The 144,179-nt window shown below is 42.9% G+C and overlaps 1 protein-coding gene across 1 annotated transcript; it reads right to left on the reverse strand.

Annotated features, from left to right (window-relative positions):
• Nucleotides 1-48,920: 48,920 nt before the first annotated feature.
• On the reverse strand, nucleotides 48,921-117,848 carry LOC147420371 (flowering locus K homology domain-like). Its single transcript, XM_086504963.1, has 7 exons — nucleotides 117,372-117,848; nucleotides 71,592-71,699; nucleotides 71,286-71,516; nucleotides 59,720-59,778; nucleotides 59,358-59,643; nucleotides 59,203-59,265; nucleotides 48,921-49,513 (listed from the first exon to the last, which is right to left on the reverse strand). Exons 1-7 carry the CDS (start codon nucleotides 117,726-117,728, stop codon nucleotides 49,466-49,468), a joined length of 1,152 nt encoding a protein of 383 aa, XP_086361089.1. The 5' UTR covers nucleotides 117,729-117,848; the 3' UTR covers nucleotides 48,921-49,465.
• Between the last annotated feature and the right edge of the window lie 26,331 nt (nucleotides 117,849-144,179).

Below are 144,179 nucleotides of genomic sequence, written 5' to 3' on the forward strand. Positions count from 1 at the left end.
GATATTCCCTTTCTGGTGGATTAATGACGGATTAATTTTCTTTAATTACATCCTAATCTATGAATAAATTGAATCCAACTTAGTTACTCCAATATTGTGTGGTAATAGAATGAAATTGACCAAATCCACATCATTACCGGCTTGACAATTAATTAATATGCTAACTAGCGGGAGATTTCTTCTTACTAATCATGCATTAATCTATGATTAGGAGAGATTAATGGCTTGCATAATTAACTATTGGATGATGATTATGTAATAGAATAATGATATGGAGAATTAGAGAGCAGCTATTAAGAAATATAGCTATGATTAAGCATAACACATGAGGAAGTAAGAGAATGATGAAGAGATTTGTAGAAAAGCATAAATTAAATCGATATTACCGTGATTAGGGGCTGAAATCTACTCGAAATTCTGATCCAATGGAGTTCTCAAGACGAGAATCGGGCAGCAATTCCCTCCTTTGCTTCTTCTCCAAAAACTATGTGTGCCAGCAGCACCTCCCCAAGGTGTGTGTGTGTGTGTGTGTGTGTGTGTGTGTACTGAGTGGGTGTGTGAGCATGTGTGTGTGTGTGTGTGTGTGTTTGTGTGTGTGTGTGTGTGTTTGTGTGTGTGTGTGTGTGTAAGCATACTCTTAAATAGGCCTTAAATTGCTATACTAAGCTCTAACTAAGAAGGTGTATCTGTCCGAGTACGTGCCATATTTAGCAGCCCCCGGGGTACGAAAATGCATTTTTTCAAATTCGGGGTACGCGTGCAGTTTTTCGAGACGGTTAAAAGTAGACGGGTCGGGTGACCAAAGACTTACTATTTTTGGAATTTTTCCACAAAATTTATTTTAATTCCCTTTCGGAAGCTTTATAACATTCTAAACATCATGGCATCGATAGATTTTGAAAAACTGCTAAAAATAGTAACTTTTTCATTATGATTGTTTCATGGTACAATGGTGTACTTTTAGCTCAGGGTCCGAGACCTTACAAAAAGTCCAAAAAATGAAGAGCACTTTATAATATCAACACCCTATGATCCTAACACTTTTGACAAGGCACTTGAGATCCCTATATAAATAGTTTCAATAAAAAACATGGATCTTTTAGGACAAATAACATTCTTTTTTACATTCTTAAAGTGCCTTTATTTAGAAATATCACCTTATGGCCTTTGGTTCATAGGGATCTGTTTGATCTCTGGCCACACTTTAACAAATTGTGGCCATATGAAGCAAGACTATTAGCATTGTATGATCCTACATATGGCCTTACTAGTTTCTCCACAAAAAACTCTATGACCCTAATACTAAAGGTTGGTTTCTCGTCTTCTACAAGACTTTTATTAATTTTAGTCATAGAAAGCGACATAATTTGCACCTATGGCATTAGCATTCTATGACCACAAGACCATAAGTTGACATATGTTATTCTAAAAAGAACTCACCATGTGTGGCTTGGAATTAGAACCCTTTAGCCATAATAACATGGGAGACTAGCTCTAGGCTACGTAACAAAAAACACAAGCCTCTTAACTGCAAATTACAAAGAAAATCCCAACTCTCTTAGGCTACACTTAGGCTCCATGTATTGATAGCTATAAAGGAAGACCTTAGCCTTTCAAGAAAAAAGAAAAATATTTGAGAATCTTACAATGAGTGGCATAAGACAAAAACATACTCTAATTAAAACTCACCACAAAAGGTATCCTATGACCTCAAAGACACTAAGTCTTATACGAGTGAAAGCATGTTAACGTGTTGTGCTTTTTATGCTAGTTAACATATGCAACACATCTTGTAAGCATAACACATGGATAGGATAGTCATGTTTTTTCAAGTGTGTGCGCCACCATCATGAACTACTCGGACTTCAAGAAAATGAATCGTAATATTTTTTAAATCTCAAACAGTTAATCTCAGTCATTACGTTGAGGTAGTGGTGTAGACATGATGCATGGAGGGAAGCACGGTGCAGGGGCCACAGGTCAGAGAGAGGGAGGAAAGAAATTGCGAGCTGCAAGCAGGTCTGCAATCAGAGGCCGGTAGTTAGCCCAAGTGGAGGATAGCTCACCACTGGAGCCAACCACCTCCGACAGCTCTCTTGATAGTACTCCATCGAGAATGAAGTCGAGGGGCAAAGGTTCTGTTGCTTCTCCTCCGCCCTGCAAAAGATTGAAGGCTTCTAATTCCCAAGGATCCCCAATGTCAAAGTACATGCATGCAAGGAAGGGGAAGCAGGACTCACGTACTCTCTCTCTCTCTCTCTCTCTCTCCAATGAGGGGGCCACATTTGGAAGTTGTAAACACAAGCAAATCATGACACATTTCTCCAGCAGTCCCCAACTACGAATCTGTTTTTGAATCCTCTCACCCATGAGAAACTTGTGTTGCTATGCATATGTTGCATTCAACTTATATGCTTGTTTTTGCAGTAGCCCCTGGCCGCAATCTTGTCGTGGATTCTCTCAAACTAATCAAGTGCTTGTGCATTGCCTTAGGCATTCAAGGTGCATGCTTAGATGATTGCATCTAAGGAGAGCCCGCGCAATTGCCTCTGTAGAAATTACTTGACAACCCTATTCTAGTGGGGTTTTGTAAGGCTTTAATCTTTTAATCTTGTGTGTGTGCAGGCCTATGGAAAGCTCCCAAGCTGAACATCCCACTGAGGAAATTTTTTGTGTAACAATAGAAGAGTTTAATGTTGTCCATGGCCTCTCCATGGACGGTGTCGACCCCAAATTGGTGAAGTGGGAGCAGATTACAGATATGAAGTGGTTCAATGTATTCAAAGAGGCAAAGGATCACAGCAAATATCATTTCAAATGTAGTAGCATTCTTAGCGACATGTACGACCAAGTACTTCAACTGCACTACAGGGTGTACCAGAAGGTCCCCACCAACATGGAAATTAATTTGGCTTTTGTGAAGGGTTTTGTAAAACAATTCAATCCAGTGGCAATTGTGAGTGGCTCAATCATGCACCTCAATTGGGCTGAGTTTGTTGTCCTGCATTTGTAGGACCTTTGAGAAAAAGGATACTACGATGCCTATGTTGAAATTTGGAGGGTGCATAATACCCACCCCTCAAGTCAAAAAATAGAGGACGCTCCACGAAAACAAAGGACAATTGTGCTAGCCAAGTAGCTTCGAATGTTGTTTTTGCTACCAGGGCAACACCCCTCTTTATTAACAGCTCTCACAAAGTGACAGCAAGCCTATCATATTTTGGGCCCTTTGATTTGTAGCACATCGTGAGTGCAAGTGACCATCTCAGAAATCGACTACAGGATGCTAAACAACAGCTCAAGAATGCAGGTCAAGAGCTTGAAGCTGCGAGGTTTTGAAAGTAAGCCATGATATGGTCAGCCCTGTAGTACTTGCTATGAGACATAAGATTCATGACACTGAGAATGAATTGCAGTGTTTAGGCCTCACTAGCAATGTGGATGCAAGGAGAGAAATAGAGCTGAAGGTAAAGATCAAGACACTAAAAGAGACACTAGATGGTTTGGGGTTTCATCACAGTGAGGACACCCCCACTGTTGTTGATATTGACATAACCTGTCTTCGTGTAAGTGCCGATGGTTTTTGTGATTGAACCTTTTGTTTTGAATATGTGCACAACTATCATATGTACTTACCATGCTTTTGTTTTGATTGGTTTGTAGATTAACGTGGAGGTGCAGGAAGCAAAAGTGCACGCCTGTGATCGTCAATTACAGCTGCTCATGCAAATAAGTAGGATGATACAAGGCTCCTTCATCCCCACTGCCATATGCAAGATAGCTATGGACACTTTTACAGAGTGTAGGAGGGGTACGCGATGGGACAACAAGCAACGAGTGTATTGGCTATGGTCTGTTGGCTATGGTCTGCCACCACGAGAAGTACACAAAATTAGTGCAATGGTCAAAATGGCATGTGAGCATACCTATCACCTGATCTACTTTGTTGCTACATGCTCCCTGGGGACCAAATGTAGAGATTACACCTGCCAATAGAGGATACCAGTTGAATGGTGTGGCAAGGTCACAGAGCAGAGACCTCCAATCACACAGAGTTCTGGTAAGATAATGCTAAGGAGCAGTTATCCAGCCTTAATTCCTACAGTAGCTCTGTGTTTGCTAGTTAGCATAGAAGGTATGCTAGTTAGCATACTATGAGATGGTAGCATACTATGAGATGGCTAGCATATTGTGTATGGTAGTTGGAAAACCTAGTTATGCTAGTTAGCATACTATGAGATATAGCTAGCATACATTGTCATGGTGGTAAGCATATTGTGTATGCTAGTTAGCACAGCTAATTATCCTAGCTAGCATATGTGAATACTAGTTGGCATTTTTTGTATGCTAGTTAGCATATTGTGTATGCTAATAAGCATACCTTCTATGCTAGTTAACAAACTATGCATGCTAACTAGCATAGAGAGTTTTCCAATTAGAAACAAAGTATGTTAATCAACATATTAAATATGCTAATTAGTGCACAGTGTGCTAACTAACAAATAGGGTATGCTAATTAGCATATGTAATATGCTTATTAGCATGCTTTTTAATCTAGTTACAACATTGTGTATGCCATCATACACAGTGTTCTAATTACCTGTATGTTAGTTAGCACACTGTGTATGATGGCTAGCATGCAACTATGCTAATTAGAAAAAAGGTATGCTAATTAGCATGCATAAGCATACCTTTTTTTCTAGTTATCATACTTGTATGCTAGCCATCATACACAATGTTCTAATTAGCATAAAAAGTATGCTAATTAGCATACCATGTTTGCTTGTTAGCACACTCTAATTAGAAAAAAGGTATGCTAATTAGCATGCGTAAGCATACCTTTTTTTCTAGTTATCATACTTGCATGCTAGCCATTATACACAATGTTCTAATTAGCATAAAAAGTGTGCTAAAAGGTGTGCTAACTAGGAAACAGGGTATGTTAATTAGCATATTTAATGTGCTAACTAGGAAACAGGGTATGTTAATTAGCATATTTAATGTGCTAACTAGGGTATGTTAATTAGCATATTTAATATGCTAATTAACATACCATGTTTCCTAATTAGCACATTAAATATGCTAATTAACATACCCTGTAACTAGGAAACAGGGTATGTTAATTAGCATATTTAATACTCTAATTAACATACCCTATTTCCTAGTTAGCACATTAAATATGCTAATTAACATACCCTGTTTAATATGCTAATTAACATACCCTGTTTCCTAGTTAGCACACTTTTTATGCTAATTAGAACATTGTGTATGATGTCTAGCATGCAAGTATGATAACTAGAAAACAAGATATGATAATTAGCATACTCAGTATGCTAACTAGCATACCTTGTATGCTAGCTATCATTTGGTGCATGCTAACAAGCATTCAAAATTTAGTTAGCATACCTTCTTTGCTAGCTAGCATAATGTGTATGCTTGTTAGCATATCTCTATGCTAGTTAGCATATGATAGCGGGAAAAAGAGCAGTGCAATCGGGTGGCCTCTGTACTCGGGCACACTCCACAAACCACGCCTCATGCAAACAAGCAAAGAACAAAACAAAGGGGGCACCACCCTAAATTAAGAGGTTTAGGGACCTCACACATAGTGCACATAGGGAAGTGAGACTTCTGGCATTATGATGGCATCAAAACATATGGAGAAACACATAGAAACGAAGCTTAGGGACCTTATGTAGCATATATATACACAAGACATCAGCTTAACAATACAACGGCATCTGATCATACATAACAAGGATATAGAGAAGCAAGCCAAGGATGGCATAATCCCTTGTCAAAAACAATCAACCCAGCAAGTAGGTATGATCCTACTAGCAACACATCAATACCTTAGAGAATGATGGCGAGGATGGTGGCCATGGAGCATGAGAGAAGACTCCTTATTTAGGTTTTAGGGCTAGTAATGTAGCATACTAGAGGGAGAGAGAAAGAGAGAGAGAGAGAGAGTAGAGCTCCACCCATAGCTCCTCGTTGTGAGCAATGTCGTCATAGCTTCGTTGCTTGGTGAAGTGGTTGAAGTGTTGGTTTTGAGTGAGAGAAGGCCTCCTTATATAGGTTTCTGAGAGGTTTTAGGATTAGGGATAAACATGCTTAAATCCGCTGATTGGGGTTACTTTTTGCTTAGGGTGGTCAACAGATTGAGGTCATCTGATATGTCACCATCAAGATATTCTCTAGAGTGATGTGAGAAGGGAGGGTAAATGCTGATTTTTTTGATTGTGACACATGGGGATAAGGCCTTGACCAGCATTTAAGAGCAGGTAAGGTGGATGTTGAAACTGGAGGTTCTGCACATGTCAGGGGGGGACCTGCTGGGTCCTCCTGAATATCAAATTCTCAAAAAATCCTCAACCATGGCTTCTTTTGACATGTGTTCTTTGAAAAAATCAGCATGTCTCTTTTCAACTCAAAAGTCTTTATCCCTGTTGACTCACCTTTACCATAAGATTTTCCCCTTTTCTCCTCCTGTAACTGCATTGTTGATGCCCAATCATTGCTTCTAGTAACAGTGAACTGTTACCTACCAAATACTTATGGTGCAGTAAAAATATTTACCATGGGTAAAAAAAAGTTATTGTAGGTAAAAAGTGATTTGTATTTACCATGTAGGTGAAAAATATTTACTGTAGGTAAAAAATATTTACTGTGGTAAAAAATATTTACTATCGGTAAAAAGGTGAAAACGGAGTATGCTGTGCTGTGAGTCCACACGAACATCCTCGTGTAAATTTCACTAGAAATTCACACCTAGAATGGGCTATTCTGTAAGATATAGGTTGTAGGCACGCATAAGAGCTCGTTCCCACGTATCTTCTGTCCATGGCACTTTTTACTCTTTGGTGCTTGTGAAGTAGATTTTTCTTCTCTTTCGAGATCCCTTGGACTAGAGTATCCTCATCTCCCCAACAACTGACTGTGCCTTTATTGCATCTTCAGAAGGGGTCCTAAAAACCATGCATCATATAGCCCTCCCCCTTAAGCTAGAGGTATTTGATGCCTCTAGCTGTAGGTTGTGCTACAATAGGATTCTCTTGAATACTTACCCACCTGGTACCAATTGAATTTGCCATGTTACTGCTTTCTTGGCTGATGCACCCTGTTTAGTCCTTTCTGATGAATAATTGTATCCATCCATGACTAACAACTGGTCTCCTAGACCCTTGAAAGCCATACCCCATCCATTGTCAATATCCGCTTTCATTGGTAGCATTCTCTTTTTTTTCTTTTTTTCTTCTCTTTTTTTCCTTTTTTTTTTTTTTTTTGAAACGACTATGTACATGATTGTTACCTTAGTTGGAGCTCGAATATGATGAGCTCTTCTCTGAACCATCCTTAGCCTTGATTTCACCAGCATATGGCTGTGAAAGACGACATTGGTAGGCCTTCAATCGCCAACCATTTACCGGGGTCTGATGTACCTTACCATCTAGGTCACCTAGTTGGTAACTACCATTTGAGAACCTCTGTATCACTACAAAAGGGCCTTCCTACTTAAGCAAGAACTTACCATCCTTCCTGCGATCAAAGCGATTGTCGTATCTGAGCACTAAAGAACCTTCCTTGATACCTTTCTTGACAAGGTTGCGATTGAACTTCTTTCGTTTCTTCTCTGCCTGGGCTGCATAGTACTTTACTGCTGACTCTCGATCTAGCCCTAACCTCTCCAAATCGATGATTCTTCCTTCCACCTGCTTCTCTTGACTATCCTCTTGATGTGCTTTTAGAACTCGGAGGCTCGCTAGCTCCACTTCTATAGGCAATAGTGCCTCTTGCCCGTAAACCAAGTGAAAAGGTGTATACCCCAAGGATGTTTTAAAGGATGTTCTGTAGGCCCAAATTGTTGCATCTAGGTGTTTGTCCCATGCCTTAGGATGTAAATGCACTTGCTTAGTGATGATTTTACATATAAGACCATTTACCTTTTCCACAAGACCATTGCACTGAGGGTAGTATGGTGTAGAGTGCCTGCGCTTGATTTTTAACTTGCTCATCAATTGCCCAACTAAATCAGCTCGAAATCCCGGTCCCCTATCCGAGAGAATCTCCAAAGGTGTGCCAAAACGGCAACAAATGCATTCAAAAATGAAATCACTCACGTCCTTGGTTGTGATGCGCTTTGTGGGACGAGCTTCTGCCCATCTGGTCATGTACTCCACCCCCATAATGATGTATTCCTTCCCTGATTGAGTGCAAGGTAGTGGCCCTATTGCATCTATCCCCCATTTTTCAAATGGCCCATAGGTTTTGATTGGATGCTGATTTTCATGGGTAAGACGCCTTGGTCCAGCTTTTTGGCAAACCTCACATGTGCGGCACCAATGTTGTACATCTTGATGGAGGCTTGGCCACGTGAACCCTGCTTGTAAAATCTTTCTGCTAGTAATCTCTTGTGCAAAGTGGCCACCACACACACCTTCATGACAACTAAAAAAAATATCCTTTATCTCTTGGGATGCAGGAACTCTCCTTAAGACAGCATCTTTCCCTCTACAATACAAGTCCTCATTCACTAAGCTATAGCTGGTAGCCTTTTTTGCCAACCACCTACGTTCACTTTTACTCATACCAGAGGGTGCTTCACAATGCTCAAGAAAGTAAAGTAAATCATGCAGCTCCTCCTCATTCACTAGTATAAAGGACTTTTCACAAGGATAGCACCTACTATGAGAGTTTGTAGTTCTTCACCTGCTAAGGCATCTGCTTCTCGATTTTGATATCTAGGTACAAAGTGCACTCGAACTTCTTTAAAACCCTTGAACAAGGCCTTTGATTCCCTCATCTTAACAGACAATTTGTCATTTTTATAGGCCCATACACCAACCATTTGCTTAACAATCAACATGGAGTCACCAAAAACATTTAGCTTTGTGATGCCCTGAGAAAGACAACATTGCAACCCTAAAACAAGGGCATGGTACTCTGCCTCATTGTTAGAATGAACCTCTTTTAGATGAAACCCTTTTGCAAAGATCTTCTCCTTCTCTGGACCTAATATTACTATGCCTGCTAATGCCTTGTCTTTGGTCCTCTTCTAAGCCCCATCAAAATACAGACTGTGTGCTCCCAGTAGAACTTCAGGCTCCGGGATAGGTGTTACCTTACTAGGTGCCTCTTTCTTGGCCTTCTCATAACACCTTTGTGTGAGGACATCTGCCAAACAAGCACGGGTGGAATCCTCTACTTGTAGTGTGTAGTCAAACTCTTGAAGCTGCACCACCCACTTTGCTATTCTTTGAGACAATTCCATGTGTTGTAGGGCATATGGAAAAACCTCCTCAGTTGTGATCACCACAAATTGTCTCGGAAGTAAGTAAGCCTGAAACTTCTCCACTGCAAACTTAAGAGCTAGCACCAATTGCTCAGTTGCGCTGAAACCCTTTTCAGCAGCTGTCATCACTCTACTAGAGAAGTAGACTGGTCTCATGAGAGATGTCTTTGGGTCTTTTTGCATCAAGACAGCTCCTAGAGCTTCTGGACCTACACTAGGATTTACATAGAATAATTCACCCCATGTGGGTTGTAGGACGACAGGCAATGAGCTCAAAATGGTTTTAACTTCTTGAAAGCACCTTTCAGCCTCCTCACTCCATGTCAATGTAGTGTGTTTAGTGAGCTGCTGCAAAGGATAGATTGCCTGAGAAAGGAGATGTATGAATCGTCCCATGTAGCGAACCTTTTGAATGAAGGAGACTAGTTGCTTCACGTTTGAAGGAGTAGGTAAAGCTAACAATGTCTTTACCTTTTCAAGGTCAGCCTCAATACCATCTTGAGACACAACATGGCCTAGTAGAGTGACCTTGCTCTCACCTATGTGGCACTTGTCTTTATTCAATTGCCCACCCAATTGGGCCAGACGGGTGAAACCTTCATCAACCTTGGACAGATGTACTTCCCTAGAGCTGTAAATGCAAAAATCATCAATGAAGACTCGTATGGACTTACCAAAGTAAGGTTGAAACACCAAGTTCATAAACCTCTAGAAAGTAGCTGGGGCATTAGTTAAACCAAAAGGCATAACTCTATAAGCAAAACACCCCCAAGGTGTTATGAAGGTAGTCTTTCTTTGGTCTTCATCTGCAATTCTGATTTGGAAGTAGCCTGAGTACCCATCACACACTGTGTACCTTTCATGACCAGCCACTTCATTTAGTATTTCATCTTGAAAAGGCAAAGGAAAATGGTCCCTTTTTGTGGCTACATTTAGAGGCTTGTAATCCACACATAACCTCCACTTCCCATTTTTCTTTGGTGCTACCACAACTGGAGACACCCACTCAGAATCTTCCACTAGGTAGATAAATCTTGCCTTGAGTAATCTTTTTACTTCTTTTAAGAGTGCATCTTGTTGCACTAGCCCTAATCTCCTTAGCCTTTGCACCACTGGTTTGGCACCTTCCTTTAATTGGATATGGTGTTGGGTTACCGTCACTCCTTTAATGTGCTCATAATCAGTTATAAAGAGGCCAGCATGCTTCTTTAGTACCTGCAAATAGGGTTCTCTCTCTTCTTCTAGTAGGTCCTTAGCTAGCATCTCCTCTAAGCCTGTGGCTTCTTCCTTGTTTAGAGAGTCTTGCCCACCTTCTCCTTCTGGGTTTCGCAGTATTATACCCATGACTTCCAAAGAGCTAGCATCCTCCTCAGATGACTCATCCTCAGCTGAAGAGCAGCTGCTTGTGCTCCATTCATCCATAGAAGTCTCCATCTCTAGGTCTTGTTGTCTACCCTGCTTCATGTCATACACAATTTTTTGTTGCTTGCCACCTACCTTATGATTTGGTCGCAACTCAAGGGAACCTGTCTCCCAATCTTGCCTAGCTTTCATAGCCATAAGCCAAGGTCATCCAAGGATTAGCGGATAGCCCTCCCCCTTAGTTGGGATCACATAAGCATCAATTGAGATTGCCACACCAAAAGCTGAAACCTTCACTCCATTAACCTTTCCCACACAAGCAACCCTTACATTATTTGCCATCTTAGCTTGTAAGGAAGTTTGCTCGTTTACTTCCAAACCCAACCTATGCATTAATTTCTGTCATAACACAAATCTCGGCTCCACCATCTACGTACACATTGGAGACTCGCTGACTCTTAATCTCTGCATCAATGACTGGCACGATATCCTTCATGTCTCTTGCACTAATAGACCCAACTGACTTTGCCTTAGCCCTCCTGGTGCTGACCATCTTAGACCAGGTTCTACGCATCTTTGGGGAAAGGTGGAGGAGTTGCTGCCATGATATCTTTGCTCCTTTCTTACTCACATCTGCTACCAAGTCGTAAGGTATGGATCCTACCCCAAGTGGAAAGTCTTCTACTCCTATGTGCCTCCTTGACCTAATCTTCCTTTTCTTGTCTCCTATCACTTGGGAGGAACCCTCATTCCCTTTATCCGGCTCTGAAGCTTCCATTTCATCAGTTCTTTGTCTCCTAACTCTCTTTATTGTCATGGCAACAGCTTCCTCCATTTTTTCTTTCCCTTTATCCTTACCATTGTCAAGACTTATGACAGAGACAGCCCTGTCCTCCCCTCCCGATGGTAGTGGAGGGATCTCTGCTGGTGCTTGTGGTGGTGGAGGAGGGGGTCTCAATATTTGGATTGGTGGAGCCACATGTGCATTTTGTCCATTTAGTGGCCTAGCTCGAGGAGGAGTGACCAGCTGGCGAGGAGGCTGTCTTTGATTACCATTTCCTTGATAGCGTCGTGGATGGGGGCAATAATACATGCCGTGACCTACCTCTCCACAGTTGTAGCAAATGTACTCACGTGCTTGCCTTTTTCCTTCTTGTCTATTTCGTTCATTTCCTGGTTGGGGAGCCCTTACACCTTGAACCAGATTGATGGACAGGCTCTCTAGTTGATTGGTGATTTGTTGAAGTAATTCTTGTTGAGAGGACTCTTGGTCTGTTGCTCTGTCCCTGCTACTACCCTTGCCGTAGGTTGAGCTAGCAGTGGAGGCTCCATTCCCCCTTGTAGTTGAGCTTGGAATTTTAACTTCCTATCTTTCTCCCTTGCATAAGTCATAGCTTTATCAAAGGTATCTGGGAATTTACCTTTTACCTTTTCTCGAAGGATGGGGTAAAGCCCTGCCAGGAAACAGTCCTTCTTTAGGCATTCTGGCGCCCTTTCTCCTTCACCTAGTGATGCACACCGTTTCTCCCACAGGTTGGAAAACTTTCCTTCATAGCTTCTATAGTCATTGGGTGATGTTTGGCATAGCTCTAAGAGCTGTCTCCATATCTCCTCTGGAGGCTCATGGCGGCGAAATTCTTCGATGAAGGCCATCTTTAAGGACTCCCAGACTCTTCTTTCTTCAGGTGCCAAAGTTTGATACCATAATTTTGCACCTTCCCTCAAGACCAAAGGAAAGGCCCTTAACTTAGTAGCTTCGTCATCCCTTCCCGATACCAGAAAGGCCATTTCCAAATTATCCAAAAAGTCTGGAGCAACCTCCCCAGGCTTACCATAAAAATTAGGGAAGGCCATAAGTGAGAGAGTAAACAATTACACAAACAGCTCCAATTTATTTTAAAATAGAGTATGGTAATTACAATTTGGAGCTTTAGCACAACTTAGCTCAAAATAGGATGAAGATCGACACATCAAAGGAATGGTAATAGTCTAGTAAGGGTAGAATGACAGGATGAGGAGAGCGCAAGATTTCCCCAAGTCTCTCGGCTCCAAACAACAGGGCTATTCTTTGCTGATAAAAGATTTTTCTATCAATACAAATATTCACACGGATATGACGCACAAAATGGAAAGGAAACATGCGGGGATCATCATTCTCATTATTGGCATCCATACTTACACACAAGAGCCTAGCTTAGTTGCACCACCTTCGGACCAATGAGCCTGATCAGCCACAGAAGGTCAGCACCTCGGATCACTTCGACTCTTCCTGATGCATCTGTGAAGACGTAAGGCGTGATGGCAACACTTTGTACAATGCTGAGCCTTTTAGCAAGCAACAATTGGATGCTATTACCATAATCAGCATGACGAATGAAAGTGACACCATTAATGTGCAGCACATCATCAACTAAGATAGTTTCCTTAGATTGAGATAACTTCTTGAAAATTAGCAGCAAAGGTAGGGCAGGGAGGCTTTTTACCCGGTCTCCAAAGCACTTTGGACAATATCCAAAGTGATCTTCACGCGGATAGGAGGTTGGCTTGGGATTGGTGGTGTCTGGATTCACAAAGTGCACTGGGAGCACTCGCAGACGGGCGGCAATCTTGTAGGCAAGCCTTCGCCTCTTTGCTTCAGGAGGATTTAGGGGTGAGAGTCGTGGTTGCAAGTTGGTTGCTCACTAGCCTTTTTCTTGCCTGTAGTGGTCATGTAATCCCTTATTAATGAGATTAATCCAAATGTTACCTTACGCTTGAGCACGCGTTGCGGCCTTGGGCCACTTAGGTGTAGAGGTGATCTTCCTCCTCTTAGTCGGCTCCTCAGGAAAGAGAGGTCTGGTGATGCTTTCTCTTCCCTTAATGTGTGTCACAGTACCTTCGTGTATGTTGATGTAGAATATTTCAAGCTCGTGTGCGTTGGAGGTTTCTGGAGCACTCATAGGTTGAGAGGAGAGGTATATCAAGCTCTTCTTCTCACTCTCCTTCGTTGGCAACGATCACGAACAAGGCATGTAGAAGAACTTACTTCTTGAATTTCAATGACACTGCAACCTGGTAACAAGACCTCGATGAAAGCTTTTAAGGCCTCTAAAGCCTCCTCCTCTTTTGTTCTCCAATTTGCAAACTCCTCACGCCATTCGTCCATGTTGTAGATTGCACATCTTCATTGCTTGTGGACTGAAGGTCTGTGTAGCCCTCCTTAGTGGGGGCACCAAAATGATAGCGGGAAAAAGAGCAGTGCAATCGGGTGGCCTCTGTACTAGTGCACACTCCACAAACCACGCCTCATGCAAACAAGCAAAGAACAAAACAAAGGGGGCACCACCCTAAATTAAGAGGTTTAGGGACCTCACACATAGTGCACATAGGGAAGTGAGACTTCTGGCATTATGATGGCATCAAAACATATGGCGAAACACATAGAAACGAAGCTTAGGGACCTTATGTAGCATATATATACACAAGACATCAACTTAACAATACAACGGCATCTGATCATACATAACAAGGATATAGAGAAGCAAGCCAAGGATGGCATAATCCCTTGTCAAAAACAATCAACCCAGCAAGTAGGTATGATCCTACTAGCAACACATCAATACCTTAGAGAATGATGGCGAGGATGGTGGCCATGGAGCATGAGAGAAGACTCCTTATTTAGGTTTTAGGGCTAGTAATGTAGCATACTAGAGGGAGAGAGAGAGAGAGAGAGAGAGAGAGAGAGAGAGAGAGAGTAGAGCTCCACCCATAGCTCCTCGTTGTGAGCAATGTCGTCATAGCTTCGTTGCTTGGTGAAGTGGGTGAAGTGTTGGTTTTGAGTGAGAGAAGGACTCCTTATATAGGTTTCTGAGAGGGTTTAGGATTAGGGATAAACATGCTTAAATCCGCTGATTGGGGTTACTTTTTGCTTAGGGTGGTCAACAGATTGAGGTCACCTGATATGTCACCATCAAGATATTCTCTAGAGTGATGTGAGAAGGGAGGGTAAATGCTGATTTTTTTGATTGTGACACATGGGGATAAGGCCTTGACCAGCATTTAAGAGCAGGAAAGGTGGCTGTTGAAACTGGAGGTTCTGCACATGTCAGGGGGGGACCTGCTGGGTCCTCCTGAATATCAAATTCTCAAAAAATCCTCAACCATGGCTTCTTTTGACATGTGTTCTTTGAAAAAATCAGCATGTCTCTTTTCAACTCAAAAGTCTTTATCCCTGTTGACTCACCTTTACCATAAGATTTTCCCCTTTTCTCCTCCTGTAACTGCATTGTTGATGCCCAATCACTGCTTCTAGTAACAGTGAACTGTTACCTACCAAATACTTATGGTGCAGTAAAAATATTTACCATGGGTAAAAAAAAGTTATTGTAGGTAAAAAGTGATTTGTATTTACCATGTAGGTGAAAAATATTTACTGTAGGTAAAAAATATTTACTGTGGTAAAAAATATTTACTATCGGTAAAAAAGTGAAAACGGAGTATGTTGTGCTGTGAGTCCACACGAACATCCTCGTGTAAATTTCACTAGAAATTCACACCTAGAATGGGCTATTCTGTAAGATATAGGTTGTAGGCACGCATAAGAGCTCGTTCCCACGTATCTTCTGTCCATGGCACTTTTTACTCTTTGGTGCTTGTGAAGTAGATTTTTCTTCTCTTTCGAGATCCCTTGGACTAGAGTATCCTCATCTCCCCAACAACTGACTGTGCCTTTATTGCATCTTCAGAAGGGGTCCTAAAAACCATGCATCAGCATACATTCTGAGCTAGCTAGCATAATGTGTATGCTAGTTAGCATACCTCTTTGCTAGTCATCATAATGAGTATTTTAGCTAGCATGCACAATATGCTAACCAACAAAGATGGTATGCTAATTAGCAAAGATGTTATGTTGATTAGCATAACTTATCTTCTAGTTAGCATACCTTCTATGCTAGCATACATGGTATGCTAATTAGCATGCAGCTGTGTATGCTAATTAGCATACCATGTATGCTAATTAGCACACCATCAGTAATAAGCATACCATTAGCATACACACAATTTTTCTTATTAACATTTTATGTATGCTAATTAGCATACACACTATATTCACACTTCCTTGTTAGATTATTTTGTATGCTAGTTAGCATATTGATCATGGTGGTTAGCACACTTTGTATACTAGTTAGCATAGTTAACATAGACAATATGAATGTCTACACGATATAGATGCCTACCATACATGGAATGCTACTTGTCACACTATGCATACAAGCAATCATAATGATATCAATGAAAATTAATGGGTGAATGGAATACATAGGTATCAATGATGCAGGATGCAAACCTGACAAGACACATGTCAATCAAAGGATAGAAGAGAAGCTCTGTAATAATGAATTTGATGAGCTGGATAGACAGCATGAAAGGGTAGATGTAATTCCACAGCATGCGACAGCGCACAAGGCTACTGCAGATGGTAAAGAAACAGATGATGATGATGAAAATTTTATCATGATTACTCATCCCACACCCAAGTCCCCTACAGATGATCAAACAAGCATCTCAGAGGATACAGTTAGGAGTGTGCAAGAGGAAGGTAGGAGTGCTCAAGAGGAAGGTTCAGGACTGACAGTGGGCTGACTATGCAAGACGTCGGTGATGAAAGCCCCCTGCAGGTTTTGTAAACAAAGTGAAATTAAAGAGAAAATGTGGCCTGGAATAGATTCTGGAAGATCCTAGGGACAAGATATGTGTTGCCCCTCCGAGCACCCTGGATGACATAAACAAATGCAACAGAGGTGAAAAGAAAGCCATTTGCTCATGTGCTTGCAAGAAATTAAGTGGAATCTGCTCCCTGTTGTGTCCAAGTTATGTAGTGTTAGCAAGCTCCACACCCTGTGGCATGTATCTCTCTGGATATTTATGATGGAGAAACGTTTTTTAAAATTATTTTAGCAACAGCTCATTAGTTTTTGCTTGTCCTTTATGATATCTTTATTCGATACCATTTTTGTGTCACAAAGCAAGAGAAACTGCAATTAGTTGCCTTGCATGATTTGAATTGTGCCATTGCATGCAAGACCATACGAAAGCGACGTATCATCCAAGGCAAGACAGCTACAAAAAGAAAAAACCAAGATTGAGAAGCGCCTAGCTAGCTATCTTAAACGCTTAACGAAAATTGTTGAGTACTTCAGTTATTTTCATCCCTCGGGGGAAGTTATTTTTGTTGAGTGGTATGCACTGCTAGACCCAATATGCGTGTCAAATCCATTGCCAGATGAGGGGCATGCTTTGGTTCTTGATTTAAATGACCTGCTTGTTCAAGTTTTAGAGCCAATGCACTGTGAAATTCCCCCTAAACATGCAGGGGAAATGATAAAGTACAATGTGCAAGGTAGGAGGTATGTATTTTGTCGCAGAGACAACCACAAATTTTGGATTGGTGCCTCCGATTTTTCCATGTGTATATATGGAGCACTAGCATGGCACCTAAAGTGAATGCAATATTAGTAGGAGACAAAGGGAGGCTGATGAAGAAGCTGAAAGACATGAGAGAGAGAGAGGGTACAGAGGCTACAGAGGAAAAAATTACAGAAGCAGCAGTAAGAAGAAGAAGAAAGAGAGTAGTAAGAACCAAAATCTCAGCAATAAGAAGAACGAGAGCAAGACCTAAAAGCTCATCAAACAAAGAAGCAAACGGAAATTGGGCAAAAGTGAGTGTACGATGCCCTAAACCACAATCTTATCAAGAGTAAGAGGCTCTCTACAGTTTTGTAACATTATGAGGGAAATTTGTAAATTGCCTTTCCAATGTTTGTAGCTATTCTGACATTCACTTCAGATAGTAATGATCAGATCATGTACTATTATTTGTTTGAAGACAATGCTATGTGTACTGTTGGCATTCATTTTTGAATTTGTATACATTCTCGTTGGAAATCAGCAAAGGTATGCTAATAAGCATAATGTTTATGCTAGTTAGTAGACTGTTTATGCTAACTAGAAAAACCAGTATGCTAACTAGCATACCATGTATGCTAATTAGAATACATTCTAATTAGCATATTGCATATTTTTGTTTTTGCTAACTTCCACTCACAGCATACCATAGTATGCTAATTAGCATATACAATATATAGGAAGCTACCATGTTTTCTCCTTGAAACCAGCAATGGTATGCTAATTAGCATATTGTCTATGCCAACTGGCATAAATAGTATGCTAATTAGCATTCCTTCAATTAGCATACTGTGGATTTTTGTTTTTGCTAACTTCCACTCACAGCATAGTATGCTAATTAGCATACATAGTATATAGAAAGCTACCATCCCTTCTTGAAACCAACATACAGTATGCTCATTAGCATACATGATATGCTTATTAACATAGGCAGTATACAAAGAGCTATTATCTCTTCTCCTTAAAACCAGCAAAGATATGATAATTAGCATATTATCTATGCCTACTACCATAGACAGTATGCTAATTAGCATACCTTCAATTGGCATATTGTACATTTTTGTTTGTGCTAGCTTCCACTCAGTATAGTATGCTAATTAGCATACATAGTATACAGAAAGTTGTCATCCCTTCTCCTTGAAACCAGCAAAACTATGCTAATTAGCATACTATTTATGCTAATTAGCGTACCCATAGAATGCTAACTGGCATAAACAATATGCTATTTAGCTACATAGGATGCAAAGACCTGTCATCTCTTCTCCTTGAAACCAGCAAAGGTATGCTTATTAGCATACTGTTTATGCCAATTGGCATAAACAATATGCTAATTAGCATACCTTCAATTAGGATACTGTGCATTTTTGTTTGTGCTTACTTTCACTCACAGCATAGTATGCTAATTAGAACACACGGTATACAGAAAGTTGTCATCTCTTCTCCTTAAAACCAGCAAATTTTTGTATACTGTGTGTTCTAATTAGCATACTATGCTGTGAGTGAAAGTAAGCACAAACAAAAATGCACAGTATCCTAACTGAAGGTATGCTAATTAGCATACTATGTATGCTAATTAGCATATTGTTTATGGCAACTGGCATAAACAGTATGCTAATTAGAATACACAGTGAACTGAAAGCTGCCATCTCTTCTCCTTGAAACCAACAAAGGTGCCAATTAGGATACACTGTAAATAGAAAGCTACCATCTCTTCTCCCCTAAACCAGCAAGGGTATGCTAATTAGCATATTGTTTATGCCAGTTGGCATAAACAGTATGCTAATTAGAATTCCACTCACAACATAGTATACTAACCAGCATACACAGTATACAAAAATCTTCTCCTTGAATACCAAAAAAGTTATGCTAATTAGCATATTGTTTATGCTAACTAGCATATATAATTTTATGCTAAGCAGCATAAACAGTATGCTAATTAGCATTAGCATACATAGTATACAGGAAGCTACCATCTCTTCTCCTTTAAAACCAGCAAAAGGTATGCTAATTAGCACATTGTTTATGCTAACTAGCATACCCGCAGAACAGAATTAGCATACCTTCTTATTATCATACTCTGCGAGCCACCGCCTTCTTTGTACACATCTTTCCAAACCCTGATGCCTTTCTTATAAGTTAGGTGTGCCTTCTTTTACAGTTTCCATTTATATTTGTGGGCCAAAATCTGCCCAAACCATATGGAGTCCTGCTATAAAAAAGTGTAAATTGTAAGACATCGAAGGAGGCGGACTTTGAGCTTGTTTGATCACCTCTCTAGAGTTCTACATTTTCTTGATGAGCTTAGATGCTCTATATAATGAGACATGTTGTACAAATGATCTCTCTTAAACTGAGACCCCTCTGTGATAGACACCAAAGCCTTATATACACAAAGCACACAAGAGACACAAGAGACAGAAGATACCCAAGTTTTTTATAAAACTGCATTATCTTCGAGCAAGAAGTATATTGAAGATGCAGTAATTACAACTTAAAAGTTGAAGGGCATGCTATTATGGATTGGTTCATAGCTTTCTGGGTTGATTGTGTACACCTGCCATTTCCCTGGGACGTGCTCCATGGGTATTTTAATACATCGTACCAAATGTGAAAGTACGTGGATGATGGGTTTCTTGTGGTCTAGCTCGAAGGTGTATGCATCCAATTGCTCGTAATACAGACCTTCAACATATGAGCCTCTATCAATTGCATTGCCCCACTCAGTGAGGTACCCCTTCTCCACCTTCTCCTTTGCTGCAGCACACTTGACCAAGTAGAAATCCACATCCTCGACGTTGGTTGAAGCATCTGGATTCACAGTAAATGTGTCACCAGCACATAGAGCACTACTCAACACATCATGATGACCTTCGTACATGAAGTCATCGTAGGCGGCTGCTTCATCTGCCGGCTCTGAATCTGACACAACCTCATTAGGTAATGGTAGTAGAGTATGATAATCCCAAGGCTGCACGTGAGCTTTATTGACGCAGCGATTACATCTTTCGTGCATGCATGCATCATAGAAGCATGCCAAGGCTCTTGTTGCAAGGGCAGTTGGATCCCCATGGTTGTGACCATGAAAAGCATGTAGAGAGTGAGTTTTTGCCACAGTGGCACAATTCCACTTCACCTCCCTACTCACTTCCCCTTCTTTAACCTCCCAGAACACACAGGCACATTCCCTTTCTTTTGAAATATAGTATGAAGGTGCCCCCTGTGGACAGGTTGGCTTGGCAATAAGCAACCACATCAGCTGCACACTGCAAAATAGCTCCATTAGGTTTTAGTTGTTCATGGGTCAAGGTTTTTTTCACAATTGCTCATGCACCATCATGCTCTCCCTTGCCATGCCCTAATCCAAAGAAGAACCACCTCATCCCCATCTCTGTGAGGTCCACCATATCTTGCAACAAAGTAAAAAGACCTGGCTTCCTTGAATTGTGAGGCCTCACCATCAAATCACACCTAGTGTTGCTTAGGAGTGACACCTCTTGTTGTATCTAGCCACAGTGTAGCATCAAGCAGTGTTGCACGAACAACGTGTCATGCACCTTGTCATCTGATATGAAGAAGTGGATGGCTTTGACTACCTTCCCTGCCCTGCGGTAGTGCGTTGTGCGTACAAAAATGGTTACTTGAATAGAGTGCCAATGTATTGATGACTGAATGTCATTTTGTTCCTTGAAGGCATAATTCTCTGCAAAATCAACAACTGACATGACGACATCATCTGGAAAAGAAAGAAGGAAATCCTTGAATTGTTGTCCTTGCCATCAAGCCACATAGTTATGAGTGATAAAGAGCTCCAACTTGGTCTGCAAGAGTTGAAGAAACTCCTAGCACTGCATTTCTTTGTGCAAAAGATCTTCTCTTTTGTTACTATTTTCTTGCTTGTCTTGAGCTTGTACATATGCAAATACTTTCACATTAATACTATCACCTGGCTTTGCTATCTCCAAGCAGCATAACTCCAACATATTCACTCCACATGCCAACACTCTCCCATCAAGCATTCCCTTCTATGGAAAACTGCATATGTGGGCTTTGGACAGAGAATGGACTCCCACATATGTGTGACATCTTTGAACGTGTGATGTGAAGCCAAGAAACCCTTGCTAATGTTCTCATCTTGGGCAAAGATACTGCATATACAGTCACAACCTGCTCTATGTAGCCCAAAATCACGAGAGAGCATGTGGTTCAGTGTGTCCTTCAAAAAGGACATTTGCACAAGGTATTCACAATAGCATGTGTATCTATCCTTTAACCGCCTACAAAAGAATGGCTTCAACATCTCAAGCATTCTCATGCTAATCTTGCAATCTGGATGTTTTTCACTGAATCTACAAAGAACTCAACCTGCAACATCCAAATGATGATCAATATATTCAAATTGCTAACTAGGACATCCAGCATTTTCATGAAAACAAATCATAGTGTTAAATAGCACAATCAACATCCTAATGTGCATGCAACAGCGTATGTTAACTAGCACAAAGAGTGTTAACTAGCATATATCTTGTGTTTACCAGGTAACTATGTATGCTAGGTAGAGCACAAGGCATGCTAAATAGCACAGACCATATGCTAGCTAGCATACTCATTATAGGGCATGCATCATGTTGTTGAGCATATTAGGTGTTAACTAGCAGAAATTATGTTAATTAGCATACATCTTGTACTGACTAGCTAACTTTGTATGCTAGATAGAACACAAGGCATGCTAACTAGCATACTCCATATGCTAACTAGCATACCCAACCCAACTGCTAGTTCTAACTAGCATAACCCTTGTCTTAAATAGCATACCCATCATGCTAGTGAGCATACTAGGTGCTAACTAGCATAAGTGGTGTTAATTTTTGTGTTGACCAACTAACTCTATATGCTATTTAGAACTCAAGGCCTGGTAACTAGCATACTCCATATGCTACCTAGCAAACTCCATGTGCTAACTAGCATAATCACTTTCTGTTAGATAGCGTACTTATCATGCAATTGAGCATACTAGGTATGTAACTAGCATACTAGGTATGTTAACTAGCATAGCAGGTATGTTAATTAGCATACATAGTGTGTTAACCAACTAGCTGTGTATGCTATTTAGAACCCAAGGCATGCTAACTAGCATACTCCATATGCTAACTAGCACTGTCCATATGCTAACTAGCATTGTCCATATGACGACGGAGATAGTCTCAAAAGGCGAGAACTATCTCCTAGAAGCCAAAGAATGGACCAGCTAGTAATCACCACGACGGTTACCACAGTAACCTCAAGAGGCTATAAATAGGACCCACATTGTAATCGGGTTGATTGTGCTTTGGGTTGCTTGTACTTTTGACTTCTTACTCTTGGCTCTAGTCTTCGAAGTTGTTCTTGAGTTACAATCTCTTCACTTGTAATTCTACTCTGTAATCATTACTACAGTAGTCAATGGGGCTTCAATCTGTTATACCTTGTACTCGTTATTCATAAACTATGAATCTGAACCTGAAACACTTTTCCAATCATTTAGTCTGTTTCTAATCACAGTAGAGTATTTCAGTTCAATTAACTATTCCAATTCAGTTTCCATATTCCATTCCAATTTCACTGACTGAACTAAAGACTTCTAGTAGTTATAAATTCTAACACTGGAATTGGCTATCTAAAGAGATCATCTCCAATTCTATTTTGGCTATCATGGTGGTTAGAGCTGTTTGCTCATTGACCAGAACGCTTCTCCCAGTTTTAATTTTCAACTGAAGATATGGCACCCAAAACCAGTCGTGGTCGTAAACCATCCTACCGCGCTGACCCTATCCCATAGGAGTCGGAGAGAAATTCTGATCCTAAGACTGAACCGAGGAGTGAGACTAAGGCTCCGGAGGAGCACAGTCAGGCTGATGAGGCTAAGCGCTCTCAGCACTCCAGTCAGTCTAACTGAAGAAAGGTTGAGAGGGAAGAACGCAAGGCCAAGAGTTCTCGGACCACACATGGGGATGAAGGAGCCAAAGGCAGTAAATGTAGTCGCCATAGTTCCAGCAGAAAAGCCAAGGAGGAGACAAAAATTTGGGCTGCAGAAGAAATTGACTGGGATGCAGATACAGACCATTACAAGAAATCTTCAAAAAGGAGCCAGGTTCTTAAGGTGAGAAGAGGCAGAAACAATGATGATTGACATGATTACACCTCTTCATTGAAAATTTGTTTTCCAATGTTCAAGGGTGGGAAGAAAGATAACCCGAATGTTCATATCCAAGACTTTGAACAGTATGTTGAGTTGAAAAACATTGATGAAGGTGACTGGGGGGAATAATTTCCTCAAACATTAAAGGAGGTAGCAAGGAAATGGTACTACCATTACCCAGCTTGCCAACTCAAATCATATAATAAACTACTCAAAGCTTTTCGACTAGAATATTCAAATAACAGAGGAGATGAGGATATCCTCTTTGAACTGGATAAGATAAAGCAAAGGAAATTATCAGTTAGAGGTTATGTTGAGAAAATCAAGGAACTGACTAGGCAGATACAGGAATCACCATTAGAAAAATGGTTGCGGGCATGGTTTTTAAATGGTTTTTGCAGTAAGAATCTTAGGGAACGGTATGTGCTTGCACCAACAAAGAAATTTAATGATCTGGTGCAACGAGCCTGAAGCTAGAACAGTAGGCTAAGAAGGAAAGGAGTCATAAGAAGAGGAGGTCCAGTGGTAGCAGTACTTCTACTGAGAATTCTGATTCCAGTAAGACCTCTAGTAGTTCCGAAAGCAGCTCGGATGAGAAGAGCAAAGACAAGGCTAAGAAGGGGTCTTGGTCTAGAAAGATTGATGAGATGGCCCGGAAGATCTTTGAAATCAACCAAACCAGACAACCAATAAGAAGAGTTGCAAGAGGAAGTGTATATGGATCAGCCACCTGGTTATGTCGATCCAGGTTACCCAGATTATGTATGCAGACTTCTCAAAGCTTTGTATGGTTTGAAGCAGGGCTCTAGAGCATGGTATGACAGGATTGCCAAGTATCTTGTCAGTATTGGTTTTAGGAGAGCTCATGCTGATCATTCACTCTATGTACGTGAGAGTGATGTGGGGATTGTGGTCATTACCATATATGTAGATGACCTTATTATTGTTGGTGACAATGCTATGGAGATTGACCATGTGAAGGGTCTTCTCAAACAAGAGTTTGAAATGAAAGATTTAGGCGAGTTGCGCTACTTTCTTGGCATTGAAGTGATCAGGACTCCAGAGGGTGTATGGCTATCACAGAGACAGTATGCTTTGGACATGTTGTCAAAGTATGGTATGGCTGATTGTAAGCCAATTTCTATTCCCTTGGATGTGAATGCAAAGCTGAGTGCAGAGAAGGGTGATGTTGTTGAGGATGTCAACATGTACAGGAAGATTGTGGGTAGTCTAATCTACTTGACTATCACGAGGCCAGACTTGAGCTACACAGTAGGCTTGGAGAGTCAGTTCATGCAACTTCCGAGGAAGCCACATTTGGATGGAGTACGACGCACACTTAGGTATGTGCAAGGTACTCTTGACTACGCATTGTTCTATGCAGCAGATGCACCATTAGCATTGTATGGGTATACAGATGCAGATTGGGCAGGTAGCATTGTTGATAGGAGATCTACGAGTGGCTTCATGTTCTCTTTTGGGAGTGCTGCTGTTACTTGGAGCAGTAAAAAGCAGCCTACGGTTGCTTTATCGAGCACAGAGGCCGAGTACAGAGGTGCAGCAGTTGCGGCGTGCGAGGTAGCTTGGCTACGCACATTACTTGAGGACTTGGGAGTGCAGGTGGACCAGCAGATTTTCATCCATTGTGACAACCTCAGCAGCATGCAGTTGGCTAGGAACCCAGTGTTCCATGCCAGGACCAAACACATAGAGGTCCATTACCACTACGTTCGAGAGCGAGTGTTGGCGGGCGACATCGACTTGGTCTACGTCAGCACAGAGGAGCAGATAGCGGATATCTTTACCAAGGCCCTCGGAGCTGAGAAGCTTCGACGTTTCCGGACTATGCTTGGACTCTGCGACATGCAGAGCTCGAGGGGGAGTGTTGAGATGTCGAGCTCTACACCTTGAGCTGGCATCCACTACGGGTCTTGGCCGCTTACGGAATTTACTCACTAGCGCGTTAGGTGACTGACACGGAGGATCTCTGCCAGTGATTCTACAGCTGGACTACACTTATAGTGCCAGCCTAGTACGCTTCTAGCGAGTTCACACTTAGTGACCGCATGTACATATGTGCTACTTTTCAGCTTTAGCACTTAGTCATTTTGTACTCTCTTTTCTGTGAAGAAGAAGAAGAAGCTTTCCATCTCTGTGTGCTTTGTGCTTGTCTTGTGTAGCTCTCTTGCATCCTCATTCTTTACACATACAGCTTTGCATTGTCACAAATTGGCCAAAACTCGTCTAACAAAAGGCAAACACACGCTCTATGATCCTAAAACCAAAACCTGTCATCCTCTCACGCCTTATGAAGTAGAAATGACTACAAAAAGGTGGTATCAGCTTGAGTAGGAGGCCATTTACAGGCTTATCCAGAAGCACAATGTTGGCACTGGGACTTCTGAAATACCAACACGATCGAAGGGCAAGAGGAAGTGGGTTCAGTGGAAGGATACTGGGTAGTTCCATCTCAGAATCCGACAGTGGATTTTTTCAGCCGTTCTCAGAATCACACGGTGGATTTTTCCAGCCAATTTCAGAATCAGACGGAGGATTTTCCCAGTAAATTGTTGGAGTTTCTTTGGCTGGACACCCTTGAAATTACAACTATAGGGGTGTCAAGCACTCAACAAGCATGAAGTATGGTATAAAGATAGCAATACCAGGAGAGTTAGCAACTTCAGAAGAGTGCTATCATGAGGAACATAGGCCAACTCATGAGAAACATCGGCCAACCCAGTAAGCAGGCAAAGAGGTTCCTCAACACCTCAGAAGAATCAGACGGTGGATTTTTTTCAAAAAATTTGGAGTCTTACCAAAATTCAAGAAAGGAGGGAAGGATGTAGACGGCGGAGATAGTCTCAACAGGCGGGAACTGTCTCCAATAAGCCGAACAGTGGACCAGCCAATAATTACCACGATGGTTACCACAGTAACCTCAAGAGGCTATAAATAGGACCCATTACATTGTAATCGGGTTGATTGTGCTTTGGGCTGCTTGTCCTTTTGACTTCTTACTCCTAGTCTCTTGGTTCTAGTCTTCGAAGTTGTTCTTGAGTTACAGTCTCTTCACTTGTAATTCTACTCTGTCATCATTACTACAGTAGTCAATGGGGCTTCAATCTGTTAAACCTTGTACTCGTTCTTCATAAACTTTGAATATGAACCTGAAACACTTTTCCAGTCATTCAGTCTGTTTCTAGTCCTAGTAGAGTATTTCAGTTCAATTAACTATTCCAGTTCACTTTCCATATTCCATTCCAATTTCAATGACTGAACTGACGACTTCTAGTAGCTGTAAATTCTAACACTGGAATCAGCTATATAAAGAGATCATCTCCAATTCCACTAACTAGCACAATCCATATGCTACCTAGCATACTCCATATGCTAACTATCATACTCACTATGCTAACTAGTATACACATAAGGAACCCATCATGCTATTGAGCATACTAGGTGCTAACTAGCATAAATGATGTTAATTAGCATACATCTTGTGCTGACTACCTAACTCTGTATGCTAGGTAGAACACAAGGCATGCTAACTAGCATACTCCATATGCTAACCAGCACACTCCATATGCTAACTAGCATACCCAGCCCAACTGCTAGTTCTAACTAGCATAACCCTTGTCTTAAATAGCATACCCATCATGCTAGTGAGCATACTAGGTGTTAACTAGCATAATTGGTGTTAACTTGCATACCTTTTGTGTTGACCAACTAACTTTGTATGCTACTTAGAACTCAAGGCCTAGTAACTAGCATACTCCATATGCTACCTAGAAAAATCCATATGCTAACTAGCATAATCACTTTTTGTTGTGGACAGCGTACTTATCATGCAATTGAGCATACTAGGTATGTAACTAGCATACTAGGTATGTTAACTAGCATACCAAGTATGTTAATTAGAATAGATATTGTATTAACCGACTAGCTCTGTATGCTATTTAGAACCCAAGGCATGCTAACTAGCATACTCCATATGCTAACTAGCACAGTCAATATGCTAACTAGCACAATCCATATGCTAACTAGAAAAAGTCTACAGATCAGTATGCTATTGATCAGCATATACAAGTTACTATGCACTAGAGATGCAATGCATAAAATGCATAAGTATGGTACAAGTATTTGATTGATCACCTGAGGCTCGTCTAGAAGGTGCACACGGTGTTCTATGTAGCTTCCCCCCCCCCCCCCCCCCCATCCTCTTTTGACAAACATCCTTCTTGTTCGGTGAAACGCGAGTCTCCACTTTCCAAAATGTGTAGACCAATTCCTTAATTTCATATGTGATAGGGCTATGACGATGTTGTCTGTGACATGCAACCAATGAAAACAATCGACCATCAACATTAGGCTTCGCCTGTCATGATCTCAAATTGTGCAAGGTGTGACGGTTGACATTTAGGACCTTGGCAATTTTTGCAATAGGCATGTTTTCCTTTGAATTCAACATCTTCTGCAATGTTGCATTCTTCAAAAACAACTCCTCATTGGAACCTGGTTTCTTGACGGTAGCCAGTGTGCTGTGGACATTGGAGACAATTGCGGTCTGTACAGCAGCCTCCTCCTTGAAAGACTCATCATGGATCACCCAAACATGCGGATGTTGAGCAACAAGATTCTAGATTTCCCACTTTGCTTCTATACTAAAACCTTAAGTCCTACTCTTGAAATCTCTCACAATCTCGGAGGATATTTTCTTTTTCTCCTCATCGTTGAGGGCATGATGCTAGTCGCTCAAATTTCATTTGTATCTGCTTTCGTTGTTTCCTCTTTCTTACTCTCTCAAATTTCTTGATTACAAAAAGATTTGGATCTTGGGATTTGTAATTCATTGCCAATAGTGGCTCTCTTCTGCTTTTTCCTAAGAGCTGTAGACGTGCATAATATGTTGCTTACTTAAAATCACTTAAATGTATAGCTGTCAACAGTTGATGATGTAATACACACATACAATGAAAAAATGCCCTCACAAAACTATAGATGTGACCAACAAAACCAATGACTTCATTTGAAGTGGGTGGGCAACACATAAGATTTGCTTACCATCACATTACAGTATGGCTCCATTTTCAGCATTGGAGCTAGTGGCAATAATGTTGGTTGCTGGTTCTCCATATTTGTAGGTCTGTGTCAGAACGAGAGCAAGAGCTCACCTTTGACAACTCATCTCTGAGGAGGGATGCTTGATGCAAGGAAAGAGAGAGAGAGAGAGAGAGAGAGAGAGAGAGAGAGAGAGAGAGAGAGTAAGATTCAGCAAACCGCCTGCTAGTCTGACACACACACACACACACACACATAGACTCCCCACGTCGTCTTCAGTAACTAAAAACAGAAGCACATGAGGAGGGAAAATAATTTTTTTATGGAACATTTGAAATTAAAAGGACTTGCCCATCTGTAACTAGCATTGTCCAAGACAACATACTCAGTGACACGTTAACATGCTTCTACCCATATGTAGATTGTGCTCTATTGTTTGTTAAACACATTTTTATTGTTGTGAATCGTAGTGAACTTAATCAATTGGTTTTTTGTTATCATTCCAAGGTGTGTTTTGAAAAAAGTTTTGCTATTATAACGTCAATTATTCAAGACACAATTCAACACCAAAAATTTACCAAAATAACTTTCACAACAGTACAACTCAAAGGTAAGTGATCCCTTTGGAATTTACAAGCACACACCCACCCAAAAGACCAACACAAAAACTAGGAAACACCTATCCTAGCATGCATTTACAGCACACACAAACCAATGCACTTGAAAAAAAGAGCTTTCCACTTCACCAAATAATTCTTCAAAACCACAATTTTGAAGTGTAAGCACACCACCAAACAAGCAAGCTTCCACAAATTACCCTACACTAAATTGCATGTGGGTTGCCATATCCTATAACCAGTGGGAAATATGTTGTATCTCCCAAAACACAACTCCAAAAGGGATGCTTTTAAGCCTCAAAAATGATCTCTATTTTTTTCCACAAAAAGTTTTAAAGGCCACAAATTTAAAATCTATGCACGTTTATGTGCAAATTGGACGCAAACAGCAAGCTGCCATAGCCTAATTACAAATAGGAAAGGCTAGTCGAGGGCGTGAAGAAGGCACAACGGGCAAAAAATTGTAAATTTTTTATATTTTTTTGAAAATTTTTATGTTTCTATATGAGTTTAAGTTATGTACAAGTCATAATTCAGACAACTCATTTACGATCACCCAAGGCAACCTGACAGATGGTGATACACTAGCGAGTTGCACTACATCTACATGTGCTTGCTAAAAACACACAAACAAAAGAAACACACCCATTTACTTCATGTGTCAGTGTTCATATGCACACATTTACAAAAATGGGGTGTCCAAAATGCACGCAACATAGTTTGCAACACCCCAACCTGCTAGATCATTCATGATCAATAGTGGAAAACAAAACCTGTAAACCAAGTGATGGAGCATTCAATTCATCTTCATAATCAGCCACATGATCAAAAAAATCTTCAAATGAATATCCATCCTCAACCACATTCATCAACCTTGCAACATACTTCTTCAATGTATAGCTCACCACATGCTTTGTGTGAGGTACCATCCAAGTTAGCAAGTTGATATGTGCCATTTGGAAACCTCTTCAAAACCAAGAGAGGACCTTGCCAATTAATTTGAAATTTCTTTTGAAAAGTATTATCAAGCTTTCTATTGTAACAAAGAACCATGTAACCCTTCTTAATGTTTTTGTCTTTCATCTTCTCATTTTCCTTTGCTTGATTGTTCTTCAATACCTATTCATAATGCTCAAAAGCAAGCAACTTGTCCAATTGTGCATATTGCAAATATAAAGTCCTCTCTTTGAGTGCATCATGAGGCTCATCTTCAGGCTTTAACATCAGCCTTAAAGCTTGTATCTCCAATTCAATAGAGAGCAATGCCTCTTTGCCAAAAACTAGGTGGAAGGGAGAGAAACCAACACCTAATTTGATGGCAATCCTATAAGCCCCTAGAGCACAAGATATCTCTAGATCCCATGTCTTCACATTAATTTTTTTCATCTTTGTAAGCATCTTTGCGAGCTCTCCATTAAACCTAATCTCATTCCATTACATTGGGGATAATAGGGATTAGTAAATGTGTGGTGCACATGAAGCTTCTCACATAGATAATCCACTAGCTCTCCCTTGAAACCTAGACCTTGTAAAAAATGAGCTCTAATGTCATATCAGATTTGCATCAAATATCTTCATATGAAAATTAGGAAACATCGTTGCTTGTGATTTTCTTGACAGCTTTGGCTTCATCCCACCGGGATAGGTAATCAAAGCTATAGGTATGTAACATTTTTCTCTAGCTGTTATAGGTAGAGGACCTATTTCATCAATACCCCAGTTCTCAAACACATCATGCACCACAATGGTGCCTCTAAAGTATGATTTGAGAACCCTAGTTTCCATGCTTTGACATTCTTTGGAAGACGTGCATCAATGATGAACATCGCGTTGGATGTTTGGCCACGCATATCCTTCCTGCTTATGCAAAGTGGTCTTTGAAGCAAAATGACCACCACAAGCCTACTCTTGTGATTCTCCTCTAAAATTCTATAAATTTCTTATTTTCATGAAACTCTTCTCATCAAAAGATCATCCCCTTTCATATACAAGGTATGATCAAGCAGCACATACCTTTTGGGACAAGGAAGGAAAGCATACTTCTTTGATTTCTCAAACTTTGATGGAAGCATGGTCTTTCGTAGAGACTCTTCTTTCCTCTCCAAAGCTTCCCTTCCCAAATAAAGAGGAGAATCATCCCTTATCACATAGTACTGGACAATTGAATCTTGTGATGTACTTTTCCATGTGCCTTGAACTCCAAGCTTCAAAACACTTAAGCAGATTCTTCACTTGAAAACATATATTTTTAAGCCTTGGATTCCTACTTTTCCACACCCAAGTACTTGCTTAACCACAAAAAGAGCATCACCTCTTACCCTCACACGATGGATACCAAGCTCAAGGCAAAGGTGTAGTCCTTTCTCCAAAGTAGCATACTTAGCTTCATTATTGCTTTGTGTTGTAAACTTCAAACTCCTTTTGGTTACCAAAGAACTTTGAGGATCATAAATTACAACACCTGTTCTTCTTCACACCATCCTCCTTGATAAGAAGAGGGATTTCCTTATAAGTAGGAAAATCAACCAATGTAGCCCTTGTGCTTTCCTCAACAAGAAAATAGAATTGAAATTCTTATAGCTCCACAATCCACTTCATTGGTCTCTTTGACAAAGTAAGGTTATTCCCAATTGAGGTAGAAGAGTGTAGCTAGTGAGAAATGTGAAAGTTTTGGGAAGAAGGTAATGCCTAAACCTTTTACATACATAAATTACACTCACCATAATGAGCTCAACCTCTGTATAGGTTCTTTCCACCACTAGTTTCACCCTGCTAGCACAATAGATAGGCTTCATGTAGTGGGATTTATTACCTCACTAAAAAAGCATAGCCCCAATAGCATCCTCATCTATTGATGGATTAACCTAAACCTCTTCATCCCAGTTAAGAGCTTGCAGAGCCAAGAACCTCCTTGATACCTTGAAAAACCTCTTTGTATTCATCAAACAAGGAAGAAATGTCTACATCACTACTGTTTCTATCTTCCACCTCAATGCCTGCCATCATCCCCATTGTCTTCTTCTTCACTTCAATACTCTTCTTCATCATCTTCCTCATCAAAATCAACATCCAAAGATTTATTGCTAGCCATGTCAAACCTCTTCTTAACACCCCTTCTATTGTAGAGAGTGATGGTACCATGCCCCCAATATTGTATAGCTTTGATTACTTGTGACCATGATCATCCAAGGACGAGAGGAAATGCACCAATGCCCATGGGCGTAACATGATAATTGACCAATGATTTAACATCAAATACATCCACCTCCAAGTCCTTTATAACTCTCGAACACTTCACCCTTGATTGGTTTGCAAGCTTTACACAAAAACCTGAATTCTTCACCATGTTGAGTCCCAACATTGATACACAATCTTGAGTGATAATGCATACCTATGCACCTTCATCAATGTAAGCTTATCCAATGCTCTCCCTCTGATGCCATGCATCCATAGTAGGGCATATATTAGGGAGCTCATTCAAAGATAGGACTCTCACAGACCACCTAGCAGGCTCCTTCTTCATAGGGTTGACCGCGTACTTTCGTTGCCTCTTTAACTTGACAAACATTTCCTCAAGTTGACCAAAGGTAACATCAGCCTTTTTGTTCATCATATATGCCCTTAAAATAGAATTTGGTTGCCCTCCTCCCAAAGGAAAATCGGATGCATTGTTTTGTTGCTTGGGTTTTCTCTTCTTCTTCTCTTTACATGTACCCCTTTTTTTATGGTTGGGACTTGCGTCGATCATGTCATGATCTCTTGTAACCCTCTTACCTACAGGCATGACCATATCTCTTGAATCATCCTTGTTTTTCTCCAAACGGATTATGCTTACCATCTTTGTCTTTCCCTTCTCTTCAACTATCAAACCACTTGTTCCTGCTTCCCCTTTGATCTCAATACCATAATCTTGAGCTCGAGAAGGAATCTTTGAAGGAAGAGGAAACATTTCACCACCTATTCTCTTTGGTTTTTCACATTGAGGACTCTTACGACCCCATTCACCACAATTGTAGCATTGAAATATATCTCCTCTTCCATCCATGCCTCTTCCTCTACCACCTGCAAACCACTCATTGCTTCCATAGCCATGACTATATCCATAGCTTTGACTTCTTCCACCTTACATCATATATACATTGAGATTCTTCATAATACCTACCACATCTTGCATCTCCTTGTGAAAAGCATTCATATCTTGACAGGATTTTTGATCATAATTTGGCTCCCTGATTAGGACCCTTGGTTTCTCTACATCTTTCACTTCAATCTTTGGCTCGACATTGATGCCAAGTTGATTAAGACGCTCTCCCTTCCACTCTTTATTCTTTGCAATTTCAACAGTCTCTTCAAAGGTCTTGGATGCTTGAGCTCCACCTTCAAGCGTAGGCCTCTTCTCAAGCTTGCAAGAAACCTATCCTTCTTTAACATGGCTAGAGGATGTACACCACTTTGTTCATAGTGCATTGAATGCATTCACAAAGTCGTCTATCGTTTGGCTTTCACCTTGCACTAAGCTTTGAATAGACTGCCATACCTTTTGTGGGTCTTCCACATGTTAAAAATGCATAATAAAAGCATGTCTTACCATTGCATAGGTCATAACTTGAGGAAGAAGGGTTGGTTGCAATTATTTTTTGTAGCCTTCCAACCACTCTCGAGCATCTCCCTTCAAACAAAAGTAGAAGATTTGTAGCACCATGGGTCGTGCTTGTCAGTAAGAAGGTAAGAAAACTCCATTTTCTCAATGAAACCTTTGGCACTTTCAGTTGCCTTTCCATGAAACACTAGAAAACTAAATTCCATGGCTCCCAAAACCTGTAAATTGAAGGTAACTCGAAGCAATTCCTCGGTGGCGGGCACCAAAACACTGTTGGGAAAACAAGAGCAAGGAACACCTCTATAGCAATGTCTCCCAATAGCTGCCATAGCCTTACTACACATAGGAAAGGCTATAGCCGAGGGCAAAAAACTGCATGAAAAGGCATGAAGAAGGCACAACGGGAAAAAACTTGCAAAGTTTTGATATTTTTCTAAAACAATAAATGTGTTTACATGACTTTAAGTTATATACAAGTCATACTTCAAACAGCTCAATTACGAGCACCCAAGGCAACCCGACAGATGGTGATACAGTAGCGAGTTTCACTACATCTACATGTGTTTGCTAAAGCAAGGAGCAAGTACATTCCACCATGTGGCTGGGGGGAGGGACCGGAATCCCTTCTCCCAAGCTTCATGACACATGCCATTTACCGATTGACAGGTGTGATGGGAACATGTCTTGAGTTTTTGAGCTTGAAAGTTTTACAGGCACCTTCTTCCTTGAGGTCAAAATGCCCTATCAAAACGTCTATGATTTTCCTCCCCTCTTGCATCGTGCTTGATGTACTTCAAAAGGATGTTCAAAAAGAGCATCTTTGAGGATGATGCAATGCCGAAGCTTGTTATGAAACTCCTATTGATTGAAAGGTATTTTTCCATGCTTGCAGCATGTTATGAACACGGGAGCCACCACTTTGGTAGGCACATGAGCACCAAGACACCACTGAGATGAGGTAGAAGGGGAAGAACGTGAGCAAGCACATATAGCACATGTTGTAAGTCCAATTTCTTTTGAGTACGTCTTCCTATCTGTGGTGCTTGGCTTGCGTGGCAAATATTGTTTCTTCTGTAGATTGTTAGGGGATTTGTTGCATCTATGTGGACACAAAATCGGTGACAGTAGACATGGGAGAAGAGTAGGCAAAGGAGGCAAAGAGCTAGGTAGACACGTGAGCACGAAAGAAGGCACTGCAGCATGCAAGGAGGGGAGCATGGACCGAGGTAGAGAAGATGGGAGGTGTGGGGTGAGATCTAAATGAAAGGTGCGATGTGAGGAGCACTATCTGGTTGTGGTACCCCTCTCTCTCTCTCTCTCTCTCTCTCTCTCTCTCTCTCTCTCTCTCACAAGTCAGATAATGTGCAACTTCTATCTCCGGCAGTATATACTTCTATCTCCTGGGAATCATGCAACAGGATGTATATACATTGTCACGACATAGTGATAGCGGTCAATTAGCCTGGCATGCTCCAACATGCACATCGTAGACGGGCCATCATCTTACGTTTTACGGGCTCCATGTCCAGGATCAAACTCCTCAGATGACGACATGGTGAAGCCCAAGCTTGGCATGCTCCGACATTCTTTGCTTCTTTCACGACATGCACATTGCATGCACCACCTTATTGTTAACGCCCTCCACATCTATGTGTAGTATGTCAAGCAGGCCAGCTGGAAATGCCATTGTTCCAAGCTCTTTGAAGCACATGTAATCTCTCATGGAGAAGAACTTGAGAAGGCTGACAGGCTGAATCTCTTTTTTTGGTGCTCGCACGGCGCATCACGTCTCTCTGGCCAGGTACTGCATCGATATGATCAATATGACTACCATCGCAGTCTCCAATTGTTATTTGCTCACCTCCCCTTTGACGTAGTTAGGAAGCGAAGATGAAGAGAAGGGGTCTGTCGCAAAAAGTGGTCATCTAGTAGCGTCGAGGGGATGCAGGAGCAGGTGAGGACCGACACAGTACACAAATACAGAGGCTTGACACACACAAACATAGCAGAGCTTGTACTACGTAGGAGTCCTGCCTCTGTCTCGCATTCAGGTCGCAGCACAGGAGTTCTCTCTCTCTCTCTCTCTCTCTCTCTCTCTCTCTCTTCATGTCATCGGAATGGGTCGGATCATGGATGCATCTTAGAGTGCTCTTTTCATTTGTGGATGCATCTAAAAGTGCCACATGGCGCAGCGGGGGGGGGGGGGGGGGGGATTGCTCCCCCTTTTATTATATTATAGTATACTATATAGTATAGATGTGGGCGTACTCAAGGTTCAGTGATCAACCTCTATGCTACCAGCAGCTATGATCGAAGGCGGCACTATTCAAATAGTTAGCATGTTTAGACAACCTCTCTAGGGAGGGTACCCCAATTATTAATAAACGAGACTCCTCACCACGTCAACAAAGAGTCTGAAATGTATGTCAAGCCTCAAACATGAGTGCTCCATACTATGACTTCTAATTATGGAGACAATGATCAGCTCGCTACCATCATGTTGGCTGCAAGAACCCTATGCGTGCCCCTCGAGACTAAGTGGCACGGGCATGGGAGGGTGGGATTTACAACCGGGGGATTGTGGGTCGTAGATCTGAAATGCGGGTACCCTAGATTACTTTTGTAAACAATAATCTAGGGTACCCGTGTTTTGAAAGTAATCTAAGGTACTCACTTTTGGAGGCGTGGTTTTGAACCCGTGACCTCACCCATGAGAGACACATACCCTAACCACTACGCCATGCGCGCATTCTGAAACGTGGGGACCCTAATCTACTTAAAACATGTATGCACAAGGGCGGGCGCCAAAAGTAATATAAGGTACCCTAGATTACTTTTTGTAATAAAACGTAAACTACGGTACCCTAGATTACTTTTGACGCCGCCACTGGGATCTACGACCCACAATGCCTCCGTCGTAGATCCCACCCTCCCATGCCCGTGCCACTTAGTCTTGAGGGTGCGTGCCCTCTTTGTTTTCCCTCTTGCTAGTCCCCATGCTCCCTCCTCAAGTCGTATGCTCTTCTCCCTCTCCTTCATCACTTTTCACTATTGAATTGTACCTCCTAGAGGTAAGTAAGCGCATCGACCTCTCCCAACAGCCCTAAGAACCCTCTCTTATCCATTGTCCTCTCCCCAAATACTCTCAAATGGCTTCAAAATCTTCTATGACAACTCCATCTTCTCAAGGTATCCCTCTTGTGGCCCTCTTCAATCATTAAGACAAATTATTATGCTTTGAGCCATCCTTGGGTACTTTTTTGACCCGTGCCCAAAGGTTCCATTGGGGTCCCAAAGGGATGGAAGTGTGCACAACATAGGATTTACTTTACAACTTCTACACGTTTTTTCTCAAATATGAGGGCCTTTGCCTGAAGCTACTTGGGATAGGCCATTGGATGTCCATACCTCCCCAAAGATCAAAACCTCTCTTGTTCTAGCATGGGTGGAGTTTCCCAACATGCCTATCCATTATCAACCATTCATCAAGACTAATGTCAGACTCATAGGCAATGTCTTAGATGTCATACCATAGCAAGATTTCATCGGCCTTTCAAGGCATCCTAAAGCTGTAATGGCGCTTAATCTCTTAAAAGACTACACACGCACATTCTCATTCAAAGACATGACCATGTCATCTTTGTACAATTGATTTGCTACAAGCATAAGCCCGATGCTTGCTTCCATTGTGGGTTACAAGGCCGCATAATCAAAGACTTCCCGAGTAAGAAAGGAGGTTATGAACAACCAAACGGGCTCCCTAAAACAAAACAAACGGAGCTCACAAGGCTCCTTTTGACAATCAAGCTTCAAGGGTAAACCAAGCTCATCCTACAAGGTGGCCTCCTGCTAGATCCACTTTCTCGATCAAAGAAAAGAAGAAGGCTAATTCTTTCGCCGTCCTCACCTCCATGCTTCCCTTCTCACCTCCTTTGAGGAGGGAAGCATGGAAGAGGAAAAAATTATTTCTCTTGTGTTGGTGGAATACGTCACATCCAGGGCTAGAAAAATACATTTTTCCTAACCGAACAAAATAAGGGGAAACTTGAAATTCTCTCGGTTTTTAGGTCAAAACTTGAAGCTTTTACACTAAAACTTGTGTAAATTTACCGGTTTTCTTAAAGACAAGCTCAAAAACTAACCGGGATTTTATAATTTCAACTGGTTAAAATACACTAGACCTCGGTTTTTTTCTAACACTGGTTACATCCTTGGATAAGGCGGTACTACAACAATATGATATCAAAGCCCCTACTAGGGGTAATTGGCCCAAAAGAAAGCCTCTAAACACAAGCCTAAGAAATAGGTTCTCCTTACCCGTTGCCCCCATTTTGTCTTTTATGTATCCAAGGCTTTTTTGTTCTTTCCTAGTAAAAGATTCTTTGTTTTTAATACAACTTCTTGTAATATACGAAAAAAAAAGATGTACCTTATATGTTGAAAAATTTACTTCTTCCTTGTTTAGGGAATTAAGATGGGCTCTATTGTTTCCATGATGTTAACTTTGTAGTTGATCATTGAATAGTTTGGGGAAGCATGGTTTGTTGGCATGTGGCAAAGGCCTTAGTGTTTGGGTATGTAGCCCAAAGGGCAGGGGCTATAGTGTTGAGAACCCTTTTTGCCCTTAACTAAAAATAGAGAGTTTATTTTTTGTAAAAACATGGGGATCACATAAATGAGGGGGATGATTGAGGGGTGGTGTGGTTTAGTTTAGGGTAAGAGTTTTGAAGTGAAGGGCTGAGAGTAATCTTGGGACCTAGGATTCCTATCTCTTGCCTGCCCAACGGTCGCTGTTACAAGGCTAGAAGTGTATAAGTGTGAGTCTATAACCCCTTTTCTTGTAATGCTTAGCCTTAGGTATGTTGAGGTCAAAACCTATGAGCATGGAGACTGTTTCAAAGGGGACACTACCCTTGTACTATACCCCTCCTTTGCAGAAGTTGCACACTTGGCTCTTGCTCATGGGCACTATAACATCATTTTCTTTGTTGGATCCAGTACTGCACTCGCTAGAGGTGTTTTTGGTGCACCCCTCTCTTTAGGCCGTTGGATTTTGTGATTTTTGCTTGGTTTATGGATACGACTTGTTTTGCAAGATTGAACAAGCCTCTTGAGTGACCTTCTGGAAGAAATTTTACAACTCTACAAGAACTTCGAACTAATTGTCTTTGATGAGGCTTCTCATATAGGAAAGATTGCATGTTATCAAACATAATCATGTCCAACCTTTTGGCAATCTTGATGTTATATTCTAGGGCAACCTTTGCCAAGCAAGCCCAGTTCGACACTACTAGATATTCAACCCACCAAAAGCCCTTAGACTCAAAGCATTCATGATAGTCAAAATATGTACTAGGAATAATCAAATTATTGATGCTTTGACACAACAATAGGCAAAACACAGCATTCCACAAATCAACCATTGTATCACATTACCATTCCACCAGCATGGACTCCAATATTTGAAATCAACAAAGACTTCCAAGCTGGCAAGAGCCCACTAAACATCGTCTCTAGGACATAGATCTGTATCTAGATTATGAATGCACGCACAATACACAGATCAAAAGGCCTCACAATGGCAACTGTAGCAGTTGACTCTTTTGGAATTAAAAACCATGGCTTGATCTACATAACTTTGTCTAGAGTAAAAGACCCTGCAAATTTCCACATTCTCAAACCCATTCATCGCAACCATATCAAATTGTGCTTAAGAAGATTCTTTGATTTCAAACAACTACAATGTGGTGCCCTTTATACTTCAATCAGATTAAGCTAAATATACCATCACATAATACAATCACTAATTGTTGTGTCCATCCAGCACATCAAGCAAGACGCACTTGTGCTTCCAAGAGACAAGACAACTCAGATTTGCTAGCATCAGAGTTGCCCACATTTATCATCACAATGCTTGTGGCATCTCCATCTACTACAAGCCAAGCTTGCAACTTCACTCCACAAAAGCATTCTCCACCTCAGGCATTGAGATAATTAATAGTATATTTACCGTGACAAGCTACACAAAACTAAAAATGATCAGCATGTACAAATCTCCAAAAGCTGCACTTCAACCTCTCATTGAGCATTTGCAAAACTTGACAAAAGAAGACGATTTTTTAACGCTATGTCTTATTCTCGGTGATTTCAATGTGCATTTTGATGCATCTTAGCATGATTATAGAAGATTGTGCAATTCACTCCACACAAAACACTTGATCCAAGTCATACAGGATGTAACACTGTATACAATTCCACGCTTGACCATGCTTGGCTCAAAAACCTTCCCCTCGTAACACTTTTTCAAACACGGTTCTGCTTCTGGTCTGACCGTTCTTTTATCCATATATATACTTATTCTAGAATAGCTTTATATATGCATCTATGCCCTTCTTCGTTCCTTTTTCTATTATCTCTCTTCGTTCATAATGTTTTTCACTAACTATATGCAAATAAACACTCTTTTTTAATGTTCTTTTGAAACTCCACATCATGCCTACAAATATTGTATATAGCTATTTACAAGAATATGTATATATTGCATGTTTATAGATGTGTGTGTGTGTGTGTGTGTGTGTGTGTGTGTGTGTGTGTGTGTGTGTGTGTGTGTGTGTTTTTATACAGACGTATATGTAATATATACACATATATTATATGAATACAATCACTAAAGGAAGATTGCAATTTAACACTAAAAATCATACACAATCAAATTTATATACAAGTAAACATAAATCTATGCAAACATACCACACACACACATACACAAACAAGCACACACGTGTGCACACTCTCTTAGTTAGATATATCTTCAAACATTTTTATTGTTTCCTATTACATATTTATTAAGTAAAAAAGGTAGGCCATCTTAAACGATTTAACATCTCTTATACTTGTTACGTTTGGGGTTGCAAGGAACACATAGGAAGCAAGAAGAAGAAGAAGAAACTCACGCTTACGGACAAAATGTATTGATCAATGCAAAAATACAACGATAAGCTTGTCGTGTCGCGTTATGATAACAAATCTTGCTGAAAGAGATACACAAGAAGATTTAGAAATTTTCTCATGTAGGAAAATGGAGTCTTTTTCATTGTTTTTCATACAATGCATAACATCATGAGCTTCTGCTCGAGAGGCACCACATACGTAGCTAGGTACGATTGGGAGAAGGGGACCCCCGGCCCCCCCACCGGGCCGACAGTCCCCTGCACCCAATCGTACCAAGCTAGGTATGCGGCACCTCCCTCAAGGACACTCATGATGTTGAGGTAAGTCACAATGTGGGAAATATTGTGAGAATTTGTCCAAAACTTCTTGTGATATTGTGGACAAGAGCTAGCTCTCATGTATAGAGAAGAGCCAAGTCCTAAAAAGAGCAATGCACAAAAGGAAACAAGGCCAACGCTTGATGAAAAGCTTCAAATTTATCATAGTTTATGACAAGGTTTTTTTGTGTCGACATATTAGTTGATCTCTTCCACTCAGAGTCTGTCCCAAACATAGCAGTAATGCACCTTAAAAGAGCAATCCACAAAAGGAAACAAGCCCAACGCTTGATGAAAAGCTTCAAATTTCTCATAGTTTATGACAAGTTTTAGTTCATCTCTTCCACTCAGAGTCTCTACATAGTAGTAATGCACCTCTATACCCTTTATGCAAGCATGGAACACTTGGTTCGTTACAATGCTAATGATCTATGAATATCGATGATAATAGTGTCGGTAACTACTATTCAACAAGCAAATGAGCAAGAAGGTGCCTTAGCCAGGCACACTCACTTGTAGCTATGAATGCCACCCTACACTTAGAGTACAAAGATAAGATCTCCTTTGAGTTAATGACATATAAACAATGCTTATAGACCCCTCATCTACTTTGTTTATAGTAACATTTCACCCAAGCTGAGCATAAAATTACACCTTGAGTATATTTTTTAGTAAATAAACATAAAATCAATCAATAAAAGAAACTTGAAATAAAGATACATAATTTGTAGGTCTTTAACTAGATGTCACTAGATAGTTATTCTTGGGTTGTGCTTATTGATTAGAAACACAAACTAGAAAGGCAAGAGGATGAGATGTAAAAAAACTGAAAAAATAAGAGATGTTGGGAAAATTTTGGTATTTAAGCCGAAAAAAATATTACAATATTATGGCAGTGATGAGTGTGAGTACGCTTGGTCCTACTAGGACACGTTTTGCCCTCTCTAAGGATACTTTTTCCATTCGATTGTACATGCGCCTATCATTCTAAGACTACATTTATGTTTGCATTAGCATACTTACTAATACAAATTCCTATGTTGTGTCTCCTTGAGCTTCTCCTCCTCCATCTTCGCATGCATTCTTGAAACCCCATTTCCAACAACTAGAATAAGAGCAAGCTTCAACATCCCGACAAGCATGGCTAGCACATGCTTGGTCCACTTTCTTAGATCAAGGTGCTTTTTGGTGAGTATGAGTGTTTGTAGTGGAACATACCCTTCAAGCAAACTCATAGAGCTTTGTATCCTCATTATGATTTGGGCTCATTTCAACCTTTGTTTCTAGTACTAGGATATATATATATATATATCCTTTTATCCAAGTTTTTGATGCTAAAAATGGATACTTTGTAGTCTTCTCTAGGTTGTGCTAGATAGTACAATAGTTTTGTGCAATTTTCCTCCACATTTGCAACATTTGTAATCACTAATCATGGCTAACAACAATGATGTTTTCTCCATGTCTTTTGAGGACAAATTGGATAGGGAAAATACCTACTACGTGCATGCATGCAACGTGCTCCTGTTGTGAAAGGCATTTGGAACATTGTGCAAGGTCTTGATGACCAAGTTCTAATGATACAACTTTTGGGGATGATTGTGCAGGTTTGACAGTTCTATTGCTAGAGTTTTTTTTCCACTATTCAGTAGGGATGTTGGGATACTAGATGTGTGCACGTTTATGCATTGATTGCTCTTTTGGTAAAGCATTCCATTACTCCTCAGCAAAAATAGTAAAACAAGCATGGAACAGACTAGCTGCTTTATATGCAGGATGTCACGGAACAAAAATTGTTGACCTTTACAAGGAACTAGAATCAAAGAATATGCATGGGGAGAGTCATATGGATGTATTTCTTGTACTGGTTAATTGTTGATGCTGACCATTCTCGACAATTCCCTTATGTAGAAGTTCTTGATGCTTTGTCAAATTCTTATCGAGGTTATGTAGATAATAATCTTTGATAGTGTAAAATGATGGTCTTCTCTCTCTATTGCTATAAGAGGCCAAAAAAAAAATTAAAGGAATATCTAATTATATCAGTACAATCATCAAAAGTGTGTAATATGTCTTTTAAAAGTAGAGGTTGAATACAAATAGAAATGCTTATAAAATATATAGCACGAGAGACACAATGTCTACTATAGTATGAGCCAACCACACAACGTCTAATAATTATTGATAAACATTGAAAAAGTAAGAAGGATAGGATCCATGAAAAATAGATAAGGTTGGAGAGTATGATTTCTTTCTGTGCTTTGGCTCTAGAAGAGACTTGTCATGCAAGAGTATTCAACATCTTTGGAGATACATTACAAAACGCTTTTGTCACATCTACCCTTGCTAAGCATCAATTTCCTAGGGTCACTGTTAGGTGAAGAGCAATTGATTTCTAGCAATTAAAATTTATGGGCCACCAATGTCGCTCATAATATGCCTAGTCTTAGCTTTGAAATTTCAGGTGTGGGATCCAAATCATCCAATATATAAGGCCTTGGCAAATTTCTAACATCTAGACCAAGCCACTTAGAAGGCTAAGTGTGAAATGAACTTAAGAGTACATTATTTTCATGGACACTCAAAAAACACCTACTCAAAACTTAATGCCCTTATTAAAGTGGAAACCAAGGTGCCCCCACATGGAGGGGGGTAATCATAACAAAAGCATGAACGTGATTGATTTGACTTGAGTAAATGGATTCGCCATCAGGGTGGGGGCAATATGCAAGGATGCTTGTGTGATTCCATATCAGCATCTTGTGTAATGCCACATGCCTTTGGGGTGCAAGCGTACATGATTGCATTTGGAGAGCTTCTCTCTCTTTGCATCTTCTCAAAATAGCCTAGAGCGTCATGATCCTAACCCCGTTGGACATATCTTGCAACCAATGCATTCCATGAGGCAACATTGTGGCTTGTTGAGGACCGCACCACACTTGACATACATAGTGACTAACGTAATTTATGAAGTGCACCACATTTGGCATACATGTCAACCAAGGCGGTACCAAGCACAATGTTTTCTTTCAACAACCCCCGACTAACCGTGAATTCTTTTTGCCCATATAAACATCTTGTGTAATGCCACATTCCTTCAAGGTGATTGCATTTAGAGAGATGCACTCTCTGCATCTGCTAAAAATAGCGCATTTGCTTCAAGATGTAAGCGTATATGACTGCATCTGGAGAGACACCCTCACTTTGCATCAGCCCCGAGCTTCTTGGCCCTACCCAAGTTGGGGGCATATCTCATAATCAATGCATTCTAAGAGACACATCCTGGAAAGGATACTCCTCAAGCGCCTTTTGTGCTTTATGAAGTGCACCACATCTGGCATACATGTCGACCAAGGGGCAAGCGTATATGTGATTGAATCTTTGTGAATTCTTTGCCCATATCAACAGATCTTGTGTAATGCCATATGCTTTCAAGGTGCAAGGGATTGCATTTGGAGAGACGTGGCAACCCTGAAAAGGGTTTCTCATTATAGAGTAGAATACATATATATACATACACACATATAAACATACTTACATGCATACATAGATACATAAAGACATTTGAAAGTGAGGATAGCAAAATGAGAGAGATGTAGTGTGAGTATTTCTATGTGTGCTAGAAACTATATATTATTGCCATTGCTAAGAGCGAGCGAGACCCACCGTAGACACATGGCAAGCCGAAATTCCTTTCTACTGACATTGGGGTTTTGAAAAGTCCATACTAAAGATGGTGAAAATTATTCCAAAACTATTGACACAATACCTTCATCACAAAAAAAGCATTGACATTGTGGATGTAGCTATATAGGCAATACACCAAGCCTCTATGTATGTTAAAGAGGCTCTTCAAGAATGTGGAAAGAAACAATCACTGGCACAAAGCATGTCTCTAAGTGACCATCAAATATCCCCATTTTGAAACCAGCTTGTCTCCTCTTTCTGGCAATTGTAGAGTGGTCCCCCTCTTCTCGGTAGTTGTAGGCTAATCCCCTCCTCTGAGGTCTCGAAATGGATGCTCCACCAATGAATAGTCCTACAAAATTGAGAGGTGGCTATAGGATACTCCCCTCCTCTTGGGTTTCCTGGTGATGGTGGCAAGGAGTCTCTCTCTCTCTCTCTCTCTCTCTCTCTCTCTCTCTCTCTCTCTCTCTCTCTCTCTCTCTCTCTCTCTCAACTACCAAGTGTATGCGATTGCATTTGGAGAGGCGTGGCAACCCTGAAAAGGGTTTCTCATTATAGAGTAAAAGAGATATATAAACATACACACATATATACATACTTACATGCATACATAGATACATAGACATTTGAAAGTGAGAAAAGCAAAATGAGAGAGATGTAGGTATGAGTATTTCTCTGTGTGCTAGAAACTATATATTATTGCCATTGCTAAGAGCGAGCAAGACCCGCCGTAGACACATTGCAAGCCGAAATTCCTTTCTACCGACATTGGGGTTTTGAAAAGTCCATACTAAGGATGGTGAAAATTACTCCAAAACTATTGACATGATACCTTCATCACTAAAAAAACATTGACATTGTGGATGTAGCTATATAGGCAATAAACCAAGCCTCTATGTCTATTAAAGAGGCTCGTCGGGAACGTGAAAAGAAACAATCACTGGCACAAAGCATGTCTCTAAGTTCCCATCAAATATCCCCATTATGATACCAGCTACCCTTCTCCTGCTCGCAGCTGTAGACCGGTCCCCTCTTCTTGGTAGTTGTAGGCTAATCCCCTCCTCTTAGACCTCCTAATGGTTGCTCCACCAATGAATAGTCCTACAAAATTAATAGGTGGCTATAGGCTATTCCCCTCCTCTTGGGCTTCCTGGTGATGGTGGCAAGGAGTCTCTCTCTCTCTCTCTCTCTCTCTCTCTCTCTCTCTCTCTCTCTCTCTCTCAACTACCAAGAGGAGGTGCCTCTTCGCCTACCACCTAGATTCTCTTTAGATCTTCACCTCCTACAAGTCGGCATCAAGCCCATGCAGGATGGCATCAACTTCCCCATGAGCCACATAACATGCCTGAATCCTCTACCTCACCTAAAAATTTGTTTTCCCATAGAAAAAGACCACGATTCGTGCAATTCGACGCATGCCTTTTGATATGTACTTTAGCAGGCTGCCAAGTTGTTTCTTCTGATAAATGAGACCACTTTAAATGTCATCCTACAATAGTACACATTATGTGACACATCGCAAGTGGAACTTCCACAACTATTGTACTAGTCTTAGATAGCTACTACTCTTTACATTGCCAGATTCAACAATAGCTTTTATGGTTGATCAATGCATTGTAGACTCAATAATAGCTTTTGTAGGTAAAAAAGTATCAAATATGTCCCCACTTTATCCCATCGTCTCCCTTTCTTTTGAATTCCACATCCTCTAGTCCCTTCACTCTTCTCTCTTCTTTAATTGTCCTTTTCCAACGTACCTCCTCATCCTTGAATGGCATCCTTAGAAACTACTTATAATCCAGCAACAAATTAATGTCCAGAACCTTCATTGACTATTGTCACAAAATAACCTACCACTATCGCGCATTGCTCGTTGTAGCATCACGATCCACATCTCAAAAGACTCTCGGATTCAATTGGACCTCAACATTGCCAATGGGCTGGCAATACTCAAGTGCTAATAGCACTACAGATTGCTATTGATTGAAAGGCCAATATTTTGAAAGGTAAAGCAAGAACTAGAATACCATATCATGACTATATTGGTGAGGATTGGTGCATTGTGGACACTGGTGCACTGCTTTATATGAGCTTACAATGAAACCAATAGCTCCATAATGACCCTGCTTTTTCACCCATCAATGAACCCGGTATTGCCTCTCCACCGGGCCCACCTCCTCCCTTGATTTCACCAACTCCGACCTCGACAAATGGCTCTCCCCTTCTCTCACAAGGACCCCATGTGGGATTTACTCTCTCTCTCTCTCTCTCTCTCTCTCTCTCTCTCTCTCTCTCTCTCTCTCTGTGTGTTGCAAGGCTTATCCCCATAAATATAATTGCATGATGCTCTGAGGAAAAGGCTACATAAGGCAGAAGTATGCACAGAGCTGCTTCAAGCTACCTTCATTGTTCCAGCTGAATTGTTGTTGAGCAAGGAGGTCTAAGTTGTGTGGGGTAAAGGGGTAGGCGCTAAAAAGAGAGGAGGCTTTTTGTGTGTTCTGGATAGTAGAAGATATGGCGGACCAGTAGAAGGTGCTTTATGCCAAGAAGGTGGCATTGCTACTAGTGTTGTTGCCATTTGTGAGCACCATCGATGCCATATCCGTAGAGGCCTGCAAGCTAGTGGCGGTGATGATGCTCAAAGAAGAATGATTGGCCTCGGAGATTAATACACCCTGAAGACATATGCAGGAGAGAGAGGTTGCAAAAAAGCGATCGAATATGGCATCCTCCCCACCTCGAACCAATTTTTCTACTACAAGGTTCATGTGGTTGCGGCAATATTGATAAGCTAGGGCTCCTTCACAACGTTCAATTGCATAACATTGGAACGCTGCGAGAGAGAGAGAGAGAGAGAGAGAGAGAGAGAGAGAGAGAGAGAGAGAGCCTGGACTCAACTGCCTTGTCTTCTTCCAAAGAATGATGGCAGAGATGGTGCTACCATGGTAGCCTGCATAGCTTTGGGTCCCGACTCCCACTCGGCCTCTTGGGCTTTGGCAACCCTTGGATGCCATCATGCCTCTTGGGCTTTCACAGGCAAGCAAACGATGCCAATCATCATTTCTTTGAATGCTCTAGGAACTGCTGATTCCAATCGTTGCGCCTCTCTAGAATAACCAGAGACTTCAATCACCACTTGTTTGCCTCCCGCTCTCCTAGCAATCCATCTCACCAACTGCCCTTGCACCACATGGCAAGCGGGAATTTCTTTTTGCTTAATATAGGAGTACAGATGCCGATTTTGGCATATTTGCATCAATAAATCTTGTTGATATCTATGCTTCAAGTGGCCACATTCTTAGAATAGAAATAAGCCATGTTCCTCGGTATACCAATTACCTAACAAGGTTGTCTTTTCACTCACTCAATTATTCACTGAGTAGTCTCTCATGTGTTGGGGCCTTACATCGTGTTGTAATTGTTTTATCAGCACACCCACAGCCAATCTTGAATAGAATCAAACTTCACAAATTTCGATGCGTAGGATTCCACCTCAAAAATTCAGATTCAAAAGCCGATGAAGATAACACACAACAAAAGTGCCATGGGAACACCCTATGCACACATGTGCATGCCTGTGTGTGTGTGTGTGTGTGTGTGTGTGAGAGAGAGAGAGAGAGAGACTGAGAAAATAGGATGCAACATGCGATTCCTTCGCCTATCCAAGAAAAAGGACACAAGGCACAAAATAAAAAGTGCCACAAAGAAAAACTGAATGTTGGAACCTACTACAGAGGATGGAGCTCTGGGGGCAATAAAGAGCACAGTCAAGGGGTACAACCATGGTTTGCATGAATCTAGCTAGCTCTATTCCATACCAATTTGAGTGTAGAATGTCATGCAAGGCTGGATTTCTGATAACTGCTAATCAAATAAAGAAACCGCTCCTATTGATTGATATGTATAACTACCGTTTGGCAAGAGATAATTGGTGATTGCATCTTACAACACTGGCTCTTAGAGCTAGCAGTCCATAGATTTTTCTTAGTTACACTCATCTTGCCAAAGATGCAAACAAGAGTATCTCATAGGAATACATCTAGCTTGGCCTTCGAGCACACACCCACACATTTCAAACTCGTGCTTCTCTCAAAGAACCCTTGGCATGTTTAATCATAAGCACTTCCAAATACTTGGATCCCTGACGTAGTTCAACGCAAGAAGCTCTTCCACTGGCTATAAGCAAAGATTGATGCAATTACATATTGGAAACAATGTTAGTATTCTGAAACAAGAGAAACTCATGACATGGCCCATTCAATATTAGAGGAACCCTTTGAAAACTAAAAATACACACACACACAAGAATATACACCTCTCTCTCCTCCTTTTTTAGCATGCCAAAGATTTCAATGAAACCACGCTAACATGGACAACCCGTATGAAATTTTTTGCCGTTTATTATTGTACAGAAAGATCAACCAAGGCACCGTGTTAAGGCTGCGCATGCATTAACTTTCAATCAAATAACACAAACTCGAGGCAAAGAAAATCAGAACTAAGCCTCCTATCCTCATCACATGTAAAGAAGACCCACTTTTTGTGGCCCTGCCAGTCAGTTACAAAGGAGACAATGGCATATATATACAGAACCATTTGGTGCCATACACCACACTCGTTAATACAGACACAAAGCCTAGATTGCCAAAAAACTGACTTAGAAAAGCTAGAACTGGACTTGTTTCAACAAATTGCAACAGCAAATGTGAGAGGCAGCCAGCTCAACTGCAGAAAGCTACATCCTAAGAACACCCGTAGGAGCTTTCTTACCTGTACTAGGGCAGCCCTAAATTGTGTGTGTGGATGGGAGGCTTCGCAACGCAAGGACATGAAATGAAGATTGCACAAGAAACCAGACCACCCACCATACAGCCAGAGAAAAGCGGCAGAGTACCACGCTTGGAGCAGCACCAGCTTTGAAACAGTTCAAGAATTGCAAAGCTATGCGAGTATATCAAAGCCTCATTGAGCACTCATGAAGGCATGTACAAGACTTTGAGCTGCAGACACCTGCAAAAAGGACCATAATCTCAGAATCAAGGGAAAGAGAACCCATAGCAAGATTAGCTTTATCAATTAAGTGCATACTCAGAAAACATATCTTACCAACTTCAAGAGACTAGCATCTAAGCTAACAATCCTTCGTAATCTTATAGAATATAAAGCAAAGACCTTATCCCATCAAGGCTCTGCACCACCCTTTAGAGCCATAACTCATCACTCTCCTTAAAAACGGGCTTCACAAATACCATTTATATTCTTCTCTGTCCTGATCTACAGTCCTTGAAGAATGCAACATTGAGGCCAGCTACTTCAGTAATCCTGCCAGCTCGGCCGCTCGCACACAACATAATAATGAGAGGTGGCTGTTATGACACGTGGTACCGTTGCAAACTTATGCTGAGCTATGATGGTGTATGGATCAGGATTCAAAAGTTAACATCAGAAAACTAACAGTTAAAACCTTAGGTCCCCATCCCCCTCTCTCTCTCTCTCTCTCCCCGATGAGAGGTTGCCAGACCAGGAGCCGGACATTCAGCCAGAGTAGTTGGACCGGCAGGCAAATCATGAGGATCGGCAGTCAGAGCTTCAGAGTCAGCCTGAGATGCCCAGGTGTGTCCAATTCAGCACTCTTGATTATCTGGAGCAGTAAGCACTACAGTGAGGCCGCAGGATAATAAGTCTCCTCGTTTAGCAAAGGAGTTTTGATAATTCAGCAGGTTTTGCATCACCAACAGATGTTCCTCATCCATGTGGTTGCCAGCCCATTTTAATGCTATAGACCCGTGGAGATATCTTGACAATCCTCTAAGAGATGGGCCTTTATGTGTTGACATCTTTATATGGGCCACATATAACAAAACCAAAGTCACCTTCTTGGAATTCTGCATGACGACGATGCTTGTTTGGCTTGCTTCTGATATTTTTGGTGAAAATGAATAAATTTATCTCAAACTTGTACAAGCACATCTTGCGTTTCCTGAACCATCTGCAAGCTCAACTTGAAAGGCCTCCATACTGTGTTGGGTTTGTAAGAGAAGCTTGCTCACCAAGTGCCCACAAAATTAGTGGAGCATCCACAAGCACATTGATAGGATCAATGGGAACTCAAGTGTGATTGCGAGCTCAAAGCACTGACCACTTTGGAAACACGAACAACTTGTTTTCCTTTATCCATCATGGGAGGTGGACAGTGTCCCGCATCGGGACAGGACTCCATATTGCAATTTTGGGGATTCAAATTTAATCGACTGTCCACCTTCTTTGAATTCTTTTACTTTCTTGCTTTTGTCTTCCATGAAGTCATACTGGTTGGCTCTTTAAAAATGCTTCTTCTTTGCATAAAATATATGGTCGTCGGAGTCCGAACTGTTAGAGGATGACTCCTCTATAGAACTGTCAAAAACTGGGCGAAATCTGGGTTTCTTTGCCTTTTTCTTGCCCTTTCCAAAGCTTTGCTTTTTGCTTCGCTTTTTGCCTTTTTTGTCCTCCTCGCTTGAGTCAGAAGAGCTAGAAGAACTATCAGAAGAAGAAGAAGAAGAACTGGGTAGTCCTTCAAATCATACACGCTTCTTCTGCTTTCTTGCCAATGCAAAAGAAGATTGACGACCCAAATAACCCGGGAAGTCAGTCCCCTTCTTGTGCTTTTTCTCTTGCTTTTTGGATTGGTAGTTTGCGTCCAAAAGCTGATTGATATGTGTCTGAACCATCTCTTGTATTCTTGCTCTGTAAACATCCTCAGAGAAGAAGGTTTCTTGATTGCCAGTTTGATAGGTGGTTCTGTGGCTTTCTGCCACTGGGTGTGCACTTCTGCGATGGATTGTTGAGACAAAAATTTTGCAAACTGAGGATCCTCCGCAAATTTAATCATCTGCTTTGTGCACTTGTCAACCTGCTGTCGACGTTCCATCTCTTCAAGCTCGTGCTGAGTAGACCGAGGTGGCCCGTACTCTTCCTCTATTAAATCATCAATCTTCTTCGTGATCTCCTCCCGTATTCGTAGATGCAAAAGAAGTCGACTGATTCTTGTTGGAATCCATAAGAGTCGCGAGAAAAGGATCGGATTTTTCGGTAGAAGAGAAATCGGCCGCGCTCTGATACCACTATAACAAACTTGGACACCCCAAGTCTAAATTCTACCGCGACACAGCAGAGTTTCACTTCAAAACAGTTCACAAAAGACGACGCGACCCGGCGTAGTTCTATGCCAAGAGGTTTGGCCCCAAAGACTGGCACCCCTTTCGGTATTTCTTCTTATATTAATATGTGTGCAAAGTACAAGGGAGTCTCTGGGATCTCAGACACAGACTCTGCGTCTAGATGCTCTAAGTAATGAGGCCCAAAAGACCTTTTTATTGCAGTGTAATTTCCGAAATTCCGTACAGCCTGTCAACGCAAAAAGCGGAGCATCCGTACTGATGTCCGTACGGCTGCCACATCAGCTTGTCAGCGCGAATCCCACTGCATTTTCCGCAGCTACCACGTCAACAAGGCTGTGTGTGTATCCGGGAGCATTGTCACGTCACCAATTTGTGACAAGCTCATCTACGGCCTGACACTTTGGTTCATCGGGAGAGCCCTTGCTTTCACATTTTCGAGGCTCGTCCTATTCCACCGGCGGAGACTGTTCGTGGCATCTGGCTAGAATTGGTCCACACACTCAGGGGCCAGTTCGAGCGCCTTCAAGGTAGCTTTGACCGCATGCGGGAGCGCCAGGAGGCTTTTCTAAGATTGTGGCGGCCTGGACCGTTCTTCACCATGGTTCATGGCACGCCCCGATGGTGGTACCGACCACCAGTGTGGCTTTTTCCCCCACCCATCTCCTAATTTAGCCACCTTTGTACATATTCTGTTTTTTCATTGGGAGAGTCCCCATTAGCTGATGTAGCCCTTGTTTGCAGGGTCAATAATTTGCGTTGATGACGTGGCAAGTTGTACGGAATTTTGTGTTTTACGTTGACTGTGTTGATGTGGCACCTATATGTATTTTTGTAATTTACATTGGCTGATTTCAAACATCCTTTGGATTGTACGAGTATTCGGTGATACCTTTTGGTCTCATAAAAGCTCCTGCAACGTTCAATAGGATGATTGTCACGAGGACGTGGCAACTGCTAACCTTAGTTGTTGGTTTCTTTCCGATGATTTTTATTTAATTTAGGACCCTCTTTTTGAAGTTGCAAATGGCCAAACATTGTATGGCCAGTGTGAAACAGCCGGCGGCCGAGAGTTTCACCTGCAGACGGGAAGGCCTGGTCACCACGAGTTCATCGGGCCGACTGGTACTGAATCTGAGCAGTAAAACAATATCTAGACTCATTTCCAAGTCATTTAGGCCCCTCGCGACACTTTATAAGTTGGTGGGTACTCGGAATAACTCAAAAGAGGCAAAGTGGACACATGGTGGCTCTAGGTCAGTTTGCCAAGTCCAACAGCGAGAGGGGACGCCTAAATTGAGAGAGGGACTGATTTTTAGTCATTGTGACCTATAGAAGTGTGTGTGAGTAGTTGGTGCAGGTGATGAAGCTTTAATGGAAAGCTTGCCTTCTCCCTTGCACTATGTAGCGCGATTATTACGCTCTCGTGCACCTCTCTCCCCTTTTGAATACAGAATCGTGATGTCCGACTCGGGGGCTACTCATCTGTATGTGCAGTTATGTGGGTTCATGTGCGTATGCCGAGGCAAGAGCCTCTTGTCCAGCTACTGGATTAGCTAATTGTTAATCCCCTACAGGTACAAGTGAATTCGGAGAGATTTCTCGCGAGAAATATCATCCGATTCAGAGGGCAAGTAGCCCAACAGGTGCATGAGTACGAGGGCTCACTACAGATGCGTTCGGCTCGTGAAACGGAGCCCAAAACAGGAAATTACAGCCTGCTGTGTAAATTTGCAGGTTTAGGGTTTCAGCCCTAATTGGTCCCTAATACCCCCAAGAGGTCCGGGGAAGCGAGGGGATCGTTAAATAGGTGATCTGGCACAATTTCACTGCAAAAAACAAAGAATTCAGCGTGCTGCAGATTCTCACCAGGTTTTGTAAAGTGTCGGTATCTACCGGGAAAGTCATTCATTGCGTGGGGATTTTGTCTGTGAAGTTTCCTAGTACAATCATGCTGCCGAAATCGAATTTTTTCAGCCCGGATTATGCGGGACAGCTCGTAGGAAATCGCAAGTTTTATTCCCTTTTTGATGTCACGTGCACATCTAACCATATGTGCATGTGGACAGGCTATTCATTTAATTATCAAAATCATGACGTCGTGGGCTGTAGAGAACTGCTCGACCCAGATTTTATCAGCTATATATGCAGACATGGGGCGCCCACTTTTAGCAAAAGAAGCAGAGGAAGTTCCCAACAACTTGCACTGCTCCCGACCAGCAGAGAGCCTAGCGTTTTCAGCCATCAAGAACCACCTGGCATTTTCTGTAGCAGATCACCTCCAGTGTTTTCTGGCGTTTTGCCTACAGATCAAGCCTAGCGTTTGCAGTTCCGTACCGCCAAATCAGCAAGTACATCAGCATTTTCAGTTTTCAGCATTCAGCCATTGCAGATTTAGCCCTAGCCTCGCAGATCTCACCTACCCGCAGCAAATCCTCGCCACACCGTCGAGTCAGCCAGCGTTTACAGTTTCAGCCCGCTGTTTCAGTTTTCAGCATCTGCGTTTTAAGCGCATCATCGTCGAGTTGTCGTCATCGCCATCCTCGCCGACATAGTGTCAAAGACCAGCAGAAAGTCCGTAGTAAGCAAATTCAGCTTTTCAGCCCTAGTGTTTTCAGATTTCAGCCGTCCTCGTCGTCCTCACCATTGTCGTCGACATCGTCGGCGAGTCCATTGCATCTAGACCATTGTACCAGAATTGTGCAATCTATAGCATAGACCTCTCTCGCCATAGAGAGGGGGGCCCTTGGAGGAGGGTTTGAGAACCGTCTAGTGTCGTATTCCTCTCTCTCTCTCTCTCTCTCAGTCTCAGCAGCTTCATTAGCAGTAGCATTCACTTTGTTTGTGATCATTGCACTCTCTCACTAAAGGAACCGAAGTCTCTCCCTTCCGTAAGTAAAAGGAACCCTTGAGCACAGTTCGGAGCACTCATCTTGAGCAAGATCAACATTCACTTCCGCTGCACCTTACATTTGATAAGAATAAATAAATACCGAAAGAGGTGCGAGTCTTTGGGGCCAATTGGTTGTCGGCGTTTGCTTGGAGCGTTCTAGCTTCCAAGTCGTGTGTGTTTGAAGTGTTAATTCCACAGGTTTTATTTGCAAAGTTTCTATGTGTCCTAAAGTCTAAAGTAAAGTTTCGAGTGAAAGCCAAAGTCTACCGCCCTACGCGCCGGTTCCATAGTTCCGTCGCCCAGACAGAATCACTTTTTCCTCAAGAAGTGAGCCTCGGTTGGTTCAGTTTGACCTAGGACAATAGTGATCCAGGGAGGTTGACATACACTCCAACCTGCTACAGAGCTTACTCCACATGAGTGGTGCAATGAGAGAGAGGAGTGTTGAGAGCTCATCTGTGGCCTAACACTCTGGTTCATCTGGCGGGCCCACTGCTTCCGCATTTCGAGTCTCGCCCTGTACCACCAAAAGAGACAGTTCGAGATCTTTGGCTAGAGCTGATCCATACTCTCAAGGGATAGTTCGGGAGACTCCAAGGCACTTCCGACCGCTTGCGAAGCGTAGAGAGGCTTTCCTTCAACTCTGGCGCCCTGGGCCTTTCTTCACCGTGGTCCAGGGTGGACTCAGATGGCACTACCATCCACCCAGTGTGACATAAAAACGCGTTTCATGCAGATGAAACCCCGAAACCTATGAAACGTTTTGCCGAGACGTATGAAACAGACAGGCATTTTCTATGAAACGTTTAAAATTGGGGTTTTTTTTCCATTTTTTTAAGGTCTACCTCCAGTCAACAGATGATTGTGGTCCCTAAAACTTATGGTTTGTGACATTGAATTAAGTTTAAACTTTGTTCAAAGAAGTACTTTGCTAAATGAATCAATGATGCATCAGTTATGATTCATGAAACTAGTGGCTGTGTTTTAACTTTCATCAACACTGAACATCTCTTTGATCGTGCTTGAAGTCGCTTCTAAGCAGTGAGCACGTCTCTCTCTCTCTCTCTCTCTCTCTCTCTCTCTCTCTCTCTCTCTCTCTCGTGGACATTAAAGTCTAGAGTCATGTGTGCTACATTGTATATATATTTATCATATTTTATTAATATATAATTTAATGTCGTTTATGAAACTTGTTTCATGTTTTTGACGCTATGAAACAAAACATTTCAAAACCTCGAAACCCCGAAACGACCGAAACCACGAAACGTTTCATGTCACATTGCATCCACCTGTGTGGCTTTTCCCTCCTCCCATCTCCTGATTTAGCCTCATTGTACATATATTGTTTTTTCATTGGGAGAGTCTCCCTTCTGATTGATGTAGCCCTCTCTAGTAGAGGTGGTTGTAGCCCTGATCTTTTTTCTTGGAAAAAAAAAATCATGATTTACAGTAAAAAAAATAAAGTGTGTGTTTGTGTGTGTGTGTGTGTGTGTGAGAGAGAGAGAGAGAGAGGGGGGGGGGGAGGGATTGATTCACAAAAACCAACAAAAGCATTGCTGAACTCCGAATTAGATAGTATACATAGAAAAACAGAAGCTTAAAAACTTGTTTCTGGAAGGCTTTGCGTTTCGTCGAAACATTTCGCAAGTTTTTCAAGGTTTCAGACCCACAAAACGGGTTTTTATGTCACTATGATCTCGTGTCGAAGTCCACCCTGCATGAGACGGAGAGAAACGGCTCGAAAATGGGCTCCATACTTACCGCTGAATTTGTGCCGAAACAATAGTACCCAGCAACACTTACACAGATTAACTCAACTGGGTATGAAAGGTTCTTGTTACTTGCAGGTACCCTGTTTATGCAGCGCCCATGGGTTACCCGCTCAACAACACTTGAATACACAGAAGGAGCAGCACGCAATATACAGCAGGTGTCACTTGAGGTCGCACAGAGGCTGGATGGTGCACAGGGCCAGCAACACAGTAGGTCGTGTAGAAGCAAGTTAGAAGTTGCTGCAGCAGAAATGTCTACAAGGCGCAGCACAGCAGCAACAAAGACTCCAGCAGGTCACAACACAGCAGCCACCGAGGTTCGAGCAGGGTCTTCAGCAGCGTCACTTAGGGTTTGCATCCTTGCAAGTCTTCACTGCGCAGACTCCAAAGTTTGCTAGTCGCTGCCCTTTAGGGCTTGCAAGTTGCGTCGTAGGCAAGGTCGCACCGCTTAGAGTTTTGCTTATTCGCAGCACCTGAATGCACAGCTACTGGCGCACTAGGTTGGCAGCAAGCAAGTTCGTGATGCTCTGTTCGCTGTTGGGGTTTGCAAGTCTATCATGTACACACCTAACCCTCTTTGCATGTGGACAAGCTAACTCCTATTTCTGGGGTTTAGGACGCTAGGAAGTGTTTTGGCACTCTTGTGAGCCTGTATGCAAGACGTGCATGTCCAGGCACTTCAGAGTCGTTGCATACCCTTTGATTGCACGAGCACAGCTAGTGTGTACTAGGTGTAGGCATTGGGGAGTGATCCCATACAAATTATTACCTAGCCTAGGTAGTTCACCACATACGAAGCACCTCTTATTAAGGGTTTTTAAACTTATTGACATATTTGCATTAATTAGCGAGTGGCAGAGACAGTGGTCCATACGGGCTTCGTGTTGATGGAGGTGATGCAGCACCATGGAAGGAGACGGAAAAGAGATGAGGTTAAGCCAAGGGACACACAAGAGCCAGGCAGACAGAGGTGACCCGGGTGATTTTGGTGTATATACACAAAGTGCCTCCTCTAAATGTTCCCACCCTAAGCTCTACCAACTCCAAATGTTCCCTCGACTTCAGCTACACTACCTCCCATCTTGATACTCCTGTTTCTCATAGCCATACTGCTAAAAGAAGGTCCCTTCTATGGCAAAAGAGCCAAGGAGAGTTGATAGATAGGAGTCCAAAAAATTACTGATTAAATTGCTTCTGTGTACAACATCTTCATTGTTAACACTAGGTTGGTAACCTAACAGGACATAAAAGTGTCCTTTCAAGGTTTTGAAAAAAACTTCCAAAACCATAGTAGATCAACACACTTTCATGAGCTCATAGTTCAAGGACTACTACATATAGACAAAATGAGAAACTTGTAAAATTTCTCATCTCTTGGTCACAATAAGCCTCCAAAGTTTATGGAACACCATTTTGTCAAAATTAGCCATTTCTTACGGTTGATTGCATATAAATGAGACTAGGGATTTTTGTAGGACATGAGATAAAAATTCTTTGTTGTTAACTCCAATGGGTTGGTGATCAATTCATGTGGTTTCTTTTGCCTCGCTATTTTTCTTTTTGGCAAAAAAAAATGGGTACAAAAAAGTTGCATTTTTGCCATTCTGCGGACCTATCATCAAAGTTTCTATAGTCATGTTCAATACAAAAACTATATACATGTCCTTTGAGTTCTCTTTGAGCCTTTGGATTCAAAAGGAGCCATGGAGCATGTCAAAAGAATAATAGATCTCTTACCAAGTGAAACCTTGCAGACAATAATTAAGTGCTAAATACAACAAACATGAAAAAATGGGATTTAGCATTACGACCTATAGAATCCCATAGAAACTACTATATATCCAGGCATATTTTAAGTTTACAATTAGATATGGTTACTACCTACAAATTCACACAAAATTCTAGCTATACTAGCTACACTAGAATGTCTCGTATTCTTCTGCAATTGAAAAAGTCAACCATTGTCGTATACCATGCTATATAGTATATTAGGTACCCCAAAACTCGAGGAAGATTAGTTTTATGTTACACGTGTCACTTATACAATCAAAATTGAATTTGGATATCATGAAAGCTACCAAAAAAATCATAAAACTGCTAAATCTGGCCAAAAAATAGGATTAGGTAATTCTTGTAATTTGATCATAACTTTCAACTTTAACATTTAAACCTTCCTAGAAGCACCGGAACATGTTGAGGACTACTAACGCTAATCCTCTAGCAATACAAACATGAATTTTAGAGTGGTATAGTTGTAAAAGTTTGAAAAAAAATCCAAAACAGGACCTTTTTTCCACATAGTTTAGGTTCAAAAATGTTGTGCAAGAGTAAGGTTAATGGTGAGATAAATATTCCAAAAAAATGTCAAGTTTTTTTCAGCTCATAAGGTAAATTTTTGGATATACAGAACCTACAAATTTAGTTTCAAACTCTTCAAATAATTCAAGAAAAATGGTCACTTAGCTGAACATAAAAGTGTCCCATTACCAACCTAGTGTTAATCCTCTCATTGTGAAAGGTTATATATATCCTGGTACTTGACCTTGAGGTCCGTGCTCTTCAAGGTCAAGTACATTTTCTCATTATTGTATTAATTTCCTTGTACTTGACCTTGAAGTTTATTAATTAAAACCTATTAATGAAAATCCAGTAATGGTGCTTGTAGAGCCAATTCAGCAGAGACCACATGGTCATGCCATCAACTGCCAGATTCATCATCTTTTAAATAGAGGCTCAGTGAAATTGTTGGGTTAAAGACGGACTGGACAAAAGGAGCCTTTGAAGAATGGATAAATGGAACATATAGAGAGAGAACCCAATGAGATTGAGAGGGTATATATATAAAGAGATGTTTCTATCAAAAGGAAAAAAATATACCTGCTCTGCGGTGCCTTCAAACGTAATACGCCTCTCTGTTTTACCATCTTCTTGGCTATGAACCTGCAGAAAGAAATACAGCAAGATTCCTGCTTTTCAGACATATGATTTTTTTGCTAGTTTTATGTACAGAGATATACCTTGGTTGAACTCACCTTAACAGCACAACCAGACAGAGAACGAACATGAGTGATGTTTACTCCACCCCTCCCAATGACACCACCCATTAGAGCACTTGGAATACTCATCTCAGAAGTTATTTTAGGCACCAATGAGATATTAGTAGCAGCAGCTGCACCAGGTTGGTATTCTAAACCTCCAGGAACAACTGGAAGACCAGTGTTTGGATTATACTGTCCTGGATAGGCAGCTTGAGCATATCTCATAAGCTGCTGGTGGTAGGTCGGTTTCAATGTAACGGTCTCTTTGGCAGGGTTGTCTCTGTAAGCAAACAAGAAAATATGGGCAAACAATGACATCAAGATACCATAAAGACAAGAGGAGATCATGCAGATACCTGAGTTTCTTTGCCACTAACTTCAGGGCTTCCAACACCTGGGGAAGTTCGCCAGAAATCTGAAACAAATAATTGATGTGCTTATTATTGAATTCATTTAGTTAAAAATAGAAGAAACCTGAATTACAGACTCGCAGAAGGGAAGGCACGATTAGAGTTTACAAAACAAAAAAATCCATTACAACAAGCGAAGGAAAAAAAGGCTCCAAACTCTAATTCATTTGTAAGGAGGTGAGCTGTCTAGGAAAACAGTAAGGAAAGGATACAAGAAATCACAAAGATGTATACTCACTACATGATACATTTAAAGTCATCCTCTCCTTTAGACAGCATAAGTAATTTGTACCCAGTCGACTGCACTTGCATCCCTAGGATCCGTTAGATTGGAGCATACGTTAACATCGAGTCTCAGTGATACTTAAGAGCAGAGACACTCACCAAATAGCTCTTAACTGACAACTCTATGCTAAGATTTGTCACATATAACCCAAAATAGGTCACAAACCAAAGGCATGACATGATTAATTCTCATACACTACTTCTTGTGCATTATGTTGAAACTGTCGTAGATCAAAAGCAGCCTAAAGATAGCCTCTGGAACCGGCCTGTAGCCTCACTCAAGGCGGTAAACTTTGACTTCACCCGATCCTTAACGTTAATTAACTCTGCCTATACTTTACGACACAAAATAACTCCACAGATAAACTTGGTATTGGAATTCAACACTTCAAAACAAAACACAACTTGGTAGCTAAAGTGCTTCCAAGTAGACATTGACACCCTATTGGCCCCCAAGGTTGGAGCACCTTTCGGTATTTCTTTATTCCATTAAACTTGGAGAAAAGTTTAAACTTCTACAGCTGTCCCACTTCTATTGGGCTGAAAATGGCCTACTCTAGCCCAATTTCGCCAGCATAACAATAGTGGAAGGCTTCACAAACAAATCCCCATGTACTAGGTGACTTTCCACACAAATAAGAGCACTCCTGCAACCTGGCGAGAATATACAGCACGCTGAATTCTCTGTTTTCAGCCTCTAAAATGCTCCAGAACACCTGTTTGACAATCCCCTAGCTTCCCTGAAGCTCTTGGGACCTTTAGGCATTGAAAGGGGTCAAACAAAAAACTAGAGCAAGTTGTAATTCTCTGCTTTGGGCTCTGTTTTGCGTGCCGGCCGCATCCGTAGCAAGCCCTCCAGTTCCCTCACCTATAGGGCCACTTGCCCTTTGATTTGGACAAGATTTCTCACGAGAATTTTCTCCAAATCAACCTGTACCTACTGAGGATGCCCTCGAGTTCCCGCACCTATAGGGCCACTTGCCCTTTGATTTGGACAATATTTCTCATGAGAATTCTCTCCAAATCAACTTGAACCTGATGGGGATTAGCAGTTAGCTAATCCAGTACTTGTGCAAGAGGGTCTTGCATCGGCAATCGCGCATAAACCCACAAAATTGTACATATAGACAAATAGACCTTGGGCCGGGCATCACGATTCTGTCTTCAAAAGGGGAGAGGGGTGCACGAGAGCGGAATCATCGTGCTACATAGGACAAAGGAGAAGGCAAAATTTCCATTAAATCTATGATCACCTACACCAACTACTCACACACACAATAGTCACTTAAAGAAGTCAAATCAGCTCCTCTCTCTCTCTCTCTCTCTTGATCGATACCCACTCTTGCCAATGTGTCTGGCAGATCCACCAATTGTCCCTTATGCCCTTTCGAGTTAATTTCCTAGCATACACCAACTTATAAAGTGTCGCAATTGGCCCAAACCAACTCGTGGCTGCCTAGCCTTCATTGCTGCGGGTGAAACTCTCGGTCATTGACCGTTTACACTGGCCATAAAGTCCGGCCATTTGTGACTTCAAAAAGAGGGTCCCAAAAATTAGATAAAAATCAAGGAAAGGAAACCAACAAATAAGGTTAGTGTTTGTCACAGTCTCGTGACATACCCCCCTCTTGAAATCGCAAACGTCCTCGATTGCATGCCAAATATACATGCCACAGATGATTAATTGTGATTAGCACCTTTTGATCATCACATGTATCCGCAAGAAAGGTCATGAAACATAGATATAAATGACTTAATGAAACCTTCATACTTTTGTCATTTCTATCTATCATAGAAGTGAGCATTGTACCTTTTAACACTTATCAAGTGATATACACTTCTACTGCACTGAATTCTTGTGTACATATAATGTGCTAGCTCCAACATCACCCCTCTTTTGAGTGTTGAGTTGGGGCATACGTGGGTTTGTAAACCAAAGGCTTCAAGGTAAAGCTACAATACATTTGGTGACTCTTAACAATTCATCCATTTTGCACCCATAGGTGGATAGTTTTTGAACTTGACCAAATAACATCTTGCAGCTTTTCCCTTAACTTTTCTTTCTTTATGTGCCAAAGTCTGCTCAGGTACCAAGATCTCATCAAGTTCCTCAGCTTCGGGTTGATCTTCATGTCGTATATCTTCCGACACATCACCCACACAAGGTCTTAGAAGACTCGCGTAAAACGCAATATGAATCTTCCAAGTGTCAGGCAATTTCAAGCTATATGGAACATTGTTGATCTCGGAAGATCAACCATAAAATCCATAGCAAACAGGAATAGGTGTTGCCTTTTGCCTATCAAACTTGACCTTTTGGCAAATTATGCATGCTCGCACAAAGGCATCACGTCTCTCCTCAAAGTAGGCCAATGAAATAATGTCTCGACCACTTTCACTACCGCATCTATACCACGATGCCCTGCATATGGTGGGACATGACTTTCTACCATAACCTTATGTCGCAATGGCCTAGTGACACAGTCTTCCATGCATCATCATAAAACCATCCTTGAGAAGATAGTGTTCATGGCATTGTTCATCTTGCAACTGTTCAAAATTCTTGCAAATCTTCATCAATAGCATTATTGTTCCTTCATGTCATCAAGCTCATGATGATAAGGAAATGACACAGTTGAACTTTGTGGCTTTCTTTTTTTTTTTTTTCCCGAGAAAAAGATCCTTCTATTAGTTAATGAAAACTGCCCATAGGGCTACATCCACCTCTACAGGAGTGGGCTACAACAAGCATGATGGGGAGACTCTCCCAATGAAAAAACAGCATATATACAATGAGGCTAAATCAAGAGATGGGAGGAGGGAAGAGCCACACAGGTGGACACTAGTGCCATCTGAGCACCCCCTGGACAATGGTGTAGAAAGGCCCAGGCCGCCAGAGTCGAAGGATAGCCTCGCGGCGCTCCCGCATGCGGTCGGAGCTGCCCTGTAGTCCCTCAAGCTGTCCTCTGAGAGTATGGATCAGCTCTAACCAAAAGTCGCGAACAGTCTCGGCTCGTGGCACAGGGCGAGCCTCAAAGATGCGGAAACAGCGGGCCCTTCAGCATTTCTGCAGCATATCCAGCAGGTACAGATCAACCCCTCACTAACGCTAGGATCCCCAGCAGATCAGCGTTTTCTTGCTGCCCTTGCCAGCGTTTTCCCTTCGCATTCAGGTGATGAGCATGAGAGAGGCATCGAAGGATTCTCCCCACCAAGAGATTTTTCCAACCCTCCCCCTTCGCCATCTACGCCAGACCCTATGGAGGCAATGATGAAGCAGATGATGGCCATGATGGATAGACAGGAAGACAAGCGCCTTGCTTTAGAACGTGAGCACGACGCAAGAAAAGAAAGAAAAGAACTAAGAAAGGAAGAAGCGGCAGCAAGAAACGCAGCTTTGGAGGCCGAGCGTGAGGCTCGACGAAAGCTACGCACTCGAGAATTGATTGCCCAAGTACTAGTCTCGAAGATCGAACCACCCAAAGATTGTGGAAGTTCGTCAGGTGGCGCAAGCCATGACGCGGATTCCAACCATCCAGTCACAGAAAAGTTGATCTTCAGTAAGTATGACGATAAGATGGATGCTACAGCTATTCATTCTTGGTTGCATCAATTTAATGCTTATTTTGCGACAACTAAGAAGACAAGCAATAGCAAAGTTTTGACGGCAGCTATGTACCTTGCCGGTGATGCCATTAATTGGTACCATGCATGGCAAGAGGCACAGCTAGCCGTGCACCTAGAGGCAGCCGACGATTTTACACCCCTCTCTTTTAGTTGGGCTGATTTCCAAGACAAGCTCAAACCTCAGTACCTCGCACGATTGAAGGACGATTGGCACGCTCTCAAGCAAAATGGTATACCGGTTATGTCTTTCTCTAATCGTGTTTTGTAGCTAGGTACCCAATTACGCATGTCGGATGATGAGCGCAAAAAGGTTTTTCTCTTTGGATTGGACGAGTATATCAAGTACGATGTCGAGGTATTCGATCCAATCAATCTCAACAAGGCGGTAGCGATTGCTCTCGCACAGGAGATGAAGCACAACAAGGGAAAGCCTAAGGAGAACGAGTCTTCCACAAGTACCTCGCAGACTCCTCAGAACGGTAAGAACGGTAAGAATGGTAAGAATGATAACTCTTCTAACCAAGCTAACAATAGTCTCTCATCAAAGAATTCTTCCAATGAATCTAAGGGTAAGGCTAACACAATTGCTAAACCTAAGCTTACTCCAGATGAAAAGGTAGCACAAGGAATTGTAGGAGGATACATCACTTTGAAAGAACAAAGCGCTTATTCTAAGGAAGGTCGTCGTTTTCATTGTCACATTAAGGGTCACATAAAAAGAACATGTCCTAAGCAAGAATCGAATGAATCTAAAGAACCCACTACATCTGTCAATGCAATGAATGATAACACGATTGTGCCCAAAGTTTCTCAAGACCCTCCCATTGATGATTCTCTCATTAAATGTTATGGTCGTACGTCGGGGCACCGTTTTGTCATATTGTTTGACCCAGGTAGTATACATGATGTGATCAGTTCCTCTCTTGTTGAGAGAGCCCGCCTCGAGGTTAGTCCGAGATCTCCTATCGAGGTCTCTGGCTTTGGTCCCGGTATGGACGCTCTAATCACCGAGGAATGCCTTGATGTGCTGTTTGCAATTCAACAGACTACCTTCACTAGAATATTTGTTGTTTCTCCTCTCTCAAGATGTGATATGATTTTAGGCATTAAATGGTTTCGTGAGACCGATGCTGTCATAAAATTTGCGGCTAACACTATAACTCTCAATGCCGACAATGATTCTCCTACTGTCTTTCATGGAGTGGATACTTCTCCTTCTCCATCTCGCATTGCTAATATGCAGGACAAGATTGAAAGGATTCGGGATAAGGAGTCTCTCTTTCTCCACAGCATGACACACAAGATTTGCATGATTGTGTGAAGCATGATGATTTGAAGGATAATGATTTGCATGATGATTTGGAGGGAAAAGACAAGCATGATGAGTTGCATGAAGAAGATGTGATTGTTCACCAGGATGAGGTGTTAGTAGATGCTTTTTCTAGCAAAGCTAACCTCGTTGTAGATTCGATCAATCACGAAGATTCGATCTTGGCTTTCGAGTCGAGGTCCAAAGAACCCCCACAAGACGATTCAATCATTCAGGACGAACCGATCTTGGCTCTCGAGCCTTTGTCCAAAGAACCATCACAGGAAGTATTATGTGTTCGCATGATTGATACGCACGCATTGTTCGAGTGTTTCATTCGTGAAGGTTTCCTGTATTTTAGTCAGCATCGTTATGTGATCCCTTTTCCTAGGCATGACATATTGTATGTTGAGCACGTTTCTCTCATGGATGAGCACGAATGTATGCGGATTGTGCATGAAAAGTTGAAAAGTTTGTATGTCAGGAAGTCACATTCCATGTCTCTTCCTTGGCATGACACAATTTCTGAACGAGCACATGATTGTATGAGTACCAAGCATGGGCATTTCCATTGTGATTTGCCACAGTTGATTGATTTTGATCAAACAGAAAAGCTTTGAGCACATTGTTTGCATGGGTTGGATGAACGGGTTGTCACTCCGTCTCTATGTTCATCTACAATGCATACACAGTCTTTAGAGAAGACAAGATGTTTTTCCTTCACTTTACATGGAATGGGTATGTTCATGGTTTTGTGTTGGAGATGGTTTCAAGAATTTTCAGCCATGGAGATTCTTAAAGACGAAAGAAGCAGGACTCTAGACGAAGTTGAAGCATCGAAGGAGCCACAGAAGACTTTGAGTCGCTTTCGACGCGGCCCAAAGAAGCAAGCGTTGCAAACCTTTATGAAGTTCAAGTACCGCACGACCCACACATCAGAGTGGGCCGGTGAAGAGTCCCTTCCAGGATTCTGGATACTGTTGGCGATCTCCCTCGACGCCATACAGTTTGGTGCCAGTACCTCACTTTGAAAAGGAGGGGATGTCACGTGACACATCCCAACCCTATGTGTCCGTGGACAAGCTACACCATAGCAGGGTTCAATCAGTTCAGTCAAGTTTAGATTAGCAGTGATCTGGCACTTTTGTGAGTCTATTCGTAGACCGTGCATGCTCAGTCACTTAGCACAGATGCATATCGTCCGGTTGCACACAACATGATCATCGGAATTCCCATCAGAATCCACTAGCATCAGTTAGGGGAATTTTCCAATGCATTTCGTCTATTTTCCTATTTATTGGTTAATTTCACTTATTATTTTTAAGTGACTTTCCAACAAAAGTAGGTAGGGCAATTGGGTTTGCTAAGTTAATATATAAGCAAACCCAAGTTAGCACTTTCTGACAGAAGAGGCAACAGGAGCTTCCCGCTCAACAGGCAACTTCTCAGCAGTACCCCCGTCAGCATCAAGATCCATCGCCAGCCTCACCTAGCGTTGGCGTTTTCCACAGCATCACCCACCGCCGTGAAGTCTCCCCCTTCTGGCGATAGTCCCGTCGCAGATCAGCCCCATCCTCGGCGTTCCCGCGACAGAATCACCTCAGCCCCTTAGCGTTTCTCTCACAACCAAACAGCCCCAGCTTTAGCATTTTACTAACGCTAATCCTCCGGCATCACTTAGCGTTTTGTGGCGGATTTCTCAGCTTGAATGCCTCAGCACTTCAGCGTTTCTGCAGCATTTCCAGCAGGTACAGATCAGCCCCTCACTAACGCTAGGATCCCCAGCAGATCAGCGTTTTCTTGCTTCCCTTGCTAGCGTTTTTCAACATTGAAGAGACCTGCCGAGCCAGCGATTTCAGCACTCAGCAGGAGCCTAAAAACGCAGCATAAGGTGTCAGCAACATCAGCGTTTTCATCTGTAGCAGGACCCCAGACAAGGATCATTCATTTTCAGCCTCAAGACAGCAGTAAACAGTCCATTTTCGGCCCCGAAACAGTCCAAGAAATTCAGCATAAAGTAGATCCCAGATTTCAGCCCAAGTCGCCGTCGTCACCACCGTCGTCGTCATCGGCATAGTCCCATTGCATCGGTCCATTGCATTCGCATTGTACACCTTTGTGCAATCAAAGTAGACCACTCTCGCCGACGAGAGTGGGGCCTTCGGAGGAGGGTTTTACAACCTCTCGGGTGTCGTATCTCTTCTCTCTCCTTCTCTCAGTCTCATTCACTTGCACGCACAATATCCACTCACTTTGTTCGTGATCATAGCACTCTCCATAAGACGGAAAGCTCTCTCTTTCCCTAAGAACTAAAAGGAACCTTGAGCAATAAAAATCACTAATCTTGAGAAAATACAACATTCATTGCGCTGCACCTTACAGCCACACTCCCTCGACGACCGGTCACACCCCTTCGCTCTACGGTTGCGACTCTTCGTCCGATGGTTGCAGCTCTTCGCCGAAAGGATGTGTTTTTACGTCTAAAGTCGCGTCTCTTCACCGTGAGACGTGTCTTTTCATTTGTGTCTCTTCGTCTTCTATATAAGGAGCCTATTGTACTCAGCTTTCAAGCATTCATTCAATCAGTCAAACACACATTCAATCTCTTGAGTCTCAGTTTGATCTTTAAGTATAAAATTTTAAGTCTTTAATTATAGGATTAGCACCACTAATCCTCACAAGGAAGTGTTTGTAACATGGGTACAGTTGTAAGAATCATATGTGCCCCTTGGCCATTAGGATCTTGGCTTCCTAGTGCCATATTTACTTGTTGATTCAAAAGACCAGCCATACCATAATTGCCATGTGGCACCCCAAACTGGCCATGATTACACTGAAACCCTTGCTGTTAGCCGATTTACCATACATGGGGTTTGGCATGATGCCTTGCGTACCCCCAAAGATTGTTCTTGGCATGTACTGTTGATTTCCACGCGCATAACCAACCATGCTTTGAAACACGGATCCACCCCTGAAATACCCAAGATGAACCGTGGATGGTGGCAAAACTTGATGCATAGGCTAGAAATTAATTTCCTATCCATTTGAACCAACATTTGGACTCTGAAAGAAGGCTAGTTAAAGTAGTATAGCCTCTGGAATTGGCGTCCTAACCACCTGTTCTTGACAAAAAAAAGTTTGTCTTTGAGCCCCAGCTGACTCCGCAACATGCAAATGCTCCATGCCCTGTTGGGACACATAAGGGACCTCGGCTTGAGCCTCAACTGGCTCTACTAGTTGAGTACGTTGCCTTGCCTACTACAACATTGGTGGAGCTTGCAGAAACTCCATAACTGGGGATTCTACACCAGCCGAGTAAACACATTCACAGCAACAACCAAGTGTCCTAAACGCGTCCTCCTCTAGTTGCCCAGTCATTATCCCTTGAACTTGTGGCACATTCACATCAATGAAAGGTACAAACAGTGGTGGCCGTGAACTCTCGCCAACCCCAAACAATGAAGAAAGAACCTGTTTGCCTTGTGAAGAGGAACCCTCTTCTATGGTGTCATTGGTCCAATCAGCTACATTGGAATTCCAAGTTTCTGTGCTTTGTGTCTTTGTCGAAAACCAACCAAGGCTCACTGCTTGAGGAAAAAGTGAGATTGTCCCAACAATGGAACCATGAAACCGGCCTGTAGCCTCACTAAAGGGCAGTAAACTTTGGCTTTCACCCAATCCTCACGTTCATTAACTCTGTCTGTACTTTACGACACAAAATAACTCCACAGATAAACCTCGTATTGGAATTCAACACTTCAAAACAAAACACAACTTGGTAGCTAGAGTGCTTCCAAGTAGACAACGACACCTTGTTGGCCCCAAAGGGTTGCACCCCTTTCGGTATTTCTTTTTTCCATCAAACTTGGAGAAAACATGTCTATGAGCTGCCCCACTTTTACTGGGCTGAAAATGGCCTACTCTAGCCCAATCTCGACAACGTAACGACAATAGAACACTTCATAGACCAAATCCCATGTACTAGGTGACTTCCACGCGAATTAGAGCACTTCACAAACCTGGCGAGAAAATACAGCACGCTGAATTCTCTGTTTTCAGCCTCTAAAATGCTCTTAAACACCTATTTGACAATCCTCTAGCTGCCCCGAAGCTCCTGGGACCTTTAGGCATCGAAAAGGGTCAAAACCCTAAACTTGCAAAAAATTATAGCAAGCTATAATTCTCCGTTTTGGGCTCCATTTTGTGTGCCGGTTGCATCTGTCGCAAGCTCTCGCACCTGTAGGGCCACTTGCCCTTTGATTTGGACGAGATTTCTCACGAGAATTCTTTCCAAATCAACCTGTACCTGATGGGGATAAGCAGTTAGCTAATCCGGCAGTCGCGCATAAACTCACAAAACTGTATATACAGATGAATAGCCCTCGAGCCGTGCATCACGATTTTGTATTCAAAAGAGGAGAGAGGTGCACGAGAGCGGAATCATCGTGCTACATAAGACAAAAAGGAAGGCACGCTTTCCATTAAAGTTGTTATCACCTGCACCAACTACTCACACACACAATAGTCACTTAATGAAATCAAATCAGCTCCTCTCCCTCTCTTGATCGATTTGGGGCGCCCACTCTTGCTGATGTTTCTGGCAAATCACTCTGGAGCCGCCAAGCGTCCCTTATGCCCTTTTGATTAATTTCCTAGTATCCACCAACTTATAAAGTGTCGTGTGGGGCCTATATGACTTTAATTAAGCCTAGCTACCGTTTCACTACAGTGCCGATTGGCCCAACCAACTCATGGCTGCCTGACCTTCATTGTTGCGGGTCAGCCATTGGCCGTTTCACACTGTCCATACAATGCCCGGTCATTTATGACTTCAAAAACAGGGTCCCAAAACTTAAATAAAAACCAAGGGAAGGAAACCAACAAATAAGGTTAGTGTTTGTCACAGTCTCGTGACAGCCTCTCCAAGAACAAATGCATAACGTCAGAAACAATAATGCAGTAAAACCAAACTTACATAGAGGATGTAGGAGTAGAAGAGGATAAGCAGCAATTTCAAACTCTCATTCATTAAATGCATCAAGAAAATTTGCTTAATGATAACCAAAAGACACACACACACATCTATTACCATAATGTGATGATAGCAATACTGTTGGTGAATTAGACGAGAAGCCCGCTACTACAAAAGAAAAACTCAAAACAGGATTTGGCGTTTCAACCTTAACCTCATAGCTTTGTCCATACCATGGTTAATTGTATCCTACATAGTTTGGATGAGAGCTTCATAATTGACATTCTAGAGATGCTAACTAAACAGCCTTTTGCTCCTATATTTTCTCATGATTGAAAGCTGCAAAAAATTAGTACTGAAGTATTTAGGAATATTGTTACAGAAACTCCTTCAGGCTCAGATTAGATTACTATCCATATACCTTCATAAGGTTAAAATAGTTGAACTTACCGATTATAAGAGGGGATAAAACACTCACAAAAATACAAAAGCAAGGGACACAAGAAACAGAAAAAAGAAAAACTAAATCTCTTCATTTGCTACTAAACAAAACTAGATGGAATAAACCATTATTCACTTAAAAAACAAGTTAAAGAAGCTTACTTACTAAAACTTGAAACAAGAACTCAGCTTTAAACTAACAAGGATAAGACATCTCAAAGACTTAATCCTAAAAATCAAGGAACAAATTTTTAAATCCTAATGTAAGCTAAATACTAGATATGAATACTACTACCAACTATCATGAGCCTTGGTTGCTTATTAACACTGCAAGTTCACTTCTCAAACTTGGGCAGGGCCAACATGCATGATGTCCTAAGAACTACAATAAGCCCATCAACCTCTTGAATGTGCCATTTTCTGAGATAATATCAACCTTCCACAAAGTCAAAGTTAAGATTGGCACACCCATGAGCAATAGTCAAGATGGCCGAGCCTAATTCCAGAGGAGCCTACTATTTTCATCATACTGTCCAGAAATCCTATTTCCAGAATCCCTTTTCCACGTCCAAAATAAAGGACTCAGTTGCTGCTCCATGCTTCCACACAAATGCTTCCACACAAACTCCTATAGCGAGAATATCAAAATCAACAAACTTTGGAAAACAAAGTAGGACCATAATTACAGATTAACATGAAAAACACAAAATTCTGTGAATCTCTACCCAATCATCTTCTTCTATCCTATGTGTGATGGTGCTTAAAGATGATACTCTAGGGTAGCATGATCTTTATTTGAATGAAGCCAATGCTGCTACCCATGCTAGATAACAAAAGATAGATAACAGTTGCATGGCGCAATGTCACAGAGGTCCTACCTGCACAAGTCGATCAAAATCAGATATACTTGAGCTAAATGGCATCTGCTCTGGAGGCATAACACGCACCAATGCTCCACTTTTCTCCCTGATTTCCTTGATTATTGACCCTTCTTTACCAATCAGACATCCAGCTTGAGAGCGACCAATTACAAGTCTTATCACATTAGAAGCAACCTGAGGCTGTAATTGTTGTGGTCCAATGGGTGCGACTAAACTGCTGTCATCCTCCTATTACATGATATCAGTGATAATTAGTGCAGTTGAAAATATACAGTTTCCATGCATAACCACAAAAACACTTACATCTACCACCAAGCTTGCAACTCGAAGCAGCATATGCTCAGCAGCTGAGCATAACTCACTTGCTTCAATGTCTTTTGAGGAGATCATTATTACACGCTCCTCCCCTTTCTGCTCAAAACACGTGAGGCTTATTTTCCAAGAGACTGAAGAAAATAATTATCAGCTCATAAAAAGTTGAAGGTAAACAATAAAGGCAAAGAGCCACCAGTTAGACTAATGTTGATCTTAAATCCAGAGAATGTAAACTTTCTGCAATCTCAAGAATATGAACTCGATGACCCACCAGACAGTTGGCATAGCACCTTTGACCAATATCAATTACCATCATTATGATCATTTCTTAACTCATAATTGTAAGAGGTCAATGTAATTCAGCTAGTCAATTCTAACGAGCGTAAAAGGCTCCAACTATTCTTCGACTTCCACAAATAGGTGGCGACGCACACATTGAAGATCACTGTCGGCTTATGTTTTTGTTAGAGGTTCACCTTCCACCTTGTGTAACTGATTTTTCATACTTAGATCAAATGTGCACTGGCCGTCATTGTGAATCGGCAATGCATGCACTCTAGGAGGAAAGTGCACACTTGTTTCCTAAGCCATGTCCAACCCCTGCTGCAGTTCTCAGCATTTATAATGTTGGGGATCCTTTCTCGTTGTGGGTAGGTAAATTTTTAGGTTTTGTCTAACATGACTCACTGGAGTTGCTCTCCAAGCATCCATAAGGCAGTTTACCACAACCAAAGACTTCTAAGAGGAACATTAATTTCTCGTGCAGTAGCATTCCCCAAGGATGATGATGTTCTGCAGTGGTGGAGTTATCTATCTACCGAACCACATGTTCCGAGGACATAGCAAGCTTTTAAGAATATATTTGCTTGCAGTTACTTTACATCATACCTAGATGAATCCAAGATAAGCCCAGATTTACAATTAAAGGAAAGTGCAAGGTATAGAACCGTGGTAGTCACCCACAAGAGAATATAACCATCAACTCCATCATGCATAGTATTGACTAAATACCACGAAATTCCCACTAATGTCATCAGTGCCCAATAGTGGGTGTAGAACTAGGTACTAACATATGCTCCCAAACACAACACACAACACACGAACATACATCAACACAAAGTTCAACGTACTAAGTTTTTGTCATGACTCCAGAGAGATCAAGGGAAGACACAACCATAATGAAGCCTAGCACTATAGCTTTGCGCGTAGGCGTCAAGTGGGGCGACATCAGCCAAAAGAAGCATTAAATCGAAAAAATAGCACAAAAACGAGGTAGGTGAAAGTACAATTACTTGTAGATTGGAAAGACTTAAAGATGTATCTCACTAACACCTTAAAAGGATTGTAACCATAGATTTTAGGATATGAATTTGGAGAGAGTGTGAGAGAAAAACAGTAGGGTTGCCTCCACGACTACAAGAGTATTGCAGTTCAAAAAGGGTTATAGCTATGCAGGAATTTATGGACCCTGCTGCAGCTGGCTACAAGTTATTTAAAAGATAATTTGTCTGACGATATTGCTTGCAATTTGTTTGAATTTGTCTAATCTTGTTTGGACTCATAGCCCTTGTTTGGGTATTGTCGCAACTTGTTTGATATTGCTTGAAGTTGTTTTGATCTCTTTGGTATCTATCTGAACCTGATAGACTGGTTTGAACTTGTTTGGACTTGATAGAATTTCTAGAATCTATAAGGCACACTCTGAGCAGATGGACCTCGTGTAACAACGTGACTGGTTTTAGGGTTAGGGTTTCTACGTCGAGGTCGTAGACGCAACTGATCATTGCGTTCGTTTGGCTAGTCTCTCTCTCTCTCTCTCTCTCTCTCTCTCTCTCTCTCTCTCTCTCTCTCTCTCTCTCTCTCTCTCTCTCTCTCTCTCTCTCGCTCGCTGCCTGTTCTGCACCCGCACCCACTGCCCCTGCGCTCCCGCTCTCTCTCTCTCTCCCCCCCCCGCTCGTTGCCCTGCTCCCCTGCTCTGCACCCGCACCGGCTGCCCCTACACTCCCGCTCCCTCCTAACCTAGCGCGTAGAGAGAGAAAAGGGGGGGGAGGGGGGGATCGCGTAGAGAGAGAAAGAGAGAAAAAAGGGGGCGTAGTGAGAGAGAGAGAGAGAGAGAGAGAGAGAGAGGGGGGGAGAAAATCACGTAGAGAGAGAAAGAGGAAAAAAAGGCGTAGAGAGAGATGGGGGGGGGGGGGGGGGAAGAGAGAAGGGGGAAAAAAACAAACAACAAAACAAAAAAAAAACCTCTTCTTCACTTCAGTACCCCCTCTCCCTCTCCTGTCGCGGCCTCTCAATCATGAGAAAGCCAAATAGCAAGGATGACCCGGTGGAGGATGCCATCCAAAAATGCAAAGAAGAACTGAGCGAGTCCATCAGCAAGATCAAATGTCATCTCTTAGGTACTATTAACGGACTCGAATCACGCGTGGCAGCACAGGAAAGCACGATACATACACTCAAAGATCACGTGAAGGCCCAAGATGAGGAAATCGCATTACTCAAGAAAGAGCTCGCAGAATGTCCTTGAAGAGGGAGAACTTCAACCCTCTGTCGTTGAAGAGCTTAACACGATTAAGAAACAAGTACGGGCCATCAAAGAAGGTGGGGAGCAACAAAAAGAAATGACGACCTCGTGGGTAGATGTCATCACAAAGACGTGTACGGGTCTTATACGTAAGGATATGTGGCCTCAGAGACCAAGATAATGTAGCTAAAGAGGTAAAAGAACTCATGACTCTGGTGGGGGTCAACGAGCAGACGCATACGTGGAGAGTAGGCACTAAGAAAAGTGGGAGCAACGGAGAAACCTCGAAGGAAAGGGTAATCATTCTCCGCTTTTCCTCCATGGAAGCGAAGAAAGACTTCTTGAAGAAGAGACCGACTCTAAAGAAGACTGGCATCTTTCTTGGAGATGACCTCACCCTCTCGCAGATTGCTCATATGCAAGAAGTAATGCCGGAAATAAGAGCAGCAAGGGAAAAGGGGAAGATTGCTTTTTATAGGGATGGAAAGGTGGTGATATTGGAACGACGCCCCGCATGACGGTGCGAGACCTATGGGACCACACTAAAGATGGCAACCTGGAATTGTAATCGGTCACTCCATCTTGATGTAGGGGCCTTTGAGGATAGCTTCACGGGGAGAGACATCATTTTCTACTCTGAGACGCATCAAGCACCTAGACAATCCATGCCACAGGTGAGTGGATATAGATGGGAGACAGCCTGCAGATAGGAGACCACATCACAACATCGAGGACGGGGCTCAAGGGGAGTGGCAGTTCTATTCAAGGAGAAACTGCAGCCGCTGATATATATAGCACGCAAGGATGAACAAGCTAGGTACATGTGGGTGAGGCTCAGGGTAGAGAAGTGCAGATACCTCTACGTTGCTATTTGTTACTTTCCTCCTAGTACGTCAGTATATGCATCACCTAGAGGACAATCCCCCTTTGCTATTTTGGATATTGACATATGGGAGTTTTCCAAGGATAGTGACATTATCATACTAGGGGATTTCAATGCTAGGACTGCCCACCACCAGACAATATTTTATGATACTTCCGAAGAGATGCTTAGGGAGCTGGACGTCACAAAGATGGGTCTATCCACACTATCACAAGATGAGGAATACACTGAATATGCAGATACTTGACAGATATAGGAACCGCACAAAGATTGGCCATTATGAATGGCCTACAAAGATTTTCGATTGCTGGATGTTTTACTTGCTTTCCACACCGACATGGTGCCAGCACAGTGGATTATGTTATGGCCCAGCCAGGTCTCATCCCATTCTTTCAGGATTTCATGGTGGGCACTAGGCCAGTTGAAGTATCAGTTGATCATGCTATCGTGTCTTTCACCCGGACCTTTCAGTTCAGCACAGCTCCATTAGGAGAGGTCCCCACACACGCACTCGGTATACCTTCATGAGGGAGACGGATTCTGTGTATATGGATGAGATATACAGACAGCTATGCACCCAAGAGCCGGGATGGCCTCACTCAGATACTGACAGAGACGCTCCATGATGCAGCATCAGAGGCATACCCCCAAAGCCAGCCCACACAGAGACGATCTGGGAACATACCCTAGAATAGTTGGTATGATGAGGAGTGCAGAGAGACGAGGATCAAATTACAGAGGGAAGTGCTCACGGGTATTACCACACATAGATATGTAAGGTGCAGCGGAAGTGAATGTTGAACTTTGCTCAAGATGAGTGCTCCGAACTGTGCTCAAGGGTTCCTTTTACTTACGGCAGGGAGAGCCTTCCGTTCCTTTAGTGAGAGAGTGCAATGGACACAAACAAAGTGGAGAACACTGTGAATGAAGGTACATGAGACTGAGAGATAGAGAGAGAAGAATACGACACCAGAATGCTGTCAAAACCCTCCTCCGAAGGCCCACTCTCTATGGCGAGAGCGGTCTACTTATGATTGCACAAATCTCTACAATGCTTGGACTTGCAGACGATGTCGACGACGACGACGACGACGACAATGACGAGACGGGCTGAAATCTGAAAATGCTAAGGGTTGAAATCTGCAAATCTTTATCTGCTGAATTCTGACTCTATGTCGGTGACGATGTCCATGTCGATGACGACGATGCGACGACAATGCGCTGAAAACGCAAATGCTGAAATCTCTGACTTTTCTGGACTGAAACTGTAAACCTTGATGAATCTCACCGTGCGGCGAAGAACTGCTACAGGAAGGTGAGATCTGCGAGGTTTGGGGGTCGTACTGCGGGGTCTCACTGGTGAAAACTGAAAACGCTGGTCCTCTTTATTGATTTCCCGCGGAGGAAGTGCAAAACGCTAGGTGGATATGCTGCTCCCAAAAACGCTAGGCTGATCTAGGGTCAATCTACAAAAACGCCAGGTGTCTTGCTGTGGTGATGCAAAACGCTAGATGTCTTGCTTGGTCCTGCTGTCGCCAGGTTGCTCTTGATGAAAAACGCTGGGCTGATCTTGGGTATGTGGCTGAAAACGCAAAGGTTTACCGCCAGTGGGGGGTCTTGTTGAGAAGGTGCCTGTTGAACGCAAAGTTCCTGCTGCCTCTTCTGCCAGAAAGTGCTAACTTTGGTTTGCTTATATATTATCTTAGCAAAACTGCCCTACCTAGTTCCCAACAAAAGTCACTCAAAAATAATAAGTGAAAAATGTCAAAAATAGGGAAAATAGGTTTAATGCAATGGAAAATTCCCTTGAAGGATTTTGATGCATTCTGATGGGAATCCTTATGATCATGCTGTGTGCAATCAGAGGATATGCATCTAATCTAAGTGTCTCGACATGCACGGTCTGCAAATAGACTCACAAAAGTGCCAGATCACTTCCTATTCTAGACTGACTTGACTAAACTGAACCCTGGTCATGCTGTAGCTTGTCCACGGACACATAGGGTTGGATGTGTCACGTGACAAGACAGTCACGGATTATCTTTCGCCGCCTAGTGTGACAAAAGAAAAGGGCCTATCTATATCAGCTAGAGCGGGATCTATATCAGCTATTTATAAGTTAGGACTCAAGCGAAGAATGGAGGCTATTCCACGAGCATTCACCACCGCCAGCGGTCACCTCCACTAAGACATGGGAGGAATATGCCACATCTCTCTACACAGCAAAAGGGCAACCAACTCTGCCAGACCCACTAAAGACATGCCTAGAGACATGTTCTTTCTTTATTGCCGAGGGGTAAGGAAAGCCATTGCCAGGATGAAGACAAGGAGAGCACATAATCATGATGGTCTGGTAGCAGAGCACTTCATCCATGCTAGAGATATGCTTGCAGAGCTCCTGGCTATGATGTTTAATTACGCCGTGTATGAAGGCTTCCCGAAGACTTGGAGTATGTCTACGATTGTGCCTATTTTCTGTTAGGTGCAACGCAATGAATGTTTGCACTTTGCTCAAGATGAGTGCTCCGAATTGTGCTCAAGGTTCCTTTTGTTCTTATGGCAGGGAGAGCCTTCCGTTCTAAATGAGAGAATGCTATGATCACAAACAAAGTGAATGGACACTATGTGTGCAAGTGTATGAGACTGAGAGATAGAGAGAGGAGAGAGATACGACACCAGAGACATTGCAAAACCCTCCTCAGTAGGCCCCACTCTCGTCGGCGAGAGTGGTCTACTTATGATTGCACAAACTGGTACAAACTGAATGCATGTGACTGATGCAAGTCTAGGATATGTCGGCGATGACGACGGTGATGACGAGACCAACACTAGGGCTGAAATCTGCAATCTTTCTACTGTTGTCCAAAAACGCTATGGGCTGAAATCTGCGACTAGTCCAAAACGCTGATTTGGGGGGGTGTTTCTGTGGGTCTTTGTCGCTGAAAATCTGCAGGTTTAGGGCTGAAAACTGAGGTTTCTTAAGGCTGAAAACTGATGGTCCTTCCGGGCTGAATCTGCTATTCTTTTAGGGGCTGAACTTGCACTTTCTTCATTGCTGAAAATGTTGCATTGCTCTGGCTGAAAACGCTGCCAATCTACAAACGCGGGGACATGCAAAAACGCTAGGTTGATGTGTTTAACGCTAGGAAAGGTCTTCCAAAACACTAGCTGATGGGGGTACTGTGGCGATGATCTTCTGATGGAGAAACGCCAGGCTGATGCAAGTGATGGCGATGTTCTTGTTGAGAAAACGCTAGGGGATGGTTCTTCTTGCTTGGAGGGGGATACCGCCAAGGGGTCTCGTTGAGAAGTTGCCTGCTGAGCTTGGCTCCTGTTGCCTCTTCTACCAAATAGTGCTAGCTCTAGTTTGCTTATATACAAACTTAGCAAAATTGCCCTACCTACTTTCCAACAAAAGTCACTTAAAAATAATAAGTGAAAAATGTCAAAAATAGGTAAAATAGGCTAAATGCACTCGAAAATTCCCTTGATGGATTCTGATGGGAATGCTTATGATCATGTTGTGTGCAACCAGAGGATATGCATCTACACTAAGTGACTCGGCATGCACGGTCTACGAATAGACTCACAAAAGTCCCAGATCACTTCTAATCTAGACTGATTGGACTGACTGAACACTGATCATGTTGTAGCTTGTCCACGGACACATAGGGTTGGATGTGTCATGTGACATCCCCTCCTTTTCAAAGTGAGGTACTGGTACCGAACTGTATGGCGTCGAGGGAGATCGGCAATAGCATCCGGAATTCTGGAAGGGACTCTTCAGTGATATGTGGGTCGTGCGGTACTTGAACTTCATAAAGGTCGGCACGCTTGCTTCTTTGGGCCGCGCCGAAAGCGACACAAAGTCTTCTGTGGCTCCTTCGATGCTTCAACTTCGTCGAGAGTCGTGCTTCTTTCTTCTTCAAGAATCTCCATGGCTGAAAATTCCTAAAACCACTTCCAACACACAAACATGAACATACCTATTCCATGTAAAGTGAGTAGAAAAATCTTGTCTTCCTCAAAGATTATGCATGCAATGTAGATGAACAAAGAGACGGAGTGCCAAACCGTTCACCACACACACGCAAACAATGAGATCGAATCTTTCTCTTATGATCTAAAACAATCAACTGTGGCAATTCACAACGGAAATGCCCATGCGTGGTGCTCATACTTTCATGTGCTCTTTCTACAAATGTGTCATGCCAAGGAAGAGACATGGAATGTGACTTCCTTGAATGCATACTTTCTAGCTTTTCATGAACAATCCGCATACATCCGTGCTCATTCATGAGTGAAACGTGCTCAACGTACAATATGTCATGCCTAGGAAAAGGGATCACATAAAGACGTTGACTAAAATACAGGAAACGATCACAAATGAAACACTCGTACAATGCGTGCGTATGAATCATGCGAACACATAATACTTCCTGTGAGGGTTCTTTGGACCTAGGCTCGAGAGCCAAGATCGGTTCTTTTTGAAGGGGTTCTTTCTGAGGGGTGTCTTTGGACCTAGGCTCAAGAGCCAAGATCGGGTCTTCGTGATTGATCGTCTCTGCAATGAGATTAGCTTCACTAGAGAAAGTATCAACTAACGCATCATCCTTCTTGTGAACAATCACATCTTCTTCATGCAACTCATCATGCTTGTGAGAAATCACATCTTGATCATGCTTGTCATTATCATCCAAATCATCACGCTTATCATTGTCATTCAATTCATCGTGCTTCTCATAATCATGCAAATCATGTGTGTCATGTTGTGGAGAAGAAGAGACTGAGAGAGTCTCCTTCTCATGAATCCTTTCAATCTTGTCCTACATATTAGCAATGAGAGAGGGAGAATGAACAATGTCCTCTCCACAAATGACAATGGGAGAATCACTTTTGGCATAGAGAGTGGAAGTGTTAGCCTTCCAATCAATGAGAGGGTTAAGATCACGGAACCATCGAATGTTTAAAATCATATCACATCCTGAGAGAGGAGAGACAAAAAATCTTCTAGTGAAGGCAGCTTGTTGTTGAATTGTAAACGACACACCAAGACACTCCTGCGTGATGAGAGAGTCCATACCGGGAACAAAGCTAAAGACCTCGAGAGAATATTTCTGACTAACTTCTAGGCGGGCTCTCTCAACAAGAGAGGGACTGATCACATCATGCATACTACCTGGGTCAAACAATATGACAAAACGCTGCCCCGTCATATGACCATAACATTTAATGAGAGAATCATCAATGGGAGGGTCAAGAGAAACTTGGGGCACACTCGTGTTATCATTAATTGCATTGACAGAGAAAGTGGGTTCTGTGGATTCTTTAGATTCATTCGATTCAAGCTTAGGACATGTTCTTTTTATGTGACCATAAAAACAACAACCTTCCTTGGAATAAGTGCTTTGCTCTTCCGACGTGATGTATCCTCCTACAATTCCTTGTGCTACCTTTTCATCGAGAGACTGGAGTAAGCTTAGGTTTAGCAATTGTATTAACCCTTAGATTCATTGGAAGAATTCTTTTCTGAGAGACTGTTGGAAGATTGGTTCGAAGAGTTACAATTCTTACCGTTCTTACCGTTCTGAGGGTTCTGAGAAGTCTGCGAGGTACTTGTGGAAGTCTTGTTCTCCTTAGGCTTTCCCTTGTTGTGCTTCATCTCTTGTGCGAGAGCAATCGCTACCGCCTTGTTGACATCGATTGGATCGAGCACCTCGACATCGTACTTGATATACTCGTCCAATCCATAAAAGAATGCCTCTTTGCGCTCATCATCCGACTTGCGTAATTGAGTACCTAACTACAAAACACGATCAGAAGAAGACATAACCGGCATACCATTTTGCTTGAGAGCACGCCAATCGTCCCTCAATCGTGCGAGGTACTGAGGTGGCATAAACCGCACCTTGAGCTTGTCTTGGAAATCAGCCCAATTGAAGGAAAGGAGTGAATTCGTCAGCTTCCTCTAGGTGCGTGGCTAACTGTGCCTCTTGCCATGCGTGCTATCAATTGATGGCATCACCGGCAAGGTACATGAGTGCCGTCAAAACTTTGTTATTTCCTGTCTTCTTAGTTGTCGGAAAATAAGCATTAAATTGATGCAACCAAAAATGAATAACCATAGCATCCATCTTACCATCATACTTACTGAAAGTCAACTTCTCTGTGACTGGGTTGTTGGAATCCGCATCGTGGCTTGCGCCACTTGAGGAACTCCCACGATCTTTGGCTAGTTCGGACTTCGAGGCAAGTACTTGTCGAACCAATTCTTGAGTGCGTAGTTCTCTTTGAGCCTCACGCTCGACCTCCAAGGCCACTCTTTGAGCTTCACGCTCGGCCTTTCTTTCTGCTTTTCTTTCGTTTCGCTCATCACGCTCGGGAAAGCAATGCGATTTGCTTCTTGTTGTGCCAACACAATTCCATTCGCTTCTTGTTGTTGGGCCATCATGTTCATGCGAGTCTCTTCTTGTTTGGCCATCATGTCCATCATATGCTTGACCATTGCCTCCACAGGGTTTGGTACACTTTGTGGCGTAGATGGCGAAGGGGGAGGGTCGGAAAAATCTCTTGGTGGGGAAAATTCTTCGTCGCCTCTCTCATGCTCATCACCTGTATGCGAAGTATCCATTCTGCTTCGGGTGACAACCATGCACTATGATCTTTGGTTCTTAAGTCCACGAGGGACTTGGGTTCTCGAGGGTCTTGGGTTCTTAGGTTCTTGAGAGTCTTGAGGTTCTTGAGGTTCTTGAGATTTTCTTTCGCTTGCAATCTGTGTTTGAGAAGGATCTTCTCTTCACTCGAGCTCTGCTCTTTTCCGCGGGCGCACCCCCTGGCAGCCTTGCGCTCACACCAAGGCTGCTTTTTCCCACCTCACGTCGATTGGCCAGCCGCTAAGTGCACGGTCCGCTCTCAATGAGTGAAAAGAGACACAACGGAGGCTGGACAAGCCCTTCTTTCTTGGAATTCCTGTCATGATGAGCGCGCGGCGGTGTGTGCAAGTGATAGAGCACGCGAAGATGTGCAGGCCTTGAGGCCTGAAGCGGAGGCACTGTGCTGCAGAAGGGAAGTGCTACCAGAACGAAGAGGGAGAGAGAGAGAGCTCACGTTTTTGGGGAAAACTCAATAAGTGAGTTTTTGGGTTTTCCAACTTTTATTATAAGTGACCTTTAAAAAATGTGTCCAGGTTCATATACAAAGTATAAAAATGTACAAAAAGGGGTTATTTAGGCCGTTAACCCAACAACCTCCCACTTAAAGGCATAAATGACGCCTTTAAGTTAACCAACTCCCACCAGCTATATGCAATGCTCATGTTGAACCTTAGCGACTCTTGGTGAGAACATCTGCAGGGTTATCCTGTGTATGGATCTTAGTCAAGTTGACTAGACCATCCTCCAATACCTGTCGTATGAATTGACTAGACCATCCTCCAATACCTGTCGTATGAAGTGGTACCGCACATCTATGTGTTTGGTACGTGCATGAAACATGGCATTTTTGGCTAAATAGATAGCACTCTGGCTATCACAACCCAACACGGGTGTATGGGCAGGCATGCCAAGTTCTTTTGCAATTCTGCCCAACCAAATGGCCTCTTTTGAAGCCTCTGTGGCTGAAATATATTCAGCCTCAGTAGTACTCAATGCCACAATTTTCTGTAACCTAGAACACCAAGAGACTGCACCACCAACAATGGCAAATACATATCCACTCGTAAATTTCCTGGTATCCATGTCACCTGCCATGTCTGCATCACAATATCCCTGCAACTTTAAGTCACTTTTGCCATAACAGATACACTTTGATTGTGTACCTTTCAAATATCTGAGAATGCATTTGACAGCTTCCCAATGCGCTTTGCCAGGATTCGACATGTATAGACTAACAACTCCCACTGCATAAGCAATGTCGGGACGAGTGGCAACCATAGCATACATAAGAGAACCACAAGCTGATGCATAAGGGATTCCCTTCATTGCTTTCAATGCCACCTCATCCTTTGGGCAATCTGCTTTGCTAAGCTTAGTGTATGGAGGTAAAGGTACTCCAAGAGGCTTAGCATCAGCCATATCAAACCTGTCAAGTACTTTTGCAATGTACCTTTCTTGAGATAAAAACAGTAATTTCAGCTTTCTATCTCTTTTAATACGCATGCCCAAAATATGCTCTGCATCACCCAAATCCTTCATAGCAAATGTTGAATTTAGCTTACGTTTCAGAGCATCAAGACTAGTCTTATGTTTCCCGGCAAGCAGCATGTCATCAACATAGAGAACAAGTATGATGGGACTACCATCTTCATCCCTTTTCGTATACAAACAATGATCTGCATTGCTGCATTTAAAGCCTTGAGACAGCATAAAAGTGTTAAACTTCTTATACCACTGCCGTGATGATTGTCTCAAACCATACAGAGCCCTTCTCAGTTTGCATACAAGTTCCTCACGTGTAGAAACTACAAAACCTTCAGGTTGTTTCATGTATATGTCCTCTTCAATGTCACCATGCAAAAACGATGTCTTTACATCCATTTGATTCAATTCCAAATCAAGCACCGCAACGAGAGCAAAAAGGACACGTAAAGTTGTAAGCTTTACAACGGGAGAAAAGATTTCTTGAAAATCAATTCCTTCTTTTTGTGCATATCCTTTTGCAACCAATCTTGCCTTGTACTTGGGCTTTTCATCCACAATCTTAATCTTGTATACCCATTTGTTAAGAAGAGCCTTTCTCCCTTTAGGCAATGGCACAAGATCCCAAGTATCATTTGCATACAAGGATTTCATTTCCTATTGCATTGCAAGCTCCCACTTACTGCTTGACTCACATGTCTTTGCCTCTTTATACGTAAGAGGCTCTCCCTCATCTGTCAACATAACGTAATGCAAAGAGGGATCATATCTACTCACAATCCGTCTTGGACGAGTAGACCGCCTCACCCAATGATCCACATTATCCGGTCATGGGTCTACATTAGGTGGCATAATAAAATCATCAACAATGGGTTACTGTACATCATTTTCAGCACCATTTTCAGCATTGTTTCGTGGCTGCAAATGCCCTTCAGGAGCCTCAATTTGCTATCCAACATCATCTGGCTCAAACACCACTGGATCATCTACATTTTCAGCCATATGTGGTGCATCCTAAGGGTCAAAAATAGGCCTAACAGGTGGCTGGTCATGCTGAAAATTGACCCTTTTATGGTCATGCTTTGAGGCACAATTGTTTTGAAGCAGCCTTGCCTCATTAAAAACAACATCCCGGCTGCGTATAACCCTTTTGAGCTGAGGTAACCAAATCCTGTAACACATTTCGCCTTCTTCACCATATCCCATGAAAAGGCCTTTAATGGATTTGACATCTAGTTTACTCCTCAACTCGGGTCTGACATGCACAAAAGCCTCGCAACCAAAAATGCGTAAGTGATCATATGAAGCAGGCTTGCAAGACCAAACCTCTTCAGGGATGTCACCTTTCAAAGACATGTGAGGGGATCGATTGCATATATGCACTGCAGTTTTCGAAGCTTCTCCCCAAAATCCATGAGAGAGATTAACTGTGGACAGCATGCATCTCACCCTCTCACAAAGTGTCCTATTGAATCTTTCAGCCACACCATTAGAAGAGGGGCTGTATGGTGTGCACAGTAAGCTCCCTATTAATGCCCAAATTTTCACAAAATTTGTTAAATTCAGCACTTTTGAACTCCCCCCCATTGTCCGTAATCAAGCAATTTAGCTTTCTACCTGTTTGGTTGGTCACAAATGCATGAAATCTCTTAAACGCAGCAAAGGCTTCATCCTTAGATTTAAGCAAACAAACCCAAATTTTTCTAGAATGATCATCAACAAAGGAGACAAAATAGCATGCACCTCCCATAGACTTAGTAGGCATGCTACATACATCAGAATGTACATGATCAAGCACACAAGATTTACAGGAGACACCAGAGTAATAAGAACGCTTTACTTGCTTGTCATATTGACATTCATTACAAAAGTCAAGCTTTGTGCCTTTAGCATCAAGCTTGTTAAAAGTACAAAGTTTAGAAGGGCCCTTTTGGCTCATATGGCCAATCCTCTTGTGCCACAACTCCATGTGAGAGTTAATTTCAGCCAATGCAATAAACTTGTCCAACACGACCTTTCCATGCATGCAATAAAGTGTCCCTTTCTTTGTGCACTTTACAATCAGCCTTAAGCCTTTAGTCATTTTCCATGATCCTCTCTCAAACAAGATGTTGCAACCATGCATATCCATCTGACCAACAGAAAGCAGACTCTTCTTGATTCTCGGCACATATCTAACATCATGCAAGACAAGCTCATTTGTGTCGACCTGTTGGAAAAGGGCTCGCTGCTGCTGCACGCTGCCCCCCCTCTTGCGCCATCGCCTCCCCTCACCCCCCTTCTCTCTCTCGCCCTCGCGCTGCCCCCCCCCCCTCGCCCTCGCGCTGCATCCCCCACCCCTCCCGCCTTGCGCTGTCTCCCCCTCCCAGCCCTGCCCGCCACCTGCTGCCCCCTGCTACCCCCCACCTGCTGCCTGCCGCCCTCCCCCCCTAGCTGCCCCCTAGCCCGCCCGCCCCCCCCCTTTGTCCGCATTACCCCCGAAGGTTTCTTTGCGCCTGGCTCTGCAACATTTGTTCTTCGGACAAGTGTTCGGCGTCCTCGGTTGCAGATTGTTCTTCTCCGTCCGCCTCTTCGACTCAGCAGTAGACACAGATGGAGGCTCCAGCTCCGCCACAGAGGGACTCGCCTGAAGCCCCCTCGCCCGACCCCGCTGAGCCCACCATTCGACTTGCTCTTTCGCCGACAGAGCAAGCGAGCCTTGCCGCAGAGGTAGAGCGCTTGCAGGCGACTTCTGTCATCTGCAAGGTTCTCGGCACCCGTCCTAGCAGAGGAGAGCTGCGAGACCTTCTCCAGGCCCGCCTTCTCGCAGAGGTGGGCAAGATTTTGGATGTTCAGATCCTCGGACGGGGGTACTACCAAATCGAGTTCGAGACTTCTGAGATGGCCTCCAAGGTCATAGCTATGAGTCCACTGGCTATCCGAGCATCACGCGTCCACTTTCGACAGTGGGGACATGGTTTTGACCCGACTTCGGATGTGCTAGTAGAGGAGGCAGACATCTCCATCTCAGTCTGCTTTCCGGGTTTACGGAGGGAGTACCTTCCACTTCTCTCCAGGATTGGCTCCGCCATCGGGACTGTTCTGGAGACACCTCGTACGGCAGCATCAGTAGCTGCCAAGGCGGCTGGCATCCCTTCAGTTCGAGTTTTGGTAAGAGATACCCACACGCTCCCGAAGGTCATCCTCTTGCCTCGGGTGAGTGGGGGTTCGTTTCGACAGAGTGTGGAGTACTCGGGTCTCCCGAACCAGTGCTTCATTTGCAGACAGATGGGCCACCTAGCGAAGGCATGTCCACGGAGGAGGCCACGACCTGCACCTCAGCCTCAGCCCCAGCCTGCCAAGGTTGGGCCGCAGCCTCAGCCAGCGACAGCGCACAGATTCTGAGCCACCCTCCGAGCCTGGGGCTCCAGCGGAGGAGGGGTGGCAACAGGCCCGTGGCCGTCGACGCCAGGGGCCACAGCGACAGCCTGGCACGCAGAGTGGCCTCAGGTGCCTACTCAACAGCAGTGGGTTCCCACGGGGAACCGCTTTGGTCCTCTTGAGCAGGAGGAGTCCCCTACGCCAGCCTCCACCTCCGCTTCACCCTCGCCAGCCTTCTCACCTCCAGATCTCCCCTCTTTCTCCTCATCCCCTCCTCCGCCCTCTGCTCCCGCCCACTCCCCACCTCGCCCCTCTGTCTCTGTCGCCCCGCCCGCTCCCCACCTCGCCCCTCTGTCTCTGTCACCTCTGCCAAGGCTCTGAGTTTGAGGATTCAGCCACTTTTGGAGAGCCTTATTCATGGGACTCATACAGGTTTTGTCAAGGAACGTAGTATCCTTGACAACATCTTCACTTTCTGGGAGGCTTCTGCCCTGGCACGTCTCCGTGGGGAGGACCTTGTGATTCTTCTTCTCGATTTTGAGAAGGCATACGACAGAGTTGACTGGGACTTTCTAGAGGGCACGCTTCGCAGGATGGGCTTTTCAGATGCTTGGATCAGAGGGGTGTCAGCTTTGTACAGACAGGCTCACAGTCAGGTGCTTTTGGCAGGAGGTAGAGGTGAGCGCTTCATGCTCACACGATCGGTCAGACAGGGTTGTCCTCTTGCCCCCTTTCTCTTTCTGTTCTATGCGGAGGCGATGAGCAGATTTTTGGTGTCACAGCAGGTTGGTTTGAGGGGCTTAGCACTCCCTATACGGGGAGATGAGCTTCTGGATGCTGAGTTTGCCGACGATTCAGCCTTGTACTTAGAGGGCCAGGAGGCCAATCTACACAGGTGTGGGCAGGCTCTAGAGACCTTCTGCTATGCATCGGGCGCACTGATCAATTGGATAAAGACAGTGGCTTTCTCGGTTGGCAGTGCTCCTGTGCCAGAGTAGATGCCAGGAGAGGGTTTCAGGTGGATTCCTCCAGGGACTGCAGTTCGATACTTGGGTTGTCAGGTTGGTTTGGATTTGTCCCTCGAGCAGCAGATTGCTCCGCTTCTCCTATCCATCAGGAGAAAGCTGTTACATTGGAGCTCAGCACGACTTTCGCTGGCTGGTAGAGTAGTAGTTGCCAACCAGGTGTTGTTGGCAAATATGTGGTACATCACTTCTTGCTGGATCTTCTCGAGTTCTTGTATCAGCCAGGTAGAGAGGCTGATCAGGAACTTCCTTTGGTCAGGACGCGACACTCAGATTGCCCGAGCCAAGGTGGCTTGGTCGGTCATCACACTCCCTTGCTCTCAGGGAGGGCTTGGGATCATTGATCCAGCACAGCAGAGCAGAGCCCTTCTTGGGAAGTTCGTCGTCAGAGGACTTCTTCCAGGCGAGGAGCCCTGGAAGGAGTTCTTGCTGCAGAGGCTTCGTGCCAGGGTGCCTCAGTCAGGAGGACCTTGGCAACTTTCGACCAGATGGATCTTCACAGAGTGGCGCCGAGTTGGTTTGAGCAGGAGACTGGAGGACCGATTCGTTGTGAGTTTGCTTCGTTCTTGGGAGCTCTTACGGCGTGGCCTAGAGCAGAGACAGCCGACATGCACGGAGGAGCGCCTACGGCAGCCCCTCGTCTGGAACCCCATGGTTAGCACCCAGAGAGGCCACTTGGTTGGGAGTAGGCCTCATGTTTCTTGGGGTCCCATGGCAGCAGGTCCAACGCGCTCTCTAGGTGACTGGCTAGAGTTCACAGCTCTGTCAGAGGAGGTACAGGCTGTCCACCTACAGGGCATGAGAGGGGTTCAATGCATGTGTCAGGACATCTCAGAGTCAGTTCCCGCTGAGTGGCTCACACCTCTCGAGCCAGTAGCACCCCGATGGATGGGAGCCTTCACACGACTGGAGGTTCTCATCTCAGTCAGGGCCTGTTCAGAGACTGTCCCAGCCCTGTTCTTCGAGCTTCAGGGTGGGGGACGATTACAGCGAGTTGCAGTAGAGGCCCCGCAGGTAGCAGAGTGCTGCTTCCAGAGGATCCGTGTTGTGGGCATCTGTGGGAGGACTTGCATCATAGACCCTGACCCAGCAGCTCTTGAGACAGGGCACTGGAGGCTATGGGCTTGGGAGTGCTGTCCATTGGCACGAGTGCAGTGGGATCCTAGTGAGTGGCTATGGAGGGACCCCTTCTCTTCTGCAGACCGCCCAGGAGTCCCTTTCTTTCAGTACACTGTTCGGCTAGGACGTCATATACTTGCAGCGCAGAGAGAGGCCCGCCCCGCTGCAACACGTCATTAGCAGGAGGAGGGCCTCACAGTTGAGTTCTTGGCAGCTTTTTGGCAGAGGCTGTGGGACTCCAGACAGCCGAGGCGCGTCACTTTGTTCCAGTGGTTGGTTGCACACAGAGCCACAGCAGTTGGGAGTTGGCTTGTGCATAGTGGTCTCTCGGCCGCATGTACAGCCTGTGACCAGTTAGTGGAGAGTCAACGTCACTATCTTTGGGACTGTCCCTCGGCCCAGCAGGTGTGGCTACGTGTACCAGACTTGGACACTCCAAGTCAAGAATCAACCGCGACAGCACCAAATAACCACTTCAAAACAATTCACAGATCACAATAGATTTGCACTGGCCCGGCGGAGTTCCGTGCCTAGAGATATTGGCCCCAAAGACTGGCGCCCCTTTCGGTACTTCTTTTTATATTAATCAATCATCAAAGTACAAGAGAGCGGTTAGGGTTTCACTCTCAGACTCTGCGTCCAGATGCTTTGAGAAGTGAGGCCCTCACCACTAATTTAAAGGTTACAAGGGATGCCCAAAAGCAAAGCCCCAAAAGCTTTTAAAATCAAAAGCATCAATTCTCTCTCTCTCTTAAAGAGTCTTTTCTCTTTTTTTTTTTTTAAAAAGCAAAAGCAAAATTCGCGTCGCTCATCATTTTCCACAAAAAAATAATAATAATAATAATAATCTGCCTCCGCGATTTCCGGAAATTAGGGTTTCTGGCAGAAATTAGGGTTTGCAAGAATTTTAGGGTTTCTGGCACAAATTAGGGTTTCTGCTGTCCGCCACGTCATCACTTTGTGACATACCCCCCTCATGAAAGCATTGTAATCGACCGCGATTACGCCTGCAAAACCGACAAAAGCCATAAACCGTCTTAGCAGACACTGACTGTTAGTACCTACGTACTAGGAACACACATCTAGCACATGTGCAAAATCGACAATCACATCACACGACATCACAGGACATCACCAGACATCACAGGACATCACATGACATTCAACATTCATTCGGATCTTAGACCATGATTTATCGGCAATGTAGCTAGCAATCACATCTAGGTCCAATCGGGACCTCATCGATGTCCGATTGACTAACCCCTATTGCAACCATGTCTATTCGAGATCAATCAGACCAAAATGCTGCAGTCATTTCGGCTATCAGTTCCTGCACTCACAAGAAGTCAAGAACAAATCAGTATCATAATCAGGAATTCCATTTCATAAAGTCATCCAGCAGAATACTGTCAGCTCTCAGTATCCCTGAAGCTCAAAGAGACATCAGTGACTTTAGTATCAAAATCGAGGCATCTGTTGACAAAGGAGTGGAGTGACTCCCCTCTTGTGCATCCCACTGCACCAGATCTCCGGCCAAGCTGAATTTTGGGTTCCGTTTGGAGTAGACTATGCTAAACCAAAACATCGAGGTAAAGTTTCACAATCCGAGGAGTATCTGCTAGGTCCTCCTCTTCCATCCACTTCGCATCAAATGCAGGAAAGTTCTTGAACTTAACCAAGAACCGCCTTCGGACTTTACCTTTCTTCGTATCATTATGTGCCAAAATCTGTTCAGGAACAAGGATCTCCTCGTTTTCTTCCACTTTGGGTTGCTCATCAGGCTCCCCATCATCAGGCACATCACCCTTAACAGGTTTCAAGAGACTCACATGCAATGCATTATGAATCCTCCAAGTATCTGGCAGTTCCAATCGGAAGGAGACATCATTTATCTTGTCAGTTTCTGGAAAGGTCCGTAGTATCACATACTAAGCTTTGGAAAAAGCCTCTCCTTTCCCTTTTTCTTTCTTAGGCGTGCCTTCTCAAAAGTAAGAGCACCCAATCATCCTCCTTCAGTTTCCAGTCGCGACGACGGCGATCCGCTGCCTTTTTCTGTCGTTCTTGAGACTCCTGCAAAGTCTCGCGAACCTTGGCAAAAGCCGTATCCAAATCTCGCGAATATTCATCCGCTTCAAATTTCTAATCTTTCGTGCTCAGGAAGGATGGAACCTTCGCAGCAGTTTCAACAATCTCTCATGGCGTCTTCCCCGTCGAAGAGTGTATCATGTTATTGTAGGCAAATTCCACCAAAGGTAAGTTCTTTTCCCATTGAGTCTTCTGATCCGAGATACAAGACTTCAATAAATCTAAAATCACTTAATTGGCAATCTCAAATTGCCCGTCAATCTGCAAGTGGAACGATGACGAGAACTGCAACCGCGTGCCAATGTTCTCCCAAATTGCCTTCCAAAACAAACTCATAAATCTGGGTCCTCTGTCGCAGAGAATCGTCTCAGACGTGCCATGTAATCGGAAAATCATCTCATTCTGTGTTCTTGGGAGATCAAAAATGAAATCCATTTCAATATTTTCCCAGGGGCGGGTGGGTATGGGTAAAGGCTGTAACAATCCCTGTGCCTTATGCCTGTCAAACTTGACCTTCTGGCATACCAAGCAACTGCGCACAAATTCTTCCACATCCTTCTTCAGTCTCCGCCAAAAGAAATCTCTCTCTACCCCTTTCATGGTGGTAGCAATGCCGCGGTGACCCGTAAAAGGTGGACAGTGGCAATCAGTCATAACCTTTTCCCTCAACGGCTGTGTAACACACAACATAGTCTTTTTCATCAAGTAGCCTTCCCGAAGGGAGTATCCCGCTACTGTCTCCCCATCCGGTATCCGTGTAAAAATATCTGCAAAATCTGTATCTGTGGCATACTGATCGACCATATCCTCGAAGCTCCTATGATGTATCGCGGAAATAGCCAGAACCAACGGTTTCCGAGACAAAGCATCTGCCACCACATTCTTCTGTCCCTGCACATGGACAATCTGGAAGTGAAACTGTGACAAGATGTTCGCCCACCGCATCTGCTTTTCCGAAAGCTGCTTCTGTGACAAGAAGTAGCGCAAACTCTGATGGTCTGTAAAGACAGTAAAATCCGCTCCGAGTAGGTAATGCCGCCACTGAGTAAGAGCATGGATAACCGCCAAAAGGTCTTTCTCATAAATCTGTGCTGTCATCTCCGGCCTAGAGAACAAACGACTCTCGTAAGCTATGACATGGCCTTCTTGCATCAAGACCGCACCCAGACTACGACCACAAGCATCACAATATACTTCAAATGACATCTGCAAGTCCGGCAAAGTCAAAATAGGTCCCGTAGTCAATTTCTCTTTCAATGTCCGAAAGGTAGTCACCTCTGTGGGTCTCCACGAAAAAGGTACTCCTTTCTGTGTCAAGGTATTCAAAGGGGAAGCAACCTCTGCAAACTTTCGTATGAACCGCCTGTAGTACGAACACAGTCCCAAGAAGCTTCTAACTTCATGGACATTCCTCAAATCGGGCCAATCACGGATAGTCTCTATCTTGGCTGGGTTCATTTGCACTCCTGCTGCTGACACAATGTGTCCCAAAAAGTGTATCTCTGGTAGGAAAAATTCACTTTTCTTTGCATTAATCACTAACGTGTGATCTCGTAATTCCTGAAAGACTTGAAGTAGATGATCTCTGTGTTCTGCCTCATTCTTGGAGAAAACAATGATGTCGTCAAAGAAAGTGCCAACAAATAGCCTGTACTCTCGAAAAAATCCTGTCCATCATCCGGTTAAATGTCGCAGGAGCATTGGTTAAGCCAAAAGGCATCACCAAAAACTCAAATAACCCAAAAGTCGTCCGAAAAGCTGTCTTGTAGACATCTCCTGGCGCTATCCTGATCTGATGATATCCACTCTTCAAGTCAATCCTGCTAAAGCACGAGGATCCCTGTAACCTGTCGAGTATATCATCGATCCTAGGAATCGGAAATCTGTTCTTGATGGTGATTTCGTTGAGTGCTATAATCGATGCACATTCTCCAAGATCCGTCTTTCTTCAAAACCAACAAGACTGGAGAGCAATACGGTGAAGAACTAGGCTGGACAAGACCCTTTTCTAAGAGGTCTTTCACTGAGTTCATAATCTTTTCATTCTGTACTCGGCTCACACGATAAGGTGGCCGATTCGGTGGCATGCTTCCAGATATCAGATCAATGGTATGATCTTCAGGCCCTCTCAAAAGCAATCGGCATGAGCGTGGAGAAAAAAAAAATCTTGGCGTTCTTTTCTTCAGGTCAAAACATATTCAACCTTTATCCATCGTTCAGTTCTCCCAAAAGAATGAGTAAGAAAACTGAAGTTCATCAAGTACAATCTCTAAGCCCTTTATTTATCAAAGTCGCTTTCTCGGCCCGGTAGTCAACCACGGCGTAGTTCTTGTGGTACCAAGGGATCCCGAGTAGAACGCCACTCACGTGCCCTGAACACCCCTGTCATTGCAAACGAAGTTTGCCAATGCTCGGTGTAATGGCAACATCCCATCCGGGTGCCAGTCGAACTACCTCCGCCTGTGGCGTCAGTCTGTCGGGCGTAGTTCCAAATCGAGCCGCCAATTCCAAGTGAAAAGAAGTTGGCCTTGGCTCCTTCAAAAGAGCTTCCTGACCCTTCGCTTTGCCCCGAAACCGGCAAAGTTTGTACTTTCATTCATTAGATTCGGTGCAGGTCCCACGCCATGTGGTACCAGTTTTGCTTTTCTATCTGCCTTTTCTACCACATTCCTCGGCTGCTCTCGAACTCTCAGACCTGTCGTCGTCTTTATCATTCTGTTCTTTCTGTGCCTTATCAGGGCACTTTGCGGAAATATGTCAATGTTCCCCGCATCCAAAGCACTTCCCCTCTCTCATGAAGCGAGCTCTCTCCTCAGGAGTAAGCTTGGGTCGTGCATCCTTTTTTTTCTCTGGGTTGCTCTTTTTCATTCTACTTTCATTCCCAGAAGTCTGTTCGGCTCGTTGTGTCATGGCCTCATCTGTGGGGTAGGTCAGACTGCCAGAGTGAATGGCAAAGCCCCGCTTCGCATGACTCATCAACTCCTGAATAGAAGCTGACTTCTATTCCAAGCAGTGATCTCGGATCTCTGTAGGTAGACCCAAGGTAAACCGCTCAATCTGTTCTCTGAACGAGATCTTCTTGAATGAAGAGGCGGGTAGAAAAGAGCTCCAGAATCTTTCACAATAAGAATTCACCGTATCGCTCTTGGTCATCCGAAGATGGTTCCAAGCAGCTCGTATATCTCGCTCAAACTCTTGAGTCAACCAAGAAGAAATAAAAAGCCTCTTGAATTTCAGCCATGTAACTGGCACAGTCTTGCTTAATAGAAGCGTGGACCACCAAGTACGAGCATTCCCCTTAAAGTAAGAGGCAGCTCTCCGAATCTTGGAGTGCTCTGAATAGCGTCCTCCCGCGAAAGCGATGTCAAACTGCTGTACAAAAGACAAAGCCTTCGAAGCATCTGAGTATCCTGAAAAGTATCAAACTTGATCGAGTGGCCACCTTCCTTAAACTCTCGGACTTTCTTGCTTTTATCTTCGAGAAAGTCATACTGGTTGGCTTTGTAAAAATTCTTCTTGTTCCCATAAAACTTTCCGTCATCGAAATCTGAGTTGTCTGTAGACGAGTCCTCAGTAGAACTGTCAGTCTCTGGGCGAGATGTAGCCTTCTTTGCCTTTTTCTTGCCCGTTCCGAAGCTTTGTGTCTTGCTTCGCTTTTTGCTTTTTTCTGTCTTCTTCGCTCTAATCCGAGGAGCTAGAAGAACTGTCAGAAGAAGAAGAAGAAGAACTGGGTACTCCTTCAAATCGAACACGCTTCTTCCGTTTCTTTGCTTTGTCGAATGTCAACCGACGACCCAAATATCCCGGGAAGTCAGTGCCTTTCTTCTGCTTTTTGCCGTGCTTTTTGGCTTTCTTTTGCGTGTCAAAAAGTTGAGCAATCCGTGCATCAACCACGTTCTCCAGTTCCTTCTCCGTATATTTCTTGGAGACAGAAGGTTTCTTGAGAGCGGGTTTCGGGAGTGGTGTTGTGGTTCTCTCCCACTCCATCTGTACCTCTTTCAAAGAGGTCTGGTTCATATATTTTGCCATCTTCGGGTCCTTGGCAAAATTGAGCATCTTTGTTGCATCGCAAATCAATTGACGACGCTCCATCTCTCTTTGCTCCGCCTGAGTAGGCCGAGGCGGGCCATACTCTCTGTCTGAATCTTCGTTGTGATCCCAGCCCGCATCTCCAGATGCAGAGGGAGTCGACTGATCATTGCCTGAAGCCATAGGTGCCGCGGAAAAAAAAATTCGGGGATCGGATTTCCCGTAAAAGAGAAATCGGCCGTGCTCTGATACCACTGTAACAGACTTGGACACTCCAAGTCAAGAATCAACCGCGACAGCACCAAATAACCACTTCAAAACAATTCACAGATCACAATAGATTTGCACTGGCCCGGCGGAGTTCCGTGCCTAGAGATATTGGCCCCAAAGACTGGCGCCCCTTTCGGTATTTCTTTTTATATTAATCAATCATCAAAGTACAAGAGAGCGGTTAGGGTTTCACTCTCAGACTCTGCGTCCAGATGCTCTGAGAAGTGAGGCCCTCACCACTAATTTAAAGGTTACAAGGGATGCCCAAAAGCAGAGCCCCAAAAGCTTTTAAAATCAAAAGCATCAATTCTCTCTCTCTCTTAGAGTCTTTTCTCTTTTTTTTATTAAAAAAAAAAAGCAAAAGCAAAATTCGCGTCGCTCATCATTTTCCACAAAAAATAATAATAATAATAATAATAATAATCCGCCTCCGCGATTTCCGGAAATTAGGGTTTGCAGGAATTTTAGGGTTTCTGGCAGAAATTAGGGTTTCTGCTGTCCGCCACGTCATCACTTTGTGACACTACGAGTTCTTCGGCTGATGCCTGCCCTCTCGAGTCTCCACGGCTCGACAGTACACTTATGGCAGCAGCTTGGTCCACCCTCACGGGCCCGACACTTCAGTTTGAGCTATCTTCCACCAGCAGGATGATAGTGATACAGGGGGGGCGACCTACACTCCAGCCTGTTACAGATCTTACTCCACAAGAGTGGAGCAGTGAGAGGGAGGAGTGTTGGGAGCTCATTAGCGGCTTAGCTCTCTGGTTCATCTGGCGGGCCCGCTGTTTCCGCATCTTTGAGGCTCGCCCTGTGCCACCAACACAGACTGTTCGTGACTTTTGGCTAGAGCTGATCCATACTCTCAGAGGACAGCTTGAGGGACTACAAGGCAGCTCCGACCGCATGCAGGAGCGCCGAGAGGCTTTCCTTCGACTCTGGCGCCCTGGGCCTTTTTACACCATGGTCCAGGGGGTGCTCAGATGGCACTACTGTCCACCTATGTGGCTTTTCCCTCCTCCCATCTCTTGATTTAGCCCCATTGTATATATGCTATTTTTTCATTGGGAGAGTCTCTCCATCATGCTTGTTGTAGCCCTCTCCTGCAGAGGTGGATGTAGCCCTATGGGCAATTTTCATTAACTAATAGAAGGATCTTTTTCTCGGAAAAAAAAAAAAGCTCATTTGTGTCATCTATGGAGAGATGCACAGTGCCAATACCCTCAATGCACAATACGCTGATACGCTGAATTTTTGGGCAAAATGCACAAAAACCGGAGTATAGCCTCACTGAGGTGTGCACTACAGCTCCAAATGGTCACAGGAGCAATTTGGGGCAAAATAGGTCGATTTAGGCACAAAAAACAATTTCTGAAATTTATGCGCAGGACATTTCAACGAGTGAATCTGTGCTCAAAAACAACAATTTTAGTTGTTTTTAACCTCACAGAACATACATAAGGCTAATGCACAGCCTTTAGAAGTAAGGCTAATGCACAGCCTTTAGAAGCATGTAGGAGCAAAAGCCCCAATTTGTAGCATCAAATTGTATGAAATTGAGCCACAAATGGTCATACATAGCCAAACTTTGTCAAACGTGCGTAGATTGCTTCAATTTGCACTTCCCCCTATTTAGTCGCATCATAAAAACACTTGCAAAAACCTGCATAAATCTGAAATTTGCTGAAAACACCTGTTTTCCGGTAATTTCAGTGTTTTCGGGTAGCCGGGACTTAGCAAAAGTGTTCCACACCTTAATACATCATTTGCAAAACCTGTATTTTGCTGTCATAACCTGTAATTTGCTGGTTTTGACCTAATTTCAGCCTGTTTTAGGTCAATTTGACTTGCCGGGAGCTCTCTAGTGTCCGGGGACGAGCCCTTTGGCGATGAAATTGCAAATCTCGCGTGAAAGTTGACCTCCTTGGCTGAAAATCAGCGTTTGCAGGTTTGGGAGCAAAATCTTATTGGGCTCAGATACCAGTTGATGAGCGCGTTGCGGTGTGTGCAAGTGATAGAGCACGCGAAGATGTGCAAGCCTTGAGGCTTGAAGCGGAGGCACTGTGCTGCAGAAGGGCAGCGCTAGCAGAACGAAGAGAAAGAGAGAGAGAGAGAGAGAGAGAGAGAGAGAGAGAGAGAGCTTACGTTTTTGGGGAAAACTCAATAAGTGAGTTTTGGGTTTTCCCACTTTTATTATAAGTGACCTTTAAAAAATGTGTCCAGGTTCATAGGTTCAATATGAACCTGGACAAAGTATAAAAATGTACAAAAAGGGATTATTTCGACCTTTAACCCAACATGTCACTCTTCAAAAACACGATTAGGAATCGAGACGCCCAAGCGAACTTCGGTTCGAGCGACCGCAACAAGAAAAAAAAAATCTTGTGATTCTTGTGGTTCTTTCCTTGAGTGATACAGAACATACCAAAGTCTGATACCAATGTTAGGTGCAGCGGAATGAATGTTTGCGCTTTGCTCAAGATGAGTGCTCCGAACTGTGCTCAAGGTTCCTTTTGTTCTTATGGACCGGAGAGCCTTTCGTTCTTAATGAGAGAATGCTATGATCACAAACAAAGTGAATGTAAGGTGCAGCGGAATGACTGTTTACGCTTTGCTCAAGATGAGTGCTCCGAACTGTGCTCAAGGTTCCTTTTAGTTCTTATGGAAGGGAGAGCCTTCCGTTCTTAATGGAAAGTGCTATGATCACAACAAAGTGAATGGACACTGTGCATGCAAGTGTATGAGACTGAGAGATAGAGAGAGAAGAGAGATACGACACCAGAGACATAAAACCTCCTTCGAAGGCCCCACTCTCGTCGGCGAGAGTGGTCTACTTATGATTGCACAATCTCGTACAAACTGAATGCATGTGACTGATGCAAGTCTAAGCTATGTCGACGACGACAACTGGGATGGCGATGACGACAATAGGGCTGAAAATGAGATGGTTCTAACTGCTGTCCAAAAAACGCTAACTGCTGAAATCTGCTGCAATGGAAAACGCTGATTTCGAGGCTGTTTTGGTGCTGCTGAAAAACGCTAATTTGCCTGATGAAAAACGTTGAGATGCTGCTGTGTTTTAGGGCTGAAAATGATGTTGAATCTGATGCGACTCAAGCTGAAAACGCAGCCTGATCTGCTACTGAAAAACGCTAGGAATTCAGCCCCATAGCGATGTGAAAAACGCTGGTCTGCAGCTTGCTGGCGATCTGGAAAACATTGGCTTCTAAGGTGTGAACCCGCAAGGTAAGGGCTGCAAAAACGCCAAGCGAATGGTTGGCGAGGATGCACAGAAAACACTAGGCTATGGTGAGGGAAAAACGCCAAGGCTAGTGGGTTCTTGATGGTTCTTGCTGAGAGAGGGGAGGACTTGTTGCCAAATGCCTGCTGAACTCCTGGCTCATCTACCATTTAGTCTAACTTTGGTTTGCTTATATATTTTCTTACCCAAATTGCGCTACCTACTTTTGTTAGAGAGTCACTTAAATTAATAAGTGAAAAATGTCAAAAATAGGGAAAATAGGCTAAATGCACTGGAAAAATCCCTTGACAAATTCTAATGGATTCTGATGGGAATGCTTATGATCATGCTATGTGCAACCAGAGGATATGCATCTATACGACTGGGCATGCACGGTCTACGAATAGACTCACAAAAGTGCAAGATCACTTCTAATCTAGACTGACTGGACTGATTGAACCCTTGTCGTGCTGTAGCTTGTCCACGGACACATAGGGTTGGATGTGTCACGTGACATCCCCTCCTTTTCAAAGTGAGGTACTGGTACAGAACTGTATGGCGTCGAGGGAGATCGCCAATAGCATCCGGAATCCTGGAAGGGACTCTTCGCCGGCCCACTCTGATGTGTGGGTCGTGCGGTACTTGAACTTCATAAAGGTCTGCAAAGTCTTCTTCTTTGGGCTGCGTCGAAAGCGACACAAAATCTCCTGTGGCTCCTTCAATGCTTCAACTTCGTCGAGAGTCATGCTTCTTTCTTCTTCAAGAATCCCATGGCTGAAAATTCCTGAAACCGTTTCCAACACAAAGCCATGAACATACCCATTCCATGTAAAGTGAAGGGAAAAAATCTTCTCTCCTCCAAAGACTGTGTATGCAATGTAGATGAACATAGAGTCGGAGTGACAAACCGTTCAACAAACATATGCAAACAATGAGATCGAATCTTTCTCTTATGATCTAGAGCAATCAACTGTGGCAATTCACCACGGAAATGCCCATGCTTGATGCTCATACTTTCATGTGCTCGTTCTACAAATGTGTCATGCCAAGGAAGATACATGGAATGTGACTTCCTTACATACATACTTTTCAGCTTTTCATGAAAAATCCGCATACATTCATGCTCATTCATGAGTGAAACGTGCTCAACATACAATATGTCATGCCTAGGAAAAGGGATCACATAAAGACGTTGACTAAAATACAGGAAACGATCACGAATGAAACACTCGTACAATGCGTGCGTATCAATCATGCGAACACATAATACTTCCTGTGATGGTTCTTTGGACCTCCACTCGAAAGCCAATATCGGTTCTTCGTGATTGATCGAATCTACAACGAGGTTAGCTTCGCTAGAAAAAGCATCCACTAACACATCATCCTTGTGAACAATCACATCATCTTCATGCAACTCATCATGCTTTTGAGAAATCACATCTTGATCATGCAAATCATCATGCTTGTCATTGTCATCCAAACATCCAAATCATCATGCTCATCATTTTCAATCAACTCATCATGCTTCTCATAATCATGCAAATCCTGTGTGTCATGCTTGGGAGAAGAAGAGACTGAGAGAGTCTCCGTCTCCTGAATCCGTTCAACCTTGTCCTGCATATTAGCAATGAGAGATGGAGAATGAACAATGTCCTCTCCATGAATGACAATGGGAGAATCACTTTTGGCATTGAGAGTGAAAGTGTTAGCCTCCCAATCAATGAGAGGGTTAGCATCACGAAACCATCGAATGCCCAAAATCATATCACAGCCCGAAAGAGGAGAGACAACAAATCTTCTAGTGAAGGCAACTGGTTGAATTGCAAACAACACATCAAGACACTCCTCCGTGATAAGAGCGTCCATACCGGGCACAAAGCCAGAGACCTCGATAGGAGATCTCTGACTAACTTATAGGCGGGCTCCCTCAACAAGAGAGACACTGATCACATCATGCATACTACCTGGGTCAAACAATATGACAAAACGCTGCCCCGTCATATGACCATAACATTTAATGAGAGAATCATCAATGGAAGGGTCGTGAGAAACTTGGGGCACACTCATGTTATCATTAATTGCATTGACAGAGGAAGTGGGTTCTGTGGATTCTTTAGATTCATTCCATTCAAGCTTAAGACATGTTCTTTTTATGTGACCCTTAATGTGACAATAAAAACAACGGCCTTCCTTAGAATAAGTGCTTTGCTCTTCCGACGTGATGTATCCTCCTACAATTCCTTGTGCTACCTTTTCATCTGGAGTAAGCTTAGGTTTAGCAATTGTGTTAGCCTTACCCTTAGATTCATTGGAAGAATTCTTTTCTGAGAGACTGTTAGAAGATTGGTTCGAAGAGTTACCATTCTTACCGTTCTGAGGGTTCTGAGAAGTCTGCGAGGTACTTGTGGAAGTCTTGTTTCTCCTTAGGCTTTCCCTTCTTGTGCTTCATCTCTTGTGCGAGAGCAATCGCTACCGCCTTGTTGACATCGATTGGATCGAGCACCTCGACATCGTACTTGATATACTCGTCCAATCCATAAAGGAATGTCTCTTTGCGTTCATCATCCGACTTGAGTAATTGGGTACCTAGCTGCAAAACACGATGAGAAAAAGACGTAACCGGCATACCATTTTGCTTGAGAGCGCGCCAATTGTCCTTCAATCATGCGAGGTACTGAGGTGGCATAAACCGCGCCTTGAGCTTGTCTTGGAAATCAGCCCAATTGAAGGAAAGGGGGGTGAATTCCTCAGCTTCCTCTAGGTGCACGGCTAACTGTGCCTCTTGCCATGCGTGGTACCAATTAATGGCATCACCGGCAAGGTACATGGGTGCCGTCAAAACTTTGCTATTTCTTGTCTTCTTAGTTGTCGCAAAATACGCATTAAATTGATGCAACCAAGAATGAATAACCGTAGCATCCATCTTACCATCATACTTACTGAAAGTCAACTTCTCTGTGACTGAGTTGTTGGAATCCGCATCGTGGCTTGCGCCACTTGAGGAACTCCCACGATCCTTGGCTGGTTCGGACTTCAAGGCAAGTACTTGTCGAACCAACTCTCGAGTGCCTAGTTCTCTTTGAGGCTCTCGCTCGATCTCCAAGGCCACTCTTTGAGCGGCATGCTCGGCCTCCAAGGCCGCGCTTCGTGCTACCGTTTCCTCCTTTCTTAGTTCTTTTCTTTCGTTTCGTTCGTCGTGCTCGCGTTCTAAAGCAATGCGATTTGCTTCTTGTTGTGCGGCAATTCTTTCGTTTCTTCCGTCGCGCTCACGGTCTTTAGCTTCCTGTTGTTCTGCTTTGCTTGCTACTAGTGCCAACGCAACTCGATTCTTTTCTTGTTGTTGTGCCATCATGTCCAACATCGACTTGACCATCGCCTCCATAGAAGTTGGTACAACTCGTGGCATAGATGGCGAAGGGGGAGGGTCGAAAAAATCTCTTGGTGGGGAGAACTCTTTGTCGCCTCTCTCATGCTCATCACCTGTATGCGAAGTATCCATTCCGCTTCGGGTGACGACCATGCACTATGATCTTTGGTTCTTAAGTTCACGAGGAACTTGGGTTCTTGAGGCATAGTTACCCAGAACAGGAAATCAGAACGGGAAACGAGGAACGTCAACATGCATGAAATGCCATTCCCTGTTTTGAATATTCACATCTGAAACACGGAATGAGAATCCGGAATGGGAAATTGGGATTGGAACAGGGAATGGAGACCTGAAAATGGCCATTCCCTGTTACTATGTTTTGAGGGTCTTGGGTTCTTGGGTTCTTGGGTTCTTGAGGTTTTCTTTCGCTTGCAAACCGTGTTTGAGAAGGATCTTCTCGTCACCCGAGTTCTACTCCTTTTTGCGGACGCACCCCTTGGCGGCCTTGCGCTCACACCAAGGTTGCTTTTTCCCACCTCATGTCAATTGGCCGGCCGCTAAGTGCACGGTCCGCTCTCAATGAGTGAAAAGAGACACGAGGGGAGGCTAGACAAGCCCTTCTTTCCTGGGATTCCTGTCACTCTTCAAAAACACGATTAGGAATCAACACTCCCAAGCAACTTGGGTTCGTGCGACCACAAGAAGCAAAAAAAATTCTTGTGATTCTTGTGGTTCTTTCCTTAAGAGATACAGAACACTGCCAAAGCTCTGATACCAACGTGAGGTGCAGCGGAATGATTGTTTGCGCTTTGCTCAAGATGAGTGCTCCGAACTGTGCTCAAGGTTCCTTTTAGTTCTTATGGAAGGGAGAGCCCTCCGTTCTTAATGGAAAGTGCTATGATCACAACAAAGTGAATGGACACTGTGCATGCAAGTATATGAGACTGAGAGATAGAGAAAGAAGAGAGATACGACACCATAGACGTAAAACCCTCCTCCGAAGGCCCCACTCTGGTCGGCGAGAGTAGTGGTCTACTTATGATTGCACAATCTGGTACAAACTAAATGCATGTGACTAATGCAAGTCTAGGCTATGTCGCCGACGACAACCGGGATGGCGATGACGACAATAGGGCTGAAAATGAGATGGTTCTAACTGCTGTCCAAAAAACGCTAACTGCTGAAATCTGCTACGATGGAAAACGCTGATTTCGAGGCTGTTTTGGTGCTGCTGAAAAACGCTAATTTGCCAGATGAAAAACGTTCAGATGCTGCTGTGTTTTAGGGCTGAAAACGCTGTTGAATCTGATGCGACTCAAGCTGAAAACGCAGCCTGATCTGCTGCTGAAAAACGCTAGGAATTAGCCCCATAGCGATGTGAAAAACGCTGGCCTCTGCAGCTTGCTGGCGATCTGGAAAACGTTTGCTTCTAGGGTGTGAACCCGCAAGGTAAGGGCTGCAAAAACACCAAGCGAATGGTTGGCGAGGGTGCACAGAAAACGCTAGGCTATGGTGAGGGAAAAACGCCAAGGCTAGTGGGTTCTTGATGGTTCTTGCTGAGAGAGGGGAGGACCTGTTGCCAAAGGCCTGCTGTACTCCTGGCTCGTCTGCCATTTAGTGCTACCTTTGGTTTGCTTATATATTTTCTTACCTAAATTGCCCTACCTACTTTTGTTGGAAAGTCACTTAAATTAGTAAGTGAAAAATGTCAAAAATAGGGAAAATAGGCTAAATGCACTAGAAGAATCCCTTGACTAATTCTAATGGATTCTGATGGGAATGCTTATGATCATGTTGTGTGCAACTAGAGGATATGCATCTATACTAAGTGACTAGACATGCACGGTCTACGAATAGACTCACAAAAGTGCCAGATCACTTCTAATCTAGACTGATTGGACTGACTGAACCCTTGTCGTGCTGTAGCTTGTCCACGGACACATACGATTGGATGTGTCACCTGACAGTGAATGGACATTGTGCGTGCAAGTGTATGAGACTGAGAGATAGAGAGAGAAGAGAGATACGACACCAGAAACGTTGCAAAACCCTCCTCCGAAGGCCCCACTCTCGTCGGCGAGTGGTCTACTTATGATTGCACAAACTGGTACAAATTGAATGCATGTGACTGATGCAAGTCTAGGCTATGTCGGCGATGACGAGGGTGATGACTAGACGGACACTAGGGCTGAAATCTGCAATCTTTCTACTGCTGTCCAAAAACGCTATGGGCTGGAATCTGTGACTAGTCCAAAACGCTGATTTGGGGGGGTGTTTCTGTGGGTCTTTGTCGCTGAAAATCTGCAGGTTTAGGGCTGGAAACTGAGGTTTCTTAAGGCTGAAAACTGATGGTCCTTCCGGGCTGAATCTGCTACTCTTTTAGGGGCTAAACTTGCAGTTTCTTCATTGCTGAAAACGCTGCATTGCTCTGGCTGAAAACGCTGCCAATCTGCAAACGCGGGGATATACAAAAACGCTAGGTTGATGTGTTTAACGCTAGGGAAGGTCTTCAAAACGCTAGCTAATGGGGGTACTGTGGCGATGATCTTCTGATGGAGAAACGCCAGGCCGATGCAGGTGATGGCGATGTTCTTGTTGAGAAAACGCTAGGGGATGGTTCTTCTTGCTTGGAGGGGGATACCGCCAAGGGGTCTCGTTGAGAAGTTGCCTGCTGAGCTTGCCTCCTGTTGCCTCTTCTGCCAAATAGTGCTAGCTCTAGTTTGCTTATATACAAACTTAGCAAAATTGCCCTACCTACTTTCCAACAAAAGTCACTTAAAAATAATAAGTGAAAAATGTCAAAAATAGGTAAAATAGGCTAAATGCACTAGAAAATTCCCCTGATGGATTCTGATGGGAATGCTTATGATCATGCTGTGTGCAACCAGAGGATATGCATCTACACTAAGTGACTGGGCATGCACGGTCTACGAATAGACTCACAAAAGTGCCAGATCACTTCTAATCTAGACTAACTGAACTGACTGAACCCTGATCATGCTGTAGCTTGTCCACGGACACATAGGGTTGGATGTGTCACGTGACATTTTCAAGTCAGGAGATCCCATGATTCCCGTGAATTATCGCACCATCATGGTTAGTCACACATTAGCTAGGTTGTATGCATCCGTTCTTGAGCAAGAGCTGAGTAGATGGGCAGAGCGAGAGGGCATAAGGGCATTAGGGCAAGTAGGTTTCAGGAGAGGTTTCTCCACTCTCGACCAGATTCTGACACTCAAAGCTATTATTGAGGAGGGTAGACACCATGGCAAGAGGATCTATTGTAGCTTTGTGGACTTCCGCAAAGCTTTTGACACAGTGCCAAGAGCCAGGTTTTATACACAGACTACAGGACATGGGTGTGCCTGCAGAGCTGATATGGGGTATTCTAGCTCTATACAGGACAGTGATGGGAGGGGTACGCACCACTGAGGAAATGTCTGACATGGTCCACTCCACTATTGGAGTAAAGCAGAGATGCCCCCTATCCCCGACTCTTTTTGGGATGTATGTGGATGAGTTTTCAGACTATGTCGAGCGTCAGGGGGACAGGGGGGCTCAACTAGCAGGGACATGGATTCCGCTATTACTATATGCTGATGATATTGTGCTGATTTCTGACTCCCAAGAGGGGATGCACTGTCATTTGGATGCTCTACATACATTTGCTCGTGACAATGGATTGTCTGTCAATCTGGGGAAAACCAAGGCTATGGTGTTCAACACTACAACACAGTGGGTCAAGAGGTCGGCACCCACATTTATGTATGGCCAGGAGACTGTGGAGTACACAGATGCATATACCTATCTTGGGGTAGTCTTCGGTGGACCGGTGTTTTCACTAAGGAGAGCATCAAAGACTAGACTGACGAGAGCATATGCAGCTTTGGGAGGACTGGAGAGGATGTCTTCGCAGTTTCAGTTTCAGGAACCGCGAACATTCAGGTATGGGGACCCTCAGTAGACCACCACGGGAGATCAGGTAACACAGATGGATGGAGATGTATGGAGAGGCCTCTAGTCTCTATGATCGCTCGGATGATTCGGGCTAAGGCCTCGGTACCACGTGAGATTATCCGAGCCGAGCTAGCCGCCCCCCCCCCCCCCCCCCCCCCCTCTCGTGGTGGAGCCATTGACGAGATCAGTTTCCTTTATGCACGGTCTATGGGATCTCCCCAAGGACAGATACGCGCGGCTTGTCTTGGAGTCGTCTCGACAACTAGCTCTACAAGGCGATACAGCATGTTGGTATGGACAGATGACATCATGGTTTCAATCGCATGGTCTCAACATGGATAGATTACCTCCGCTTCAATACTCCCTGGATGCACCCTCCCTATCTCTCACACGGACAGAGATCACCAGACTCATACGTTAGGATCTGATTCAGCTAAATACCAAGAGCACATGGATACAGCCGACACAGGAGTTGGGCACAAAGATGGCCTTCTACAGAGAGAATCTTCTCCAACTCGCGGAGGACGGCTTTGTGACTAGGCCTGCATACATGGATACACATTTATCTCATGGGATAAGATACGCTATTGGACAGATACGCACATCCTCACATCAGCTCCAAATTGAGACTGGCCGATTTCGAGGGGTGCCGGCAGGAGCCAAGATATGTCACCTATGTAACTTAGAGCCAGAGACGGAGCTGCACTACACATGTCACTGCCCGGCATACTATGAGATACGCGGCCGATACCACTGTCTATTCAAAGAAGGATTCGGACCTTTTTCTAGGGTCATGAGATACAAGGATCAGAGGTGTCTCGGATTGTTCCTGCTAGAGCTGCACAGACTTAGGGAGAGCTTGCGGAGGACATCAAGGGAAAGACAGACTCAAAGAAGAATCACAGATTTCTTTACACTAGATAGAGGAGAGCCAACGGAGCAGTCATTACAGCGGATCTCAGAGCCTACTCATACTAGAGGTACACTGCTTGACCGAGCCACTGAACTTGGCAGATCCAGACATCCACGACCTCGGGGGGTCTCCCACTACCGACGAAGGCTGCAACAGAAGATACAGATCACTCTAGCTCAACAAGCACGCAAGACGCCCAACCAGAGTTCTGACCATGAAGGAGGTCGATAAGATCCGACAACGACCGATGAGAGATTTCATCAGAACCCACAACCCCCCCCCCCCCAACCCTATTTCCTTTCTCCTTTGTGTTTTAGTGTTAGTTCTCTGTAACTTTGTAACTTTGTAATTTCCGTACTCAGACATGGTATCAGATTCACCAATTGTAACTTTTTGGTCTCATAGGTCATTCTCGCCTTTTTAAGAGACGTTAATATAACATTTCATTTCATTTCATCTCTCTCTCTCTCTCTCTCTCTCTCTCTCTCTCTCTCTCTCTCTCTCTCTCACACACACTGAAACCGGCCCGTAGGGCGGTAGGCGTTGGCTTTCACCCGAAATTCTTTACTTTAAAAACACACACAGAGCACTTTGCAAAGAGAACCTGTGACGGGAGTTAACACTTGAATACACACACGGCTCGGAAGCTAGAATGCTCCGAGCAGACGCCGACAACCTATAGGCCCCAAAATTGGCGCCCCTTTCGGTATTTCTTTATTCTTTAGGAGGGTAAATTACAAGGTAAGGTCCTGGGAATCCTTCACGTGTATCCACCTAGATACCATTTGATTTGGCCAAATTTCGGCAACATAACAGCCCCAAAACTTGCGCGAAACCAATTCCCCTGCTGGAACTCGCTTGCACTGTCGTATACCCTCTGATTCCTGTCCAAAAACAGTAAATTCAGCACGCTGTATTTACTGGTTTTTGCCCTGTTTTCAGCCCCAAACAGTCCCCTAACTGTCCTCTGCCAGTGGGGCACGATTCCCAATGGTCATGGCGTCCGTACGGCTGAAAAACAGTGAATTTACAGCGCATACACAGCGCTGATTTTGCACCTGTACGGTGAGGTTATGACCCTCACCAGTGCCTGCTTTGGAGCAGCAGCTAGCTACCCCTGTTCCTGCTCAAGGAGGCTCTTGCCTCAGCACAAAAGCATGAACCCACACAACTGTACATCAGTCAAATGAGTAGCCCTCTTGTGGGGCATCACATAACTGCACGTAGGGGAGAGAGAGAGCAGTGTGTAGTGTGCAGGGCATCACTCCTAGCACCACACTGTACATGAGAGGAAAAGGAAGCACTCCATAGCTCTTAACCTGTGACAAAAGCTGAAATGAGGCCTCTCCCAGCATAAAAATCAGCGCCCATTTTTCTGCAAGAGGAAAGTTCACGAAAATGTCACACTTGGCGCATTTTCAAGCATTTTCCCGTTTCGGGTTCGCCGCTTAAAAATATCCCAACCGACACGTCAATTGACTTCGCGGCAGAGTTATAAAATGTTCCCCTAGTCATACCGGAGATAATGACGCGAACACATTTCACGGCCCAAAATAGCAGTTCCCTAAATTTTAGGAGATGCTTCCGTTGGGCTCCCACTGGTCTTCTGACCATCTATCCTCATTGGAGCCGCATCCAAAAGTGCAATGTGGCCCAACTGTCGGATACTTTTTGTTGGTAGTCCCACCTTGACTTTATGCCTTAATTGAGTTCACTTCCTAGTATCCACCAACTTGCTAAGTGCGACGGGGGGACCTATATGATCTTGCTCTGAGCCTAGACATCCTCTTACCATACGAATTCCAGTGCCGACCACTTCCCGTCTGCGGGTGAATCTACCGTTCACATTGGCCATACAATGTCCGACCGTTTGCTACTTCAAAAAGAGGGTCTTAAACAAATAAAATAAACCCCATTGGAAAGAAACCAACAACCAAGGTTAGCAGTTGCCACATCTCTGTGACATGGTTAATAACTGCCACGTCCTCGTGACATACCCCCCCTCTTGAAATCGCAAACGTCCTCGATTGCATACCATAAATACACGCCACTGATGATCTTGTGCTATTAACACTCTTTTATCATCGCATGTATCCGCAAGAAAGGTCGTAACATACATAGATACAAATGACTTAATGAGGCCTTCATACTTTTGCCATTTCCATCTATGGCACTGAATTCATATGTACATTTGATGTACTAGCTCTATCATTACCCCTCCTTTGCACACGTTGGGTTGGGGCATAAGTAGGCTGTAACCCAAAGGCTTCAAGGTAAAGCTGCAATACATTTGGTGACTCTGACAGTTCATGCTCTTCCATCCACTTTGCATCCATAGGCGGATAGTTCTTGAACTTCACCAAATAACGTCTTGCAACTTGTCCTTTAACTTTTCTGTCCTTATGTGCCAAAACTTGCTCAGGTACCAGGATCTCATCAAGTTCCTCAACTTCTGGCTGATCCTCAACTGGCATATCTTCTGGCACATCACCCACGAAGGGTCTTAGAAGACTCACGTGAAACGCATTATGAATCTTCCACACATCAGGCAATTTCAGCCTGTAAGCCACATCGCTGATCTTGTCAAGCACTTGAAAAGGCCCATAGTAACGCATGCTGAGCTTAGGAAACAGCCGTTCCTTGCCCTTCATCTTCTTTAACCTTGCCTTTTCGAACCTTAAGAGAACCCAATCACCAGGTGATAGTAGCAATTCACGACGGTGACGATCAACAGCCTTTTTCTGTTTTGCCTGAGTCTTCTCCAAGGCAACTTTAATTTTCTTATACATCTCATCCATGTTCTCAACATATCGATCTGCCTCAAAGATCTTGTCCTTTGTGTGCAAAATGGGAGGAACCTTTTTGCCGCCTTCAACAATTTCAAAAGGTGCTTTGCCAGTAGACGAATGCACCGTATTATTGTACGCATACTCAAGCATAGGCAAATACTGTTCCCACTTGCCCTTATTATCTGACACATAGCATTTCAGCAGATCTAAGACAGTAGAATTGGCCTCTTCTGACTGTCCATCAGTTTGTGGATGAAACGAAGACGAGAACTTGAGCGTAGTACCCATGTTCTCAAACAATCCTCTCCAGAACAAACTGGTCATGCGAGGATCACGATCATTGATAATCGATTGTGGCATACCATGGTACTTGAACACATTGTACATGAACAAGCGTGCCATCTGATCAGATTTTATCTTCTTCCTGACAGGGATAAAATGGGCCTGCTTGCTGAACCTGCAGATAATGGTCCATATACCATCATTCCTTGTTGGCGTCCTTGGAAGATCAAAGATAAAGTCCATAGCAATGCTTTCCCATGGCTTATCCGGAATCGGCAGTGGTTGTAACAACCCTGGTGCCTTTTGCCTATCAAACTTGACCTTTTGGCAAACTATGCATGCTCGCACAAAGGCATCCACATCTCTCCTCAAGGTAGGCCAATAGAAGAACGTCTCTACCGCTTTAACTGTTGCATCAATGCCACGATGCCCTGCATACGGTGGGACATGACTCTCTTCCATGACCTTATGTCGCAGTGGCCTAGTGACACAAAGTCTGCCATGCATCATCATAAAACCATCTCTGAGGAGGTAGTGCTCGTGATGTTGCCCCTCTTGTAACTGTTCAAAGATCCTTGCAAAATCTTCATCAGCAGTATACTGTTCCTTCATGTCATCTAACTCATGATGATAAGGAATTGACGCAGCTGAAATTTGTGGCTTTCTTGATAACGCATCAGCCACAACATTCTTCTTGCCTTCCACATGCATAATCTGGAAGTGGAACATGGAAAGAATGTTTGCCCATCGCATATGCTTTTCGGATAACTTTGATTGTGCCAAGAAGTATCGCAAGGTCTGATGATCTGTTTAGACAACAAAATCAGCACCTAAGAGGTAGTGCTTCCAGCTAGAAAGCGCATGAATCACGGCCAAGAGCTCTTTCTCATAGACTTGCATAGTCCTCTCTGGCCCTTGCAAAATTCGGCTTTCATAAGCTACTACCCGTCCATCTTGCATTAGCACTGCTCCGATGCTACTGCCACACGCGTCACACTGGACCACAAATGACTTCCTGAGATCTGGCAAAACAATAACTGGATCTGAAGTCAACTTTTCCTTTAAGAGACTAAAAGCTGAAAGCTCTTTTTGGGTCCATCTGAAAGTGACCTCTTTCTTTTGCAATGCGTGAAGAGGCGATGCTATCTCTACAAAATTTCTGATAAACCTTCTTCAGTAGGAACACAATCCCAAGAAGCTTCTGACATCGTGCACAATCTTCAAGTCTGGCCATGTCTTGATAGCTTCGACCTTTGCGGGATCCATTCTAACACCATCCTTTGAGACTATGTGGCCCAGAAAGTGGATCTCCTCGAGGAAGAATTCACTTTTCTTAGGATTAACAAGTAACCTGTGACTGCGCAGCTCTTCGAACACAATGGTCAAGTGACGCCTATGCTCCTCTTCATTCTTCGAATACACAATCATGTCATCGAAGAATGTTCCAACAAACTGTTGATGCGAGCGGAAAATCCGGTCCATCATTCTGTTGAACGTGGCAGGAGCATTTGTTAACCCAAACGGCATCACTAGAAACTCATAAAGACCAAATGTAGTTCTAAACGCAGTCTTGTGCACATCCTCTGGGCTTATACGAATCTGATGGTACCCACTCTTCAGGTCTATCCTGCTGAAAATTGCAGCACCCTCTAAACGATCGAGAATATCATCAATGCGAGGAATAGGAAACCTATTCTTGATGGTATTCTTATTCAACGCACGGTAATCAATACACATGCGCCATGAGCCATCCTTCTTCTGCACTAGGAGCACTAGGGAGCAAAAGAGTGAAGAACTAGGCTGAATCAGCCCCTTCTCTAATAGCTCCTCAACCTGGCCCATAATCTCTTTCTGCTGCGCCGCACTAACCCTGTAGGGAGGTCTATTTGGTGGACTACACCCTGGCACCAAATCTATCCGATGGTCCTCAGGTCTCTCTGGCAGCAATTGCGATGGTAATGAATCAGAAAAACAGTCACTATACTTTTGCAAAAATGCTGACCTTTCTTTATCTAACACAGATAAATTTGACTGATCATTATCTGAGACATCACGTGCAAAAATCAAGTACACAGAAAGATGATTCTTTATTACAGAAGTGATAGCAGAAGCAGATACAATAGGGACTGACTCTCCTTTAAGCTTTACATCCAAGATGTGAGTTTTGCCCCTATGCTGTACAGTGATCTTTTTGTTGTAGGCATCCAAGACTCCATGCACTCGGAACATCCACGGGATCCCCAACAAGGCGTCACAACCTTCCAGCGGCATGATGTAAAACTCTTCAGTGTCCACATACGACTGAATATGCAGACGCGGTTTTCCAATGATGGGAGTAACACACTCTTGAGTGGCCAGGACATGCCAACCCTGCCTCTGCGGTGTACCCCATCTCTTCAGCTCTGATGCCCAGGTTCATAGCTGACTCTGGTGAGATAAAGTTGGCTTTGGCACCTGGATCAAAGAAGATGAGTGCCGTCTGATCCCTAACTTTACCCCATGCCCTGCATAACTCACTGGCATCTGTGCTGGGCCTGTCACCCACCATGTCTGGCACTAAACCTGCCGTGGGTTTAGGCTTCTTGCCTTTCTGGTCTTCTTTATCCTCTGAGTCAGCTGGCCTTTTCCTTTGTGGACAATTGATAGAAATATGACCAGGCTGCTCGCATATAAAGCATTTGTTCTCAGCCATTAGGACCTTCTTTTCCTCGAGCGACTTGCGCACAAAAGGCTTCCTTTTCTGTTTCTTTGCCTGCGCTCCAGAAGTCCCAACTGAATCCTTGTCTTTGGTGGCCTGTTCTGACCCCTGTGACGCATCAGGAGCCGTTTTCACAAAGGGCTTCTTCACTGAATTTTTCTTTTGCTGCCCTCCTTTATCACTGCTCGGAAATCCACTGTCCTCTCCTTTCAACAGGGCAAGACCAGTGTTCGCAACTTCCATGAGCTGAGTAAGGGTAGCCACTCTGTTCTTTGTACAGTAATCAAGAAGCCCTTTAGGCAGCCCACAACAATACTTCTCTATCTGCTCTGTCAGTGGCACAAATCTGTAGGAGGTCACTGAGAGTAACGCTTTACAAAACCTCCTATTATACTCCAGCAAGCTCTTGCACGAAGCTGAAGTAAGCTGGTGCCAATCTGTCAGGACATCGGCTTCAAATTCATTTGATAGCCAAGCAGATGCAAACATTTGCTTGAAGTAAACCCAAGTGGCGAGTGCCTGTCCTTGCATTAACAATGTCATCCACCATGTCAGCGCATTGTCCTTTAAGAAAGTGGCAGCTTTCCTAACCTTCGAGGCCTCTGTAAAATTCCCTCCCGCATAAGCTGTATCAAACTGCTGGAGGAAAGTGAGTGCCTTTGTCTTGTCCTCGAAACCACTGAAGGTACTGAACTTTACTGTTGCACCACCTTCTTTGTAAGCCTTCGGCTTCTCTAGTGCCCCCAAGTTGTCATACGGGATAGTCTGCAACATGGGCACTGTACTAGGCATGATCAGCACGCCTTGGCCATTCACATTTGCGTCAGAGGTGCGATATCTGGCTGCTGTCCAGAAAAACCAGCCATGCCAAAATGACCCTGTGGCACCCCAAACTGGCCCTGGTTGCCGTGGAAACCTTGCTGCATGCCGATAGTACCATACATGGGGTTTGGCATGATGCCTTGCATACCCCCGAAAACTGTTCCTGGCATGTACGGCTGACTTCCAGACGCATAACCAGCCATACTTTGGAACACTGATCCACCCCCGAAATACCCAGGATGTACCGTGGGTGGTGGAAAAACTGAGTGCATAGCCTGGTATCCAGCTCCCTGTCCATTCAAGACAGCATGCTGGCTCTGAAAGGTGGCGGGCTGAACTGGCATAACCTGTGGAATAGGCGTTCTAGCCACCTGTTCAAGCACGGGAGGAACCTGCTTTGGAGCCCCCGACTCCGCAACATGCGAGTGTTCCCTTTCCTCCTGCGCCTCATGAAGTACCTGGGCTTGAGCTTCAACAAGCTCCGTACGCGGCGTAGGTTGCCTATTTTGATGTTGCACTGGTGGCGCTTGCAAGAATTCCATGAACCTCGGATTCTGCACCAGCTGCGAAAAGATTTTCACCGCGGCAACTAACTGAGTCTTAAACGCATCATCCTCAAGTTGCCCTGTCATAAAGCCCTGTACTACTGGAGGGACATTCACGTTGACAGGAGGTACAGATTGACGTGGCCGTGAGCTCTCGCCAATCTCAAAAACCATAGGAATCTCCTGCCTGTCCTTTGGAGAGGAACCCTCTTCCATAATTCCCTTCCCCTTGTCGGCCATAGTGTAATCCCCGCGTTCTTGCACTGTGTGTCTTTACCCTGAACAATCCAAGCTCACTCTTTGAGGAAAAAGTGATTGATATCCCGGCAATGGAACCATGAAACCGGCCCGTAGGGCGGTAGGCGTTGGCTTTCACCCGAAATTCTTTACTTTAAAAACACACACAGAGCACTTTGCAAAGAGAACCTGTGACGGGAGTTAACACTTGAATACACACACGGCTCGGAAGCTAGAATGCTCCGAGCAGACGCCGACAACCTATAGGCCCCAAAATTGGCGCCCCTTTCGGTATTTCTTTATTCTTTAGGAGGGTAAATTACAAGGTAAGGTCCTGGGAATCCTTCACGTGTATCCACCTAGATACCATTTGATTTGGCCAAATTTCGGCAACATAACAGCCCCAAAACTTGCGCGAAACCAATTCCCCTGCTGGAACTCGCTTGCACTGTCGTATACCCTCTGATTCCTGTCCAAAAACAGTAAATTCAGCACGCTGTATTTACTGGTTTTTGCCCTGTTTTCAGCCCCAAACAGTCCCCTAACTGTCCTCTGCCAGTAGGGCACGATTCCCAATGGTCATGGCGTCCGTACGGCTGAAAAACAGTGAATTTACAGCGCATACACAGCGCTGATTTTGCACCTGTACGGTGAGGTTATGACCCTCACCAGTGCCTGCTTTGGAGCAGCAGCTAGCTACCCCTGTTCCTGCTCAAGGAGGCTCTTGCCTCAGCACAAAAGCATGAACCCACACAACTGTACATCAGTCAAATGAGTAGCCCTCTTGTGGGGCATCACATAACTGCACGTACGGGAGAGAGAGAGCAGTGTGTAGTGTGCAGGGCATCACTCCTAGCACCACACTGTACATGAGAGGGAAAGGAAGCACTCCATAGCTCTTAACCTGTGACAAAAGCTGAAATGAGGCCTCTCCCAGCATAAAAATCAGCACCCATTTTTCTGCAAGAGGAAAGTTCACGAAAATGTCACACTTGGCGCATTTTCAAGCATTTTCCCGTTTCGGGTTCGCCGCTTAAAAATATCCCAACCGACACGTCAATTGACTTCGCGGCAGAGTTATAAAATGTTCCCCTAGTCATACCGGAGGTAATGACGCGAACACATTTCACGGCCCAAAATAGCAGTTCCCTAAATTTTAGGAGATGCTTCCGTTGGGCTCCCACTGGTCTTCTGACCATCTATCCTCATTGGAGCCGCATCCAAAAGTGCAATGTGGCCCAACTGTCGGATACTTTTTGTTGGTAGTCCAACCTTGACTTTACGCCTTAATTGAGTTCACTTCCTAGTATCCACCAACTTGCTAAGTGCGACGGGGGGACCTATATGATCTTGCTCTGAGCCTAGACATCCTCTTACCATACGAATTCCAGTGCCGACCACTTCCCGTCTGCGGGTGAATCTACCGTTCACATTGGCCATACAATGTCCGACCGTTTGCTACTTCAAAAAGAGGGTCTTAAACAAATAAAATAAACCCCATTGGAAAGAAACCAACAACCAAGGTTAGCAGTTGCCACATCTCTGTGACATGGTTAATAACTGCCACGTCCTCGTGACACACACAAAGCCGGAATCCTCTACGCCCATTGGTTCTCTCCATAGAATCTGCTGAGTTTCTCTTTCTAAGCCTAAATTGCCATCCACTCACCTCTCAAGTTGGCCATGAAAAAGAAAGCAAAACGGAGTGCAGACAAGCAAAAGCTGTCAAGACTCTTAAGGAAAAGTTGACAATTGGTCCTGTGTTGATTTTACCAAATTTGCAAAAACATTTTGAAGTTTACTGTGATGCGTGTGGTCGCAGTTTGGGAGCAGTCTTAATGCAAGAGGGCCACGTTGTAGCCTGTGAGAGTAGAATGTTTTCTAAACCAGCGAGGGTTGCACAGATCTACAAGAAAGAGTTGTTAGAAGTTATCCATGCTCTAACTTAGTGGAGACATTTCTTGCTCGGTGCACCTTTCACAATGTTTACAGATCATCAGAAATAGAGATACTTCTTGTCCCAAAAGTAGCTTTCGGATAAGCAAATGAGATGGACGAACATTTTGTCGTAGTACCATTTCCAGATTATTCATGTCACACAAAAGAAGAATTTAGTGGCAGACGCGTTGTTTCGAAAGCCACAAGTATCGGTCATCTCGACGATGCATCATTAGAGTCCACCTTTTGTTGGGCATAGAGGCATCGAGAGTACCTTGAAAGGGGTGGAAAAGTATTTCTACAAGCCTGAGGTCAAAAAGGATGTGAATGAGTTTATCTGTACTTGTTTGGTGTGTCAAAAGATCAAGTTCAACAAACATAAAGCACCAGGATTACTACAACCTTTACCTATTCCTAACCGACCTCGGGAGAGTATAAAAATGGACTTTATCTTTGATCTTCCTAAGACTGAGAGTGGGCATGATGGAGTTTGAACAACCATTGACCGATTCAGTAAACAAGCTCAATTCATTCCGGTAAAGAAGACAGTGAAAGCCGATCATGTGGCCAAGCTGTTTGTCTCACAAGTTTTCCAATTACATAGCATGCCTGAATCTATAGTGTCAGATAGAGATCCCCTATTTACAAGCTTGTTTTAGAGAGCAATTTCGAAGAATATAGACAAACGGCTTAAATTCTCGTCCTCGTGTCATCCGCAAACAGATGCCTCTGGTGGAATGATCATTAGCAAATCCACTAGGACTCGCCAAAGAGGTGACAAACTCTTAACAATCCCTTCCATTGTCTCTCTCTATCCCAAGTTCCATTTGTACCCTCATGTCACACCCCTTTTGCTGCACTTCACTAGCATAAATAGCAGCAAATGGAAGCTAAATGAAAATTGCCAGCCACACTAGCTCAAGAACAGATCGCAAAGGGGTCGGTCAGGCAACCTCAATCACTATCCTACCATACTCTGATGAGTGCTCTCAATAGGCAGCCGAGCGAGCAATGGTGTGATCGCTAAGCCTTAATGGAATAACTCTAGCTGCTATTGATTCAACAAGTCAATATTAAAAAAAACTATGAATGAGATCTATTCAAAGACGAGGTAAGGTTCCTCTTAGGTATGATGCCTGGCTACAATCAGAGACCACAAATTAGGGCCTATGGCAACTTAAAAGTGTTCATCCGATAGACAATAGGACTGTAAAACTAATAAAACAGCCATGAAGGTAAGACGCATAGGTAGGTCTTTGCAAAACCTTTGCATTATACTTAAAAGGCCTGATGCCAAAAGTCTCCATCAAGGTAATTCTCTTTGTCAATACAAAGAAAAGGGATGTTCTCTCATCAGTGGTTCTCAATTTGATTGGCCATCTCAACTTTCATGCTTAAATTGTCATACTGTGGGCACCAAGTTTGCACACACGGAGCTCCTGTTCCAAACATTTAAAGACTTCTACATAAACTACATCTATGAATTTATGTAAAAGCACATATATATTTACACACAGAAGAAAGGACAGTTTTTTTCATTTGATAGACTTACTGAAAGGGGGTCTGTAATTTTGATTTGAGCTCCAGATGCTTCTCGCAGCTCCCGTATGCGTGCACCCTGTTTTCCAATAACTCGACCCATTTTAGCAGAAGGAACTAGGAGGCGATATACGATATCAGAGGTAAGACCAAGGGCAGGGCGTTTGGCGGGGCCGGGACCACCATCTCCCTCTTGCTCAGGCAAGGATCTCTTTCTGGGAACATTCTTGGGCACAGGAATTGCATTGAGACGAGGGAAATATTGTACTGCGGGGTTGAAACTCTGTTCGTAGGCTCCGCCACCCACGTAGTAGCTCTGATCATAAGAGGTGCCTGTGTAGGCAGGAATGCTTTGATCGTATGTGCCCATGTATGCGTGGGGCGACGCACGCCCGTCGACTACACGCAAGAGGTTGCTACTCCCTGCAGAACGTATTTCCTTGCAATGTCTTGCTTATAGCCCACTTCGCCTTCTCGGACATTATTGTTGCACCAATTCATATATTTTCACTTAGGGGACGACCAAGAAAGATAATCACATCACGACCCATACGGAACCAAGTTGTCTAGAGTATTAGTGATTATCATGCCTATCGAGAGCTTTGTGCACACTATGGGTGCCAAAGACTAGTATGGGTGCATGCAACATAATAGATCAAAAATTTGACATTGTGCATTCATAAAGATGCAAATATGTGTGTTTTCTTGTATTAAACTATCAAACGAAAACTTTTATCGGAATAGACACTATGATCAAGAAAACCAATAGCTCTCTCAAGGACCAAGTGTATGTACAACATCCTTACGTGAGAAATTTGTACGATTATTCATTAAAAATGTCATCATATCCATGCGTATAAAAAGGTTTCATTATTGAAGATAAGAATCATTTTTTATAGTTTAGCAAACTACATGCAAAGCGTCACACACCAAGAGAAGGGAAGTTCTCGTTATCAACATCCATCAAGAGATAAAAACACATGATCAACTAGCTGTTGATATAGTGGGTGTCAAAGGAACCCCCACATTTACAAATTTCAGTGTGCACGTGTTCTCTTGCTCTCTATCACTTTTTCATATCATTATAGTGTCGTTTATGTGCCCGTGCAATATGTTAGGTATGCAAATACATTGATTTATTTGTTTTTTTTGTATTTTGCAGGCACGCCTCGCCTTTCGTCTATAGCAATGGTATCAGAGCTCTAACAACGTTCTTGCAGATACAAGTAAAGCGATGGAGAGCTTTGAGTGAGCTAAGTCAATTTCTTCTTATGCGTTAATTTATGTTGTTTTTTTTCCTCGTATGGTGTTTTGTTTCTTCATAGAAATACTTAAGAGATTATTACCGGCAAATATCTTTTTTTTTCTTTTCCATTAGGTCTCCCCAATCTCGAAAAATTAAAAAGCCTTTTAAAACATCTTAAGTGCATAACTGAAGGGTGAGTTTAGGAAATGAAAAGACCCATGGAAGTGGAAAGTCAAAAGACTTTTTGTATCCATATAACGAGAGATGGTCAATTGCACTTTGATACATTTGTGTTTTCCTTTGCTTATTTTCCCTTTAGCGTTTTGTTCTCTTTAGAGTGTCCTTGCACTATGTAAGTAGTGAATAAATTTTTTTATAAGCCATTAGAATATATACAGAGAGAGAAAGATAGAAGGAAAGTAATCCTCCTAGAGAGCAAGGACCCTTAGAGACAAAATCCAATACATGCTTCCTACATGCAAGTGTTTTTTACCCTTGTGAGTCGTGTTTGCCATTGCTAGCTCTACTCCTGTTACTTTAGTTAATGGAACCATTTGACTCTCGTTTTCATTCTGAATCCGCACCAGATCGGACTTTCAATCGATATGAACATTGTACTTCCTTTGCCAAGGCTGTCCTAACAATAATTGGTGTTGATATTCTACCACATAAAAGCAGTGTGGGTAAACATATTGATTGATTTAAACAAATAAGGTTACCCACCCTAGTGCTTTGATCTGGTGGTCAATATAGCTTTGCAGTTTTTGTTGTGTGGTTTGAAGTTTTGCTCATTGACCAAGCTATGTATATAAGCTTAGGGAAATGACATTCCCTGGGCTCCTCTATCGTGTAGAGCGGCGGTTTCTACTTGATTGGTGCCGATCTTGACCTTGATCACTGGTTCCATCCTATCTTCTTCGAATTCATTTATGGAAATAGCATTGATCTGCAATGGTCTCCCATGTTGTTGATGGTGTCATAGGAGTCTCCATTTAGCCATTCGTTCTTTAGCCTCTACTTGGGCTTCTTCAACAATCTGCTGCTTTTCTTTTGTTTGTTGTTTTTCTATATGAATCTGTTGTAGCATTTCTTGGGTTAGTGGCTTGAGCCTACACCCACCAATCCCGTTAGGCATTTCTTCTCTTTTTCTAATGTCCCAAGCTTGATGGCCCCACTTAGTGATCAATCTTGGATCACAATGGGTTCCATCCCTTGCTTTTTGAGTTTCTTAGCATGTTGTTTCAGAGTATACACCAATACATAGTCCCCTATTTTGAGCTCTTTTGACCGCACATGCTTATCGAAGAAATCTTTTTGTTGCCTTTTCTTAGCATAGATAGATGCTATCTCTTGAAGACATAGCTCGTCTAGATTCTCTAAATCCTCTAATCTCGACGACAACCCATAACCTATCCACTCTAATTGTTTAGCTACTCTCAAGGTTGGGATTAAGAATTCGATGGGCAGTATGGCATTAAGACTAAACACCATTTTATAATGTGTTGTTCCAATGGATGTCTTATAGGCCACTCTGTATGCCCATAAAACAAAATGTAACTTTTGGTCCCAATCCATTGGTGAATTTGTCATAATTTTTGTCCATACTATGGAAAGTTTTTTTATTAGTAGCTTCTGCCATTCGCTTGTGGGTGATATGGGGCAAGCTTCTTTTGAATAATCATGAATTCCTCAAGAAGATTATCAATAACTTCATTTATGAAATGTGTCCCTCTATCACTGACAATTTCTATGGGTAATCCATATCTTACAAAGACATTTTCATATAGACATTGTGCAGTGGTGCTGGCATCTGCTTTTTGTGTGGCTTTTGTTTCATCCGATTTTGTGAGATAGTCGGTGCAACAATGATATATTAGGCATAGGATCTATAAGCGAATGGTGAAATTGGTCCCACAAAATCTAATTTCCACTTAGCAAATGCCCTTGCTCCCATCATTGGCCGTAATGGCATCTCATCTCTTTTTACAGGTGCTTTGGTGTGCTAACAATCTTCACACCGTTTAACATATTCTTCCACAAAGTTAATTTTCAATTAAGGTGCAGTCTCTGTTACCATATACATGTGGTAGTGATGTGTGTGGACACACTTAGGACCGCCGGGGCTTTTTTTCCCTCACTAGGAGGTTTTTTCCCCGGTGCATTGTATATATGCCCATCACTCTAGGGCTGTCTATCTTTCAATTGCCCACAAAGTAATACACTCTCTGTCGTGTGCCTTGAGCTTCCTTCACCTTCTCCAAGCTGTGTGTATTTTTTTGCAACCCTAATTCCAACAATTGGTATCAAAGCAGGTTGTATCCTCTCAGGCTTAGTTGCCAACAGCTCAAGCACACGCTTGCTCACTTTTTTTTATTTCTATGAGCTTTGGCGAGTGTTAGCAGGTCGACAAATACAGGCCTCCGTTTCCACTATAGGCAGTAATGTGCACGCTATTTCGTCAATTTGTGTAGAATTTTTGTCAATGTTGTTTTTTTCATAACAAGCCCCTTATAATCTTCTACGGTTTGTGCTATATAGCACGTGTTGTTCCCACTTTGTTTCTCCTCTTTTTGGGTAATTTTCACATCAGGTGCAGGCATTCACCATGGTTGACAACAACAAGCATGTGTTCAAGATGTTTGTTGCTGAGGACAGATTGGATGGGGACAATTACCCTATGTGGCCTTACATGATGCAACATGTCCTTGTGTCAATGGATGTTTGGAACATTCTACAGGGCATTGACGTTCATTCTGGTTCTGTGGATACAGGTGATGTTGAGGATGTTTTAGGTTTTGCTGCAAGGATTGTTGTTGTTAGAATTGTTTTGCCTATGACTGAGCAAGCTTGTTAGGATGTAAGAGATACACGGACTTATGCATTGATTGCATTGTCTGTGAAGTGCACTATGGCTCCTCACATTCATGTAGTAAAATATGCAAAACAAGCTTGGGATATTCTAGCTGGTCTTTATGCAAGTCGCAATGAGGCTAAAATTGCATTACTGTGTAAAGAGCTGGAATTCAAGATTATGCATGAGGAAGATGAAATGGACACTTTCCTTGCTGGTGTCAAGGATATAAATGAGCAACTTATTTTTGTAGGTGAAGGCATTTTTGACAGTTCCCTTTTGCAGATTGTTCTTGATGCTTTGCCAAATTCGTACCAAACTTTTGCTAGTACTTGGAGACTTATGACCCAAGGAAAGCCAGGAGTTGTCTAGTTTGATGCATTATGCACATTGTTGTTGCAAGAGTGACTTTACCAAAAAAAATAGGGGTAAACAAAGTGCAGTTGAACATACTTCAATTGTCGTTCAAAGAAAAGGTTGTAACCACAATGTAACCACTTCTCATGGTTCTTCTGCAAGTGGAAAATCTTCTGTTCCTAGTGCTTCTGCTGGTAGCACTTCATATGGGAATTCTGGTGATAAGGGAAAAAAGAAGATGGGTTGCCATTATCGTCAAGCTAATGATCACTTGATCAAGCAGAGTCCAAAATTGAAGGCAAAAGAGGCTAAGAAGAAAGAGGTTGGATTAACTACAGGGTCCAATACAAGTGCACCTATTGTAGAGTCTTCTATAAAAGGAGATTGTGATGCTAATGCAGATGCAAAGTGGGCTTTTAGTGTAGAGTGTACTTATGATCATGTTGTCCATGATGCATGCATGTCAGTTGCTGTAGATTCACATGTGTGGTATTTTGATAGTGGTGCTACAAAGCACATTACCTCACATCGTGATTTGTTTACCTCTCTTGAGTTTGTCCCTCGTGGGAATATTGTCACTTGTGCCAACAATACCTCTTATCTGGTTAAGGGAGTTGGAAATATTGTGCTTACTGTTGAAAATGGCAGTTCTTTCACACTTGTTGATGCATTGTATGTACATGGGATCGAGAATAAACTTTTGTTTGTATCTGCACTTGCTAGACTTGGACGTGTAGTCAAATTTGTGAATGGCAGATGTACATTACATGATCTCAGTTTCGGTGATGAAATTGTTGCATCTGGCATTTTATGTCGTGGGCTGTATAAGCTCACTTGGTATGATAAGTGTGGGCAAAATTTTGCAAATGTGATTGTGGATTGTAAGGCTATTTTAGATGCAAAACTTTGACATGCACATTTTGGGTATCTGAACTTTTTGCGAGTTTGCTGCAAGGTTTTGATGTTGTAGGTTTTGCTGCAAGGATTGTTGTTGTTAGAATTGTTTTGCCTATGACTGAGCAAGCTTGTTGGGATGTCAGAGATACACGGAGTTATGCATTGATTGCATTGTGTGTGAAGTGCACTATGGCTCCTCACATTCGTGTAGTAAAATCTGCAAAACAAGCTTGGGATATTCTAGTTGGTCTTTATGCAAGTCACAATGAGGCTAAAATTGCATTACTGTGTAAAGAGTTGGAGTCAAAGATTATGCATGAGGAAGATGAAATGGACACTTTCCTTGCTGGTGTCAAGGATATAAATGAGCAACTTATTTTTGTAGGTGAAGGCATTTTTGACAGTTCCCTTTTGCAGATTGTTCTTGATGCTCTGCCAAATTCGTACCAAACTTTTGCTAGGACTTGGAGACTTATGACCCAAGGAAAGCCAGGAGTTGTCTAGTTTGATGCATTATGCACATTGTTGTTGCAAGAGTGACTTTACCAAAAAAAACAGGGGTAAACAAAGTGCAGTTGAACATACTTCAATTGTCGTTCAAAGAAAAGGTTGTAACAACAATGTAACCACTTCTCATGGTTCTTCTGCAAGTGGAAAATCTTCTGTTCCTAGTGCTTCTGCTGGTAGCACTTCGTATGGGAATTCTGGTGATAAGGGAAAAAAGAAGATGGGTTGCCATTATCGTCAAGCTAATGATCACTTGATCAAGCAGAGTCCAAAATTGAAGGCAAAAGAGGCTAAGAAGAAAGAGGTTGGATTAACTACAGGGTCCAATACAAGTGCACCTATTGTAGAGTCTTCTATAAAAGGAGATTGGGATGCTAATGCAGATGCAAAGTGGGCTTTTAGTGTAGAGTGTACTTATGATCATGTTGTCCATGATGCATGCATGTCAGTTGCTGTAGATTCACATGTGTGGTATTTTGATAGTGGTGCTACAAAGCACATTACCTCACATCGTGATTTGTTTACCTCTCTTGAGTTTGTCCCTCGTGGGAATATTGTCACTTGTGCCAACAATACCTCTTATCCGGTTAAGGGAGTTGGAAATATTGTGCTTACTGTTGAAAATGGCAGTTCTTTCACACTTGTTGATGCATTGTATGTACATGGGATCGAGAATAAACTTTTGTTTGTATCTGCACTTGCTAGACTTGGACTTGTAGTCAAATTTGTGAATGGCAGATGTACAGTACATGATCTCAGTTTCGGTGATGAAATTGTTGCATCTGGCATTTTATGTCGTGGGTTGTATAAGCTCACTTGGTATGATAAGTGTGGGCAAAATTTTGCAAATGTGATTGTGGATTCTAAGGCTATTTCATATGAAAAACTTTGACATGCACATTTTGGGTACCTGAACTTTTTGCGAGTTTGCTGCGTTTGCAAAAATCTGATATGGTTGCTTCTTTGCCGCCTCTTGAAGCACATGTCAAAAATGTTTGTGAAGGTTGTATTTTGGGTAAGGATGTAGCATTCTAAGTTTCCAAAGGATGGTTCAGTTAGGGCCACATGCAAGTTGGAGCTTGTGCATAGTGATGTTTGTGGGCCCATGCAAACTCCGTCCTTGGGCAATTACCTTTATTTCATGCCTTTCATTGATGATTACTCTAGGCATGCATGGGTGTATCCGCTTAAAGAAAAGTCCGAAGTGTTTAGGTGCTTCAAACAATTTTTGGCTATGGCTGAAAATGTCTCAAAATATACTATGGCACCGCACCCTCCAGTCAGATCAAGGGGGGGAGTATATGTCTCATGAATTTAATGCATTTCTGGCTAGTCATGGGATAAAACACCAATGCACAGTGCCATATACACCTCAACAAAATGGTGTTGGTGAGAGGAAAAAAGGTCACTTACAAAAATAGCATGATCTGTGGTCAAAAGTCAAGCTTTGCCGCATATCGTTTTGGCTTGAGGCCATCATGTGTGCCACTTATGTATTTAATAGGTGTCCTAAAAAAGCTTTGCAGTCTATGACTCCTTATGAAGCATGGAATGATAAAAATCTGTCTATTGAGCACATGTGCGTTTTTGGTTGTTTGACTTATGCTTTGGTGCCACAAACGTAGCACAGAAAATTGGATGATAAGACTATCAAATGCATTTTTGTTGGTTATAGTGTTGAAAGCAAAGGTTACAGGTTGTATCATCCGCAAACAAAGCATATCTTGGTTTCATAGGATGTTATGTTTGTGGAAGATTTTGTTCAGCCCTTGTTGTCATGTACTAGAGACAGTAATGTAAGCTCACAGGACATTTATGACAGTTTCTTGCCTCTTTTTAGTGGCAGAAGTTCGAATGTAAATTCAAATGAGGAAAATGTATAGCCTACGGGGGTTTCAAAAAATGTTACAGATCATCCTATTACTTATCTTGATGAGGAAAGGACTGAGAATGAGCAAGCTAGAGGTATGCCAAAATGGTTGGTGCATACTTTGTGTGACAATAAATTGGATGCACCTTTGTCTAGTCGTACTCGTTCATGTTCTTGATATGCATCTTATGCATCAAATTGTTATGCTTTGGTTGTTTCTAGCTTATGTGATGTTGAGGAATCTCTATCTTTTGATGAAGCACAAAATTCAAAAAAATGAATGGCTACCATGCAATCAGAATATGATGCACTTATAGAAAATGACACATGGAATTTATGTGATTTGCCTCCTGGAAAAAAGGCCATTGGTACAAAGTGGGTTTACAAGTTGAAACACAAGCTGGAGGGTGAGATTGATTGGTATAAGGCTCAACTTGTTGCAAAGGGCTATGCACAGCAAAAAGGCATAGATTATGAAGAGACTTTTGCTCCCACTTGTTGTATGACTATTGTGCGTTTTCTCTGTGCATTGGCAACTCATTTTGGTTGGGATGTACATCAGTCAGGCATTGTTATTGCTTTCTTGAATGGTGACATATTTGAGAAAGTTTATGTAACGTAACCTCGCGGTTTTGTCAAGAAAGGATAAGAGGTGAAAGTGTGAAAATGTAAGAAAGATTTGTATGGGTTAAAGCCGTCTCCTCGTGCTTGGTATGAGAAGGCTAACACTCATTTGGTCAAACGAGGCTTTCATAACAATCCAATAGAAAGCACATTGTGTGTAAAGCATGAGGGTGATGTACTTCTCTTTCTCATTCTCTATGTGGATGATTTGTTGATCATTGGACCAAATGAGAGAAATATTGTTGAATTTAAGGCTGACTTGAATGCTACTTTCAAGATGAAATATTTGGGGATGTTGTATCATTACTTGGGTATACAGTTTAAGCAATGTGATGGTGGTATTGCCTTATTTCAGGTAAGTTACATAGATACATTGCTATGAAAATTTAGACTTGAGGATTGCAAACCAATTGCCATTCCCATGAAAACATGTTTGAAATTGAGTCTTCATGATGTTCGTAATCCTGTCGACTTCACTCTTTACCAAACTGCTATTGGCTTATTTATGTATGCAACATGAGGTCAAATATTCAATTTGCAGTCTCACAGGTCAGCAAATTATGCAGTTCTGTCTCCTTGAGTTTGTCAATCTCTTATTTAATTTGTTTGGCAAATGTGTCATTATAGGTATAGGTAAGTTGCCTGCAAGGTTCGACATCAGGTTTCAAGGGGATCATATGTTGACATATTGATGGGTCTACTCCTTTGAGGTCCTTATATGACCATGCAAACACATCTCTATACTTCTTGAGCAGGTGGATGAGTCTCACATCCTCTCCATATTTTGCCAAGTCTATTCGTTTTGCGTTTTCTAGGCCATCATATGATTCATTTCTTTTTTTCTCCCTTATCGATTGTGTCATCACTATTTTCATATCCTGGATTGTGAATTTTTGATAGTGGGAAGGGACATCCATATTTTCCTTTTCATGCTCTGTTCTTCCTTGCTTTCTATCTTCGTTATCCATACTTCTCTTAATGTTCTCTTGAGTTCTTGATATTTCTTTTTACGCTCTACCTTGGTCCATTTTGGTTCCCCGAACTCATCCATCCCTGGTTCTTTTGGTTTCTTATGTTTTGTCTCTTTTTCAATCTCCTAAGCTTGCTTCCTCAAGCTCCTAATGCCTTCTTTTGTTTTTGTGTCTTGAGTTTTTTGTGAATTGACCTGAGATTTTGTTCTTTACACAATCTTCTGCCCTCACAAGCATCATGAATTGTGTTTTACCTTTTACTCTCGGCATCCGATTTCCTCCATGTTTCTTAGGTAAATGTGGTTGTACCTCCAATCCTTGACCATTTTTAGTTGTTGTGTGAATGGTCTTCCAAGTATGATTTCATAGTTGTTCTTCTTGCCAAAACTGAGAATGGCAAATGTATGCTCATATTCAATTTTGCAAGAGGTGACAATTACTTTCTCTAGAAGTCCTAGGGGTTTCTCCTTATATCCATCTGCAACCTGTAGTTTCATTCTTGTTGCTCTTAAAGCAGGTTTTCCCCAATTTTTTATGTTTATTTTGTAGCAATGGCTACCCAACCCCACTGTAAAGAATTTCCATGGTGGTGTCCCTTGAAATTCTATAGGAAGAGTCATGTTGCCATCTTCACCTTCACAATATTCTCCAACTTTGTTTAATGGTACTGGCATGGTAGTTAGGTGAGGTTTTTTAAGTTCCCGGATTCCCTCTTGAATTCGTGTCGAAGGATCCTTCACACCAAACTTTTCTAGATAGCCTCCTACCATCGTCCACATGTTAGGTCGTATTTGTGATAGCTCAGCTAATGTTATTGTGCATGTCACAAGTGTCCACAAAATGTCTATCAGCCCTTTAGAGTCGATGACTTTCTTGGAAGAGAATATCTATGATGGGACCGCGCAACAACATTTGATTTGGCCTTGTGCTCTACCATATAGTATGGTAGTGTTCTTAGCTAATGGGGTTGGTTGTCTATAGATAGAACATACCCTTGTCCCCCCAATACAACTGCATTTCTAGATTCATTTGAAATCCTGTCTCAAATTCCTCTATCGGTGGAATAAACACTCCTCTCCCCTCATTGGTATGATTTACGTGTTTACTTAGCTTATTAGCTTCGTTGGCCTCTCTCTCATGTTTCCACAGGTCATCAAGGCCATCTACTTCTCTATCCTCCTTTGGTATACTTGGGTGGAATCCATTGAAAGACTGATCCGGGCTATTTATCGTTGTCTTTGGTTTTGGTGCTGGTGTTTTGGTTTTTGGCTTGTGCTTCTGGCTAGATTCTAGCTCTGTTGGCTTTTGGTTCGGTTGGATTATAGGTGCTGGTGGGACAATTATCACATCTATCGGTTTCCCAACTAGGGGTTCTAATAAATCTTGGGCCGTTTGACTAATTTTCTAACACAGTTCAAGCCTATGCTTCTCTAGTTCTACATATGGATATGTCATCCACCTTTGTTCTTGAGCTTGGTTGTTTTTGAGTCGTGGGTCATAGGCTTTGAGGAGGGTGTCTACTGGTCTGTTAACCCTTCCTACCAAACAGATCCTCCTACACTAGCGCTCCTAGGTTTCTCAATTGTGTCTGGCTCTGATATTACCTCAGGGGTTTCCTTTTCTTCGTTCATCTCTCCTTCCAATTTTCTCAGTTTTTCCTTTGTTTGTTTCAGTTCTTCAGCTAAGGAAGTTTGTTCACATTCCTTCCTAGCTTTCCATGTGTTTCTCTGACTCCTATGTTCAATGCTAGACGTGTCTATTCTTGGTTCTTCTGTGATGGGTTTGTTTATTGTTTTCTTCACATTTTCGTTTTTTGATCCACTACTAGATGGTATTGCCTCTAATATATTCATCGTTACTTTTGCTCCTATGTTAGGCTTCTTTTGACACTCATGAATCGGGTGAGTGATTCCACACTCGGGACAATATGCATTCACTCTTATGACTTCTTTGTCAGGACGGTCTCTCATCAGGTAGTCGTTGACATACTTATAGCATGGTCCCTTGGGTTGTCGAGGTGCTCCTTGAGTAGCTCTCTGATGATAAGCAGGTCTTAACCCTGCTAATCCTCCATTAGCTATAAATAGTAATGTGTGTTTGTCCAAAATGTATCTACCTTCTCCTGTAGCATGTGTAGTAGTTGGTAGTCCAACCAATCGAATCATGCTCCATGGTTCTGACGCTTTATATTCTTCACGTGGATAGTATCCCTTACTACTCATATATCCACTAGGACCCTCATAATATGCACCGATTGGCACAAGTGCCTGCTCCTCAGGTTATTCTACAGTTGGTGCATATTTGACTACTGCAGGTCTCGTTCCTAATGGTTGAGGTTGTTGTCCTAACACTGGTTGTGGTCTTTCAACTCCCAATGGTCTTGGAAGAATTCCTATTGTGTATCTTGTCTCACTGGTGGGGCTTGTGCTTGTGATACTTGGGTTTGCGGGGCATATTGGCGTTCTTTTATTTACCCCTTGTTGTAATAGCACTCTTTATTCATGTGATTTTTCCATTTTTTCTCTATTGCACACCACTTTGGTTCCTTAACTTGTGGCTTGGCAAATAGATTAATCCTCTTGAGCACTTCTTCGATGACATGTTCTTGATTTAGCAGAGATTCGAGTTTTTGTACTAACTTGGCAGATTTGGATCCACTATGTTGTGACGAGGAATGATCATCTAAAGCCTTGTACTCTCCTTCCTTGTAGAATCGCAATTATCTACCAAGTATAGAGCTTCTTTCATCAACTCATTCAATGTCGTGCTCTTTTTCATGTGTTGGTATTTCTGGAGATCCACATTCCTCAATCCTTGGATAAAAATGAGCATTACCCTTGACTGGGTTGGCAGTTCTTGTTTGGACAGAACTTCACATATCTCTTCAGTTGTAGGGCTGATTTTCGTACATATTCTCCTTCTTTTTGGTTGAATTTACGGATTTGCGCGATGATGTTATGAGCTATCCCTCTTTGAGACAATTCCTTGATAAACTCGTCAAACACCTCCTCAATTGACTTGAAATACCTACGTTGTACGAAATCCAACCAGGTGCCAACATCCTCTTTGAGAGTTAGTCCAAATCCTGCAAATTGCGTTGGAAAATCTAGGACTTTCTCATCTCTGACTACATGCACAAAGGCTGCCATGTGATCCCTAGGATCACTGTTTCTTGAATATTTCTTGTTTACCCACTTCTAGACCATGGTCGGATCCTACGATGATCTACAAACCTAAGCATGGGGTCCCCCGGTCCTCCTCTATGAGCATTTTCTGGTCTTGGGCATGGTAAGGGTTCCATTTCTAGAGCCTCTCCTAATTCATAATTCTTGGCTGGTCTTGCAGGTGGATATTCCTCTCTTTGGATCCTTTCTACTCATTCTTGTTCTTGATGTGGCGCTTCTCTCCTTTTCGAATTTAATGTTCTTATTCTACTCTCGTCTTGGTACTGCTGATGGAGTGGTGGTATTGGTGGTGCTCTTAGCATTGACATGGCTTGATAACCTCCTCTGTTTGTGTTCTATAATGTTGTTGCATACTATTGGAGCCATGGTTGCAATGATGGCGGTGTTGCTTGATGGTCTTGAGGGTTGGGCAATGGTTGTCTATTTGTCTGTGATGCGGTGTCATAATCATCTAAGAAAGGATTTGTGGGCTTGCTAGGGGTGCATATGGGCTTTTGCTTCTCTTTAGAAACCTTAGTTAACAGTTTTGGCATTACCACTCTTCCCACATCCCTCGATTGTTGTGTTATAGGAAAACAAGTACAAGACTTTGTCTATGCTTATCTCATTCACATGGGATTCCATGCATCGGTAGTATGAGATGACCCTTCCATCCCCGTGCCTATAAATCTCAATATTTTCATGAAGTGTAGCCACTCTTGCCACGCTCCAGGAAGGTTAAACTTAGGAGGTAGTTCTTGGGTTTGCATGACTATCTTCCCTTTTGCCACATTGTCTCCATACTGATTGTAGTTTTCTGGGTCTCATACAATGAGGTAGTGGTTTTCTTCCTCGTCGTGGAATCTATCAACATCATTGTGTACTAAGATTATTTCTAATCTTCGAGCAAGACGCTCTTCGATACATATAGATTTGTGTCCTCGAGCATCTGCATAATCTAGGGCTCCATGTGCGTTTGTTCTCTCTAGGAAGGTTGTCGTGTATTTTGGTGTGGTCAAAGGGATTTGGGAGGAGCTAACTCCTATTTCCCCTTGATGCTGGAAGCCTCCTAGTTGCTGTGTAGCCATCACATGAAATGATTTGTCAGAAGAGGTGTCAATATCACTACCCTCTTCTATGATTGGAGCTAAGGGATCTATCCTTGCTTGATTCATGCTCTCTTCTGTTGATACCAAACTTCCCTGGTCAGCTGCTACTCTACCGTCTCTCAAAAGGTGATACCTGACCTCAAATACATGAAATAAGAGAAACACACATTTGCAAAAATTCCAACCTCTTACTTGTGAGGTTAGCTAGCTCCTTTTGCAGCCTTTGCTCTTGGGTACCCTGGATATTTGTGTACACAAAATCAAGCACTTTGCCTCTTGGCCTTTAAGTAATTAGTCCCCTTTACCCCACACAACTTGCATGTTTTCAAGGTCTCCTTGTTCAACAACAATTCAGCTAGAATGATGAAGGCAGCTTTGTAGTAGCAGCTCTGTGCATCCTTTGGCCTTATGTAGCCTTTTCTTTAGAGCATCATGCAATTATATTTATGGGGATAAGCCTTGCACATGGTGTGCAGGATTTTCACGAGAGAGAGAGAGAGAGAGAGAGAGAGAGAGAGAGAGAGAGAGAGAGAGAGAGAGAGAGAGAGAGAGAGAGAGAGAGAGAGAGAGAGAGAGAGAGAGAGAGAGAGAGAGAGAGAGTCTAAATTCCACATGGGTGTCCTTGCGAGAGAAGGGGAGAGCCATTTACCGAGGTTGGAGCCGGTGAAATCAAGGGAGGAGGTGGGCCCAGTGGAGAGGCAATATTGGGTTCATTGATGGGTGAAGGGCCAGGGTCATCATGGGGCTATTGGTTTCATTATATAGATAATACGGACATTGTAGGCTTGTATAAAACAGTGCACCAATGTCCACATTGCACTAATCCTCACCAATACAGTCATGATATGGTATTTTGTAGTTTTTGCTTTACCTTTGAAATTATTGGCATTTCAATTAATAGCAATCTGCAGTGCTAGTAGCACTTGAGTATCGCTAGCCCATTGGCAATGTTGAGGTCCAATTGAATCTAAGAGTCTTTGGAGATGTGGCTCATGATGTTACAATGAGCAATGTCCGATTATGGTAGACTATTTTGTGATGATAGTTAATGAAGGGCTCGGACAAGTAGTTTCTAAGGATTCCATTCAAGGATGAGGAGGTACATTGGAAAAGGATAGTTAAAGAAGAGAGGAGAGTGAAGGGACTAGAGGATGCGGAATTCAAAAGAAAGGGAGACGATGGGATAAAGAGGGGACATATTTGATACTTTTTTACCTACAAAAGCTATTATTGAGTCTACAATGCATTGGTCAACCATAAAAGTATTGTTGAATCTGGCAATGCAAAGAGTAGTAGCTAATCTAAGACTAGTACAATAGCTATGGAAGTTCCACTTGCGACGTGTCACATAATGTGTACTATTGTAGGAGGACATTTAAAGTGGTCTTATTTATTAGAAGAAACAACTTGGCACCCTGCTAAGGTACATATCAAAAAGCACATGTCAAATTGCATGAATCGTGGTCTCTTTCTATGGGAAAACAAAGTTTTAGGTGAGCTAGAGGATTTAGGCATGTTATGTGGCTCATGACGAAGTTGATGCCATCCTAGATGGGCTTGATGCCGACTTGTAGGAGGTGAAGATCTGAAGAGAATCTAGGTGGTAGGCAGAGAGACACCTCCTCTTGGTAGTTCAGAGAGAGAGAGAGAGAGAGAGAGAGAGAGAGAGAGAGAGAGAGAGAGAGAGAGAGAGAGAGAGAGAGAGAGAGAGACCTTGCCACCATCACCAGGAAACCCAAGAGGAGGGGAGTAGGCTATAACCACCTCTCAATTTTGTAGGACTATTCATTGGTGAAGCAGTCATTGCGAGGCCTCAGAAGAGGGGATTAGCCTACAACTACCAAGAAGAGGGGCCCAATCTCTACAACTGCCAGAAAGAGGAGACAAGCTGGTTTCAAAATGGGGATATTTGATGGGCACTTAGAGTCATGCTTTGTGCCAGTGAGATTGTTTCTTTCCACATTCTTGAACAGCCTCTTTAACAGACATAGAGGCTTGGTTTATTGCCTACATAGCTACATCCACAATGTAAATGCTTTTTTAGTGGTGAAGGTATCGTGTCAATAAATTTTGAATAATTTTCACCATCCTTAGTATGGACTTTTCAAAACCCCAATGTCAGCAGAAAGGAATTTCGGCTTGCCATGTGTCTACGGCGGGTCTCGCTTGCTCTTAGCAATGGCAATAATATATAGTTTCTAGCACACATAGAAGTACTCACACTATATCTCTCTCTTGCTTTCAAATGTCTTTATGTATCTATGTATGCATGTAAGTATGTATATATGTGTGTATGTATACATATCTATTCTACTCTATAATGAGAAACCCTTTTCACGGTTGCGACATCTCTTCAAATCCAATCGCATACACTTGCACCTTGAAAGCATGTGGCATTACACAAGATCTATTGATATGGGCAAAGAATTCACAAAGATTCAATCACATATACGCTTGCCCCTTAGTCGACATGTATGCCAAATCCCGTGCCAGATGTGGTGGGAAGCTTCACTAAAATTTACACAAATTGGCAAAACTGTGGAACTTAGGTCAAAATTTGACAATTCAAGCCCTAACTTTTACAAGGAATTTGAGAGTGATTATGGACTCTATTTGGCCCATCCAATATATTTTTGGAAACCTTGCAAGATGGCCTATAGGCTGGTATAGTCAAATTCCCAATCTGGGCTAAATGGTATTGTGGTAGCTTCCATTGGTGAGATTTTTCAGCCCAATCACTTTCTATTGATTGGTCACTACCTGGTGAGTCTAGATACACCTGTGTGAGGTGTTTGGACACTTTTTGGCTTCTATTTCACATTGGTGCCACAATTTGAACTTGAATTTAAGTTCCTGGGTAGTTTGATGGTCTTTTTCTCTCCAAATTGAATGTGGGGGGTATATCTGGGATCTTTGGATTGCTAGGAGTCAATTGGCACCACTTTTGCCTAATTCAGACCTAGACAAGAATGACCACATTAGCTGCCATCTGATGAATTTTGAAGGCTGCAGCAGCTAGGGTTTCCAATGTGGAGTCTTTTGCCCTTATGCTGGTCTTGAATGGATGACATTTGGTCAATTCAATTTCTCAAAACCTCCAACCTTGGTCACTTTGGACAATTTTGGTTCAATTTGGCACTTTGTGGACCTTTTGGACTTGGGGAAGGTGGATTCTTGATGTACAGAGGATAAGGGACCCGATGGTATGATCTACCTGTGAAAATGTGTCAAGTGGCAGTAACCGTGATAGCTGCCACTGGTGAGCTCTTTGGACCTGGATGATTTTTGTAGCTTCCCCACCTCCTGTACTACTCAAAGACAACCCCCACCACTTAAAATCACAACTTAAATAGGTTTACATCATCTGGTTCTTAAATGAAAAATTTGCTCTTTTGGACAATTGATGACCTCAAAATTAACCAAACTTCCTAGATCAGTTCCTTGAATGCATATGCAAGTATACAAACAAAAAGTTTCAAATTTCCACTCTTAATCTCAAGTTTTTGATCACCTTGAGATTCTTGGCCACTTATGGTATCAAATGATATGATATGGTATACAAACAACTTCTTTCTGCACACAAGCAACACCAAAATTGAATGTCTACCTAATGCTACTCCTACTCCTAACCTATAAACAAAAAGAAACAAAAATACATGAAAATGGTGTAAGCAAAGATCAAATATATGTCGCAAAAAATGCCTTTTACCGCAATCAACCACTATACACAATAACTATCAAACTCAAAGTGTGGACTCAATGCACAAAGCACTAAAACCATCAACAAGAGTCTCCTAACCTACAAAGCAACCAAAAGAGAAGGCACGGCTCCTCGATCTACCTTAGAAATCAGCAAGCCCCATTGACTACCTACCTAAAGATAAATGTAATGAACTGTAACACTAGGGAACTGGGTAAACAAGAACCTCACCACCACGACCTCCTCCGCTAGTGTCCCCGACAACGGTGCCAATGTTGGTGGACCGCCGCGATTGAATGGAGTAGCCTAGCGAGAACTCAAGCCAACATAAAACATGTCAATCCAAGGACATAGCTAACCCGACCAGTGCATGGAAATGTCGAAGGCAATGTCCTAATGATAATGCACTGAGGAGAAAGGTGTCACTCTCAAGCTAGGAAGCATCTAAGGGAAAAATAACTAAGTCTCCCGTGCCGTCTATCTCTCACTCTAATGGTTGTAGAGATGTCAAATGAACTTCAAATGACATGAAACTTGAGATTAGAGGTCTCTAAGCTATAGGTTCCAAACAACAAAACCTGCAAAAGTCATCGTCAGGTAGATGAGCACTCGCAATTGTTGCCACCTCCTACCTTCACCCAAAATGAAAAATGAGGGATCGTTTAGCCTCTCCTAAGGCCTATTTACCTCTATCCATGCTTAGTTTCACTTAAAACACCATTAACAACTCACAAGGAGTAAATAAACACACAAGGTGACCTATAGCTAAAACCGCTCATTCTGTCGCACATATACACACTCAAACATAGCACATTAGATGTAACGGAAATTTCCTATGAACTTTGAGAGTAGCGGAATTAGGAAATTAGGTGAAGCACTTTTGAGAGATTCTTTGTGAGCATAGCGGGTGAACTTATTTGATGGTAGCAACATAAACATGTTACTTAGTTAACTTGGCATGAACAATACTTTTGCAAGAGAGAGAGAGAGTTTAGAGGACCGGATTCATATGGAGCCGGTCCCCCCTCCAATAGGCATTTGTATTGTAGTTTCTGCCATCAAGAGAGACTTGGTACAATACAATCTTTGTGTTCCTTGTGACCTACGTGATGCAATGAAGATGGAAAGCTTCATGCATCACAAGCATAGCATAAACTTAAAGAAAGCATTAACTATCCCAAGCCTCAGTTCCAAGGCCTCAAACACCTTCGAAGGTGGAGAGAGCTAGCGGGGAATGAGGATAGGGAAGAGGAAGAAGAAACATTCCATAGGAGAAAGAAGTAGTTCCTCACTTATCATTACTCTTCTTGCTAGCATACATAATATCATAGTAATGGAGATGGAGAAGATGGCAAGCTTAAGCATTGAAGCACGACTCTTGGTTGGATTTGCATTCCATAGCCAAGAGTGTTGGTGTAGGCTTTCACTCTCACAATCTTGGAGAAGGAGGTGGTGTTCCTCAACTTTCACCAAGTGAGAATGGTGTCTCAAATGAGTGTGTGTGATGGTGTATATCCCCCTAGCACCCCCCCTCCTTGCTTTGGGCGAGTGGAGACTTTTCCACATACTGTAGGCTCATTGGACTCCTCTCCCCCTGGCCAATCACATGTAGCATGCAGTCAAGTACATGGGTAGTCTTTTGACAAGTGTCCTCCTTACCCCTTAGAGAGAGAGAGCTTGAAAATATCTACATATTTTTTAGGTGGAAGTAGAAGCTCATTGGACCCCTCTTTAGACCAACCAATAGCATTCAAGCACACCATGTGGTTAAGCTTACTGAGAGTTTGACACGTGTCCCATGTGCTCTTTTAGAATTCCCCTAACTTTGAGATTTTTATGCATAGGAAGTTTCTCAAGCAACTTCCTCATTAAGTGAGTTGGTTCTCTTTTTGACTCAAGCATCTTACTCCACATGCATAGGAAGCTTCTCAAGCAACTTCCTCATTAAATGTGACAAGTACCTCAAGTACCTTAGTCATCAAGCATGACAAGCACCTTAGGTGGAGTTCCCACCTCAAGCATAGCTCTAGCTTACCTAAGTTTAGGTCAGGTTCCCACCTCAAGCACAGCCCTAGCTTGCCTAAGTTTAGGTCGGGTTCCCATCTCAAGCACATCCCTAGCTTGTTTAAGGTTCCCACCTCAAGCACAGCCCTAGCTTGCTTAAGGTTCCCACCTCAAGCATAGCCCTAGCTTGCCTAAGTTTAGGTCAGGTTCCCACCTCAAGCACAACCCTGGATTGCTTAAGGTTCCCACCTCAAGCACAACCCTAGCTTGCTTAAGGTCAAAAGGACTTTTAACACTAACCATTGGAGGTCTTTAATGAAGCCCCTTTACCATTGGCCCCGTGTTGAGATAGATCCGTAAGCACAAGTCTATATTCTAACCCTTGTTCCCGTTTATTATCCCATATTAAATGATCAGTTTAATATTAGAAAATCATTTGGGTTGGTTAGATATTTAATGACATTAGACATGTACACAATGCCAAGAATGAGAGGTGAAGTTTCATTAGCAATGCTCACTCATACAAAGAGTAGTGAACGCGTTAGTGTAGACATGCTCTTCACTAAGTAAGCTCAAATATTTTTTGATCCTTCATAATTACAAACTTTTGGCTTATATACCTAGGGTTGAAAGTTGGGTATTTGGCAAAAAAGGGATAATTATTACAAAAATGTGGTGGACTAGTATATCTAGTCTCTCATTAAATACAAAGTTGTTGTAATACAATCAGATTCCTCTAGGTTCATGAATTACTTGCCGGCGTAGGCAAAAAATGAATGACTCAGAGGATGAATTTTTGTAGACCCATCAGAATTGGTGAGTGAGTCCCTTGCTTCAACAAAAGCAGTAGAAGAAGAAGAAGAAAAAGGGGGGAGGGGGGGATCCCAAGAGACCTATGTTGAAATTCAAAGAAACATGTTGAAGCCCAAAGGTTGTAAGATATCTTTAACATCTTTTGGAATGACACAAAGAGATCCCAGAAAGCTTAGAACTTGCTAGCTCTAATTTACACAGCATAGGGACAATACAAAGAGACCTCGAAGATCAAGTCAATGAGATTTGGCTTGCTACTCAAGTGGGAAATGGAATGACCATTTTATGCCTAGTTGTGAAGCGGTAGAGTGGAAGGTCGTAGCTAGTTTTTCATATTGCTGTAGGAATGATCGAATGGCGACCTTAGAAAAATAAAGAAATAAGTGAATTATTTGAACACATCAAGGACCTTATAATATTTTCAAGGATTTTATAATAAATATAATGTGTCTTGGGCGAGCTTGGACCCTTGCAACTAAGGTTGTCTTCGCCAACAACCGAACAATGTAGGTCACCTCACTGAGAACAGAGGACATCAACGACATGTGAGCATGCTTCACTAGCAGTATAAGCATCCAAGGCCACTCAAAGGAACTCCGCATGCAGTTCATACCCACCATGTCGCCCGCTTGCAATGTTTGCTTTTGCATGCAAGTCTTGTTGCTCTTCCCATCACTCCTTATCCTCATTTACTCTCACTCCCTTTTTGTGTGGCCAACTATGGTGTGGGTGCTGCTTTTTGTTAATTTCTCATACTCACACAAAGTGAGAGGACTATTAACCATCCCGCTGTCGCCCATCACCCATTTACTTGCATGCAGTAGAGCTCAACCATCGATTCTCTCTCTCTCTCTCTCTCTCTCTCTCTCTCTCTCTCTCTCTCTCTCTCTCTCTCTCTCTCTCTCTCTCTCTCTCGGCTAGTGTTGGTTTAATACACTGAGCCCATTATTTTTTTCTTTTGACACTTAAGAAAAGGGTGACGTTACCTGCGCTACATGAAACCTCCCCGACTCACATAGTTGGTCCCTCATCTCTCGCTCTGCAACACCCTCCCACCCAGTGGAACATACATGCCAGATGGGTTGCCTCGATTAACAACATTAACAAACTTAGGAATCCCCTTGTTGTCTTTCGGAGCAAGTATAGTCTCAAGCGAGTCTCCCTCTCCCTCTCTCTCTCTCTTTCTCTCTCTCTCTCTCTCTCTCTCTCTCTCTCTCTCTCTCTCTCTCTCTCTCTCTCTCTCTCTCTCTCTCTCTCTCTCTCTCTCTCTCTCTCTCTCTCTCTCTCTCTCTCTCTCTCTCTCTCTCTCTCCCCGACCACAATCTAACAACCTCTCTCTCTTACCATTGCCAACAACCTTCTTACCATTTTTTGCCCACACCCTAGCTCTGCTCTAGTTGGTTTGGGCTCGCTTTTGACATCCTCCTTCGTTGCCCCTTGGCCTCCATACAATTTGCTATTGTCGATCATTGTTGGCTACTACCATCCATTCAAGTCAGGAAATGTGTCTATTCGTTGTAGATCCACCTTGGACCTCATGCATCTTTGCACCAGCTTCGTTACCACATCTCCTTGTAGATATTGGAAAGTGTCTTTGGAGTTTTTCCATTGAGCCATTGCCATTACATTGCTCAACAGAACCAGACTCTCGACTTTCAAGTCCTTGTCAGCACTCGTCAAGTATTTCTATAGAAACTCGCCATAATTTTCCAATGTACTTTGAGCAAGAAAGTGCTTTTTCAAGACGGAATGATCTCTCTCCATGCCGAGGATCCATCTCTAGAGCTTTGATGCAATCATCATAAGCCTCAATCCACCTACTAGCAGCTAGAAGCATTGTGCTCGATTACCATAACTATTTTGTGTTTGCCAGATAGTATTTAAGACCATGATGTAAGAACCAAAACCTGCAAGACGTGCACACACACACACACACACACACACACATACATGCCTTGCACACATCTGTGTCGCCTTGCACACATGACTACTAGCAACAAGATTTATCTATCTGGTTTACAACCTTCTCTTTTCCTACATCCTTCCATGTCTCCATCAATCTATTGATATGGTCACAAGGATACCACTCACAATTGCATGATGTCATTGATGATCGCACGAGGTGCTTTATTGGACTCTCCCAAACTGGTTTGCTGATGCATGTGTGTCGAGTGTAAGTTTTGCATAATTGATTCTCAACGCAGGGGATTGACCATCACATGTATTAAGGTTTTGGTATTTATGATTGCAGTAAGGTATGCTTGCAGGTGGGTTGCATCAAAATTTTAAGGATCGTCACATTGAAATTTAGCTTTTGTGTGTGTACACTCTTTTTTGGGATGGGGCCTCTTCCAATAAAATGGTAATTAAACGGTGACAAATTCAATGGAAGCATGTAATACTTCCTTTGAATGCTTTCCATTGGCAAGTTGGGTTGTTTTGAGGGCTTCAATGGGTCTCATCCCTATGAGGTTTTAGATCTACAGAATGTGTCTACATTCCAACCATTTTCGTTTCTAATCAAAGGGTGGTTTCTCTTAATTTTCCAACAGGGCGTGTAAGGATTGCAATCCTCAACAATTGATTGAAGGGTGTTATCATTTATACTTTAATATTTACCACACTTTTGGCAGTAACTTAGAATCACAGAAGCCTCACAATAGGCAAGAACTTACTATCTACCTTGACAAATGATCTACGTAGGAATACTGGCATGATTTTTTTAATTCCACCATAAGCTTGATTCCCAATTAATGTTGAGGACCACTACATAGACTTTGCACGATTCCTTAAAGCACATCTATAGGGCTTAAATCTTATGGCACATACAAATTTGTGGAGATCTTTTTTTTTTCTTGTTTAAATGAATACTCATTGTAAATCTATTAACTTTTAATTACTTTAAGAAAAATGGTTAAGATCATTACATTTATTCTGTTTGCTCAAATTTTAGCACAATATAGTTGACTAAAACTAACCAAATAATTTGGATGATGATCTTTATTTATCTTCTGATTTATTGAGAGTTTTTGGTTTTAAATCCATTAGAAAACATGAGTGATCATACACTAATAGCATTCTATATTTTTCTATGATAGCCAAACTCCTAGATGTGTCTACTAATCCCATTTCAAAGAGAACAACACAATTATAAAGACTCAATGTACATGGCCAAACTATATTTTTCTATGATAGCCAAACTCCTAGATGTGTCTACTAATCCCATTTCAAAGAGAACAACACAATTATAAAGACTCAATGTACATGGCCTAGTTATCAATTTAATTACCTGCTATTTCTTGATAGAAGGTAGGGCTCTTTTGCGTGCTTGCATTGTCTTATGAGCTGCAAAATCAACCATCTCTAGAGTCATGGCTTGTATTTGCACACTAAATGAAATTTTTATTGAGATGCTTTGTCATTAAGCTATACAAGTACTCGTATAAGCTTAGGTGCTTTGGGATAATGGATAACAATTTGTAAGTACTTTGCTCCTCAAACAACCTCCAATTTGGTATCAAACAGGTAGTATATGTTTTGTCTTTTATCCTTTACTTAGTCCATTGGTCACGTGCACATAGATTTGCCAATTTAGGTAGTGTGTATATGCTCATCTTGGTGTGGACTAGTCGATTTAGGTAACACCAATTAACTATGCATATCCCTTCGTTTAGGCAGTACGAGTGCAGATTTGCCGATTTAGGTAGCATACCAACAAACTACAGATTCATTATTTAAACAATATTACGTGCAAATTTGTTGGTTTAGGTAGCACAAGTGCAAATTCACCAATTTAAGCAGCACATCTCATTGCTGTTGATTCGTCAATTTAGGCAACACAAAATCATGTTGCAGTCACTTGCCACCAATTTCTCTAATATGATTTTGCCTTGGCATTTAATGGAAGATAGTTGGATTTAGACTTACATTTGGATTTGAAATTAAATTTGTACTCGGTTTGTGATGATTAGTTGTCGACACTGTGTATGGAATTGGACGACATATATGAGAAATCGATTTACTGAACGATGAGTGAGACCAATGAAATCCTGGTACATTGAGATATGCCATATACTTCTTATTCTAGTGGTATGGGACACTAGAAGAGCACTAGAACATGTATTATATGGATGACAACAAGCATAAGCAAATTTATTTGTTTAAGTTTATGATTTAATTTTGTTCCATGATATTTTTGACACATAATTTTAACCGTTGGTTTTGACAAGTATGATTTGCTTATTCTTAACTTAGTAGCTGAGGACAATTGCTTTTCTAACGGAGAGGTATGTAATGAAAATGTGGATATATTTATTTATTGCAACTGGCAGGTGGCAAAAGCATGAGCGATCAAGGGACTATGCGAAAGGATAACACATTTGGAAATATTTCATTATTAAAGTGCTCTTTATGAGCTATGGTCACTGAACTTCTAAGCGGACAGACTGTATTCATTTGGAGCATTTAAGAAATCTATAAATAAATATGTCTAAGAGGAAAATGCTCACTCTTGCATGGGGAGAGATTGCACCCAGTGTTTGTGTCCTTCTCTCTTCTCCCCTCTCCTCTCTCGTCGTGCCGATGTAGCACTCCACTCTAGGAGGTGCATCTACACGTGTTCTCTCTCTCTCTCTCTCTCTCTCTCTCTCTCTCTCTCTCTCTCTCTCTCTCTCTCTCAGATCATTATATCGTCGTTTAAGTGCTCGTGCAATATGCTAAGTAGGCAGACGTGCCATGCCTTTTGCCTATAGCATACAAGTGGGTGTGCATGCATATGCATGCACCTATATGCATGCACCTGCCATATTGAGAAACTAGGCCCGTCAAGTATGCAACTAGTGCCTCTTCAAGTTAATAAGTGTATGTCGATCAAAACATAACTCTTGTACAAGTAATGATATGCATAATATTGTAATCAAGTAAATGATTTTCCATAATATTCTTAGTACTATTAATCAAAGTAAGAAACTTTTCAGAAATATTTATTCAAATTTTTTGTAAATTTTACTCTAATTGGAGACTTTTTGGCTTTGTTAGCTAGATAGTCAAAATGTTGAGAACAAGTTGAAAAGACAAAGGAAATAAAGAACATAAACACAATACATAAAAACTGCAACGCCAAAGCGTGTAGAATACTCACACTGGATGCATATATATAGAGAGAGAGGACCTAAAGGATATATATAGAGCATAAATACATACATACATACACACACACACACACACACACACACACACACACACACACACACACACACACACACACACACACACACACACATATATATATATCTCAAAAGCCCCCCTCAAACAAAGGTCCCTAACTATTGATGAGAAAACCCTTGGGGGATCAAGGGGAAATCCCACGATGCTCCATATACACACCGTTATGTTAAAATATCATTGAATTTTATAAAGAATGTTATTAAGGAGCTACCTCATTCTCATCAATAAAATCATGGCCTCAAAAGGTCCAAGAAAAACTACTATCAAAAAAGTTTTCATAGAAAAAACACCATTAACTCTATCTTCATGTAGCCATGGTGGGCCATGACCTTCACTGTCTTGATGTTGAAGAAAACTTTGAACTCACACTTATCTCCCTTCTGGGTATCCAAGTATTGCTACATTTTCTACCCTTACTATAAAAGATACGACTATGATTGTTACTTGGGAAGGGATATCATTGCTAATATAAGTGCTATCATTTGAAACTAACATCAGGGAGCCAAAGGAATGGCAATAGCACTCTTCTACTATCATGATCTCTCATCCAAGGGAAAAATGAGGCATGCTTCAAGGATTCTTGCAATATCCTATGTCTCTCTCACTCAATCTGACAAATAGCTAGATTGCAAATGAGCTGGATGTAGAAGGAGAGGTGGTAACGTAGGCACTCTTTGTCTTTGGCACCTTAGTTGGCACTCAGTTGGCATGTCCTCTATGGCTAAGGAGACATATATTAATCCTTTCATCATTGATAGGCTATTAGCCATGTTGCAGGATATGCAACAAAAAGCTTGGAATTTTGGCACTTTTACCCTATTTGCTCTTGTAAATGGAAGTTTTTTGTTCACTCTATTAAATTATAGGGACAAAGGAACAGTTGTAACATTCTCGTAACCTCACACTACTACGAGTGTACATGAGGAGGGCGATGACACCAGCTAGCCATAGAGGAGAATGGGGAAGCCTTCCCCCTTCTTGGGGTTTATAGTGTGTGGCCTGCCATCCACACTTGCTTGATTACCCGAGCACTCCCGATCGGGCTTCCTTACCCATTGAGCCCTTGATGGCCCTTGCCACAGCCACGGTTCCCCGGCCTCGGCCCTGACCATTTGATCGATCATTTGTCACAGTGTTATAGCCTACAAGAGATTATCCCCCACCCCTCTTAAGAGTTTTTGTCCTCAAAAACTACATGGAGAAATCTCTAGATAATCGCACTACGACGTTCCCAAGTTGTCGCTTCCTCGTTTAAGTCTGTCCACTTAATTAGTACCTCATGGTACATGTTATGATGGGTTTTTCTATCTTGATACTCTATAATACTTTTGTAATGGAATTGATATTTTGTTATTTACTGTAGCTGACAAGTGGAAAATGCATACCTGCTCTATGGAATGTGCAAAAGATAGCAGATTCATTATCATTGTTTTATTAAAGAGCTCTTTGTGAGCTACAGCCACTTTATGTCCGAGCGAACAA

Source organism: Adiantum capillus-veneris, chromosome 28 (genome assembly GCF_014529385.1).
Source record: "Adiantum capillus-veneris isolate H3 chromosome 28, ASM1452938v2, whole genome shotgun sequence".
Lineage (NCBI taxonomy): Eukaryota > Viridiplantae > Streptophyta > Polypodiopsida > Polypodiales > Pteridaceae > Adiantum > Adiantum capillus-veneris.

What these genes read in the sequence shown, in the direction of transcription:
- LOC147420371 (XM_086504963.1), bottom strand. Translation starts at nt 117,728, where the DNA reads ATGGGCACATACGATCAAAGCATTCCTGCCTACACAGGCACCTCTTAT. An exon ending in ATTTTGATCGACTTGTGCAG is followed by an intron (nt 59,779 to 71,285) that starts GTAGGACCTCTG and finishes TATTTGTTTCAG; the next exon opens with ATTTCTGGCGAACTTCCCCA. An exon ending in TGTCTGGTTGTGCTGTTAAG is followed by an intron (nt 59,266 to 59,357) that starts GTGAGTTCAACC and finishes TTCTTTCTGCAG; the next exon opens with GTTCATAGCCAAGAAGATGG.